At 49.7% G+C, this 144,179-nt stretch overlaps 1 protein-coding gene and 3 long non-coding RNA genes across 4 annotated transcripts; 2 read left to right on the forward strand and 2 right to left on the reverse strand.

Moving 5' to 3' along the window:
- The first annotated feature begins 2,492 nt into the window (after positions 1-2,492).
- Positions 2,493-4,242, forward strand: LOC120644507. The gene is made up of 2 exons (XR_005663778.1): positions 2,493-2,770; positions 3,750-4,242. It is a non-coding gene; the product is annotated as an uncharacterized LOC120644507 (long non-coding RNA).
- A 35,835-nt stretch (positions 4,243-40,077) lies between these two features.
- On the forward strand, positions 40,078-98,462 carry LOC120644503 (signal peptide peptidase-like 2). The gene is made up of 14 exons (XM_039921129.1): positions 40,078-40,339; positions 40,777-40,935; positions 41,072-41,183; positions 41,263-41,382; positions 51,271-51,428; positions 51,937-52,113; positions 52,233-52,267; positions 52,357-52,513; positions 84,634-84,687; positions 84,786-84,878; positions 85,715-85,854; positions 97,264-97,334; positions 97,912-97,995; positions 98,102-98,462. Exons 1-14 carry the CDS (start codon positions 40,178-40,180, stop codon positions 98,194-98,196), a joined length of 1,617 nt encoding a protein of 538 aa, XP_039777063.1. The 5' UTR covers positions 40,078-40,177; the 3' UTR covers positions 98,197-98,462.
- A 1,854-nt stretch (positions 98,463-100,316) lies between these two features.
- Positions 100,317-101,351, reverse strand: LOC120644508. The gene is made up of 2 exons (XR_005663779.1): positions 100,848-101,351; positions 100,317-100,634 (listed from the first exon to the last, which is right to left on the reverse strand). It is a non-coding gene; the product is annotated as an uncharacterized LOC120644508 (long non-coding RNA).
- Positions 101,352-128,627: 27,276 nt separating this feature from the next.
- Positions 128,628-130,710, reverse strand: LOC120644509. Its single transcript, XR_005663780.1, has 2 exons — positions 130,423-130,710; positions 128,628-129,338 (listed from the first exon to the last, which is right to left on the reverse strand). It is a non-coding gene; the product is annotated as an uncharacterized LOC120644509 (long non-coding RNA).
- Positions 130,711-144,179: the final 13,469 nt, after the last annotated feature.

Genomic DNA, 144,179 nt, shown 5'->3' on the forward strand with positions numbered 1-144,179 from the left:
GCTTGTACTTGGCCGGGAATTTATGCCTTCGATGATATTTGCTAGTTTCTGACATTTTTGGCTCAAATTCACCTGCACACATACTCAAACTTGTATCTGTAGAATTCGTCAATAATTCATCCCATGCTAACATTTATTCCTTTCGATGCTCAACTTTTGCGTGATAGTTGACGGTCAAAATGGGTCAGAATAGACCTTGAACAAGATCCCCCACACTTAGTTTTTTGCTCGTACTCGAGTAAAGGCAAGAACTAAGGCGGACTCGGCTTCTATATGATATGACACCTGCATATAGATTATTCTAGGCCTTACCTTTACCTGTGAATTTTGATGTGTCTACAATAATGTTTGGGAGTTGAAAAGTGGAATGGTGTTGACTTTAGTCTCCTCCACTTTCCTGCCATATGACTGGGAGGGGGACTTTGAAAATATTTTTGTAAAGACCAACCATAGCTTTACTTCTCCATAGGATCTCTCATGTCTCTCATTGTGTATATGTCCTCACCAAAGCATTGCCTCTTTTCATCCTACTTCTAGAAATAGCTTATATGGAGCTCAGGTAGGTGAAAGTGGAAGCATACACTTGTGTTACATATATTGCAAAATCAAACAATGGATCCATGGAGATGACAAATCATACAAGTTGATCAAGATTGTGCACGTGTGTGGAAGGTGGATGGTGGAAATGAAATACTCCTTTTATGAATCTCTCTCTCCTTGATTTGAAAAATATGAGGACATGGCTATATTTATTATATATATATATTTTCACGGACATTCATGTGTCCATGTTTTTTCTTTTTTTTCTAGGACCTTCATGGGTCCTCTTTTTTTAAAATAGCCCATATGCCTCATTTGAGGAATACTAGGGAGAGAGATCATTTAATCATGGAGTTTTTTTGGTGGATGAATGGAATGGAATAGCTAAGTTTCAGTATAGAAGTTTAGCTGGTGGAGTGCACGTGATCTTGATCAAGCAACTATGAAAGACATCTCACTAGGGTCACAAAGTTTGATGAGGCTCAATGCAACAGCAAGGCACATATGTGTAAAATTTGTTTCATGAAGGTCAACATATGACTTTGGTAGGACAAACACGTGGAGTTGTAAATCCATGGAGGTTTTCTTTTTGATAAAAAATTTCCCAGGTATATAAGCAGATAAAGCAAGGACTTTTTCATCAAACCATAACTCACTTTTCAACCATGTAAAGTTGTGCGGTACTTACCATGGTGTTTCGCTGATGAAGACTCAATATTGTCACCATGGTAGCTCCTCTAATATTTTTTTATTTTTTTATTTTTATGCAGCAAGATGCAAGAGCTAACACGAATTTCCAAACCAAGATGAGAATTGTCTTGGAAGGGACTTACTTTGGGTCCTCACATACCTACCCCACACTTGGAGTTTGCATTGTTGGGCAACAAAACTCAAGTTTGTGGAGTTCAAGTCTCCTTTGTCCTTTCGTAGTCGTTCCCTCACCAAGACATATCACGGTGTTGTATCCGGTGTAGCTCATGTCCATGGGTGTTGCCTGTCCGTCGTTCTTTCGATCTCTACCTGAAATGGTTAGCGACCAAAATACCTGAAGGAAAACTACATCCTAGAACATGATCTTGCTTTTATTCAAGGAAAATAAATAAATAAATGATAATCCGGGCTATCTCTCGGCAGTACTTTGTTTATGGTTATAAGCTCGACCATGATAACTCTTTGTGGCATCCCAGATGTTTTAGAGTTTTAAACCAAGCTTAGAAGTTTAAACTTTACTTATGAAAAATCTCAGAACAAACCAAAAATGCGGGTAAAGTTTGGATGTCCGAACTTTCTCGGAGTATCTGGCCCTTATCCCGGAGTTTCCGCCCCTCTGGAATGGATGTCCGAACATTTGTCTGGAGTATCCGGCACTGAACCCGGAGTATCTGGACTTTTAGAATGGATGTCCGAACCTTTTCCCAGAGTTTCCGGCCTGAGCTGAGTTTTTGCTGAAATGTTGGATCTCCTTTGTCTTCCTTTCATCTAATTCGACCCAGATCTGCAATGTTGGCTTGATTTCTTCAATTTCTACCAGACCGACCCTCTTTAACTCAAGGGCAATCCTTGTGACTCTGTCTAAATTCAACAAAACTGTTAGCTCGTTCTTTTTCCTCTTGCACTTGATTGTTTCGTGCACCTGGCCATATCCTGTGCCGCGGTGCTGCCAATGCTCCTCATGGCGAGCCAAAACCGGCACCAATTCAGAATACAGCCAAGTGGCTCATGCCCACGGTTTATTACCCGGTTTGCCATGGTTTCATCTCTGGTTTTGCCCCAAAATATCTCACCAACTGACTTGAACTCGACACGCGGCCGTGCGTTCCTGCACGAGCGCCATGATGTCGTGAGCCAATGCTGAGTCATCTTGCAAATTATTGCCCTCTCTGCCAAATTCAGAGCTCTAGTGACAAGTGCCTACTTGCATGCTCGCTCTCCACACGCCCGTGCTTGTTTTAAACCCCAGCTGAGCCCTGTATCGAGCCATTCGTCTCGCCTCCACAAGCCAGTGTGCCAACGAGCACGAACTCGCTGAGTAAAACACTCCTTCCGCCCCACATTGTCCAGAACCAGTCGCTTAGGATCTTCCTCCCCTCCCTGCGAAGCCTTGAAGCCTGAGCTTGGTCTTCTTCTCCTGCCGGAGCGCCGTCGAGCTGAGCCGCCATTGCTGCCGTGCTCATCCTCATGCCGACGGGTCGCCTCTTAGCATCTCCCTCCAAATCGAGTACTTGTGCAGGTGAGCCTTGCGCCCAAGAAGCTTTTCCGCCCCCTAGCCCCCAACTCCGTAGCAAAACTCGCCAGAGCACAGTCATGTTCTTCTCTCTGTTCTTGTTCCAGACCCGACCAAGGACCTCTTGCTAGAATCTGAATCTTGTTAGGGTCTAGAGTAGAAGTTTTCCCAAACCTGTGCAAGAACCTGAACTTGACTTGTGAGTCATAGGCTGTGAACTTGCAAATACATAGTAAATCGAAGAAAAATCTTAATAACGCAAACTGAAGTGTTCTAAAGTCATTAGTTGTAGATCTGTCTTTTGCTCTCACATGCATACCTTGTTTCTGTCTACTTCTGTTCTAAGTTTAAATATTGGAGCCGAACTGAAGCATAAATGTTCCTGTAGTTAGGTGCATGAACTGAAACTGAACCTGAACCTTGCATTATAATTCCTTAAACTGGACTGAAACTGATCTCTACATAATAGTTTCTTGTTCCAAAAACTTGAACTAGTCTTGCATGTTGTTTCTTAAGCAACAACTAACTAGAACTAAGTGTTTTTACCAAATCTTGTTCTAGGCCAGAGTTAAAAGCTACATTTTGTTTTGCATGTTTGTTTCTGAAGCTTCACAGTATATAGTTGTCAAATCTGAAACATGCATACAGTTTTAGCTACAATACTTGCATGCCATGTCCTGTTACATGCATCTTAATAGAATAGAAACTGCATCTTGAAATAACAGAAACTATTTAAGTTATGTCTCATGTTTAAAACTGTGCAAGACCTAACTAAAACTGTTTCTGAAAGTTTAAAATATAACCAACCCAACTTGCTTGCTAAGTTCAGTAAGGTCAAGTGCTACTCTATAAACAATTGCCCAGTAACTTGTCTTTTTACTTGCCTCACAAAACCAAACTTGTGTTTTGCTGGTTTATAATGTTATAGTGAACAAATTAATGAACTTTACCCATTGCACAACTCATGCATATGCATTTCATATAGATGGGACGACCTTAGCTGACGGGACTTATGAGTTGGTGCCGGAGGAGAATCAAGGAGGAATCTCTGGAGCCCAAGTGAACCCAGCTGGAAATTCTAAAGTTCAAGTGACCCAAGCTGGAATTTCTAAAGAACTGAACCAGAGTGCCACTGCTGATTTTGCTAACAGTTCACAAGAAGGCAAGCCTCGGAGCATAAACCTATATTTTACCTCTTATGCAGCTCATCTATATGTTTATATATCTGTACTTGTTGTGCATTTAAGTTGTAGGAGTTGGATGAAACTTTAGCTGCATGATCATAGGTACCCTTGTACTGCTCACTAGAATTCGGTTCGAGTAGTTGCCTTGTTAAATAGGACCGGTCGGGTAATTTCCTGCCACTTGCGAGAAAAATAGGAGTTGTTTGATCTACTACATACTGCAACTATAAGGATTGATGGGCGGGGTAAATGTAAATGATGATAATGATGTTGAAGATGATGATTATGGAACCCCGTCTGTCTAGTGATGAAAATGTTAAGGCCGCAGTGTGTGGTAGTGGTGGCTAAGCGTTTGAACGTACTAATCACATGCCGAGAATATGGTAATCGGTAAGCTTAAGTACTTAATTGAACCGAGGCCGGAACATACTCCCCACCGTCTTGAATTCATTCTCATCTAGCTAATGGCGGGTGCAGAGTGGTCGGCTGCTGTACTCGAGGGCGGTGGTCCTGTTTCGTGAGGCGGGAATTGAAGGGAAAGGTCGCGTGGGTGACTCGGTTCCCATGCGTGTGTTTAGGTCTGCCTTGCAAGGTTAAGAAATTCGATTCGAATCGTCTGTTTCTCATGGTTATTGAGACTGCTTGACCCTTTTACCACACAGAGTAAGAAGTGGAACTTATGATGATGATGAACTTGGCTGTTTGTATAAACTGATTGCAACTTGTTTGATCAATTTTAGTTGCTCACCTAGAGTGGATAAATGAACTAGAACCTGACAGCTAAAATTTAAAAATTTCTGAACATACTCTTGTTGCTTTTCAGCAAAACAAACCCACTAGCCAAAAGCTTTGCATGTCTAGTTAAGTGGCTAAGCAATACCACATGTCGGGTAAGCCTTGCTGAGTATTAGTATACTCAGCCCTGCTTGTGGTTTTATTTACAGGTGTGACTGTTGGCGCCTACCAACATCACCAGCGATGACGCCCGTAGACGCCAATTTGGGGTGGCAGTATTTCATGAACCACGAATGAATCCGCAAGTGCACGGAATACCGCTGTAGCATTTTACCCGAGAGTATACCGGGGTGTCATTTATATTTCCGCAGGGAAGGCGGTGAGTGAGAGAATATATAGATTAGTGGGTGAACTCTATCTAGATTGGATATTCTCATGCATAAACAGGGGTAAGATAATAACATGGTAGGAGGTAGTGTGACACACACACAAACTACCCTCTCGGATAAATAAATAAAAGAAAGATAAAAGATGCTTTAGGCCGGGAGCAAGGTAAAAGTCAGAGCTCGAGTCAGCTGTGCTAGGCTAGCTATATCTACACTTTCTCATTGGTTAGCTCGTCAGAGATTAAACTACACAACAGGGAGATCGCTATCGAAGCAACGGGAGGAGCCCGTACACCCCGGCTACTTTATGTACCTCCTATCCCCCATACCGAACGTGGAGGATTACTAAAAAGCTCGGACAGGGCTGTCACCACCTGCCGGCTACCTCTACAAATCGTGGGTATAGTTGACATCCAGCAACACTTAGCTAATCTAGACACCATGTCTACACTAGTTAGGGATACTCTAGTGTCCTGCGCGGAACCCCACCCTCCGGATGGACAGACATCACACTAGAGCAATCATACGAATACTGGAGCAATTGATAGAGTTCTAAGAACAAAAGACTAACCATCTCCAGCATAGGGCAATCATACAATGCAAGCATAAAATGATAACGCAACCATGACAAGAAGCATATACTCGATAACTCAGAATATACTTCAAGCAGATATCGGTAACCATAGTCTAATTCTATTACAAACGACCGAATATTACAAGAGAAAGCTAGAGATGAACCCATACCAGACTCTCAAGCAATACCGGCGACTCGATGACTCCTAGACTTCTCCTAAACTCCACTAAGCCTAAAGACTATGCAAGGAATGCAAGAGAAGAGAGGTGAGTGGTGTGTGGTGTGTGTGTTCTATTCTCTACCCCCTCCCTTGTATTTATAGGAGGGAACCACGGGGTTTCTGCAGCTAATCCTCTGCAAACTGACGTAGGGGACCAATGACATGCTGCCACGTAGCAAGCTTAAGGCGGTGGAGCCCACGGGCCGGTCGGCCGACCAAGGGGTCGGCCGGCCTGCCAGTGGCGCCAACCACCCCCAACTGCTGGGGGTTGGGCTTGTCTGGGCCTGGCCTGGTCTGAACACCGAGGTAGAGCCTGTCTTGAGTGATCTTGCTTCGGTTCTTGGGCTACACTTGGTCCATTTGAGCCTGAATCGATACTCTGATATTTTCTGTGTTTTTTGTTGGGCCAAAGTGTGCTTGCAACCTGCATATTAGCTCAAAAGCACAACCTGCATATTCTAGAAGGTAAAGTGTTGTTTAGACACTTTATTGAATATAAGTGCGTGTAAGAAATGCAAACTCTCATGATTTTCTGATCAAGTTGACGCCTAGAAATGATCGTTAGTGAGCGTCAACAGTGACATTTGAGGACCTCACAGCTAGGTTGACTTATCCTTATTCCCTTCCTCCTGGCTGGTCTGTGGAGTGGGAGCAGTCCTCGGGCCAGCAGTAATACCTTGGACTGATGTCACATACGGGCTTAATTGTGATCATCATATATCTACGTTAGCTTCCGCGTTTATTTTGTTTTCCGCTGCTGTAACTCTGAAAACTCTGCTGCAAATTCTGAACCTTTCCGCTGCAAGTTAACTCTGAATGTTGTTCTAAACTTCTGATGTTTCTGAGTTTCAAAAACAGTTTGTAATATAAGTTAATTTCATTTTCTGCAATGTAAAAATTTGTGAAGTATTGTAATCTCTGGACTCGCCTTCACGTGAGTTGTATGCAGCTTTGTGTTCGATCCAATGATTCAAGTGGTTTAATTGGGATTTTCCCCGACTGAGCAGCCATTTTACTCCGTTTGAAGTGCAGGACTGATTAGCTTGTCCTTATGACATTAATCGCTGCACTTGAGCTAGATTAAATTAGTGTGTTCTGCCACACTCTTGCAGCTATCATTTGTGACGGGTTCTTGTTTCATCGCCAATTGTTGGAGCTAGCTACAAGGCTAGTTCCGTAGTGCACCCACAAAATCTGCAATGTTTACGATAAACAAATACATCTACAACCATCATTCTGAAGATTTTGTAGAAGAGGACCTTAAGTTGGTTGTAGTCCTCGTGTGTGCACAAGGCACTAAGCGTGCCTGACTCTGGAGTTGCATTGAATGAGCATGGTTTCTGTGGCATTTCAAGAGTGAAACTCACATGATCATTTGTGGAATCCTTTTCATCGGACTCTATAGTCGGCGTCTCATAAAATTTCGGCCCATGGATTCTCCATCTCAAGAGATGCATCGTGAAAGATCATAGTTGTATCTCGATCAAGGTCGAGAGCAATATAGTCTGGGGTAGCGGGAAGAGGCTCAAACTCGATCGAGGGGGATGATGAACGTTAATCTTCACAAAAGTGATGGCTATCTTCCGAGTCGTACTCTTCAAAAGATTCTACAACTTCCAAAAGAAGGGGCTCGGATGATATGAATGGAGATGTATGCAGCATCTTTTCGAGCGGGTTTTGCTTGGGAAGAGGCTTTTCCAAAAGATTTTCTAAGCAAGAAGTAGCAGTGGCAGAGCTAGTTTCCCTAAGCTTTTCATCTAGGCTCCCATGAGATACCAGAAGTTTTTCTAGCGGGTAGCCTAGGAGAAGATCAAAATTGATGATGTCGTAGATGTGGTAATCTAAACGCACCTCAATTTTGTCAATGATGATAGGCACGTCCCTTGCGATCCCCCGACATTCAAAGAAGAGTCCGGATGGACTTTTAAAGTACTTGTCGGTCGGGGTTAGAGGCTTGTTACCCACAAGTGTCCAAGAGTCACTCGTGTATGATGCAAACCTCAGCAGCAGGGTCATAAAGGGCTTCTACGATATTTCCCTTCATAGAACAAGGGATGGTCGTGGAGGCTGGGCTAATCCGAATTGCTTCGGAAGTACGCCTTGCCTCCTTTGACCAATTCATTGTGGGTGTATGGTGGGAAAATGTATCGATGGTCTCATAAAGACACAACAATTTTGTAGGCTTCTCGTGCCTAAAATGATTCGAGGTGTTTCAGATGTTTCTTGAATGATCATCCACGAATCAGGAAGAGAATTCCAAAGGATGAATTTCTTCTCCCTTTGGTGTTAGTGGTTCGGGAGAGGGCCCAACAGATGAATATAAGGATGTGGAAGATGAAAGCTCAGATTCAGATGTTGAGAGACTCTCATGGCTCGACACAGATTCCTCTCGACGGGGTTCGCTATGGTTGGTACGGAAGAAAGTGTTTTCTAGGAAACTATCTAAGATCTATCTTCCTTCTGTTGGAGTTGTGTGTGGAAACGAACCTTCGGCGGCGATGTCGAGGTCTAGGGCAGACATCATGTCTAAACCCGAACAAAAGATGTCCAATGACGCATCATTGGGTATAGATAAGTCTGGGCTAGGTGCCAAAAGGCGTAAGAATCTTGCCCAAGCTGCACCTATGGACTAATTCTCTAATTACTAAAAATTGAGGATGTCAATTGGTAGAGAGTTTATACGTTTGGTGAGAGAGAACGAGTGACAAAATTCAACTCGAAGTTCTTCCCAATCACTGCTCATACTCCCTATCGTTTGGGTGTACCATTGCTCCGCCCTCTCTATGAGAGAGAAAGGAAACAACTTCCCCGCAAAGCTTCCTGTGTCATGCGTAGTATCACCAAGCTCGAACACAGTTCCTCGAATTCTTGCAAATGCTCATAGGGATCTTCATTAATTGCTCCAGAGAAGGGTCGATTCTAAACCATGGCTATAAAGCCAGGGCTGAGTTCATAGCTAGATGAGGAAGATGGTGATGGCTCAAAGAACTCGCCTCTTGGGGTAGAGAGCTGTGGAAAGGATAGCTGCTCCATGAGTAGCGGGGGTAAAGGTAGAATCAAGGAAAATGAAAAAGATACGAGGACGAACTAGGTCCTAAGATAATATAGCTGCCGTTCTCCAGCAACGGCGCCAGAAAGCTTGTTGACGTTTCAAATTCGCAAACGCACGGATATCGTCGTCGACTTTCACCCAAGAGTATTTCAGGGTATCGTATCCACAGAGGAACGTGAGTATACTATTTAAGGCTCTAACTCGTCCAAGGACACAACACTATTGAAGAGATAAGGGGTTGAGAGGATTTCCTAAGGCTCAGAACCTGAGATAAGAAAAGATCTAGAGCCGTCATTTACTTCGGGCTAAGGAGTTCCCTGGCTAAAAGCCAGACGCTTCGAAAACTATGCACTGTTATGTAACCGAAAGAGGAGGATTACTGGGCTCTAACAAGGCTATCACCATCTGCAGGCTACCTCTACAAACCATGGAAATACAAAACAAACAAGCGGTAAAAGCTCGCCTAGACACCGCATCTACGCTATCTCGTACTAACTCTAGATGCGATTAGGAGTATCCCTTTCTATCCGAAGTCCTACTCTAGAGTCATCCACTACCCTTAAGTGGACGCTCGATCCCGTAAACAATAGAAACTCGTACTTGAACTTAAACTCTATTTCTGAGAAAACTTAAGAGATCACAAATACTTACTATGATTGATAAGCATCCGTCGAGGTACAAGCGGAGACGAGTGCCAACAGACCCAGCACTCCCCCGACTATTCCACACTCTCGTAGAGGTACAAATTGGAGAAGAGCGCCGACAATCTGGCGCCCTTCCTGAGTACATCTACCCCTATTCTCCTACACCCCTAGGCTGTCTAACGCACCTAGGATGAGATCTCAAGCTCCAAAGGTAAGAAGAGAGTTGATGTGAAGTGTGTCCTAATTCTCACCCCTTCCCTCATATTTATAGGAGGGTTCCAGGGGCCTTGCGTCGCTGTGCTGCAGCCAACCCTATCCAAACCGACATGAGCATCCAATGGGGGAGTGACACGTGAAAGAAGAAGGTCGGTGGGGCCCATGGGTCGGCCGTCGGCTGACCAAAAATGGAGCCCAACCGACTTAAGTCTTCTTGGTGTGACTGGTTTGTGGGCCCTATTGTTGTTATTGGGTGCCTCGGCCTGTCTTAAGGTTGTTTAGCTGCTCTGGTGGGCCCATAAATCCTCGTGCTTGCGTCTGATTCGCCGAAAGGGTGTTCACTTGGATTGATGACATGTTTATGCACATGGACTTTGTCTCCTCATGTGAGGCCGTCAAGTGGGACCTCTTGACCCTTGGGCTTGCTTGTGATTGGCCGGGAATTTATGCCTTGGATAATACTTGCTAGTTTCTAGCATTTTTGGCTCAAAATCACCTGTACATATTTTCAGACCAGCATTTGTGTATTTTGTAAATAAATCATTCTATGCTAATATTTATTCTTTTTGATGCTCACATCTTGCACGAGAGTTGATGGTCAAATGGGTCAAAATGGACCGTCAAGAGTGTCGGCATTCTTCTCCTAGCTTGTACCTCTGCGGATGTTGCTACATTCTTTAGGATTAAGCAAGCATTCGTGGTTCCTATATCTAGTGTTTGACTTGGTATAGTTTATGCTAGTAGTGCCTGTAGCTAAGTGAGATCAGTTCTCTTACTCGCAGTTTCGTCGCTCCGTATTTATATGGAGTGCTGTAGTTTGCTACGAGAGTCAAACATAGTTAGACTGTAGTAGTAATCTATAGCGTAGACGTTGTGTCTAGGCTAAAGGTTATCCTTTGTTTGTCTTATATCCCACGGTTTTTTAGAGGTAAGCCGTAGGTGGTGACAGCTGTTGACGGTCACAAACGACCCATTTTGACCGTCAACTCCTGCACCAAATTCAACCATAATGTGGAATAAATGATAGGATAGGTTTATTTATTAACAAATTCCACAGTTGGTGTTCAAGAATGTGTGCAGGTGATTTTGAGCTAATTTTGCAGGGTGCAAGCACACTCTGGCCCGACAGAAAATCACAGAAAATATCAGAGCACAGAATCAGGCTCAAATGGATCAAATGTAGCCCAAGAACCAAAGCAAATCCAGTTAAGACAGGCCGTGCCAGAACTTTTAGACAAGAGGAAGCCCAGACAAGCCCAACCCCCAGCAGTTGGGGGCGGTTGGAGCCGTGGGCAGGCCGGCCGACCTCCAGGCCGGCCGACCTGGCCCATGGGGCCCACCGCCTCAGTTTTGCCATGTGGTGCTTCCTCACTGGCTCCCAAAGTCCGTTCTGCAAGGAAGAGCTTCATTCCCGGGGTGGCTCCCTCCTATAAAAACAAGGGGAGGGGTGAGAATAGGACTACACACAACACACCACACCATTCACTCTTCTCTTGAGTTCTCACTTGGGTGAGCATTGTCTTAGGGAGTTTAGGAGTAGAGGTACTCAGGAGGGGCACCGGCAACGGCGCTCTTCTCCAAATTGTACCTCTACGAGAGTGAGGGAGATAGTCGGGGGATGTGCCGGGCTTGTCGGCGCTCTTCCCCGCTTGTACCTCGACGGATGCTTATTCGGTTGTAAGTGTTCGAGACTTTCTTTGTTTGTTTATTTAGAATTAGAGTCTGGATCGCAAGTTATCATCTCTGCCTCATATTAGTTGATGTGTGTGCTAGCGAGTAGCATTTGACTCTAGAGTGGGCTCCGGATAGAAAAGGATAACCCTGTACGCCTCTAGAGTTAGTAGGGAAAGGCGTAGACGTGGTGTCTAGGCTGGACTATACCACTCAGTTGTCTGATAGTCCCACGGTTTGTAGAGGTAGCCGGCAGGTGGTGACAGCCCTGTTCAAGCCTTTTAGTAATCCTCCACATTTGGATATTGGATAGAGCATCATATTGGAGCTATCGGCTTGTATAAGCCGGTCGATACCTTTAGCTCGAAGTATAACGACGACGTGATCTATTCTTCTAGGCATAGATTCTAGATATAGAAAGTCGTCTCTTTCCTATCCTCATACACCAGTGTGTGTCCTTGGACACCTGAACCCGTAGATAGTGTACTCACATTTCCTAGTGGATACGATACCCTGGAATACTTTTGGGGTGAAAGCTACAGCGGTATCCGTGAGCTTGTGGATTTTATTCGTGACGTTACAAAGTACCAACAATAGCCCTATTGGTCCTTTGTAATCCCTCATGTTCAGATATAGCGTACAGCTGTTGGCCGTAGTCGCCTTGCAGACCAGGTGTAAGCCGGTGCCCGAATCGAGTATTTTGCCTGAGAAATCGACCTTAACTCAGCTATAGTGCTATCTTAGGAATCATCTCTACCCTTGCTCCATATCTTGGTGTGTCCTTGGACCAACTAGAATAGAAGTTAGTGCACACACATTCTCTTGGATTTGATAACACTTAAAATACTCTGAGGTGAAAGTTACAACGGTATCCGTGCGCTTGCGGATTTATTCATGATGCTAAAATACCCAACAAAGCAAAATTTTGACAAGAGCTCAATTAAATTATACAACCACCGAAAAGGAGCAATGGCTATCATCTTTGCAATTGATATGTTTAAATCTTACTTTGTGTTGGAATTTGGGCTTGGCCCATACTTCAGTTATTCAAAATAAATCTCAAAGGCCCATGTGGTGCAATCCTTTAATCCCACATTGTTAGTGAAAGTTGAGGAGACCATGTGGCTCTTTTATATATCTAACCCATAGGTTGCACTAGAGAACATATCAACTCGAGCTAGGGTTTTGCCTCTTCTCGCTGCTACGCCGTCTTCGAAGTCTGTTTCGTCCTGAATGCCGGCGTGCACTGGCGAACGGGAGAGCAGATCTCCGGAACCTTTCGCTCTTGTGATCTTGCATCGAGAGAGGGCGAATAAGATTAGTGGGAAGCGCCCAACGCGACTGCTAAAAGATCTTCATCATGGCTCATCCTTCGTCCAAGTTAGACACTGCGGCAAATCGTCGTCTGCGACACAGTCTCATGCACTCCGTCCGCAGGACCGTCTTCGTTCGGTCATCGCCGTTTGTCTTCCCAAAGGTAAAGACACAGTACGTACACTGTCGTTCAATTCAGTTTTAATCATGTTTTCTGAGATTATGATCATACTGTATTTTGCTATTAGTATGATAGAATTGTTTATGCTAGATCTTGTCATGTTCATGATTTATCTTTTAACCTTTAGAGCCAGTGCATTCCGGCACTCATTGATCCACGACAACCAATTTTCAATTAGCCGTTAGATTAGTAGCTCATTGTCCATCAGACGTCAGATCATATTCTAATAATAATAAATGACTGTGCACTGGCTGCAAGAAACAATCTAGAATGCTCTCGCAGACGTCAATCCCATGGTAGGAGATGCCTGCGCACCAGCAGAGGGGGAAAATCTAGAAATCTCCATAAGAGGGAAAAAAAGGATAGAGCCAACAAAAAAAAATACCATTAGTAAATAGCTACGGACCAGCAACTAAAAAAATCTAGAATATTCTAGAAGAGGACATCCAAAGATGTCAGAGGACTTCAACGCTTTGATCACCCAGCCGCCGTCCATGGTTCGTCGTGAGATAAGTTTAAGGCTCTTATGCCCGAATAGCAGAACAAACTGAGCTTTATTGGGCCGAGAAAATATGCCGACGAGGTTTGGCAAGACTATTTGCGCGCGGCCGTCTTTCTGTTCGTTGGGGAGAGCGCCTCTATCATTGCTCATTCTCGGTAATATTAGTTACTCCGTACTCTTTACACATGGAGGTTCCGCTCTTCGTACAAGCTTATGAACTCTTAGGCCTTCTATAGTCTATACCCCTGGCGTGCGCGTAGCGCAGCAGCGAGGGAAGCGGCTGGCATTACCTGCCGTCGGGAGTTCGACTCCCTATTCTCATAAAAAAATCCTCTCGTCTGTTCCCATATTCAAAGTATAGTTGAGGTCCGGCCTAATTCACAAGGCGACGGATCACTATGTATGGGTGAGGGCAGGGATTCGACGGTTTTCTTGACCTGTATGAAAAGGTCTTCTTCTTAATACAATGCCGTGGGTGTGGTCTTTCTCCCCCGTAGGTCAAGTTTTTTTTTCTATACCCCTGGCGTGTCAGCCTGATGAGTTTACAAAACATGAATTTTATTTCCATTCCACGCACATTACCGTCTCAAAAAATGACATAGTTACCCAACAGAGGATAAGCAATAGAAATAGAGATAGACTACCACCAGTTTTTTTATGACACCTTGAAGAGAAGGTACTAATATAGACAACAAATTTATCAAACACAAGCACTCTTTTATTGTTTATTCTTCTTGCATTATCAACTCACGGGCCCTATGGCCGCGCCTTAAATTTCTAGTTTATTTCAAAATTTAATCATGAAATTACCTAATTATCACTATGTGAGAAACTTTGATTTGTAACGGGTACGAACACCCCTAAGGTAACGGGCAACGCAACCGTTACTGTTATCTGATTACAAATGATAGGGTAAAGGTAACGGGCGCGTGCCCGTTACCTATTGTCTATATTTGTAACGGTTATTAATCTACGACCGTTACGGAAAGCAATAACCAGTAACCCAAACTTGCTTTTTTATGGGCCCATAGAGCAACGGAGTAACGGGCAAACACAAAGGACCGTTACAAAACCTAAACATTAGTAACGGTTTTCTGTAAACGACCGTTACCTATACTTAAAACCAGGCTTCTATCCGGACCCACTGGTCATATTTTGTAACGGGGTTTGCTGAAAGGCCGTTATAGGTTTGTCAGATAGGTAACAAGCCATATCTAAAGACCGTTACCAAAAGCTCACATACGTAACGTGCTTTATTCCATGCCCGTTACAAATAAGTGATACCCATTTCAACACCGTCGCTTCCTTGGCCCCACTGGTCAGTTTTGGTAACGGCCTAAACTAAAAGCCCGTTACCAAAATGTCTTATAGGTAACCGTTGTTGTTTGGCGCCCATTACAAATACACGTTACCCATGTTTCCTGGGTCTCTTCCCGGGCCCACTAGTCAGTTTTGGTAACGGCCTACACTAGAAGCCCGTTATCAAAATGTCTTATAGGTAACCGTTGTTGTTTGGAGCCCGTTACAAATACGTGTTACCCATGTTTCTTGGGCCTCTTCCCGGGCCCACTGTTCAGGTTTGGTAATGGTTGTTAGAACAAGACCGTTACCACTGTATTCGATATGTAACGCTCGTTTTTTATGCCCGTTACAATCTTGTGTTACCCATAATCCAACTGGCGTGTGTTGTAACCTGCTTTAGTTAATGCTCGTTACATATATTTGAGCCACCCCACAAAAATTAGCCTATTTTCTGGCTGCATCCTGGAACCAGCCAGGATTTGGCAGCCACCAGCAAACATCACAGATCACACATCAAGCGCGTGGATATATACATCACAGATTATACATCAAGCACATATATATACATCACAGATTATACATCAAGAGCATATATATACATCACAGATTACACATCAAGAATGAAAGTTATCTACACAAGTACACATCAAGGATTAAAGTTATAGGTTATAAGTTACAAGGTTTATGACTGCAAGTTTACATTTACAGGTTACAAGTTCCAAGTTACAAGTTCCAAGTTCATAGTTTCAGAGCATTTAGAATGAACTCACGCGGCATATGCTGGCTCATCATGGAAGCTGCCCTTTGGGTCGATGATCTCCTTATGAATGAAATCGCAGAGCATCCGCTGGACCATCCTTAGTGCTCCTTGATCTACTTCTTGGGTAGCTTTTTAATCCTGCATAATACAATTATTGAGAATACAAGTAAAACTCAGTTTCTAAAATCAAATGGAGAATATGATCAGAGCCAAGGCTGGGTCAGTATATATATACATACAGAAGCCTTTTTAATGACATTTATGTCACCGAGTAGGTCGTACATGTTCAGTGCAACATAGAATCCACACGACAAGCTACTCGACGGCTATTGAGCGCACTGCGTGAAGAAGGTACCAAAATGACACAAGTTAAGGCAGTACCAAATATATATATGAAGGCACCAAAAAGGAAAACCTTGCTCTTACCTTGATATATGTCTTGTGTGTGAGTTTAGGTTTGGTTTTTGAATTTTTTTTCATCTTTGTCACCATGTGCACTAAATAGGCCCTGCATGATCAGCAATATCCCTTAGAAACATTAAGAGATGGAATTTGTGTGATCTAAACCTAGAATCTACTTACCAGTTCACAATAGCTACTACATCCTTGAACTTTCGCAATGGAAAACTTTTAGCAAAATCCAAATACCAAACAACATTCCACTTCATAGCAATGATCACTAGTACCCAGTGGCTACCAGTGTTGTAGGCACCCACCACGTAGTCGTGATTTATAGCCCTTTTAATTGTTGTTATCACATCTTTGGACTTGTATTGAACGAGTGTGGCTAAGAATATCTGTGGGTCCAAAAACCCAACATTGCAGTGCATCTCCTCTGCCTGTTTCATCATTTTCCTACAAATAAAAAATTTCTTAGTCATTGAATGAGCTTTTTGGTAAAAATTAAAGAATATCTATTTTAGTTTGAAGGGACTTACAATGTCCAGCACCTCAACAAGCTCATGTCCAGACTATCCAGGTTGTAAAGGTCAGACAAGTCATTGAATCCAACTGCCAATTTTAATTCATCCTCAGTATGAAAGTAGGATGCAGCCACCTTTGCAGGAATGTCAATAGCACCATTTGCACTTTGTTTCATGATGTAAGCATGCAATGCTTGACAAGTTGGCCCAGCAAACTTTAAAGCCTTTTCTGACAACATAGGCTCACCAGGCTTGTACTTTGGATTAGCCGTAGTCCAAACAGCGCCAACTTCCATTTTTTTAGGCTCATGTTCACTGTGCTGCTGTGGAGATTGGTTGAGCTGCTTATGCTGGGGCTCAGTTTGGATGTCCTTGTGCTGCGGGGTCTCAGTTTGGATGAGCGGATGCTGCTGGGGCTCAGTTTGGATGAGCGGATGCTGCTGGGGCTCAGTTTGGATTAGCAGATGCTGCTGGGGCAGAGTTTGGCTATCCAGCTGCAGGTCCTGCTGATGCTGCTTTTGCTGACGCAGAGCTAAAGTAGCTGCATCTGAAGCTGTATTACCAGCTGATGGTGCTGCAGAGTTTGGATCTCTAGACCTGGGTGGGATAAGGATTCTCCACCTTGGCCATTGTATGCGTTGCAAGAGAGAATCAGCTAGGGTTGTGATCTCATCCTCTACTGGGATAGGAAGTTTGATGTGCCTCGCATTGGACCACACATATGTAGGTTGCACCACTGCATACCCATTCTGTACCGGTACTGTATGGCAAGTTTGTTGATTTGGATAGACAGTGCCTAATGCGAGCTCCATGTCACACTCGCTGCCATCCAGAAGACTACACTTAGTTGGCTCTGTCAGCAGATCTATTGTGTCCGGCTGAGGTGGACCATCATTTTGACCCTTGTTAATGGGCACATCCTCCTCAGCTGTGTTGTCAGAAGATCTATTATGTACACCTTGGGTGAGGCACAGGCCATCCGGTATGGGCACGCCTGCAACTCTCAGCAACTCCATAACTCTATTAATTGCTTCACCAACTATCTCTTCCTTGTCTGCATCAGACCTCCTCTTCTTCTTCTTCCTGTACATTTCAGCACATTCTGGGCCAAACCCTTTACCCTAGCCAAGTGAACTAGAGACACCTCGCACCCGACCTCGATGCTCTGGATTCTCAAGTGCCTCAGTAAGAACATCATTCTCCCTAACCATAGTGAAAGAACCATCACTATCTTGAGCTGCAATTCTTTTCACTTTATCTGCTACGTCTGCCATCAGAGGGGAAGTGAATGTTATGTCCCCGCTTGCACTAGTGGTCGGCCCAGACCTTGCCCGCAGATATGGCCTAGAACGGCCAGGATATTGCTCCCAAGGGTTCTCCTTTCTTTCTGCAGCTAGCTTTTCATCCTCCAACTCCCACTCTTTCCTTTTACCATAATAACCTTTTCTTCCCATCTTGTGCGGCTTATTGTGCTTGGCTCTCTTCTCTTGCATTTCCTGGCTCACATGCTCGAACAATGGAGATCTGGTTGTCTCCACAAACTGCTCCCAGTCTTTTGTCTTCAAAAAGGGGTGCTTCTCAAAGGGAAGCTCATCTTGCCTCACAAAATCGGCTCTTAAATGGGCCTTGAATCGCCATTGCAAAAGTGCAATCTCTTTCATAGCTGACTTAATTGCCTTATCGCGAGCAGCTGTGGACAGATTGGCTGGGTACTCTAGCTTTTCCTCCAAAATAGTGAACAGATCTCTCCTCGTTTCTGGCGTGAGATCCTCAACCTTGACGTTGATTGACACCCTCTCCCGAGCAATGAGGCCACATACCAATACAAATCTTTCCCTTGCAGCATCTGGGGTAGGCCAACCTTGTTTATCAAGTCCAGTTGCAGTCATCTTGTCCTCTGGCCATTTGGTTTGTCCTTGACTTGCGTGCTCGAGTGGTACTCCCAGCAGTTTGTGATGAGTAAGCCTGTGAACCAGCTGCGCTGTTTAAATTTGCACCTTGTGTATCAGTTGCATTGTTAACAGGTTCACTGTCACCAGTGGAACTCTTTGATGAGCTAGACTGCATAGATTATATATCAGGTTGTCAGTAGAGCAACATAAGCAAGGCTGAAAATGTAAACAAAATAAGTATTACATAAGTTCTACTTAGCAAAATTTTATTTGTACTAGTTTAAAATTTCTCAACTCATTTTGTACCATATGCACCAAGTTGCATCAGTAATATAATTATATACTCGTTGGGGATAGGTACTAACCATTTTGACAGGGTGAAACAATGCTTATATATCAGAGCAGCAATGAGGTGTAGATTCGACGGCCTTTTGGCAATAATAGGATAAAGCAATCAGTTAGTATGATTATGACAGCAAAAAACTATATATTGTAAATAAGCTACAAACAGTGGTAGGTGCCAAGCTTGCGTGCATCGAGGGGGCCACCACACCGGGGCTTACAGGGTATACACCACAATACCACATGCCACTCTGTTGGTTTTTTTTTTGCCCCAAATAAAGACTTACGCAGCCTAGCACCCACCACATCGCTAAAGAAGAACAGCAATGTTTAGATAACCAAAGTAGGTTCAATAGTGAGTGTGACATACCTGGCAATCCATGAGCAGACCAAATATTGCTTGTACAAATAGTATGAAATTAATATCATGCAAACTAATAGTGGAATAATTTTTATTTGCATGCAGAACAATATTATTCACCAAAATAACAGCAAAGTAGTCATGCTGAACTAATAAAGGCAATTCCAAGAGATTAATCCTATGTGAACTCACCGTAAACAACAGCAAATTACCATTCTCATGCATAGCAGAACAATTTTTAACTAGTTCCTGTAACTAATATAGGCAATTCCTACCCAAAGCAACAGCAAAGTATCCTATCCAAAATTTCAATGATCAGTCACACTTGAACAACAGCAAATAGTTCCTGTAAGTATCCTACCCAAAATTGACCAGAACTACATCCAAGTAGCATGCAAAAGTAGTCAAATTCACCATGACAATAGCAATTCCAGGAGAATAATCCTATGTCTCCCTAGACCAAGCCGCAGATTCGAGGAACGAGCATTTACCTCTGTCGGAAATAAAGTAGTCGTGCTCGTTGCCTGATCCATGTCGCCTTGTTGCCTGAGTTCGCCGGGTCGCTGTCGTCGGGCCGCCGGATCCACGGCTGGGTCGTCGTCACGCCAGGAGCTGCCTCGCTGTCGTCACCATAGGAGCCGCGTCACCACCATCGGGTCGGGATAGGGTTTCTTGGTCGAAACCCTAGCCGCAACTAGCCACTGTGGGATGAGACGGCGCGCGGAGGAGCAGCGCACGGAGGAGGGTCGGAACCCTAGCTGTCGGGTTGTGGGCAAAGGTGCACGCAAGGAGGAGCGGCGCGCGCAGAAGAGGCGCCGGGTGGAGGAGGCGAGACGCGCGGACGAGGAGTGCAGGGCTAGGGAGGAGTTGAGGCACGGAGAGGAGGAGGCGAGGCGCGGCGAGGAGGGCGGCGGGGGACGAGGAGAGGAGAGCGGCTGCAGAGGAGAAGACAAGAGAAGAGAAATGGATTTGGTTGAGAGGAGAAGAAGAGGAGACGCTGACTAATGGGCCTGGCGGCCACGGCGCCCACGGCGCCCGCGTGCGAGATCCAAATTTTGGGTCGGATGGCGCCTGCGTCCATTGACGCTGATGCATGGGTCCGACATTTTCTTTTCAAACTAAATTTGCTACCTTCAAATGCCTAAGGTACTCAAGTTCAAAAATTCAACAAAAACTTTTCCTGGAAAGATAAAAACACAGGTAACAATCTAAGACATGGATCAGCCTTTGATCTGATATGGTTTTCACAACTCAAAAAGAAAAACAGCCCAATCCTAATGTTCCACAAATTTTAGAGCACAAGAAACTGCACCTAAAAATTCATAAAAAACTATCCAAAATTCGTAATTTGACATATAGAATTTGAATAAAATAAAATCAGTCATAGTTGTGTAATAAAAATGAAACTTACTTTACAAGATGATGAATGTTGTAAAAGTAAAGATGATATAATAATTTTAACCACATCTTAACTTGATCAAAACATTCTACAAATTTTTGTGGCAACATAATTTGGGTCCCTAAACTTTACATAAAAATTTCAAATGGATTCGATGAAGGAAGAATATACATTGTGCACAAATGACTACATCTTTCACATAGTTCCATGGAATGTTACTTGAACATTGAAGTTTACCATACACTACAACATGTATGAACTCGTATGCATGTCAAATTTGAACATAACCTTGTTCTCACCTTAACATTGCAAAATACGATTTTTTATAAAGTTATGGTTGTGCAAAACAAATGTTTTTTCTATATGCTATTTAGAAGTAACAAGATAAGGCATAGACATAGAATCTGTTAAATATATTCTGGCCTTACAAACGTGATCAACGAAAGGAGGGTGATTTTAGAATAATTTAGAAAAAAAAGCCATCCAATTTGGATTAAGTATGACGGAGAAATACCAGTTACAAATTTTAATTCTAGATCAAAAGGACAAATATCAACTGGGCCAATAGAACTGGGCCAATTCTGCGCTGCCACCTGGCCCCGAGGCAATCTGGTGTTGCCATCTTGGTAACGGGCATATGGTAATGCCCATTACCTTTAACGAAAAATTCAACAAAAATGTGGGGCGCCGCCCAGAATCAAACCGTGGCAGTCCAGATTCATAAAGAAAAGCCTTTCCGTTGCACTATGCGAGTAAGTTCGTTTAGTATCTGGAGACAAATATATTTAACCTTTAAAGCCGAGACAGGTGGGCAGACCGTTCCTCTTCCAATCCTCCAATAAATTGATTCGAACCGCCTCGTCTCTTCATCTTCCTCTCCCTCTCCTCGCCTCGTTTCTTCCTCTCCCTCTCCCTGGACAACTCCGGCGATAGTCCGGCGCTTCCTCTTCCTGTGCGCGTCATCTCCCTCGTCTCCGGCACCACGTCGTCCCGCAAGCGTCGTGCTCTTGTCGCCCTGCAACTCCGGGAAAAGGGAAAGTGGGTGCCGGGGAAGAAGGAAGAAGCCCAACTGCCGCAAGTGCCGAAGCCCACTCCGGCGCGCGTGGGGATGAAGGCGGGATCAGGGAAGGCAGCCGCAGGGACGAAGGCCGGTGCAGGCAAGGCAGGCGCGGGGAAGGCAGCCGCGGTGCCCCCCACGAAGCGGTCGTCACCACGGTTTCAAGAAGAGGTGACCACCTCTGGTAGCAGCGACGTCGGGCCGCTGCCGGGCTTCTCCGGCAACCCCACTCCGGCGAGCATGATGAACAAGGGGAAGGAGAAGGCCGGCGCAGGAACGTCGGGTGCGGGGAAGGCGGCCGCGTTGGTCACCCCCAAGAAGGAGGTGACCTCCTCTGGTAGCAGCGACGTCGGGCCGCTGCCGGGCTTCCAAGGCCCGCCGCAGTACAATGGAATGCAGGAGAAGGGGAACAAGGGGAAGGGGAAGTCAGAGGTAATCCACTGTATGAATTTGCTCCAAGTCCTATTTTGTGTGTCTGAATTAGTATGAATTTGCTCCACTGTCTTACTTTTTGTACTATTTAGCCCGAATTTACATGAATTTGACTGAAGTTGTCTGAATTTCTCTGAACATATCATGTGAAATTAGCATGTCCTCATAAATTTGCAAGTCAAATTCTGTGCTTTGAAGTGAGGAGGTTAAAACTAAACTGGTATTCAATGTCAAACTGAAATGTGTCTGAATTTGTCTATCTGCAGAGTGATCTTGTTATCTAAAAATGTTTATTTAGATGTTCATTTTGGCTTTTTAGTTTTTTGTTGCATATATGACTATGTTAGTTCACAAGATTGAATGAATTTGTCATAATATTTAGACTAACATGTCAGTCTGAATTTGGCTAAATTTACTGATTTTTTCTAAATATTCAGACTAACAAAAGCAAAGGAATTTAAACTTGTGCAACTATCAATGCATTGAATGAATTTGTCTGAATATTCAGACCAATATGGTGCCTAATTTCTCTGAATTTGACTGAATCTCACCAACTATTAATAGGATGAGAATGTTTGATTGAATTTGACTAAATTCAGAATCTGTCTTTGCAGTGCTCTGAGTTTGTTTTATCTTGCAGGTCCCTATTAATAGGATGACCTTCTGGGAGTTGCACAATAAGGTTGCAGCATCACAGGAGAGGATCATAGCACTTCAAGATGAGCTTGCTGCCGAAAAGGCAAAGAAGAAGGCACTTCAGCGCGCAGTTGAAGCTGCAACCAAGATGGCGAGAGGCAGAAACATTTGGTTGACCAGGGCCGTAGTGGAGGCCGCTACTATTTTGTATGCCTGATTTTGTCTGAACTTGTGTGACTGGATGGAGGAAATATGTTGGTAGAATGCCTATACTGGTTGAGGCACACTGCTTTTGTCTATCCTTGTGTGCCTGCTAATATATATGTTATGTGAAGAAGACACTGAATTTGTGTGACTGCTAATATATATTTGTATATATATATATATATATATATATATATATATATATATGTGTTATGTGATCTCTAAAAATGAACTGTGTGTTCTGTGTTATGTGCTTCTGTGATTTCGTGAACTCTGGGAATGAACTCTGGGAATGCAGGAGAAATGTGAACTCTGGAAATGAACTTCTGGTGAAATGAGAAATAGGTAACGGGCATTGTGGTAACGCCCGTTACTGATAATACATTTGTAACGGGCGTTGTGTTAATGCCTGTTGCCAATGACCTCTGACAATAATACCAACAGATAACTTCTGGAGAACATGTCTGGAGATGAACTCTGGGGAATGAACTCTGTGATTTTTTTGGAGAACATGTCTATAGAGCACTCCACATCATATATTACAAATGGATTTAAAATTTCACCAATCCACATCATATATTACAAGGTCATTCAAATTTAACCAATCCACACCAATATTTTTCAAATGGATTCAAATTTCACCAATCCACACCAATATATTACAAATGGATTCAAATTTCACCAATCCACATCATATATTACAAGGTCATTCAAATTTCACCAATCCACACCAATATATTACAAATGGATTCAAATTTCACCAATCCACATCATATATTACAAATGGATCCAAATTTCACCAATCCACATCATATATTACAAGGTCATTCAAATTTCACCAATCCACACCAATATATTACAAATGGATTCAAATTTCACCAATCCATATCATATATTACAAATGGATTCAAATTTCACCAATCCACATCATATATTACAAGGTCATTCAAATTTCACCAATCCACACCAATATATTACAAATGGATTCAAATTTCACCAATCCACATTCATCAAACTTGCTTTTTCCTTGCTTTACAGATATTGATTGTTTCTTGATGGTCGCTTCACAAGTATGGTATTTTATCATTTGCCAAGAGTTGGGGCCTGTATGGCATGTCAAATGATGGAATTTCGTCAAATTGGTTGTATTCCTCCTCCTCAACGACATTTTCAACCCCAACTATCCTTCTTTTTCCAGGCATAACCACATACCAGTTCTTCTTTGCAAGGTCGGGTACATAGAACACTTGCTGCACATCCTTGGTGAAGACAAACGGTTCATCTTTGTAACCAAAGACTCGTAGATCAACACTAACAAACCCATATTTGTCCTTGGTCACACCTTTCTTCCCATTGACCCATCGACACCGAAACAGGGCTACCTTCAATCCAACATAGTCAAGCTCCCATATCTCCTCTATCTGACCATAATATGTGTCTGTCTCCATGTCATTGTCGATGGCATCTACACGCACACCACTATTTTGATAGATGCTCTTGCCATCCTAGGCTATGGTGTAGAAAGTGTATCCATTGATATCATATGCTTGGTATGTTGTAATAGTGAATAATGGCACCGCTGCTAGTTTTCTTATCAAATTATCGGTTATAGCAGCGCTAGCTTTCTGGACATAATCTCGGAGCCAAGTGTTAAAGCCTTGCATGTGCTTCTTTGCAACCCAAGCCTCATTACGATTAGGATTACCTTCACGTAGGTGTTGCAAGTGCTCGTTGACATACGGTTGTAAGGATCACCGGGGTGTCCGACCCTAGAGGGGGAGGGGGTGAATAGGGTCGCTAATCGCTTTTTAACCTAGGGCTCAAACTACTTGCATAAGATAAACCTAACACGTCCTACGCATGCTAGTTATGACTAAGGTTTATCTATGCTACTCTCTACTTACCCCTAAAAAGACTTGCAACCTAGCTAATCCTAATCAAACTAACTAGGAAAGTAAAGGTATGCAAGGTAGAGTAAGTGCGGAAACGTAATGCGGTAAGTAAAGAGGTAAGTGCAAGAGGGATGCAAACTCCCGAGTAGACACGGTCATGTAACGTGGTTCGGCATAAACGCCTACGTCCACGGGACACCGAGGCTCTTCCGATCACCGTCTTGCACTACGCCACCAATGGCGATGCCGGCAAGCAAAGGCAAGTGCCCACAAGACACCGAGTCTCGTGCACCGCCACCGTCTCTCTCGGTCACCCGGCCGAAATCCACTACGGAGCTTCTCCACCAAGGAGGGGGCCTCCTCTTCCCCCGCACAAAGTGTCGTTGCCACTCCACACCAAGACGGAGGGTCACACGACGGATCACAAGTTGCTTGCCGCAGCAAGACTTCTCTCAAGGGAGCTCTCGCAAGAACTAATCCCTATAACAAGCACTAAGCACTCTCACAAGTGTGCTTAAGCCTATATGATGTACAATGAAGCTCTATGGTGGTTGGAGATGATCTTTAGCTCTTGTATACTTTCTTGAACTCCAGCACACTCAAATGACCCGGCCTTGGGGGTATATATAGGCAGCCCAAGCAAATGTAGCCGTTGGAGAAAAGCTGCCAGAAAAACGCTTAACGCCGGTTAATCCGACGTACCTCCAAAGCCATCATCGGTTTAACCGGTGTATGTAAACTGCTACTTGAAAAACTAGCCGTTAGCAATTAACCGGTGTATCGCCGGTTTAACCGATGCAATCAACCGGTGTATGTAAAATTAGCGTCGGTTTAACCGGTGATTGTAACTTCTTCACGTTCCTCCAAAAACCACCTCTCTGGACAACTGAACCGATGCAATTGACCGATGCATCGTCGGTTCAACCGGTGTATGTATTTTCATCGGTCTTCGTTTGGCAATGCACCGACGTATGCATTTTCTTCAACGTCGGTTAATCCGGTGAGTGTATCTTCAGTTTCCAGCTTCTGGACAATTACACCGGCGTGTGTCTTTTCCTTAACGTAGGGGTGGCCCTTCGGGCCTTGCTACGCCTCTCTTCTCTTTGTCATCACTTGAACCTAAAAGCCTGAGAATAGTCATCTTAACAATCACATTAGTCCAAGTGTTGTGTGTGTCATCAATCGCCAAAACATTATATTGAAATATGGCATGAGAGGCCATTTTCGCTACAATGGTGTCACTACGTCGGTCTGTTGAAGCACGATGAAATGAGCCTTGTTGAAGGAATCTTGACCCGGAGTGATTGAATTTTTGCCCAAGGTCCCAACACCTGCAAGCCTACCTTCATGCCGTGAATGAGGCACACCAATGGGGTTTTGGGGGTCCATATAACCCATGGCCCACTCCACTACTTCGATGGTACCATAGCCACGAACCATGGCTCCCTCCGGAAACGACCGGTTATGTACCACTGATTTTAGAAAGCCATAGAACCTCTCATATGGAAACATTTGATGAAGGTAAGATGGGCCAAGGTAGAAGATCTCCTTTGCAAGATGTGCTGTTAGATGGACTGTTGGCGTTTCTTATGCCCCAATAGAATATCAATTCTGCAAGCGCACAGAATCACCGCTGTAGCACTTCACCATGGAGTATTCCAGGGTATTGTATTTTTCCTCAAGGAAGCATTATGGTAAAGAGTATCGTAAATCGAATGATAACTATACTAGTTTGATCAACTGACTAACTTAGACGGGGGTAAGCCAGATATAAAGATAAGATAAATGGCCAGTCTATGACCGAGTGACACACGGAGACTCAATTCCTTAGAGAGGTAGCGGTTGGGAGGGCAACGAGCGAGATAAGACACCTGATACACTTCTGAACTATCGAGCTAGCCTCTCTAGATCAGACTAACTATCTAACTAATCCTCGGGAAAGAAGAGCTTACTTCGGCAGCCTCAGGGAAGGACTCAGAATGGGATGAGAAGGGAGTCCAACGACAGTCGGCACTACTGCTATGAAAACACCTGAACGTGGTGGACTACAAGGGACGGACAGGGCTGTCACCACCTGCCGCCTACCACAACGGTACCGTGGGGTGGAACACACTTTCTAGCTAACACTAAGCTCAGACACCACGTCTGCACTCGGTGTTAGGATTTCTCTCGAGGACTTCGAGAGAAATCCCCCTCAACCTAGAGCACTAACTTGAGATACTCTAGTCCGGGCAGGAAAACCCGTAAGATAAATTCCCGACTATCAGAGCTCCAAGGTGTGTGTTACAAGTGATGGATGGGGGTTCTATTTATAGCCCTTCCAAGGTCGGTTCTGAGCAGGTGAAGCACGTGGCGTCGATTGGAGGCGGTTGTAGCCGTTGTGCTTAGCTTCCACACGAAGCCGGAGCCTGAGTGGCTGCAAGGTGGGGCCGGCCGGCCTCTCCTAGGCCGGCCGGCCTAGGAGTGTGGTCATCTGGCCACCGCCTTTGTGTGGATGTCCCTGATCACTCCTAGGTGTCGGTGTAGCTTGCGTTGCCCGAATGCAGACAAGTCTAGGCTAGCTGGCCTAGGCCTCCCTCTGGCTCCTCTCGGCCCTCTGTTGCACCGACGTTGCTAGTGGACGCTTGTGATTGCTCCAGGGTGTGGATTGCTGACTTGGACATGGCTTTGCGCTGAATGGTGGGTCCTTTGATCCTTGTGCAAGCCTTTTGGTCCACACGATCAAACCGACGTCGAATCCTTGGCTTAGATACATCTGGTTGCATGATATCACCCCTGGATCGAAGACGTGGCCGTGTGTGTGGGGGTGCTAGGCCGGTCGGCCTAGGTTTTGGCCCAACTTCGTCCTCTTTTGGCATGTATTCTCCTGAAATCAGAACTCATCCAAAACTCATGGAACTTATTAGAATTAAACAAAATATGAATGGAACTTAGTGTAAAGCTCATTTATTCCCGAGAAGTTGATGGCCAGAACGTGAAATAATGGCCGTCAACACCCCCCAAGCTTAAACTTTTGCTCGTCCTCGAGCAAAGCTCAAACTGAGGCTCGGTGGATCAGGAGTTGCATCAATGTTCACACCCTGCAGTTACCTTGTGCACAGCATATTACTCGTCCCGTACGTACTATGAGTAAGTTGGCTCATACCTAAGGTTCTGGAGGATGGGGCGTATTCGTTCTCATCCCTTGGTCTTGGGCGGTTGAAGGACTAAACAGCCTTCACCGGAATGTTTTCTGCTGCTCGTTCAGGTTCCTAACTCGGAGTTTTGCAAGATTTTTCAAAAGAAGTTTAGGTTCCCCAATGGTACTCTCGAGTCACTCAAGGTGTGTGATCCTCACATGGGGTCGGAGTTTTTGACCCTCTTTTCCCTACTCCTAAGGCTGATATGTGGAATTTGTAGGTAGGGAGAGTGTCGCATACCTTGGTTACCTATATTGCCGAGCCGAATGATGATCCGAGAAGGATTGGAACTTAACCAAATTCCGATCTTTGTGGGGTGTGACAGGATGGAAAGAGATGGGCTCACACTAGGAAGGAAATTTGGTCTTTTTATTTGAACTCCTTGCTTGCAACTCTTTGGGAGAGTGGGATTTTCTTCTCTCATTTTGTAACCTTTTTTTTATAGAGAAGATACCCTCTCTCTTTGCTGAAATGATTCTAATAACTTTGGAGTTTCATGATGAGAAGACCTTATATGGGATGATCAGTTGTATGGTGGAGACTTTCGGTGTATGATTACGGGGGAAAAGATGTCTGGCAGTGGATGTTAATCCCGGAGTGGGTGGTTAACATGCCAGACATGTGAGGCTAGGAGACGATGGGTATGTGAAGGAAATTGATCGGCAGATGGCAAGTTCCATTTCCTTGACAGACACATCGTTCGGTAGAGCTCATTGTAACACAAGATAGCTCATTTTGGTTTATATAGCATGTATCGCTCTGGATGGGTCATTAAAACCATATGGAAAACCTTCACCAAAAATTTTAATTTTCAAAAGATTCCGAGAGGTTCCCTACTAGAGCAAGTAGTTTTAAATCCGGTTTGGGCTATCTCAAATCCCGCAACAACTTAGACTTCGGAAGTTAAACTCATGCCTCCACTCAACCATTTTTTTTCAGTGGAACTAAAATATACCAACTAGCTCATATACTAGGAGAGTAAAAAGCTATAAACGAGGCACATACAAGGCATGAACAGAGCAACTATTCATCATTTCTAAGGCAAGAGCTTACACGGATTTCCACTCATATGAGACTATTATTATATTATTTATTTATTTATTATATTTTTTGATATATATATGTAACTATCATGGCATGGCTGCTTGAAAGTCGGTCGGGATGTGGTGACTTACCTGGCGGTATGACCCCCCCAAGCTTCGAAGAAGCTCAGTCCTCCTCATCGGAGTCCTGATCCTCCTCGTCCTCTTCCTCGTCCTCATCGTCATTGTCCTCTTGTTCGGGTTGCTGGTATTGCTGGGGCTGATAGTACGGATGGGACTGTTGATGGTCCAGCCCCATGTGGAGGAAGACGTTGGAGACGTCGTACTGCATTGCTGAAGTCAGCCTCCAGTTCTGCTGAGCCAACTGGGTGTTGTGTGCGATGGTGTCCTGCATCTGCTGCTGCAGTGTGCTGAGTGTGGTGATCTGGTTCGAGAGGTCGGAGATGCTTCGCATAATCGGGTCCTCATAGTCGAAGCGTGCTGATGCCGAAGGACCCACCTGTGGACCATAAGATGGATGCATACCTGCAAGGTAGTACGGTCCCTGATCACCGGTGTACCCACTACTGCCAGCCAGGAACATGTTCGGGTCGCCATGGGCATAGTACCCATAGGCTTCATCGAAGCTCATGTTCTGGGTGGATGGTCCAGGCTGCGTAGTGGTGGAAACCGGAGGCACTTTGCGCGATGATCCTTCTCCGGCTTGCTGATTCAGCCGGGTTCTGCTTCTTGTCTGTGGACCTGCAACCCTCCGTCGTGCGGGCTCCTTCTTCTCCATCTGCAAGGTTAGGCTCTTCACCGCATAGAGAGAGAGTCTCGGGCATGGGAGCTCGATCTCTCTGTCGTACCCGGGGTAACACATAAAGATAGAGTTTCCAGGCCCTTTGCGCATCATGTGTCCCTGCACGAAGTGCTCGAGGCCAACCTCATACCTGAATGCCTCGGTCTCTGGCATGAAGATGACCTCGGCATCGTCCAACACACCAACATACCTCGCAATGCGAGTGACCAGAGAGGTCATATCGATGGGGCTTTTTCCGGAGATCATCTTCTTCCAGTGAGCGAGCATGGTTTTGACTGGAGAGCAGCGGATTTGCTTCGCCATGGTGTACAAGTACTACAGCTCGGGCAAGCTGCAAAGGCGGAGGTCTGCACGAGGGTGCACGACCATGGCGAGTCACTTGGCTAGGAACCTCAAAGTAGGATTATGGATGGAGACTATGCTGTTTTTGCTACTCACAGGTTCATTTGATATTGCACTCCACCATGAATTTCGGTCGTAACGATGTTTCTTAGCAAGCTCGTTGGGGTCAAGGATCCATCTTTTATGAAAACCCAACGCGACGCTAAAGTCATTTAATTTCATTTCAAATTGTTCGTTGAAGAGACGGAAGTAAACTTTAGTTTCAGCACCGGTTTCTTCAATGGCAAGGGAAATCAGAAATTCCATGGTTAAGAGTTGCGAACCTGGTTCAATGATGTCAACAAAGTTCTCCCATCCGACAGCGGTGAAGGCGTTGTTCATGTCCTGCTTGAGTCCCGTCTTCATGAGGAAGCGTGACTCGAACCTCTTGGCATGGCCAAAGTTCTGCCTCTTCAGTAGCTCCAGGGCCTCCCGTTCGTAGTCGTTCTTGACGACGATTTGCTCGACCATCGTCAAGACCCTGATGCGGAGACGGTGCCTTGGGACTGCTGGAGACTCCTCTTCCTCGCGGGATACATTTGTATGGCAACCGAAGTCGACCGGCATATTATCCCGCAAGGAAGACGAACTCCGTGAACTTCTCGAGCTCTTCGAGAACGTCTTCTTGATCTTTTCCTTTGCTTTCTCGAACATGGTTCATGCAAAATGTTAGCACACAATACCCGAAGGATATGACAATTAAGAGAGAGGTTAGTCGTTCTTGCGGGGCGTTAAACCACCACAACCATTTGTCATTCAGCGTGCCATAACTTTATTCAAGGGAAATATTTTTGGGATTTTCAGATTTAAAGAACTTCACTGAACGCTAAAGGGGTTTATTTTTGTTTGAGCTAGCACTTGAGTTCTTTACTTAATCAACTCAAAAAGAGCTCAATTAAGCAAAGGAACTCAGTAAGGGAGAGGAGATGGACGAGCTCGGGCTGGAACACTCAAACCTGAGCTGCTGGTGCACTGAGGATCGTCGCCATCATCGGGTTTTAAAGAGCGGCGCAGAGGCCAGGCCGGCTGGCCGAGGTGAGGCCGGCCGGCCCCTCCTTCGCACAGAACAAGCCACACCGGAGCTCTGTTGCCTAGACTTGCTGGTAGTAGTCCAACTTTCGGTGGTGAGGGGACGTGAACGGCGCAGGGAGGCCAGCCGGCCTGCATGGGGCCGAAAGGCCTGCTCTTGGCACGTTCAGTGCTCAACCTTTTCCTTTGCTCCATGTGCACGCAATACTCCTTATCCCTTGCTGTTCCTGGCCAAAACAAAAGAGAGTGGGGCCGGCCGGCCTAGGTGGGGCCGGCCGGCCTAACAAATGGCCGAATTTTTTCAAAATTTTTTGTGAAGTTCCTTTGAATGCAGAGTTTCGAAATTCAAACATGCTTTGGTTTAAATCAAACATGCTTATGCAGAGATGAAGTAAAATTTATGCAAGAATAAATAAACTATCCTATATGCAATGCGATGATGGATACGTACCATGAACCTCATGGCGCGGGCTCAGGTTTTGAGTCCGGAGCTGGACTCTCCTTTCCTTTGGTTCATTTGTCGTCGCTGGAATGAGTTCCTGACGACGACCCTTTCTTCCACCACACCTTCTTGGGTGTGGGTTTTGATTCGACCTCTTTCTTTTCCGATTCCAGAAATTTCTTACGCTAGATTCTTCATCGCGCATTTCTGTAGTTGTGAAGCTTGATTTGCTTCGCCTCCACTTGAATCCGTAGACTTTCTACGTACTCAATGAGGGCTTCAATAGGTGGGATGGATGGCTTCGCCGGCTCTTTCTCGGACTTCTTTTTCCGGTTGATTGCCTTGACTTGGGAACATTGTTCGACCTTCGGTTTGAAGGCGAATGTCTCCTTCTGACCATTGATGTTGAGATGAATTTCTCCAGCTCCCACATCAATACATGCGTTTGCAGTACTCAAGAACGGCATCCCAAGAATGAGAGGTGTCTTGGTGTTAACTTCCATGTCGAGGACGACGAAGTCTACGGGAATGAGGAAATTCCGGATTTTCACCGAAATGTTTTCCGCCACTCCCACGGGGTTGCGAACTGATTGGTCCGCTAGCTGCAAACACATGGCAGTAGGGGCAAGCGCATGATGATTAAGGCGGTCATAGACTACCTATGACGCTGACACTTGCTCCCAAGTCGCATAGAGCGTTTGAGAAATGTTGAGTCCCGATGGAGCATGTGATGGTTGGGCAGCCTGGGTCCTTCTTCTTCACCAGGAGAGGATTGAGTATAGCAGTGCTACACTCTTCTGTTAACTGCACGACCTCGGTGGTGGGCAACGCTCTCTTGTTTCCAAGAATATCTTTGATATACTTGGCATACGTAGGCACCTACATAGCATCAAGAAGCGGTATATTGACATAGAGCTTCTTTATTACCTCGACGAACTTGCCAAATTGTTCGTCGGCCACCGGCTTCCTTATCCGTTCTGGAAATGGTAAGGTAGTTGTGTTGTGGTAATCCCGTGAAGTTCTAGGGGGGTTCCACGGGGTCTTCCTGGGCTGCAATAGTGTTGGAGTCGACAGCCTCCTCCTGCTCTTCTTCTTCAGCATCGGCATGGCTGGCAGATACGGCTTTCCGCCGGGTTCCTGCATCTTGCGGGAAAGGTGGCTCCCGTGTGGACTTACCGCCACGTGTAGTCACCGCATTAACGTTTTCTTTCGAGGGAACTTCCAGTTGCCCGGGCAGTTTCCCCGTGTTAGCGTTAGGACAGGATGAGGCTAGCTGAGCTACCTGAGTTTCTATCATTTTATTGAAGCTCAACTGGTTTTTAATAACAGAGCTAAAGCCCTCTAGTTGTGAGGCCAAGGATTCCAAGACTTTGTCATTAGCAAGAAACTTCTTGCTAATGTTGTCGTTTATTTGCTTCTAGCCATAAACTAGGTCTTTTAAAGAAGGCTGAAAATTGTTATTAAAGTTCATACATTGCTGATTTCCGAAGGGGAGGTTGGGCTTTGAGTTCCAACCTTGCTGAGGACAGATTCCCGAATTGGGATTATTGTTGTTGGTGCCAACGAAGTTCGCGTCCTCTTGAGTAAGGGGGCATGACGTGCTCGAGTGCCCAGTCTCGCCATATGTTTCACATGTCATCCGAGACTCCGAGACCTGGTTAGCCTCCATGTGCGGAGACTCCAGTTTCTTCATGACAAGATCCATCTTGGCAGCCAACATATCGACGCTGTTGATCTGATGCACGCCCCTCGGACGGGCTGGCTACTTGTCACCTCTCCAACTCTGATTGGAGGCTATCTTGTCAATAAGCGTCTTCGCTCCCGCAACATTGAGAGAGAGAGGAAGGAACCACCCGCTGCTGCATCTACGTGGTCCTTGGCTTGTTGATTCAGGCCATGGAAGAAGTTCTAGATAATCAGCCACTCCTCCATGTCGTGGTGTGGGCATGCCTGAATGTATTCCTGCAGACGCTCCCAGGCCTCTGGGATGGTCTCATCCGGTAATTGCTGAATACCGGAGATTCTGTTCTGGAGGGCATTGGTCTTGCCCACCGGGAAGTACTTGGCCAGGAATGCATTTGAACAAGCTTCCCATGTGTTGAAAGCCTCTTTGTTGGAGTAAAACCACGTCTTGGCCTTCCCGAGCAGTGAGAACGGGAATAATCGAAGGCGGACTCTAGAAAATTCTGGAGATGGGCATCGGCATCCTCGGATGCCTTTCCACAGAATGGACTAGCTTGAACCATGTTCACCAGTCCAGTCTTCAGCTCAAAGATGTCATTGCCGGCTTGGTCTTGGTTCAGTCCAGAGGGAATGTGGCTACTGGACGGGGCCAAGAACTGACGAAGAGACTTCTGGGCCATGGATGATGCGGCTGAAGTGGATGGCAAACTGATGGGCAAGGTAAGTCTTTTCTGAGGTGGGACGACGCGGCGTCTCACGATTCTCCCAATTCTTTCTGGATTCGGATTGAAGTTACTTGGTAAGTTGAAACCGGTCATGCACTACTCTGCAACAATCAAAAAGATCGAGAGAGCAATGGTAAGCCCTCTAAGATTAGCGGTGACAAACTAGTAAAGTTTACCAGACTATTTACGATATCTTTAGCCAATTGCTTCCCCGGCAACGGCGCCAGAAATGCTTATTGGCGTTTCTTATGCCCCAATAGAATATCAATTCCGCAAGTGCACATAAACACCGCTGTAGCACTTCACCATGGAGTATTCCAGGGTATCGTATTTTTCCTCAGGGAAGCACTATGGTAAAGAGTATCGTAAATCAAATGATAACTGTACTAGTTTGATCAACCGACTAACTTAGACGGGGGTAAGCTAGATATAAAGATAAGATAAATGGCCAGTCTATGACCGAGTGACACACGGAGACTCAATTCCTTAGAGAGGTAGCGGCTGGGAGGACAACGAGCAAGATAAGATACCTGATACACTTCTGAACTATCGAGCTAGCCTCTCTAGATCAGACTAACTATCTAACTAATCCTTGGGAAAGAAGAGCTTACTTTGGCGGCCTCAGGGAAGGACTCAGAATGGGATGAGAAGGGAGTCCAACGGTAGTCGGCACTACTGCTATGAAAACACCCGAACGTGGTGGACTACGAGGGACGGACAGGGCTGTCACCACCTACCGCCTACCACAACGGTACCGTGGGGTGGAACATACTTTCTAGCTAACACTAAGCTCAGACACCACGTCTGCACTCGGTGTTAGGATTTCTCTCGAGGCCTTCGAGAGAAATCCCCCTCAACCTAGAGCACAAACTTGAGATACTCTAGTCCGGGCGAAAAAACCCGTAAGATAAATTCCCGACTATCAGAGAGATAACTTTGCCTAAGCTAAAGGATACAACTTCCACGCTCGAGCTGAACACTCAGACTCGAGAAGATAAAAGAAAGCGGAAAGTAAAGCTGACTCAGAAAAGTAGAGAAGATAACTTATATTGATAACTTCGAAAGAAAGATACAAGAGCTTTACCAGACTTCCGAGGACTCCGGAATCCCGAGCAAGCTCGACTCGACTCTAACTCCCAAACTACTAATCCTACTCTAGAAAATGAAGAGAGAAATGAGCTCCACAGTGTGTGATACAAGTGATGGATGGGTGTTCTATTTATAGCCCTTCCAAGGTCGGTTCTGAGCAGGTGAAGCACGTGGTGTCGGTTGGAGGCGGTTGTGGCCGTTGTGCTTAGCTTCCACGCAAAGCCGGAGCCTGAGTGGCTGCAAGGTGGGGCCGGCCGGCCTAGGAGTGTGGCCATCTGGCCACCGCCTTTGCGTGGACGTCCCTGATCACTCCTGGGTGTTGGTGTAGCTTGTGTTGCCTGAACGCAGACAAGTCCAGGCCGGCCGGCCTCCCCGGCCTAGGGGAGGACGGCCGGCCTCCCTCTGGCTCCTCTCGGCCCTCTGTTGCACCGACATTGCTAGTGAACGCTTGTGATTGCTCCAGGGTGTGGATTGCTGACTTGGACATGGCTTTGCGTTGAATGGTGGGTCCTTTGATCCTTGTGCAAGCCTTTCGGTCCACACGATCAAACTGACGTCCAATCCTCGGCTCAGATACATTTGGTTGCATGATATCACCCCTGGATCGAAGACGTGGCTGTGTGTGTGGGGGTGCCAGACCGGCCGGCCTAGTATAGTCCGGTCGGCCTGGGTTTTGGCCCAACTTCGTCCTCTTTTGGCATGTATTCTCCTGAAATTAGAACTCATCCAAAACTCGTGGAACTTATTAGAATTAAACAAAATATGAATGGAACATAGTGTAAAGCTCGTTTATTCCTGAGAAGTTGACGGCCAGAACGTGAAATAATGGCCGTCAACATGGACCATGAGATCAAAGAATGATGGCAGGAAAGTAGCCTCAAGCAAGCATAGGGTCTCGAAATGCCTTCTCTCTAACCTCGACAGTGCATGCACATCAATCACCTTCTGTTCTATCGCATTGAAGAAAAAGCACAAGCTCATGACAGCCTCGTGAACCAGTATTGTCTTGATACCTCTAAGTGCAACAGGAAGAAGAGCTGTCATCAATACATGGCAATCATGAGATTTCATCAAGTGGAAGTTCATTTTCATATCCTTCACCGACACTAGCCTCTTGAAGTTCCAAGAGTAGCCTGAAGGTACTTTCAAACCATGCAAGAACTCACAGAATTCTCTTCGCTCCGTCTTTGACAATGTGGTTGCAGCTACGGGAAGGACTGTCCCCGTGTCTGTTTCCTCTACATAGAGCTCCGGCCTAATGCCCATATCTTGCAGATCCTGCCTTGCATTCTCGTGATCTTTTCCTTTGCCCCTCTGTTGCAACAATGTTCCACACAGGCTCTCGCACACATTCTTCTTGGTGTGCATGGTGTCAATCGAATGACGCACATCCAACAATTCCCAGTACTCTAGCTCCCAAAGTATTGATTTTTTGTTCCACATCCCCTGCCCATCTTCTTCTTCACCATCTCGCTTCTTTCTTTTGCTAAGGATGGTCTTCTTTGGTAACTCCTCAATAGTTTTGATGTCTTTCACACACATTCTTCTTGGTGTGCATGGTGTCAATCGAATGACGCACATCCAACAATTCCCAGTACTCTAGCTCCCAAAGTATTGATTTTTTGTTCCACATCCCCTGCCCATCTTCTTCTTCACCATCTCGCTTCTTTCTTTTGCTAAGGATGGTCTTCTTTGGTAACTCCTCAATAGTTTTGATGTCTTTCACTTGCAGGTGGAGCTCCACTCCGGACACATGCGGAGGAGCCATTCGATCCTCCTTTTCCCCATCAAACTGACAGTCCATGTTCCGGTATGGATGTTTCTTATGGAGGAAACGATGGTGCCCCAAGAATACAAATTTCTTCGACTTTCTCAGCCATAATGAGCATGTTTCATCTAAGCAGTGGGGGCAAGCTTCACCGTTCCTTTTACTCTGCTCGAATAGGTTGCGATGAGCTGGGTTGTCATTGATGGTTGTGAGCAACATGGCGTGCAATGTAAAGTACTTACGCTCAAACTCATCCCAAACCTCCTCCACACCAGGCCTCCAAAGTGTCTGCAAGTCATCAACCAATGGCCTTAAGTACACATCAATACGGTCACCAGGTTGCTTTGGCCCGGAGACCAAGATTGACAACATCAAGTATTTTTGTTTCTTGCATAGCCAGGGTGGAAGGTTCAACACTAAAAGGACGACAGGCCAAGTGCTATGCGTTGAACTCTGGTTACATAATGGGTTCACGCCGTCTGTGCTCATAGCAAACCGAATGTTCCTACAATCATCTTCAAACCATGGGAAGTGGGCATCAATGTTACCCCACTGCGCTACATCTACGGGGTGCCTAAGCTTGTCATCATCTATCTTCTTTCGGCCTTCCTTATGCCAACGCAAGAATTGGGCCTCCTTTCGTGTGGCAAACATGCGTTTCAAGCGGGGAATGATGGGAAAATACCATGCCACCCTCACAGGACCCCCTCTGTTACCCTTTCTGCCTCTGATCTCTTTGGGCTCATTCCCGTCCTCAGCATTATTATTTCCGCCATGTTTGGCCCTCTTGAAACGATCGAACCCACACTTAGGGCAATTGTCAAGGTCCTCATACTCTCCACGAAACAACACACAACTGTTCTTACATACATGGATTCTTTCAACCTCTAACCCAAAGGACAGATTATCTTCTTAGCCTCATAGATAGACCCGGCCACTTGGTTTCTCTCTGGTAGCATGTCTCTTAGCAGATCCAATAGTTGTTTGAAACTTTTGTCGGTCCAACCATGACTTGCCTTCAGCTGCAAAAGTTTGAGATCACCAGAAAGACGAGAATACTTGTGACAACTAGGGTACAGGGGTTTCTTTGAATCTTCGACGAATTGTTTCAGCCTCGATAATTCTGAAGATGTGTACACACCCTGAAACTCAACATCTCTCAACATTTGATCAACATTGTCCACACGAGGCAGCAAATCATCATCGTTGAAACCCGTAACCTCTTGGTCAGTCATATCCTCAGGACACATCACGCTGGGTGGGAATGCTTCATATTCCTCAAAGTTGTTGCCACATTCTTCTTCTCCTATAATAATGACAAATAAATGAGTTAAGCCATTAACAATGAGAAATCAATGAGTTAAATCAATAGGCAGTCGTTTCACCTTCGTTAAGGGCTTCAGCATGGCGTCGACGTGCCCCTTCAGCATGGTGTCGCGATTCACCTTTGTTAAGGCATCCTTCTTCAACCTCATTAAGCCCTTCCTCATCATGCTGGTTCCAACACGTGTAATTCTCTTTGAATCCACGTGTGATTAAATGATGAAAAATGTTGTCCCGTTGTCCAAACTTCTTCTGGTTGAGACAATCAACACAGGGGCAACACATTGTGGGGACACCCTGATCTCTCATGTCTGCCTCTGCTTGAGCTAGAAAACCATTGACCCCACTTAGGAATGTTTCCCAAACTCGGGGCTGTCTATACATCCAAGTCCGATCAGCTGCCATCTACAAGTTCAATAAAAAAATATTTTGAAACAAATAATATATCATCATAATATAATATCAAGAGGAGAAGGGATAGCATGCATTTTCATAGTATTATCACCATGTAGATTACACACAAGAATTGTGGTGCTGGGTAGCTTTACAACAAAAATATGATAATTATTCCTCAATATTTGTTCCAAGTTTCTTTGATTGAGTCGAAACAAGAATTGTCTATTAGCATTTTCACCATGATATGATAATTGTTCCAATTTTCCTCAATATTATAACAAAAATATGATAATTATCACCATGTAGCATTTGCATAGTATTATTATCAGAATCTAAACAAGAATTGTCCTATTTTGTTCCTACTAGAGATGCCTACTAATTAGGAGGGGCAAAGTCCATACCTTGATGAGGACACTGCTGGTGGAGACAGCAACGATGGTCGACGAATGGAGCTGCTGCGGTGACGACGACTGAAGCAAGCTGCTGCGTTGCAGAAGGCACCGGAGTGACAGACGAAGGTGGAGGCGTGCTCGTGCAGAGCGGCGAGCAGAGGCACCGGAGTGATAGACGAATTAAGGTGGAGGCGCGCATAGACGAAGGAGGCAGCGATCGCGGCGGCGAAGGACCGGAGCAAATGGGAATTATGGCTGCAGCAGCACCGGGAGGACGCCCTGCGTCGCCGGGAGGGTGCTGGAGCGACGACGGCCGACGGGACCGGCGGCCATGATGAGGGTGGCAAGTGCAGCCGGAGGGTGCTGGAGCCGCGATTGAGGGTGGTGCAGGAGACGGAGGGGCGCGCAGTGGCGGCAGTTGCAGCGGCGCAGGACCGCCGGCGCCGGAAGCGCCGGCTGGACGCCCGTCGGCTGCCTTAGCCTCTCGCAGCGGGAGGACGAGGAAGAAGACGCTGCTACAGTGATGCTACAGTGCTCCCCTCAATTATTGCAACAGTACCAGTAACGGGCTATTGCAACAGTACCAGTAACGGGCTTCAAGTGTGTATACGTAATGGTCACTCACTCACGTTACCAGAATGGAACATCGGTAACGGGCATTAAAGTCCGTTAGTCATAATTGAGATATTCGTAACGGTCATTACCCGACCGTTACGATTATTTGTATTTTTAGTAACGGACGTTAAGAGACCATTACGGATTATGACATTAGTAGTAACAGTTGTATTTAAGAACCGTTACGGGCTGAATCCAAGTAACGGTCGTACTAAACGCCCGTTACCAATGTTACTTATCAGTAACGGGCGTTGTGGTGGCGTGGCCGGGCTCGGGCATGTCAGGATTATTGGTAACGCTCGTTGTTCTGCGCCCATTACGGATGTCCTTCTCTGTAACGGGCTTCTAGCGTCCGTTACCAATGCCGTGTTACCTATTTGAGGTTTTTACGTAGTGTATTCGACACTTGTTTGGAGCAAAAGTTAACCACGTGACATACACCAACACTATGTTAAAGCTTAGATCTACAACAAACACTCTAATTATTATGGCACATCCAATAGCCGTAATGATATTAACCCAAAACATGCAAATAACCCCTTCGTTTCTCATGTATTCCTACTGCAGTCGACATTTCCCAACCCTTCCTGCACTCCAGTCCTTCCCCCAACGACCCCGCCGTGTGGCGGAGGCATTCGAGCCGACGCGGCGACTCCACCCCGTCCCCATGGCGACCACCCGCCGTGCGTCGCGCTTCCCCTTCCCCTTCGCCGCCGCAACCCTCCTTCTTGTGCTACTTCTCGCGGGCGGCGGCGCGGCGGACGACGCCTCCAGCGACGACGACGCGGGGGGCCCGCGGACGCCCGGCTGCTCCAACAAGTTCCAGCTGGTAACGGCCTGCTCCCCGCCCGTGCTTTCTCGATTTGCTCTACCTTTCTGATTAATTGGGTCTCTGCTAGCACTTGTGAGTTATGGTTTTGCCAAAGGCTTGTAGGTTGTAGTTCGGTATATTTGAGATCTGGGTCGTGGTTTGATCGTGACATCGTGTAGATGCGGATTTATGAATCTACCTGCGTAAGAGCTGATCAGTGTTTGTTTTAGGATTTAGTGAGCTCAACTGAGAACTGAAATACTGAATTGTGCTATGGACAGTGCCCTAAATAGTGCAACCATGCTTTGTAGACCGTATTGTAGGAATTCAGTGGTGAAGTGAAATGCTCTCAAGTCTACCATTAGTTCATCGATCTCATTTTTTCCTGACCTTTTTTTTCTCTCTCTCGAATAGCCATACCCTATTCGCTTTCTGACTCTCCAGCTTATCTCCAGGTTAAGGTGAAAAATTGGGTGAATGGGACTGAAGGTACAACTGTTGTTGGCTTAAGTGCAAGATTTGGAGCCCCCTTGCCTAGAGATATGCAAGAAGCTCAAAAATCATTTGCTATCCTCACAAATCCATTCGACTGTTGCTCCAACTTGACATCAAAGGTTTCACTTTGACACCACCAATAATAGGCTTGCAAATAAAGTTATTTTATTTTCAGTGGACATGTTAGCAGCATAATCCTAGTAAAGAGAGCATGTATGCTATTAGTATGCTCTAAGCTAAATCTTATCACTGCAGTTAACAGATTCTGTTGCTTTAGCAACACGTGGGGAATGTGCTTTCACTGCTAAAGCAAAGACTGCTCAGGCAGGTGGTGCGGTCGGTTTACTAGTTATCAATGATGATGAAGGTATAACTTTGTCCAATAGTAAGATATTCCAAATGTCCATGGGTTCTTTTCCAGAAAGTAATCCATCTCGTTTTTTTAGAGCTTTACAAGATGGTTTGCAGTGAGAATGACACTTCTATTAATGTGACAATACCTGTTGTCATGATACCACAGTCAGCAGGAAAGAAGTTGAAGGACTTCCTAGATCATGGAGCAAGTGGTAAGTTATTCATTAATTATCCTTCTCTTGTAAAGTGCATCATGATTCCTTTTTTCCTTTTACGTCATTATGGTGGTGGTGAAGGGCGGGCCTGGTGCAAGCGGTAGAGTCTTACTGCCTGTGTCCGGAAGGTCCCGGGTTCGAGTCGCGGTCTCCTCGCATTGCACAGGCGAGGGAAAGGCTTGCCACTGACACCCCTTCCCCAGACCCCGCACAGAGCGGGAGCTCTCTGCACTGGGTACGCCCTTTTTTTTATCATTATGGTGGTGGTATTTTGTTATTTCGAAATTAGACAGATGATTTGTTTTTTGCCATAGGAAAATTTCTTTTGCTTTAGATATATGTTGCTAAATGTTTCTTGAACTTGTGCCTGGCAAACCTATGATATCATTTAGTAATCATATTATAAGGTAGTACTCTTGAGTCTTGATGATACATCAACTTAAACCCACATCATGCTCAACATTCACAGTATTGCATGAATTTTCTTCATCTTTTTTTTGCATAAGATAGTTATTCTGTAGCTCTATACTGTTATTGTTGGTATTGTCTTGAGTGTTTGTTTGTATGCATCCCTGAACAACCCTTAGGTCAATGTTGTTCTAGGCGCAAGGTGGCAATGGGGTGGCACCTAACACTTAGATGCTTATTAAGCTTGGAGTGGTGCTAGATGTCTAGGTGGCCAATTTTAAGGGCAAACAAATTAGTGACAGAAGAGTCCATCCCACTTTACAAGTTAAACGCCTGATCCAAGCAGATCGATTTGCAATGTTGTATGACCAGACCATGTGTTGATTATAACCAACTAGTATTCACAACAATGTATGCTACTTTTTTTTTCTCGAACACGCACGGGAGCTGTGTATCTTTGTATTAAGAGAGAAAGAGTGGTCCAATTACAAGAAAACATTCCCCACCTTAGACTGATGTGAGGAACATCAAGGTCTATGTGAAACTATTACAAAAAAAAACACAAACAAAGGACCAGACCAACAAGACCAAGCCACTAAGCTTGCACCGCCACCATTTCAAGGCACAGGGTAGTAAGCCCCCTTGGCCCCCAAAAATTGCCATAGGTGGGATTCATCTTTATAAGCTTGAATTGCAATCTGCAGATTTGGGGCCATCCCATGAAAAACACAAGCATTCCTATGCTTGCACAGGATCCAGGCTCCAAGGGTACATAAGGAGTTAAAACCTTTTCTGTGTTGCTTCTGGACCCTCTTCTCTGATCTTTTCCACCATTCAGCAAAGGAACTGGATCTGCTGCTAGGCATCAAATGAGCAAAGTTTGAGGGCTGCAGAATAGAGAAGCAGAATTGCCATGCAAAAACTGGGCAGTCTCTTCATCTTGGTCGCAGATAGGGCAACATTCCGGATGTTGGAGACCTCTTTTTTGCAGTCGATCTGCTGTCCAGCAGCGTTTCGGAATGGCCAGCCAAACAAAGGTTTTGCATTTACCTGGAGCCCATGATTTCCAAAGTCACTTCCACGATTTAAAGGAGATGGAGCCAACAAAAGTTTCCTGTAGGCTGATCTAGTCGAGTATTGACCTGAAGCTTCAAATCTCCACCGATGAATGTCATCTGTGTTGTTCAGGATAAAGCTTGACAAAGTTTACCAAAGCTCAAGGTATTCCACTGGACCGTGCCAATGGAGTGCACCTCTAATGTCTGTATGCTCCTGCAGCGCTTCACTCACAGTTCTCAGTTTTCTTACTCTCCAGGGTACACACTTAAAAACATTCGGTGCCAAATTCTCTAGGCAGCATCCATTCAGCCAACGATCAGTCCAAAAGAGAGTATTCCTTCTATTGCCCAATGTAGTTTTGACCGATATAACAAACATAGCAGCTGTGTTGAAGTATACCGGAATTTGTAGACCACCCAAGGCCGATCCGGTCTGGTCTTCTCTAACCAAAGCCACCGCATTTGAAGAGCCCACCCCATGATTTCGAGGTTCTGGATATCTGGCCCCCCTAGATCAATGGGTCTCATGACCTTTTCCCAAGCCACTAAGCAACTGCCACCATTAGTATCTTTTCTGCCTGTCCACAAGAATCCCCTTGAAGTTGTGGGTGCCAGGATGGTTGTCGTCTCGCCTCCTCCCCCTCCCGGCGTCCCCTCCCCACCAGCCCCACGCCGACGTTCACTTCGAGCCCGGCGGACACCACCAAGGGAACGACCCCCGGCCGGTCGTTCCCCCTCTCTTCCCCGGCGCCAGGAACCTCTCCCCGTTCCTCCTCCTCCGTCGCTATTTTTTCTACCGTGGGACGCTCGAAGTCGCAGCGCTGGTGCAACGATTCCCCTCCCACCGGCAAGTCAGGCGGCGGCGCACCGTCGTTCGTGGAAGTGCTCCGCTTGGGCACGATCCCGGCGGCGGCCTCGATGTCTCCCCTCCCCGGCGCTACCCGTCAGTTGGCGGCCTCGATGGCCCCTGACTCGGTTCAGTTGGCCTCGGCCTCCGCAACTCCTCCACGCCCGGCACCTCGCATCGTCCTGGCGGAGGACGGGCGCGACCACCGGATGTTTGAGGCAGCCTATTGGCCTCCTCCCCGAGGATCCCCGGCCTCAGCGGCTGGTATGGCGGCCGAAGAATTCTGTGGCTGGAAAAGGGGCGCCTCCCGCCGCAACCACCCCGGCCGCGCTGGGCGATGCGCCGGCGGCTCCCCACGGCCGCAATAGGAGGTGTCGGGTTCGGAGGAGACGCAACACTGACCCGGTGGCGTCTGAGGACGCATCAGGCGATGACGACTTAGAGCTTGCTCCTGCTGTGTCCAGCGGTGGCGAGGATCGGCCGGCTGCCTGCCGTCGGCCTTGTAAGATTCTCGATCGATCGGAATCCATCTCGCAGCGGGAAGATGGGCTCGCTACGGCCTTGGTCGTCACGGTGCTCAGTGGCAATGCCGACTCGATCCTCACAAGCTTGGCTAGTAGGTTTGAGATCGAGGCCTCCTCTCTGGCCCTAAAGCGTTTTGGGGAGAGGAGGTTCCTCTTGATCTTGCTGAACGTCGAGACGGCGGAACGTGTGTTCAATGGCGGGCGTCCTTTCACCTGCACTTTGCCGCCTCTCCGGCTGTATCTCCGGCGATGGAGTCGCCTTCTGGACTCCAAGGCGGCATCTCTGTCGACACCAGTCGAAGTTGAGCTTCGCGGCATCCCTGCCCATGCCTGGGAGCTGGCGATGGCAGAGTTGCTCCTCAGCGATTACTGCTGGATAGCCGGTGTCCATCCTGATGCGGCGGACACGTTCAAAGTGATGGCCTTGAGCTCTCGCCCGTCCTTGAGATAGTTGAGCCACCAATAATGGCGGAGGAAGAACGTCCTCCCGTAAAGCGTATGCTAGTGTATTCCATCAAGACAGCGATCACCCCGGCCGGTTCGACGTCGCGGCTGGTGGATCGTCCGGCCCCGCCTCCGGATGCTGATGGCGGGCGGCGGCGGACTGGGAGACGGCGCTCTTGTTCACCTACGGCGGACGCGGCGGCGCAGAGAACTCCTCGGGCTTCGGTGCACGACCGGTTGGGCCCACGGCCAGCGGCGGGGGCCACGTGGTTCCACGAGGATCGGGTGCCTCCTCGCGCGGCGTCCTGGATGGCCCGGCTGCCTTATCTCCACGGCCGGCGTCTTTACTTCCCGGCGTGCTCCAGGAGCAGGATGCTTCGGGCACTGGAGCGTGAGTGCATGCGGTGGAGGCGGTTGAGGTGCGCGGTTCCCAGCTTGATGCCTCTTCGGTGATCGGAGGCTCCTCAGTAGATGGGGATGTGTTTACTCCGACAGTTGGAGTGACGGCGGGCGCTGAAAGTTTGTCTCCGGCCCCTCGTGGGCCGTTGAGCGAACGTTCGCCTGCTGGGCCTCCTATTGGGCGTGAAGTTGCAGCCCAAGTCGAGAACATTGCTGTAGCAGAAGATGCAGTCTCATCACTGCTGGCCTTGGAGGCCGCTGCGACGGCTGCTCCTCCCACCATGTCTGCCGGGGAACTCAAGGTCTATTTCAGACGCAAAAGATGCCCACGAGATCCTCCACCAACTACAGTTCCACAGCAACCACATGCGACCGCTGCTCCTCCTCCACCTTCCCCTCATACTCTACATGACATTGCAACATCGGCACCGGAAGTTCAGAATCAAGCAGCCTTGAGCAGGGAGGAATTGATCACCGGGCTCACTAAGAGAGTTGAGGGGCTGGTGGCTCAGCCTCCGCCTGTTCAGAAGCGGCGGCCAAGAGCACCTCCCCCTACATCAGCCCCACGAAGAAGCCGAAGAAATGCAGGACTGGGTGCAGAGTTCGCAGGTATTCCTTACAACACGGGAGCCCGTAAGACAGTGATACGCTCTCTTGATATCGCGCTAGAGCAGGAGCATGTTGATCAGAAGGTCCTAAACGACTACGCTAAACTCTTTGGGCATCCTCTCTCAGAATCCCACGTTCAGGCCTTAGCGGCCCTTTTTGGGTGGACTGTACCCGTGGAATACAGGAATGTTAGTGCTGCGATCCAGTGCTAAACATGGTTTCTGGGTCGTTTTTCATACAAAGCTATTTAATGGACCCTTCTAAAATAGCAATCTGGAATGTGCGAGGGCTAAATTCAGTGGCTCGTCAGGATTCAGTGCGATCCTTAGTTGAATCTACCAAGGCAGACATTGTTTGTCTTCAGGAAACAAAAATGGAACACCTATCTCAAAGAATTGTGCTCTCGGTCTTGGGCTCTACTTTCAGTCACTACATCTCTGTCCCCTCCGTTGGAGCAAGCGGGGGCATCCTCGTGGCGTGGACGCATGATCTAGGACCTGCTCGCTCTACTAGAGTGGATACTTACAGTGCTTTAGTGCAGTTCCAGCCGGCTGATAGAAATCCTTGGTGGCTTACGTGTGTGTACGGGCCGCAAGGTAATGAGGAGAAGATTCAATTTCTACAGGAGCTGCGTGCAATTCGTTCAGCTTGCTCTGGCCCTTGGGCTGTGTTGGGGGATTTCAATCTTATTTATAAAGATGAGGACAAGAACAATGCAAACCTCAACCGCGCGATGATGGGTCGCTTCCGGAGAACTTTGGATGATTTGGCGCTAAAAGAGCTGCCCCTTACCGGCTGCAAGTACACATGGACGGGTGGTGGGACTCACCCAACCCTGAGCAAGCTTGATCGAGTTTTTTGCTGTATGGATTGGGAAAATGAGTTCCCTAACTGTTTACTACAGAGTACTGCTTCTATGGATTCCGACCATTGCCCACTTATATTGGGTCTTGGCGACTTGCTACCTGGGAAGGGTAGATTCCACATTGAAGCCTTCTGGCCTCAACTTGATGGTTTCTAGGAGGTGGTCGCAGATTCTTGGAATTCGGTGGAAGCAAGATACTGCCCTTTGGAGACACTGTCTATGAAGTTTAAAGCCCTCACAAAAGCCTTGCAGAGCTGGAGCCAGAAGAAGATTGGACATCTCAAAACACAGCTTGCTTTGGCCAAGGAAATTACCCACCAACTCGAAATTGCACAAGATAGTCGGCCTTTGTCGGACAGTGAACAGTGGCTGCTATTTTCTCTGAAGAAGCATTCACTTGCCTTGAGCTCCCTGCAGAGGACAATGGCCCGGGTTAGATCAAGAATTGGATGGTTAAAGGAGGGGGATGCAAACACTGCCTTGTTCCACTCTCAAGCTAGACATCGCAAGAGGAAAAATTCATCTCAAAACTGATCTCAAACGATCAGGTGCTTACCAGCCATGAGGAAAAGGCCTCTGAAATTTTCTCCTTCTATGAAACGCTGCTGGGATCTTGCGAACAGAGGGAAAATTCGATCAACTTAGATAATCTGGAGCTCTCTCACCACAATCTATCTGACCTCGAGTTGCCCTTCAGTGAGCAAGAAGTGTGGAATACTATAAAGCACTTACCTTCTGACAAGGCACCAGGGCCTGATGGCTATACGGGTCATTTCTATAAGATGTGCTGGAATATTATTAAACCCGATGTGATGGCGGCATTGGCTGCAGTACAAAGTGGAAATTTTAGGAACCTTCAACTCCTTAACACAGCCCTGCTAACTTTGTTGCCCAAGGAGGATGCTGTCATGGTCAAGGATTTTCGGCCAATCAGTCTTATTCACAGTTTCGCCAAACTAGTTACTAAGCTGGTGGCTAATCGGTTGGCCAGCAAGCTTAATGAAATGGTGGCAGCAAACCAAAGTGCTTTTATCAAGGGCCGCTGCATTCATGACAATTTTGTTCTAGTGCAACAAACTGCCAAATTCTTGCATCAACAGAAACAGCCCCGTATACTTCTGAAGCTTGACATATCCAAGGCATTTGACTGTCTCATGGCCTTTCTTACTGGAAATCCTAGAGAAAAGGGGTTTTGGTCCTAGATGCTGAAACATGATTAGTGGGTTACTGGCCTCTTCTTCTACTCGTGTCCTTCTTAATGGAATTCCTGGGGAGACTCTATTTCACCGGCGTGGACCGAGGCAAGGTGATCCTTTATCGCCCATGTTATTTATTCTAGTCATGGACGTTTTCAACAGTATTGTGAAGAAGGCTAATGATGAAGGATTACTGCAACCGTTGGCAGCAAGAAATATACACCATCGGGTTTCTTTGTATGCTGACGATGTGGTTCTTTTTCTCTGACCGGTTGCTACTGACTTGCACTTGGTTGAGGACATATTGTGGCTATTTGGGTCGGCTACTAGTCTTAAAACAAATATACAGAAGAGCAGTGTCTTGCCCATTCAGTGCTCTGAAGATGATCTATTGGTAGTACAAGCTCACCTCCCTTGTGAGATCCAGAACTTTCCGTGCAAATACCTTGGCCTTCCTCTTTCTATCAAGAAATTGACCCGGTCTCAACTCCAACCAATTATTGACAGAGTTGCGGATCAGCCCCCAGGATGGAAAGCTGACATGTTAAATCGGGCGGGAAGGGCTATATTGGTTCAACATGTTCTCACGGCAATGCTAATCTATGTGGCCTCTGCCTTGGACCTGCCTCTTTGGTGCTTAAAGGCCATTGACAAGATTCGTCGGAATTTTCTATGGCGGGGCAGGAAGGAGGCTAATGGAGGGCATTGCTTAATAGCTTGTCCTAAAGTCGCTAGGCCCAAAGAGCTTGGAGGACTGGGCATTTTAGACCTGCAGCGATTTGGTTGGGCTCTCAGAGTGCGTTGGTTGTGGCTTGGCAAAACTGAGCCGGAGAGGCTATGGAGCTCCTTCCCAATTCCAGTGCACAACTGCGCCAAGTCTCTGTTTGCTGCTGCTGTACATTCAGAAGTTGGCAATGGAGCAAACACAAAGTTCTGGACAGACAGGTGGCTGGATGGATGTTCCATTGAGATGTTGGCTCCCAATTTATTTGCTTGTGTTTCTAGGAGGAGAGTCAACAAACGAACTGTACAGGAAGCTTTGACAAATGATAAGTGGCTGGAGGACATCCAAGGCCACTATTCAGTGGTGGTTTTATCTGAATATCTTGATATTTGGGCACTAGTTCAGGAGGTGGTGTTACAATCTGATGTGGAAGACACTCACAAATGGCGTTTTGAGGCTTCAGGGCAGTTCTCTACTAAATCAGCATATGAGGCCTTTTTCAATGGGTCGGTTTTCTTTCAGCCTTGCAAACTGATCTGGGGATCATGGGCGCCAAGGAAGTGCAAGTTTTTCTTATGGCTAGTTGCCCACAATCGCTGCTGGATGGCGGATAGACTTGCTCGCAGGGGACTACCTCACCCAGAGCACTGCCCCCTCTGTGAGCAGGAAGATGAGACGATCAATCATCTCCTCTCAGCTTGTGTGTTTGCCCGCCAGTTTTGGAATGAGTGGTTTTCTGGTTTTGGTCTGCAAGAACTCACCCCACAAGCTGACAATGTGGATTTCTACGCTTGGTGGCAGCAGAGTAGCGACCGATTGCACACAAGTTTACAACAAGGGTTCAACACCTTGGTTGTGCTTGGAACATGGAGTATTTGGAGGACTAGGAATGATGTGGTGTTCAATGGGGCTGCTCTCCTCCTTGCACGGGAGGAAGCTGAATTTTGGATGCTTGCAGGTGCTAAAGGTCTTAGTGCCATGGTCGCTACTAGGCTCCCCAACTAGCTGTTGGTTGTGAGCTTGTTTGGTCTCGTTGTTTTTTGGAGCGTGTGTGAGTGTCCGTGTCAGTGTGTGTGTGTGTGTGTGTGTGTGTGTGTGTTGTGTGAGTGAGTGTGGTGTAAGGCTATTTGGCCAAAACTCTCCTATTAATGCAATGATATGCAGCTCCCCTGCATATTCGAGAAAAAAAAACAAGAATCCCCTTCTGATTTTATCCATAGATCGTAAGAACCATTTGGATACTTTGATAGCAACCAGCAAGTAGATGGGAATGGCAGTGAGCACAAAACGTACCAAAACAGCCCGACCTGCTAAAGTCATCAGTGAAGCTTTCCACCCTGGCAGCTTGTTGCTATTTTTTCAATCCAGGCTAACAAATCACATCTTCTCAATTTCTTGTCGGATATTGGCAATCCCAAATATGTGGTGGGGAAGTTAGAAGTTGTGCACTGTAAAGTGGTGTTAACCTCCTCCGCAATTGCCTCACCACATTGTATGGGGATCGCACAATTCTTATTTAAATTAGTCTGTAGCCTGGAAGCCTCACCGAAAATTTGCAATATATTTTTTGTGAGCTGGAGATCCTCTCTATCAGAACTGATGAAGAGTGCCACATCATCTGCATAAAGGTTTAGTGGGCCCCTTTTTAGAGCTAAGTCAGTGGGGACGTCCTTCTCCCCTGATTGATTTTTTTTTACTGGCGTCTTCTAGGATTGCCAGAAAATTACTCTTATCTTTACTCCTTTATGATAAAATGGTTTCTCATTGTTTTTTTGGTTGTATTCACCCACCCTATCAATTAACGAGTTTGCTGAATTGAATGTGTTTGTGGGTGTACGATGCTCTGGAGTAAATATAGGAAAGATAGATTGCATATGAATCGTGGGGTGTATTGCATCGAGCCTCGAGGGTGTATATATAGGGGGTACAAGACTTGGGGGGCAAGAAGCCTCCCCGAGATATATCCTATACTACCAAACTTACTCTTAACACCCCCCTGCAGTTGTAGCAGTAGCAACACAAATGGTCAGATTGGAGAACATTGGAGATATCCTCCGCAGTCGGAACGCCGGTGCGAAGCTTCGACTAAAGTGGAAACCAGTGAGTAGCTCATGCAGATGATAAGCCCCTTAAGCCGAAGTAGCCGAGGTGGAGGTGGATATGGTCGAAGCCGTGGCGAAGGGCGTGGGTCCGAATCATCAATGTAGGCACTCGAGTACACAAAATCAGCAGCTTCTTGTCGATCAGCTCAGCAGGACGATAAACTGATTGCGCGATGGTAGACGGTGCAGCTGACAAGCGCAAAAACGTCTTCCTTCAGCAGCATCAATGGCGGTGTCTGCGAGTTGGCGGCAGTAGGCCTGGACTCGGACCCGGAGCCAGTGTGACGAAGCGGACCAGCAGCATGGGTAGCACCAGCTCCTGAAAAGGTGGTGACACTGGCAGTGATGGCCTGATTACGAGTGTCGGCGCTGCAGCCTGGGAAGGTGCAGCAACAACCTCGTCCTCGGAAGTGTCGACGATGCAGCGATGACAAAACGGCAGGGCGAAGCTAACCCGATCTCTGATCGGAAAAAAAGAAACACAGCAGCAATACTTGGGGGCAAGAAGCCTTCCTGAGATATATCCTGTACTACCAAACATACTCTAACAGTGAAATCTTTCATTATGAGTGTTTCAATAAGGACAGCTGTTTGTGTTGGCTGTTAGTCCTGTAGAGATGGTGACTAGTCTAAGTCATATGTTCATTTTGAGTTAATTATGCCGTATCATTTTATGCATAGTAATATGGACAATCTTCTTTTTCTGCAGTGGAAGTTCAGTTATATTCACCAAATCGACCTATTGTGGACCTTTCAGCATGCTTCCTGTGGATAATGGCTGTAGGAACCATAGTCTGTGCTTCACTCTGGTCTGAACTTGTTGCATGCGAGCAGGTTGATGACCGTTATAATCAGCTGACCCGAAAGGTTTGGACTTTTGTGCCTTGCCTATGCTGACCTGAAGTGAATGGACTTTCATGTTGTTTCTATTTTTTATGTGCATTGCTTCTGGCACTCAACATTTATAATCTCAAAATCGTAGGAACATTAATACAATATTGGGTGAAGTAGCTAGAACTCAGTACTTGTATGAGTAGGTTGTTTGGAAGGCACATTTCTGTGCTGCTAGCCAATGTATCTTGTCTAGGAAGAGAAATGAGTTAAACGAGACATGCAATCTACAACATATGTGTCATGGTTAACTCTTGTTCTATCTTTTGTAAAATTTTCGCAGAATAATGGCATCATAATGCTCAATGACCTTGTTATAACTTTGAGTTTTGATGTGAAGTGCTTCACATATTCTATAGCAACTGTATTTTTGTGAATCATCATTTTGTTCTTTTTTTTATGAACCCTGCAGTTTGTATATAGTATTGTAGCTAGACAGTAGTCATATGCTCTCTGACAAATTTATCCTTTGAATATTAAACAGGATGGACCTAACACGGGAACAAACTATAGAGAAGATAAAGAGATCTTTGAGATCAGCGCCAAGGGTGCTGTTGTTTTTATTATAATAGCTTCAGTTTTCCTCCTCCTCCTGTTCTACTTCATGTCATCTTGGTTCGTTTGGGTCCTAATTGTATTATTCTGCATTGGTGGTATTGAGGTATTGCCTCCTTTGAGGCATAAAAGTAGCTCTACTTTTTGTTAGCGAATGTTGAAATATATTTTTTCTCATTCATTGAGAAGTTTGCCCAGAGCTTTATGGTGAGTTGTTTCTCGCAGGGTGTGCATGTTTGCTTGGTCACACTTCTAGCTAGGTACTAAATAAACTAACTGTGATAAAGAAATTCAGTCAATGCTCTTCTCTATTTTTATATCCTTATCATATATGCTTTTCATCTTACAGGATTTTCAAGGATTGTGGGCAAAAGACTGTACAACTTCCCTTTCTTGGGGAGGTCTTAATCATATCTGTTGGAACTGTACCATTTTGTGTGGTCTTTGCAATTCTCTGGGCTGTGTATCGGCATGCTTCATTTGCTTGGATAGGCCAAGATATCCTCGTAAGATAAACTTACTGCCAATGCTGTTCTGTTTTTACTCTCTCCCTCCCTCCCTCCCTCCCCCCCACCCTCTCTCTCTCTCTCACACACACACACCCTCTCCCTATCTCTCACCCTCCCCCTTGCCCCCTCGCCCTCTCCATCTCCCTCGCTTGCTATGTTTTCCTCCCTAGAATTGGAGATAAGTTTCCATACTTCTCTTCAGTAGCATATGAAACTGAAAGAGATTGAATTGTATGGAAATTGTTGATTGATTGATTGAGAGATACACAGGTTAAATATATAGGGATGAGCAGATCTTGGGGCTAAAGGAAACCCAGAATCAGATCTCCGCACGACTCTCTAACTATATCTCCCTAACCAAACATAGGGCCGGCCGGCTTATACATGCCTGGCGCAGGACCCAAACACACGTGTAGGCCGGCCATACAAGCCAGGCACATGACCCTAACAAACAAGCACATACATCAACTGTCTAACATGCCCCCGCATTCAAATCATCGGGTGACCGAACATTTAGTCTAGACCGAAATTTCGTGAAGACTAACGAAGGCAGCCCTTTGGTGAAAATGTCGGCGAACTGAGATGTTGGGACATGAAGGACACGCACATCACCAAGTGCAACACACTTCTGCACGAAATGGAGATCGATCTCCACATGCTTGGTGAGCTGATGCTGAACGGGATTTGAAGACATGTAGGCAGCGATGATGTTGTTAGAGTACACCAAGGTTGTCTTGGGCAAAGGAGTGTGCAGCTCAGACAAAAGTTGGCGTAACCAGGTGGATTCAGCAACGGCGTCGGCAACAGCTCATTACTCAGCCTAAACCCTAATACTGCATTGGAGTGGGAGACAATATTCTGACGCTTGGATGACCAGGAGACCAGATTGTCACTGAGGAAAACTGCATGGCCCGAAGTAGACTTGTGTGTATCTGGACAGTCGGCCCAATCAGCGTCAGAGTAGACCACCAAATCTGACTGAGTAGAGGGGCGCATAAACAGACCCATATGCAGCGTGCCACGGACGTAGCGAAGAATCCGCTTCAGAGCGGCGAGGTGAGGTTCTCGTGGATCATGCATATGAAGGTAGACCTGCTGAACCGCGTAGGGGATATCTGACCTGGTGAAAGTGAGGTACTGGAGAGCTACGACAAGACTGCGAAAATCCGTAGGATCGAAGACTAGATCACCATCAGCTGACAGTTTTGGGTCCAGGTCCATAGGCGTCGAACAAGGCTTGCAATCTGCCATGCTGGCCCGCTCAAGGATCTCAATCATATATTGCCGTCGAGTGAGAGAGACCTGAGCTAACGCTCTGGATCTGCATCCCAAGAAACTGATGAAGGTCACCGAAATCCTTCATGGAAAATTCTTGCAGAGGAGCAGTGAAGGTGTGTTGTATAAGACCAGCAGAGGAAGCCGTCAGGATAATATCATCAACGTATAGCAAGAGATAGACCACATCCTCGCCACGATGGTAGATAAACAGAGAAGTATCTGACTTAGCTTCAACAAAATCAAGCTGCAGGAGATGTGAGGCAAACCTGCTGTACCATACACGAGGTGCCTGCTTAAGACCATAAAGAGATCGATTAAGCCGGCACACATAATTTGGGTGTGCAGAATCCTCGAAACTAGACGGCTGGGTGCAGTAAACTGTCTTGGATATATTGCCTTGCAAGAAAGCATTGTTGACATCAAGCGGATGAACAGGCTAGGAGCGCGGCAGAGCTAGTGACAGAACAGTTCAAACTTAGCAGGCTTGATCACCTGACTGAAAGTCTTAGCAAAATCAACACCAGGACGTTGAGTGAATCCACAAAGAACCAAACGGGCTTTATAGCGCTCAAGAGACCCATCAACTTTGAATTTTTTGCTTGAATACCCATTTGCCTGTGACCACATTGGACTAGGGCGGTCGAGGAAGATCCCATGTGTGATTAGACAGAAGGGCAGAGTACTTAGCTTCCATTGCAGCACGCTAATTTGGATTGGTGAGGGCGGCGCGGTATGTCCGAGGAACCGAAGATAGCAGTGCGGCCTTGTACAGCGACGACAGGCGAATGCCACGCTTGGCCCTAGTGACTATGCTGTGCGATGGGTCAAAGGGTCGACCTGTACGGCGCCACGGGGTAGGTGGGCCGGAGGCAAAGCAGCCGGCACAGCAGTGAGAGATCCAAGCTGGGCGTCGGGGCAGTCGTGGCGGGGGCAGGTGCAGCTGCGACAGGCGCAACTGGCTGGACCAAAGGCACGGGGCACTGGGAGCACATCACACCGAATCGTCGTGGCGGCGGAACATCGCCAAAGGCGATGGGATCAGGCGCTACAGGGCATGATCGGTCGAGCACTTGGAGCACACCAGGCGTTGTGGATGTCGTGGGTGATGCCAGGGCCGCACGTGGCGCAGCAAGAGATGCCGAGGCCGCGCGTGGCGTAGCTGTGCAGCAGGAGATGCCGAGGTAGGAGCCGCGCGTGGCGCAACAGGAGGTACAATGTTGGGTGATGCAGCAACTGCGCGTGACCGCGTATTACTATCATGGATGGTACTTGTAGGCAACAGATGTGGTGACGGTGGAAAAGGAATAGCCACTGGATTAGTAAACTCCTAGAAATCAAAATCTGCACGTGAGGGAGAGGAAGAATGTTCCGCGAAGGGAAAGTACTCCTCAAAAATCACGTGGCATGAGATGATGATTCGATTCGTGTGGCGGTCAAGGCAAAGGTAGCCCTTATGGTGGAGATAATAGCCAAGGAACACACACAAGACAGAGCGAGGAGAGAGCTTATTAGCAGCGATGGCGGATAGGTTTCGGTAGCACTTACAACTGAAGACACGCAAGTGGTCATATGACCGTGATTTCCCGAACAGGGAAAGGTGCGGCGTAGAGAAATTGAGCGTCTTGGTGGGTAGAATATTTAGAAGGAATGTGGCAGTGCTAAGAGCGGCGGCCCAAGACCTTGGGGGAATGCTAGCCTGAAAAAGGAGGGAGCAAACGACATTATTGATGGTGCGAATAATGTTAAGCTTTACTGTTTTGAGGCGAGGTGTAGGGACAGGACATGCGCAAATTGATGCCATTGGCGAGGAAGAAGTTGTCAAACTCCTAGCCGTAGTCGCATTGAATGCCCTGTGAAAGTGAATATGGCTAGGAATTGTAGATGCATTCCAAGGGGCAATAGCCGGTTACATATATAGGCAAGGAACCCTAATGGTTTATAGAATACCACCAATCAAGGGATCCTGGCCATGTACATGAGAGCACCTAACCTAGGGCTGGCACACACATATAGTGTGGATGGAGGCCAGGCGCCATGGGCCCGGGAGGGCCGGACCAAGCACAGCCCAATACGGGCATACATATCCTCTAACACGCCCCCGCAGTCTGATCGGTAGTATCGCAAACGTTCAGACTGGACCTGAACTCAGCGAAGATCGACGAAGGGAGGCCATTGGTGAAGATGTCGGTGTACTATGACGTGGTCGGCACATGAAGGACACGAACATCACCAGTAGCAACCCGCTCTCGGACGAAGTGGAGGTCGATCTCGATGTGCTTGGTGTGCTAATGCTGAATGTGGTTGGAGGACATGTATACGGAGCTGATGTTGTCGCAGTAGACCAGAATGGCTCGACGAAGAGGAGCGTGAAGTTCCTGGAGAAGCTGTCGTAGTCAGGATGCCTCGGCAACAACATTGGCGACGACGCGATACTCAGCTTCTGCACCGGAGCGCGAAACGGTCTGCTGCCTCTTGGAAGACCACGAAACCAGATTGTCACCGAGAAACACGGCATGGCCCGAGGTGGACTTGTGTGTGTCAAGACAACCAGCCCAGTTGGTGTCAGAGTAGACCACCAGCTCAGCCGACGAAGAGGGCCATAGGAGAAACCTGAGATGGAGAGTGCCCCGTATGTAGCGCAGGATCCGCTTGAGTGCAATGAGGTGAGGCTCTCGGGGATCATGCATATATATGCAGACCTGCTGAACGGCATAAGAAATATCCGGCCTGGTAAAGGTGAGGTATTGTAGTGCTCCAGCAAGACTCCTGAAATCTGTCGCATCCTGAACAGGAACTCCATCAGTAGAGAGCTTCGGGTTGCAGTCGACCGGAGTGGAGACAGGCTTGCAGTCAGCCATGCCAGCGCGATTGAGAATGTCAATCATGTATTGGCGCTGTGAAAGGAGCAGACCGTCACTGCTGCGCTGAACCTGCATGCCCAAGAAGTGATGTAGCTCTCGCAGATCCTTCATAGCAAACTCCCACTGAAGAGCTCCGATGGTACGCCGGAGGAGCTAAACAGAAGACGCGGTCAAGACAATATCATCTTACATAGAGAAGCAGGTAGACAGTGTCCGAACCATGGCGGTAGATGAACAGCGAAGTATCTGACTTGGATTCAACAAATCCCAAACTGAGCAGATGAGTGGCGAAGCAGCTATACCAGGCACGGGGCGCCTGCTTGAGTCCATACAAGGACTTGTTCAGGCGACAGACAAACTCCGGGTGAGAAGAATCCTCAAAACCAGCAGGCTGAGCACAATACACAGTTTCAGACAAAGTCCCATGGAGAAATGCATTCTTCACGTCGAGCTGATGAATGGGCCAGCGGTGGGAGAGAGCAAGTGACAGAACCGTGCGAACAGTAGCAAGCTTCACGACCGGACTGAAAGTCTCATCAAAATCGACACCAGGGCGCTGAGAGAAACCACGGAGAACCCATCTGGCCTTATATCGCTCGAGAGAACCATCAGCTTGGAACTTATGTTTGAAAATTCATTTACTAGTCACGATGTTGGTCCGCGGTGGACGTGGGACAAGCTCCCAAGTAGAGTTTTGCTGGAGAGCACGGAACTCCTCCATAGCAGCGCGCCAATTTGGATCGGCAAGGGCGCTGCGGTAGGTCTTCGGGATCGGGGACAATGGATCAGCATGGAGAACCAGTTGGGGAGGCATCCAAAAACCGCTCTTTGCACGGGTGCGCATGGCGTGGTCATTTTGACCACTGGCGTCCTCGGAGCAGCTCCCTTAGGCAGGGGTGGTGAGGACGAAGGCTTCGGCAAGGGCGCAAAGCCCGGCGGAACGCGAGGGGCTCGCCGGGTGTAGACTCGTTGAATGTCCCGCACGGGGGCACCCAGTTGGTGCCGGAGGGGACGCCAGCCGCCCGTGGCTACGTGGGGTCGGCAGGGGACGTAGTCGAACCGCCGGGGCCGCGTGTGGCAGCGCAGATGCAGTCGAACTGCCGGGGACTGCGTGTGGCAACGCGGCATCTGGTGCTGCCCGTGGCGGCGTGCTGGCTGCAGGAGGTGTGCCAGGACTGCGCTCGGCGAGCAATGGGCTTGAGCCAGCGGTAGGTCTACGCTCGGCGAGCAACGGGCTCGAGCCAGCGTAGCGGAGAGGTGTACTTGCAACCACAGGGGGCTGTGACGGTCCAACAGGAGCGACACAAAGTCAGTGCTATCTAGAAACTCGAAATCCGCGGGGGAGATGGGATGGGAATGCTGCTCAGGGAAAGGAAAGGAGGCCTCGTCAAAGATGACATGACGAGAGATGATGACCTTGTTGGTGACAAGGTCAAGACAGCGGTAACCTTTGTGATGAGCAGGGTAACCCAAAAAGACACACAAGGCTGAGCGAGCGGCTTGCTTGTGAGGAGCAGTGGCGGAGAGGTTTGGGTAGCACGTACACCCGAAAACATGGAGATGATCATACGTCGGCGTGGTGTCGAAGAGGACGATGTGTGGTGTTGCGGAGTCAGAATGTTTTAGTGGTTAGCAGGTTGAGAAAGTGGGTGGCGGTGGTTTGCGCTTCCACCCAGAAGGATGGAGGCGCTGATGCCTGAAACAAAAGGGAGCAAACAACATTATTTGTGGAACGAATAATGCGTTCAGCTTTACCGTTTTGGGCGGAGGTGTAGGGACAAGACATGCGCAAGTGGACGCCATGTGTCAGGAAGAACGTGCAGGCGTTGGAGTTGTCAAACTCTTTGCCGTTGTCGCACTGGACTGCCTTGACTGTGACGCCGAACTGAGTTTGCACATGAGCGAAAAAATGAGTGAGGGTGGTATATGTGTCAGACTTGAGCTGTAAAGGAAAAGTCCACAGATAGTGCGAGCGATCATCAAGAATAACGAGATAATATTTAAATCCGGACACACTGGCAACTGGAGATGTCCACAAATCAGTGTATGAGATCAAAATTATTTGACACACGAGATGATGATGCACTAAAAGGGAGGCGAACATGGCGCCCAAGCTGACACGCATGACAAATAGAAGACCCGCCATCACTGGAGCACACCGGGAGGATGGAAGCGAGCTTGCCGAAGGCTTCGCGACCTGGATGACCGAGGCGACGGTGCCAGAGGGAGGCGACGGAGGTGGCGAGCAGGGAGTGAGCAGCAGCCGGAAGGTGCAGTGGATAAAGCGCCCCGGAGATATTTCACCTGAGGATCAGTTTCCTGGACAGGAGATCCTTCACAGAACAACCAGAGGGGTCAAACTCCATAGAGCAATTGTTATCGGTAGTGAACTGACGAACAGAAATAAGATTCTTAATAAGTTGGGGTGAAACCAAAACATTATTAAGATGTAGGGATCTGTGGAGGTCAGTGGAGCCAGTCGCTGTGACGGGCAAGAGAGAACCATTACTGACAACAATAGAGGAGGGAGTGAAAGACTGGGGTGGTGAAGAATGAGACAGGGTTGTCAAATGAGAGGTCATATGAGAGGAAGCACCTGAATCAAAATACCACTCCGTGTTCTGAGGCTGGTTGAGCGTCATGGTACTGAACGTCGAGGCGAGCGACTGCTGGTCCAACGATGGAAGGCCAGCGATCGGGTTGTAGTAACCTGGAGCTGGTGCGGACCCCTGGCCAGAGTAGGGGACGCTGGGAGTCGGTGGAGTGGCCGAGGGTTGCTGTGGAGGCGCGGCAAGCAGCGCCTGCGGCTGCTGCTGTGCTGCTGCTGTGCTGCTGCTGTGGAGGGCGTGCTGGGGGAGGGCGGGTGCCCGACCACATCTGGATAGACCCTGTCCAAGGGTTCCAGTAGGTCGGCCAAGTCCCGGGCTACTGCTCCCCAGCACCGTGTGAGCAGCTCAATTTTCACTCTCATTGAGCTGAGAGGATGACACTCAAGTTGGGGAAGTTTTCTGGGTTTTTCTTCATTCACACTCACAATGCCATACTCTCCACGGGAGAGGTGGGTACATATTTATAGGCAGCCAGGTGCAGGCAGCCAAGGCACATGCCAAACTAGTCTAAGATGCTAGTCTAAAAGCTAAAACTAACTAGTCAAATATGCTGTCCTCTAAGATGCTGTCCTAGGGGCAGCAAGACCACTACGTGCTGCAGTAAGGAAAGATGCTGCAGCAGCCCCACAAAGACCACCAGTGCAGACTGTCCCTCAAGGACCATGTGCTGCAGCAAAGAGATGCTGCAGTGGTACAATGCTGACTAACCAGCAAAGACTTATCCATCATTCTCCCCCTAAGTCTTGCGCGTCGTCTTGTGGGAAGATTGGACCATCCTAGTCCTGGAGCAAAGCTCAAGAAACTTGATCCTCCCAAGGGGCTTGGTGAGCAGGTCCGCAAGCTGATCCTTGGTGTTGATGTAGCTCGCCTTGATGCTTCCTTCCTCCAAGCAGCCTCGGATGAAGTGATACCTCACCCGGATGTGCTTGCTCCGTTCGTGGAAAACGGGGTTCTTCGCCAAGGCCAGAGCGGACTTGCTGTCCACCCTGAGCTCCACTGCTCCAGTGTCTCTGCCGAGTAGATCACCAAGCAGTCGAGCGAGCCAGAGCGCCTGAGTCGACGCGGTGGAGGCCGCTATGTACTCGGCCTCGCAGCTGGACAAGGCCACCACCTGCTGCTTGACCGACTGCCAGCTAACGAGGCACTTGCCGAGGAAGAAGAGGATCCCGCTCGTACTCTTGCTGGTGTCGATGTCGCCGGCGTGGTCGTTGTCGCTGTACCCGACGAAGTGTGCCGCTCCAGGGCACCTCGGGTAGTGGAGACCGTGGTCGAGAGTCCCCGCAACATAGCGGATGATCCTCTTCACGGCCTGCTGGTGCTCCGTCGTCGGTCGCTGCATGAACCGACTAACGTAGCCGACGGAGAACGCCAAGTCCGGCCGTGTGTGGGCGAGGTAGCGGAGGCTCCCCACAAGACGCCGGTACTGAGTAGCGTCCACCTCCTCCGCCGTGCTGTCACGGCTCAGCTTCAACCTCTCCTCCATCGGAGTGAGAGCTGGGTTGCAGTCGGTGAGCCCAGCGAGCTCGACGACGCGCTTGGCGTAGGTGGTCTGTCGAAGTGTGATCCCGGAGTCGTCCTGGTGCACCTCGATCCCCAGGTAGAAGGAGAGAGGCCCCAGGTCGCTCATCTGGAAGGTGGCCTTCATCTCCTCCTTGAACGCCACCACCTCCGCATCCTTGGTGCCGGTGATCACCAAGTCGTCGACGTAGACACCCACCAGCAGCGCATTTCCGCCATTGCCCCGCCGGTAGATGGCCGCCTCGTGCGGGCTTTGCTCGAAGCCCATCCCCTTGAGCGTGGAGTCCAGCTTGGCGTTCCACGCCCTCGGGGCCTGCCGCAAGCCATAGAGGGCCTTGCGCAGACGTAGCACCTTACCCTCCTTGCCGGGGATCGCAAACCCCGGCGGCTGGTGCACGTAGACCTCCTTCAAGTCGCCGTTGAGAAACGCCGACTTGACGTCCATGTGATGGACACGCCAGCCCTCCTGGGCAGCTAGCGCAAGGAGGAGTCGCACGGACTCCATCCGTGCCACGGGAGCGAAGGCATCGTCGAAGTCGACTCCCTCCTGCTGCACGAAACCTCGTGCCACTAGGCGAGCCTTGTGCTTGACGACGGTGCCGGCCTCATCCCTCTTCAGCTTGAACACCCACTTAAGGGTGATCGCGCGGTGACCGCGAGGGAGATCAGCAAGCTCCCAAGTGCGGTTCTTCTCAACCGCGTCCATCTCCGACTGCATCGCGGCACGCCATGCCGCGTGTCCCTCGGCCTCTGCAAAAGACCGAGGCTTGCCGTCGTCGCACGCGAGGTGCAACTGCGCCTCCAGGTCGTGAGGCACCAGTCCCGGCACCTGCTGATCGCCGAGAAGGTCCTCCATCGTACGGTACCGCAACGGCTCACCGTCGTGGTACGCGTCGATGCGCTCCTCGTCGTGAGAGAGCGGAGTAGCGAACTCCACCGGGCTGTGAGCAGGTGCTGGAGTAGGCGTGCCCGGAGGAGTGGCTGTCGGTGCTGGAGTGCGCGGCGTCGTCGGCTGTGGTGGTACAGCTGAGGAACTCGGCGCAGCCGGAGTCATAGCTGAAGGGCGTGGTGCCGCCGGTGTGGCGGGCGCTGGAGTCGGTGGAGGCTCGGGGACCGGGGTAGGCACGCTCGGCGAAGAAGAGCTGCCTACTCCCCCAGCTCCCTCGAAGTGGACGTACTCGACGGTGAAGTCATCGTACGTCGGAGTCGAGCCGTCGTCCACCGCCTTGTCCCACGCCCATCCTCGCCCTTCGTCGAACACAACGTCGCGCGCCGTGCGCACACGCTGTGTCTCCGGGTCGAGAATGCGGTAGGCCTTCGAACCCGCCGCGTAGCCGATGAACACTCCCGGAGTGCTCCTGTCGTCGAGCTTGCCGATGTGGCCAAGCTCCTTGGCGAACGCGAGGCAGTCGAAGACCCGCAGGTGGGAGACCGCCGGCTTGCGCCCATGCCAAGCCTCATACGGCGTCATGCCGTCGAGTGCCTTGGTGGGCGAGCGGTTGAGGATGTAGACGGCCGTCACCACCGCCTCTCCCCAGAAGACAGTCGGCATCCCCCTCTGCTTGAGAAGGGCCCGGGCCATCCCCACAACCGTCTGGTTGCGCCGCTCGACGACGCCGTTCTGCTGCGGGCTGTACGGCGCGGAGTAGTGGCGCTGGATGCCCTCATCCGCGCAGTACGCCGCGAACTCGGCCGCCGTGAACTCGCCGCCGTTGTCGGTGCGCAGCACGCGCAACTTGCTGCCGCTCTCCGCCTCCGCAGCAGCCTGAGCACGCTTGATGGCGTCCGCAGCCTCTCCCTTGCTGCCGAGGATCATCACCCACATGAAGCGGGAGAGGTCGTCGACGAGCAGCAGGAAGTAGCGTCGTCCTCCCGGTGTGACCGGTGTCACCGGGCCACACAAGTCCCCGTGTACGAGCTCGAGCCGCTCCTTGGCTCGGAAGCTCGCCTGCTGGGGGAAGGAGTGCCGCCTCTGCTTCGTCAGCACGCAGACGTCGCAGAGCTGCTCCACGTGGTCGAGGCACGGGAGGCCTCGCACCATCTCCTTGGCGCCGAGCCGCTTCAGGGCCTCAAAGTGGAGGTGCCCAAAGCGCTCGTGCCACTGCCATGCCTCGTCGTCCCTGCGAGCTGCAAGACAAAGAGGCTGGGCCACCCCGATATGGAGGATGTAGAGGCGGTTCTTCCCGCGAACCACCCTGGCGAGAAGCTGGCGACGGTGGTCCCAGATGCGGAGGACCCCGCTGTCGATCACCACGCGGGAGCCGCTCTCATCGAGCTGCCCAAGACTGATGATGGAGTTCCGCAGCGTCGGGATGTAGTAGACTCCGGTGAGCATCCGGTGCTCTCCGGACTTGGCGGTGAAGATCACGGAGCCCACGCCCTTGATCTCCACGGCGGAGGAGTCCCCGAACCTGACGGAGCCACCTACGTCGACATCCAGGTCGGAGAAGAACTCCCGCCGCCCGGTCATGTGGTGCGTGGCGCCGGAGTCGAGGTACCAGCCATCGACCCTGTCGTCGTCGGAGCCGTTGCCGAGGAGAACTCGGGCACGCGGCTCGTCGAGGTGGAGTAGAGCGGTGACAGGCGGTGCCGCCGGCTGCGGCTCCATGTCCCCGTGGAGTAGGAACAGAGCCGGCTCGTCATCCGGCTGGGCCTCCGCGACGTGGGCTTGGCCCCCACGCCTCCGCTGCGGGCAGTCCCTGGCCCAGTGGCCGGGCCTGCCACAGTTGTGGCAGGCGTCGTCTCGTGCCGCCTTGGGCCTGTCAGCGGCGCCGCCCTGAGCATCCCCGCGGGCGCCACCCTCGGCGCGCCCTCGTGCCCCGGCTTGGGCACCTCCGCGCCCCTTTCGCGGCTTGCCGCGCTTGCGGCCACCAGTCGAGGAAGAGGGCTCCCCCCTCCTCCTGTCACCGCGCCGAGCCTCCCACTGCTCCTGAGTGAGGTGGAGCTTCCCACCGATGGAGATGCCTCCCGAGGGAGGCTGTGGCTCGTCGCTGTCGACGACCTTGAGGCGACCTATCGCCTCCTCGATCGTCATGGTGGAGAGGTCCAGCAGAGACTCGATCGAGCGAGCGGTCTGCCTGTACCTCTCGGGGACACAGCGGAAGAGCTTCTCGACGGCTCTCTCCTCGTCGTAGGTGTCGTCGCCGAACTGCACCACCTTCTGCAGCAGAGTGTTGAGACGGAGGGCGAAGTCATCAACATCCTCACCTGGCTTGAAGGCCAGGTTCTCCCACTCCTTGCGAAGTGCCTGGAGAGTGGTCTTGCGGGCGCGATCGCTGCCGATGCGTGCCGCAGCGATGGAGTCCCAGGCCTCCTTGGCAGTTCGCTTCTTGGAAAGCGTGAACTGCATCTCGGGCGGGGCTGCTGCGATGAGAGCATCCAGCGCCCGTCGATCCTCATCGTAGTCGACGTCGCCGTACCGGACTGCCTCCCACATATGCCGCACCTGGAGCTTCACCTCCATGACCGCGGCCCACTCGACGTAGTTGGTCTTGGTGAGGGTGGGCCACCCACCGCCGGGACCGACGTCCCTGACCACCGCCTGGAGGCCGTGGTAGCCGGGGGCGCCGCCGCGCGCACCCCAGCCAGGAGCGCCGCCACCCGCCCTGCGCGCCGCCGCCAGGGGCGCGGCCGCCGCCAGGGGCGCCGCCTCCGCCCTGCGCGCGGCCTCCGCCGCCGGGTGCGCGGCCCCCTGGACCGTCGCCGGGCGCACCGCCAGGCGCGCCGCCGTCCAGGCAGCCGCCGGGCGCACCACCAGGCGCGCCGCCGTCAAGGCCGCCGCCAGGCGCGCGGGCCCCTGGACCGCCGCCGGGTGCGCCGCCGTCCATGCTGCCGCCGGGCGCACGGGCCCCTGGACCGCCGCCGGGCGCGCCGCCGTCCAGGCCGCCGCCGCCGGGGTGGGCTGCTGCCCACCGCGCGGTCCGCTCCCGCGCTCTCTCCCTCTCCAACTCCTCAAGGTCCTCGTCGGCGGTGGCGTCGCCGGCGATGGAGCCGCTGAGGCTGCCGCGCAAGGTCTCAACCTCGACCTCCGCCGCACGCGCTGCATCCTCCGCCTCCTCTGCTTCCACCTCCGCCCTGGCCGCTGCCAGCTCCGCTGCAGCCAGCCTGGCCGCCCTCGCCGCTGCTGCAGCGGCTTGAGCCGTTGCTCGCCTGCGCTCCTCTGCCGCGGCGAGCTCGGCGTCTCGCTGGCGCCGTGCGCTCGAGGCGACCGAGCGCTGAGACGGTGCGTCGGACATGGCGCGCCTCCAAGGGGCTGTTGCGTGGAGAGGGGGAAGGGAACGGGGAAGAAGAGGCAGCCGGAGCTGCTGCTGCTGTTGCAGCGGCTGCTGCTGCTGTAGTGGCTGGTGCAGCTGCTGCTGCTGCGCTAGCTGCTGGTGGTGGTGGCTGGGCTGCTACCGCGGCTTGGGAAGGGGAGGAGCAAGAGATATCGAACCTACAGGACAGGAAAGTACGGCTCTGATACCAGATGCCGCGGCTTGGGAAGGGGAGGAGCAAGAGATATCCAACCTACAGGAAAGTACGGCTCTGATACCAGATGTGAGCAGCTCAATTTTCACTCTCATTGAGCTGAGAGGATGACACTCAAGTTGGGGAAGTTTTCTGGGTTTTTCTTCATTCACACTCACAATGCCATACTCTCCACGGGAGAGGTGGGTACATATTTATAGGCAGCCAGGTGCAGGCAGCCAAGGCACATGCCAAACTAGTCTAAGATGCTAGTCTAAAAGCTAAAACTAACTAGTCAAATATGCTGTCCTCTAAGATGCTGTCCTAGGGGCAGCAAGACCACTACGTGCTGCAGTAAGGAAAGATGCTGCAGCAGCCCCACAAAGACCACCAGTGCAGACTGTCCCTCAAGGACCATGTGCTGCAGCAAAGAGATGCTGCAGTGGTACAATGCTGACTAACCAGCAAAGACTTATCCATCACACCGCCTGCAGGCTGCTGACAAGACGTGCCTGCGTCCTTGTTGCCACCGCCGCGCTTGCTGCGGTGACTTTTGGAGGGCTTCGCCTGAGTGCCCCCGGATCTAGAGCTGCCGCTGCCCTTGGAGTTACTGGCGCCGCCAGCAGGGGAGGGCGCAGCGGTCTGGGTGGCGACAAGGGCGGTCGGTGTCGCCACCTAGTTCCCTAAGGTGAGTTCCTCCAGGCGCAGGGCCTCCTTTGCCTCAAGGAAGGAGGGGAAGGGCTGGCTCCGCTGAAGGTGAAGGACGATGTTGGCGAAGCGCTCGTTGAGGCCTCGGATGAGGTTAAGGACGAGGGTCCTATCCGAGACGACCTTGCCGAGCGCGCCAAGATCAATGGCCATCCGCTGGAGACGCCTACAATAATCTGTGATGGATTGATCACCTTGGGAGGAACCGCGGAATTCGGCGTCGAGGTAGAGGGCGCGCGTATCGCGATTGCCGAGGAACTGTGTTTCCACGGCAAGCCAGGCGTCGCGCGCGGAGATGGTGTCGGCGAGATCATCAGAGATGGACCCAAGGATCCAGGACTTCACGACGCAGTCCATGCGCGCCCAATCGGGTTGGGCAGCGGCAAGGGGGGCGTCGGAGAGGACGTGGTCGCGGAGGGAGAACTTGCTGACGGCGAGGAGGAACCGATCCCTCCAGCGAGCGTAGTTGTCGGAGACGTCGAGGACGACCGGGATCAAACTCTGAATGTTCTGGACCGCCACCGCCTGCGCGTGAAGGTTGACGATGGCTGTGGCTTCTGTTAGAAGCTCAATTCTAACTCTCATTGAGCTGAGAGGATGACAATGAACTTGGGGCAATTTTCTGGTTTTCTCATATTCACAAACTCAAAGCCATACCAACCCAAGGGGCTGGGGATACATACTTATAGGCAGCCAGCCAAAGCTTGCTGCAGCAAAAGATGCTAAGATGCTAGTCAAAAGAACTAAAGCTAGATGCTGTCCTAGCAAACTGACTGTCCTAGCAAGATGCTGTCCTAGCAAACTGAAATATGCTAAAGGAATATATGCCCTGGTCCTTGCAAGGACTCTATGCCTTATCCATCCAGCACAAAGACTTATCCATCATTCTCCCCCTAAGTCTTGTGCGTCGTCTTGTGGGAGGATTGGACCATCCCGGTCCTGGAGCAGAGCTCAAGGAACTTGATCCTCCCAAGGGGCTTGGTGAGCAGGTCTGCAAGCTGGTCCTTGGTGTTGATGTAGCTTGCCTTGATGCTTCCGTCCTCCAAGCAGCCTCGGATGAAGTGGTACCTCACCCGGATGTGCTTGCTCCGTTCATGGAAAACGGGGTTCTTCGCCAAGGCCAGAGCGGACTTGCTGTCCACCCTGAGCTCCACTGCTCCAGTGTCTCTGCCGAGTAGATCACCAAGCAGTCGAGCGAGCCAGAGCGCCTGAGTCGACGCGGTGGAGGCCGCTATGTACTCGGCCTCGCAGCTGGACAAGGCCACCACCTGCTGCTTGACCGACTGCCAGCTAACGAGGCACTTGCCGAGGAAGAAGAGGATCCCGCTCGTACTCTTGCTGGTGTCGATGTCGCCGGCGTGGTCGTTGTCGCTGTACCCGACGAAGTGTGCCGCTCCAGGGCACCTCGGGTAGTGGAGACCGTGGTCGAGAGTCCCCGCAACATAGCGGATGATCCTCTTCACGGCCTGCTGGTGCTCCGTCGTCGGTCGCTGCATGAACCGACTAACGTAGCCGACGGAGAACGCCAAGTCCGGCCGTGTGTGGGCGAGGTAGCGGAGGCTCCCCACAAGACGCCGGTACTGAGTAGCGTCCACCTCCTCCGCCGTGCTGTCACGGCTCAGCTTCAACCTCTCCTCCATCGGAGTGAGCTGGGTTGCAGTCGGTGAGCCCAGCGAGCTCGACGACGCGCTTGGCGTAGGTGGTCTGTCGAAGTGTGATCCCGGAGTCGTCCTGGTGCACCTCGATCCCCAGGTAGAAGGAGAGAGGCCCCAGGTCGCTCATCTGGAAGGTGGCCTTCATCTCCTCCTTGAACGCCACCACCTCCGCATCCTTGGTGCCGGTGATCACCAAGTCGTCGACGTAGACACCCACCAGCAGCGCATTTCCGCCATTGCCCCGCCGGTAGATGGCCGCCTCGTGCGGGCTTTGCTCGAAGCCCATCCCCTTGAGCGTGGAGTCCAGCTTGGCGTTCCACGCCCTCGGGGCCTGCCGCAAGCCATAGAGGGCCTTGCGCAGACGTAGCACCTTACCCTCCTTGCCGGGGATCGCAAACCCCGGCGGCTGGTGCACGTAGACCTCCTTCAAGTCGCCGTTGAGAAACGCCGACTTGACGTCCATGTGATGGACACGCCAGCCCTCCTGGGCAGCTAGCGCAAGGAGGAGTCGCACGGACTCCATCCGTGCCACGGGAGCGAAGGCATCGTCGAAGTCGACTCCCTCCTGCTGCACGAAACCTCGTGCCACCAGGCGAGCCTTGTGCTTGACGACGGTGCCGGCCTCATCCCTCTTCAGCTTGAACACCCACTTAAGGGTGATCGCGCGGTGACCGCGAGGGAGATCAGCAAGCTCCCAAGTGCGGTTCTTCTCAACCGCGTCCATCTCCGACTGCATCGCGGCACGCCATGCCGCGTGTCCCTCGGCCTCTGCAAAAGACCGAGGCTTGCCGTCGTCGCACGCGAGGTGCAACTGCGCCTCCAGGTCGTGAGGCACCAGTCCCGGCACCTGCTGATCGCCGAGAAGGTCCTCCATCGTACGGTACCGCAACGGCTCACCGTCGTGGTACGCGTCGATGCGCTCCTCGTCGTGAGAGAGCGGAGTAGCGAACTCCACCGGGCTGTGAGCAGGTGCTGGAGTAGGCGTGCCCGGAGGAGTGGCTGTCGGTGCTGGAGTGCGCGGCGTCGTCGGCTGTGGTGGTACAGCTGAGGAACTCGGCGCAGCCGGAGTCGTAGCTGAAGGGCGTGGTGCCGCCGGTGTGGCGGGCGCTGGAGTCGGTGGAGGCTCGGGGACCGGGGTAGGCACGCTCGGCGAAGAAGAGCTGCCTACTCCCCCAGCTCCCTCGAAGTGGACGTACTCGACGGTGAAGTCATCGTACGTCGGAGTCGAGCCGTCGTCCACCGCCTTGTCCCACGCCCATCCTCGCCCTTCGTCGAACACAACGTCGCGCGCCGTGCGCACACGCTGTGTCTCCGGGTCGAGAATGCGGTAGGCCTTCGAACCCGCCGCGTAGCCGATGAACACTCCCGGAGTGCTCCTGTCGTCGAGCTTGCCGATGTGGCCAAGCTCCTTGGCGAACGCGAGGCAGTCGAAGACCCGCAGGTGGGAGACCGCCGGCTTGCGCCCATGCCAAGCCTCATACGGCGTCATGCCGTCGAGTGCCTTGGTGGGCGAGCGGTTGAGGATGTAGACGGCCGTCACCACCGCCTCTCCCCAGAAGACAGTCGGCATCCCCCTCTGCTTGAGAAGGGCCCGGGCCATCCCCACAACCGTCTGGTTGCGCCGCTCGACGACGCCGTTCTGCTGCGGGCTGTACGGCGCGGAGTAGTGGCGCTGGATGCCCTCATCCGCGCAGTACGCCGCGAACTCGGCCGCCGTGAACTCGCCGCCGTTGTCGGTGCGCAGCACGCGCAACTTGCTGCCGCTCTCCGCCTCCGCAGCAGCCTGAGCACGCCTGATGGCGTCCGCAGCCTCTCCCTTGCTGCCGAGGATCATCACCCACATGAAGCGGGAGAGGTCGTCGACGAGCAGCAGGAAGTAGCGTCGTCCTCCCGGTGTGACCGGTGTCACCGGGCCACACAAGTCCCCGTGTACGAGCTCGAGCCGCTCCTTGGCTCGGAAGCTCGCCTGCTGGGGGAAGGAGTGCCGCCTCTGCTTCGTCAGCACGCAGACGTCGCAGAGCTGCTCCACGTGGTCGAGGCACGGGAGGCCTCGCACCATCTCCTTGGCGCCGAGCCGCTTCAGGGCCTCAAAGTGGAGGTGCCCAAAGCGCTCGTGCCACTGCCATGCCTCGTCGTCCCTGCGAGCTGCAAGACAAAGAGGCTGGGCCACCCCGATATGGAGGATGTAGAGGCGGTTCTTCCCGCGAACCACCCTGGCGAGAAGCTGGCGACGGTGGTCCCAGATGCGGAGGACCCCGCTGTCGATCACCACGCGGGAGCCGCTCTCATCGAGCTGCCCAAGACTGATGATGGAGTTCCGCAGCGCCGGGATGTAGTAGACTCCGGTGAGCATCCGGTGCTCTCCGGACTTGGCGGTGAAGATCACGGAGCCCACGCCCTTGATCTCCACGGCGGAGGAGTCCCCGAACCTGACGGAGCCACCTACGTCGACAGTCCAGGTCGGAGAAGAACTCCCGCCGCCCGGTCATGTGGTGCGTGGCGCCGGAGTCGAGGTACCAGCCATCGACCCTGTCGTCGTCGGAGCCGTTGCCGAGGAGAACTCGGGCACGCGGCTCGTCGAGGTGGAGTAGAGCGGTGACAGGCGGTGCCGCCGGCTGCGGCTCCATGTCCCCGTGGAGTAGGAACAGAGCCGGCTCGTCATCCGGCTGGGCCTCCGCGACGTGGGCTTGGCCCCCACGCCTCCGCTGCGGGCAGTCCCTGGCCCAGTGGCCGGGCCTGCCACAGTTGTGGCAGGCGTCGTCTCGTGCCGCCTTGGGCCTGTCAGCGGCGCCGCCCTGAGCATCCCCGCGGGCGCCACCCTCGGCGCGCCCTCGTGCCCCGGCTTGGGCACCTCCGCGCCCCTTTCGCGGCTTGCCGCGCTTGCGGCCACCAGTCGAGGAAGAGGGCTCCCCCCTCCTCCTGTCACCGCGCCGAGCCTCCCACTGCTCCTGAGTGAGGTGGAGCTTCCCACCGATGGAGATGCCTCCCGAGGGAGGCTGTGGCTCGTCGCTGTCGACGACCTTGAGGCGACCTATCGCCTCCTCGATCGTCATGGTGGAGAGGTCCAGCAGAGACTCGATCGAGCGAGCGGTCTGCCTGTACCTCTCGGGGACACAGCGGAAGAGCTTCTCGACGGCTCTCTCCTCGTCGTAGGTGTCGTCGCCGAACTGCACCACCTTCTGCAGCAGAGTGTTGAGACGGAGGGCGAAGTCATCAACATCCTCACCTGGCTTGAAGGCCAGGTTCTCCCACTCCTTGCGAAGTGCCTGGAGAGTGGTCTTGCGGGCGCGATCGCTGCCGATGCGTGCCGCAGCGATGGAGTCCCAGGCCTCCTTGGCAGTTCGCTTCTTGGAAAGCGTGAACTGCATCTCGGGCGGGGCTGCTGCGATGAGAGCATCCAGCGCCCGTCGATCCTCATCGTAGTCGACGTCGCCGTACCGGACTGCCTCCCACATATGCCGCACCTGGAGCTTCACCTCCATGACCGCGGCCCACTCGACGTAGTTGGTCTTGGTGAGGGTGGGCCACCCACCGCCGGGACCGACGTCCCTGACCACCGCCTGGAGGCCGTGGTAGCCGGGGGCGCCGCCGCGCGCACCCCAGCCAGGAGCGCCGCCACCGCCCTGCGCGCCGCCGCCAGGGGCGCGGCCGCCGCCAGGGGCGCCGCCTCCGCCCTGCGCGCGGCCTCCGCCGCCGGGTGCGCGGCCCCCTGGACCGTCGCCGGGCGCACCGCCAGGCGCGCCGCCGTCCAGGCAGCCGCCGGGCGCACCACCAGGCGCGCCGCCGTCAAGGCCGCCGCCAGGCGCGCGGGCCCCTGGACCGCCGCCGGGCGCGCCGCCGTCCATGCTGCCGCCGGGCGCACGGGCCCCTGGACCGCCGCCGGGCGCGCCGCCGTCCAGGCCGCCGCCGCCGGGGTGGGCTGCTGCCCACCGCGCGGTCCGCTCCCGCGCTCTCTCCCTCTCCAACTCCTCAAGGTCCTCGTCGGCGGTGGCGTCGCCGGCGATGGAGCCGCTGAGGCTGCCGCGCAAGGTCTCAACCTCGACCTCCGCCGCACGCGCTGCATCCTCCGCCTCCTCTGCTTCCACCTCCGCCCTGGCCGCTGCCAGCTCCGCTGCAGCCAGCCTGGCCGCCCTCGCCGCTGCTGCAGCGGCTTGAGCCGTTGCTCGCCTGCGCTCCTCTGCCGCGGCGAGCTCGGCGTCTCGCTGGCGCCGTGCGCTCGAGGCGACCGAGCGCTGAGACGGTGCGTCGGACATGGCGCGCCTCCAAGGGGCTGTTGCGTGGAGAGGGGGAAGGGAACGGGGAAGAAGAGGCAGCCGGAGCTGCTGCTGCTGTTGCAGCGGCTGCTGCTGCTGTAGTGGCTGGTGCAGCTGCTGCTGCTGCGCTAGCTGCTGGTGGTGGTGGCTGGGCTGCTACCGCGGCTTGGGAAGGGGAGGAGCAAGAGATATCGAACCTACAGGAAAGTACGGCTCTGATACCAGATGCCGCGGCTTGGGAAGGGGAGGAGCAAGAGATATCCAACCTACAGGAAAGTACGGCTCTGATACCAGATGTGAGCAGCTCAATTTTCACTCTCATTGAGCTGAGAGGATGACACTCAAGTTGGGGAAGTTTTCTGGGTTTTTCTTCATTCACACTCACAATGCCATACTCTCCACGGGAGAGGTGGGTACATATTTATAGGCAGCCAGGTGCAGGCAGCCAAGGCACATGCCAAACTAGTCTAAGATGCTAGTCTAAAAGCTAAAACTAACTAGTCAAATATGCTGTCCTCTAAGATGCTGTCCTAGGGGCAGCAAGACCACTACGTGCTGCAGTAAGGAAAGATGCTGCAGCAGCCCCACAAAGACCACCAGTGCAGACTGTCCCTCAAGGACCATGTGCTGCAGCAAAGAGATGCTGCAGTGGTACAATGCTGACTAACCAGCAAAGACTTATCCATCACACCGCCTGCAGGCTGCTGACAAGACGTGCCTGCGTCCTTGTTGCCACCGCCGCGCTTGCTGCGGTGACTTTTGGAGGGCTTCGCCTGAGTGCCCCCGGATCTAGAGCTGCCGCTGCCCTTGTAGTTACTGGCGCCGCCAGCAGGGGAGGGCGCAGCGGTCTGGGTGGCGACAAGGGCGGTCGGTGTCGCCACCTAGTTCCCTAAGGTGAGTTCCTCCAGGCGCAGGGCCTCCTTTGCCTCAAGGAAGGAGGGGAAGGGCTGGCTCCGCTGAAGGTGAAGGACGATGTTGGCGAAGCGCTCGTTGAGGCCTCGGATGAGGTTAAGGACGAGGGTCCTATCCGAGACGACCTTGCCGAGCGCGCCAAGATCAATGGCCATCCGCTGGAGACGCCTACAATAATCTGTGATGGATTGATCACCTTGGGAGGAACCGCGGAATTCGGCGTCGAGGTAGAGGGCGCGCGTATCGCGATTGCCGAGGAACTGTGTTTCCACGGCAAGCCAGGCGTCGCGCGCGGAGATGGTGTCGGCGAGATCATCAGAGATGGACCCAAGGATCCAGGACTTCACGACGCAGTCCATGCGCGCCCAATCGGGTTGGGCAGCGGCAAGGGGGGCGTCGGAGAGGACGTGGTCGCGGAGGGAGAACTTGCTGACGGCGAGGAGGAACCGATCCCTCCAGCGAGCGTAGTTGTCGGAGACGTCGAGGACGACCGGGATCAAACTCTGAATGTTCTGGACCGCCACCGCCTGCGCGTGAAGGTTGACGATGGCTGTGGCTTCTGTTAGAAGCTCAATTCTAACTCTCATTGAGCTGAGAGGATGACAATGAACTTGGGGCAATTTTCTGGTTTTCTCATATTCACAAACTCAAAGCCATACCAACCCAAGGGGCTGGGGATACATACTTATAGGCAGCCAGCCAAAGCTTGCTGCAGCAAAAGATGCTAAGATGCTAGTCAAAAGAACTAAAGCTAGATGCTGTCCTAGCAAACTGACTGTCCTAGCAAGATGCTGTCCTAGCAAACTGAAATATGCTAAAGGAATATATGCCCTGGTCCTTGCAAGGACTCTATGCCTTATCCATCCAGCACAAAGACTTATCCATCATTCTCCCCCTAAGTCTTGTGCGTCGTCTTGTGGGAGGATTGGACCATCCCGGTCCTGGAGCAGAGCTCAAGGAACTTGATCCTCCCAAGGGGCTTGGTGAGCAGGTCTGCAAGCTGGTCCTTGGTGTTGATGTAGCTTGCCTTGATGCTTCCGTCCTCCAAGCAGCCTCGGATGAAGTGGTACCTCACCCGGATGTGCTTGCTCCGTTCATGGAAAACGGGGTTCTTCGCCAAGGCCAGGGCGGACTTGCTGTCCACCCTGAGCTCCACCGCTCCAATGTCTCTGCCGAGTAGATCACCCAGCAGTCGAGCGAGCCAGAGCGCCTGAGTCGACGCAGTGGAGGCCGCTATGTACTCGGCCTCGCAGCTGGACAAGGCCACCACCTGCTGCTTGACCGACTGCCAGCTAACGAGGCACTCGCCAAGGAAGAAGAGGATCCCGCTCGTACTCTTGATGGTGTCGATGTCGCCGGCGTGGTCGCTGTCGCTGTACCCGACGAAGTGTGCCGCCCCAGGGCACCTCGGGTAGTGGAGACCGTGGTCGAGAGTCCCCGCAACATAGCGGATGATCCTCTTCACGGCCTGCTGGTGCTCCGTCGTCGGTCGCTGCATGAACCGACTAACGTAGCCGACGGAGAACGCCAAGTCCGGCCGTGTGTGGGCGAGGTAGCGGAGGCTCCCCACAAGACGCCGGTACTGAGTAGCGTCCACCTCCTCCGCCGTGCTGTCACGGCTCAGCTTCAGCCTCTCCTCCATCGGAGTGAGAGCTGGGTTGCAGTCGGTGAGCCCAGCGAGCTCGACGACGCGCTTGGCGTAGGCGGTTTGTCGAAGTGTGATCCCGGAGTCGTCCTGGTGCACCTCGATCCCCAGGTAGAAGGAGAGAGGCCCCAGGTCGCTCATCTGGAAGGTGGCCTTCATCTCCTCCTTGAACGCCACCACCTCCGCATCCTTGGTGCCGGTGATCACCAAGTCGTCGACGTAGACACCCACCAGCAGGGCATTTCCGCCATTGCCCCGCCGGTAGATGGCCGCCTCGTGCGGGCTTTGCTCGAAGCCCATCCCCTTGAGCGTGGAGTCCAGCTTGGCGTTCCACGCCCTCGGGGCCTGCCGCAAGCCATAGAGGGCCTTGCGCAGACGTAGCACCTTACCCTCCTTGCCGGGGATCGCAAACCCCGGCGGCTGGTGCACGTAGACCTCCTCCTTCAAGTCGCCGTTGAGAAACGCCGACTTGACGTCCATGTGATGGACACGCCAGCCCTCCTGGGCAGCTAGCGCAAGGAGGAGTCGCACGGACTCCATCCGTGCCACGGGAGCGAAGGCATCGTCGAAGTCGACTCCCTCCTGCTGCACGAAACCTCGTGCCACCAGGCGAGCCTTGTGCTTGACGACGGTGCTGGCCTCATCCCTCTTCAGCTTGAACACCCACTTAAGGGTGATCGCGCGGTGACCGCGAGGGAGATCGGCAAGCTCCCAAGTGCGGTTCTTCTCAACCGCGTCCATCTCCGACTGCATCGCGGCACGCCATGCCGCGTGTCCCTCGGCCTCTGCAAAAGACCGAGGCTCGCCGTCGTCGCACGCGAGGTGCAACTGCGCCTCCAGGTCGTGAGGCACCAGTCCCGGCACCGGCTGATCGCCGAGAAGGTCCTCCATCGTACGGTACCGCAGCGGCTCACCGTCGTGGTACGCGTCGATGCGCTCCTCGTCGTGAGAGAGCGGAGTAGCGAACTCCACCGGGCTGTGAGCAGGTGCTGGAGTAGGCGTGCCCGGAGGAGTGGCTGTCGGTGCTGGAGTGCGCGGCGTCGCCGGCTGTGGTGGTACAGCTGAGGAACTCGGCGCAGCCGGAGTCGTAGCTGAAGGGCGTGGTGCCGCCGGTGTGGCGGGCGCCGGAGTCGGTGGAGGCTCGGGGACCGGGGTAGGCATGCTCGGCGAAGAAGAGCTGCCTACTCCCCCAGCTCCCTCGAAGTGGACGTACTCGACGGTGAAGTCGTCGTACGTCGGAGTCGAGCCGTCGTCCACCGCCTTGTCCCACGCCCATCCTCGCCCTTCGTCGAACAAAACGTCGCGCGCCGTGCGCACACGCTGTGTCTCCGGGTCGAGAATGCGGTAGGCCTTCGAACCCGCCGCGTAGCCGATGAACACTCCCGGAGTGCTCCTGTCGTCGAGCTTGCCGATGTGGCCAAGCTCCTTGGCGAACGCGAGGCAGCCGAAGACCCGCAGGTGGGAGACCGCCGGCTTGCGCCCATGCCAAGCCTCATACGGAGTCATGCCATCGAGTGCCTTGGTGGGCGAGCGGTTGAGGATGTAGACGGCCGTCACCACCGCCTCTCCCCAGAAGACAGTCGGCATCCCCCTCTGCTTGAGGAGGGCCCGGGCCATCCCCACAACCGTCTGGTTGCGCCGCTCGACGACGCCGTTCTGCTGCGGGCTGTACGGCGCGGAGTAGTGGCGCTGGATGCCCTCATCCGCGCAGTACGCCGCGAACTCGGCCGCCGTGAACTCGCCGCCGTTGTCGGTGCGCAGCACGCGCAACTTGCTGCCGCTCTCCGCCTCCACAGCAGCCTGAGCACGCCTGATGGCGTCCGCAGCCTCTCCCTTGCTGCCGAGGATCATCACCCACATGAAGCGGGAGAGGTCGTCGACGAGCAGCAGGAAGTAGCGTCGTCCTCCCGGTGTGACCGGTGTCACCGGGCCACACAAGTCCCCGTGTACGAGCTCGAGCCGCTCCTTGGCTCGGAAGCTCGCCTGCTGGGGGAAGGAGTGCCGCCTCTGCTTCGTCAGCACGCAGACGTCGCAGAGCTGCTCCACGTGGTCGAGGCACGGGAGGCCTCGCACCATCTCCTTGGCGCCGAGCCGCTTCAGGGCCTCAAAGTGGAGGTGCCCAAAGCGCTCGTGCCACTGCCATGCCTCGTCGTCCCTGCGAGCTGCAAGACAAAGAGGCTGGGCCACCCCGACATGGAGGATGTAGAGGCGGTTCTTCCCTCGAACCACCCTGGCGAGAAGCTGGCGACGGTGGTCCCAGATGCGGAGGACCCCGCTGTCGATCACCACGCGGGAGCCGCTCTCATCGAGCTGCCCAAGGCTGATGATGGAGTTCCGCAGCGCCGGGATGTAGTAGACTCCGGTGAGCATCCGGTGCTCTCCGGACTTGGCGGTGAAGATCACGGAGCCCACGCCCTTGATCTCCACGGCGGAGGAGTCCCCGAACCTGACGGAGCCACCTACGTCGACGTCCAGGTCGGAGAAGAACTCCCGCCGCCCGGTCATGTGGTGCGTGGCGCCGGAGTCGAGGTACCAGCCATCGACCCTGTCGTCGTCGGAGCCGTTGCCGAGGAGAACTCGGGCACGCGGCTCGTCGAGGTGGAGTAGAGCGGTGACAGGCGGTGCCGCCGGCTGCGGCTCCATGTCCCCGTGGAGTAGGAACAGAGCCGGCTCGTCATCCGGCTGGGCCTCTGCGACGTGGGCTTGGCCCCCACGCCTCCGCTGCGGGCAGTCCCTGGCCCAGTGGCCGGGCCTGCCACAGTTGTGGCAGGCGTCGTCTCGTGCCGCCTTGGGCCTGTCAGCGGCGCCGCCCTGAGCATCTCCGCGGGCGCCACCCTCGGCGCGCCCTCGTGCCCTGGCTTGGGCACCTCCGCGCCCCTTTCGCGGCTTGCCGCGCTTGCGGCCACCAGTCGAGGAAGAGGGCTCCCCCCTCCTCCTGTCACCGCGCCGAGCCTCCCACTGCTCCTGAGTGAGGTGGAGCTTCCCACCGATGGAGATGCCTCCCGAGGGAGGCTGTGGCTCGTCGCTGTCGACGACCTTGAGGCGACCTATCGCCTCCTCGATGGTCATGGTGGAGAGGTCCAGCAGAGACTCGATCGAGCGAGCGGTCTGTCTGTACCTCTCGGGGACGCAGCGGAAGAGCTTCTCGACGGCTCTCTCCTCGTCGTAGGTGTCGTCGCCGAACTGCACCACCTTCTGCAGCAGAGTGTTGAGACGGAGGGCGAAGTCATCAACATCCTCACCTGGCTTGAAGGCCAGGTTCTCCCACTCCTTGCGAAGTGCCTGGAGAGTGGTCTTGCGGGCGCGGTCGCTGCCGATACGTGCCGCAGCGATGGAGTCCCAGGCCTCCTTGGCAGTTCGCTTCTAGGAAAGCGTGAACTGCATCTCGGACGGGGCTGCTGCGATGAGAGCATCTAGCGCCCGTCGATCCTCATCGTAGCCGACGTCGCCGTACCGGACTGCCTCCCACATGTGCCGCACCTGGAGCTTCACCTCCATGACTGCGGCCCACTCGACGTAGTTGGTCTTGGTGAGAGTGGGCCGCCCACCGCCGGGACCGACGTCCCTGACCACCGCCTGGAGGCCGTGGTAGCCGGGGGCGCCGCCGCGCGCACCCCAACCAGGAGCGCCGCCACCGCCCTGCGCGCCGCCGCCAGGGGCGCGGCCGCCGCCGCCAGGGGCGCCGCCTACGCCCTGCGCGCCGCCGCCAGGGGCGCGACCTCCTCCGCCGGGTGCGCGGCCCATTGGACCGTCGCCGGGCGCACCGCCAGGCGCGCCGCCGTCCAGGCAGCCGCCGGGCGCGCGGGCCCCTGGACCGTCGCCGGGCGCGCCGCCGTCCAGGCCATCGCCGCCGGGGTGGGCTGCTGCCCACCGCGTGGTCCGCTCCCGCGCTCTCTCCCTCTCCAACTCCTCAAGGTCCTCGTCGGCGGTGGCGTCGCCGGCGATGGAGCCGCTGAGGCTGCCGCGCAAGGTCTCAACCTCGACCTCCGCCGCACGCGCCGCATCCTCCGCCTCCTCTGCTTCCACCTCCGCCCTGGCCGCTGCCAGCTCCGCTGCAGCTAGCCTGGCCGCCCTCGCCGCTGCTGCAGCGGCTTGAGCCGTCGCTCGCCTGCGCTCCTCTGCCGCGGCGAGCTCGGCGTCTCGCTGGCGCCGTGCGCTCGAGGCGACCGAGCGCTGAGACGGTGCGTCGGACATGGCGCACCTCCAAGGGGCTGTTGCGTGGAGAGGGGGAAGGGAACGGGGAAGAAGCTGCTGGTGCAGCAGCTGCTGCTGCTGCAGTTGCTGAAGCAGCAGCTGCTGCTGTTGCTAGTGCAGCTGCTGCTGCTGGTGCAGTTGCTGCTGCTGCTGGTGCAGCTGCTACTGCTGCTGCGCTAGCTGCTGGTGGTGGTGGTTGGGCTGCTACAGAGGCTTGGGAAGGGGAGGAGCAAGAGATATCCAACCTACAGGAAAGTACGGCTCGGATACCAGATGTTAGAAGCTCAATTCTAACTCTCATTGAGCTGAGAGGATGACAATGAACTTGGGGCAATTTTCTGGTTTTCTCATATTCACAAACTCAAAGCCATACCAACCCAAGGGGCTGGGGATACATACTTATAGGCAGCCAGCCAAAGCTTGCTGCAGCAAAAGATGCTAAGATGCTAGTCAAAAGAACTAAAGCTAGATGCTGTCCTAGCAAACTGACTGTCCTAGCAAGATGCTGTCCTAGCAAACTGAAATATGCTAAAGAAATATATGCCCTGGTCCTTGCAAGGACTCTATGCCTTATCCATCCAGCACAAAGACTTATCCATCAGCTTCGTGGAGCAGCAGGGCGTGATGTTTGTGCTCGCGCTCGCATCGCGCGCGCGAGCAGCGGCGGCGTCGCGCTCCTTGGCCGCCATGGCGGCTTCCTCTTCCGCCTGAGCGGCGCGGGCTAGGGTGGCCTCGTGCGCTGCCCGACGTTGGGCCTTGGCCTCGGCAGCAGTGTCGGCGGTGGCCTTGGCGGCGTCGACTGCAGCTTTGGCGGCCTCGGCCTCCGCGGCGGCTGCAGCAGAGGGGGTGAGAGACCCGGCCATGGAAGGGATGGCGGGCGCGGCGGCACAGCAGGGCTGGCGTGCGCAGGGGAGGTGGGCGCAGCGCGGCATGTAGCCGGCGCGCGTAGGGGAGGTGGGCGCGGCGCGGCGAGACGCCGGTGCGTGGGCGCTGCACGGCGAGGGCCGGCGCGCTAGGGCAGCGGAAATTGAATCAGGGAGAAAACCCGGACTCGTGATACCATGAAAGTGAATATGTCTAGGAATTGTAGATGCATTCCAAGGGGCAATAGCCGGTTACATATATAGGCAAGGAACTCTAATGGTTTATAGAATACCACCAATCAAGGGATCCTTGCCATGTACATGAGGGAGCACCTAACCTAGGCCGGCACACACATCCAGTGTGGATGGCGGCCAGGTGCCATGGGCCCTGGAGGGCCGGACCAAGCACAGCCCTATACGGGCATACATTATCCTCTAACACCTTGCATAGTGACACCAAACTATGTGCGCATATAAGAGAAAAAGTTCGGTAGACTAGAAAACATCTTAGACTTGAGGCGCAAGGGGAAGGTCCATAGGTAGTGCGAGCAATCATCAAGAATAACAAGATAATATTTATGACCCGAGACGCTAGTGATGGGCGAGGTCCATAGATCACAATGTATGAACTCAAAGTTGCGCGAGGCACGGGATGGTGACGCACGTAAGGGGAGACAGACGTGGTGGCCAAGTTGACACGCGTGACAAAGAGTGTTGCTAGCACTTGTATTACAACAAATAGTTGATGAATGCGCTAGTCTAGACAAAACTTCATGACCAGGGCGCCCGAGACGATGCCAAAGGGAGGTGCTAGCGACAAGGAAGGCGGATGTCGGAAGCTACAACGAGTAGTGTTGGCCCAATAGATCTGATTTCATTCAACCCAAAGGCCCAAAGGGCTAAGTCACCTCTTTAACCCTATTACTACCTAAGCAGCCACAGGAGGCCAGTAAATTCGCCGTGTGATCCCATTGACAGTCGAGATCACCCCGGGGGGAGGCTATACCTAGCCCTATCTAGTAATATAGATAGATACATAGATGCACATTGTGAGACTTATCTAACAATCTCCCCCTAAGTCTCACATAGTGGTCCGAATCACGCGGAGGTCGTCGTGGGCGTTGGTGGAGAACCCGCCGGAGCTGGTGAAGAACTTGGCGGAGTCGATGGCGACTCGGATGCTGGAGTAGGCAGACTCACTGTAGAAGGGCTGCCGACTCCCCCAGATGCTTCAAGGTGGATGTAGTTGACGACGAAGCATTAGGTCGTCGAAGTCGAAGGAAGCGGTGGTGGTCGTCGTTGGAGGAGAGAAGTCCGATCCTTTCTCTCCCCATTTTGCCGCCACCGGGCGAAGCACGGTGTTCCCGTCCAACAGGAACAGAGCCAGCTCGACCTCCTCGTACGACGCGTCGCGAACATGGCCACAGCGCATCGCCTGCGGGCAGTCCTTGAACACGGCTTGGACGAGAGGGGCGCGGTGTTGGCCATGGTGCCGCTCCAAGCGGTGAGGCCCTGGGTTGGCTCCAGAGTGGATGCCGAGTGCGCAGAGTGAGAACTCGGTCTTGACGTAGTCGAGGCCACGCGAGCCCGAGCTCAGTGTGCCTCCACTCCATGCGCATCTTATCTGCACCTCTAGCTTGGAGTCGAAGTCGGGGCCGAGGTCGGAGTTGCGGTCGCGATCCAACCGTCGGTCGGCGCAGTCCAACTAATGCTGCCGAGCGTGATCTAGCTCCAGGTACCGCCGATCGACCTCCAGCTTGCGATGCTCTTCCAGCGACTCAAGGTGCAAGGGTCCGAAACTGTTACACCTGATGATCTCATTCCGAGTTGGAAGATCCTTCATAGAGCAACCAAAAGGGTTAAACTCCATAGAGCAGTTATTATCGGTAGTGAACTGGCGAACGGAAATAAGATTCTTAATAAGGTCAGGGGAAACCGAAACATTATTAATATGAAGCTTATATGGAAGAAGGGTGGTGCTGGTGGCAGTGACAAGAAGTAAATTCTTGTTACCGATAACAATAGATGAAGGGCAATAACCGAAAGGAGTAGAAGAGGTCGAAAGTATACCAGGATCGGATGCCATGTGACTGGTAGCACCAGTATCAAAATACCAGTCGTGTTGCGGCGGCTACTGGAGCATCATGGTCTGGAAATTGGCTACCAGGGCAAGCTGGTCCCAACCCTAGTCAGGAACAGGTAGATAGGTGCAGGAGGCGTCCGCCCTCACTAGCCGGCCCATTGTCCGGGCGGACCGGCGACATAGGTCTGGTGCGACTGTTGGGTTGGAGCAGGTCGTGGAGGCGTCGGGGCCCATGGACCTGGCCACATGTAGATGGTGTTGGTCTGTGAGTTGTAGAAGTTAGCCCCGTGCGCGGGGGGAGGGTGGAGGGTGGTGGGGCGGGGATCCACCTGAGGGAGCGCTGGTGCCGCTCCCAGAAGATCTCGGTGTCCCACGGGAGGATGCCTGGTGCGGTCGGGAGGGCGTTGAGGGAGGCGGCTTGGAGCCACCAGAACTGTCGGAGCTTGAGGCGGTGAGGGCTGTGGTTGGAGATGCCTTGGCCATGGTGAGCTCCTCGAGGCGGATGTCGTTCCAGACCTGTAGGAATGAGGGAAGCTGGTTTCTTTGGCAAAGATGAAGGCCGAGGGCGGCGTAGGGTTCGCTGAGCTCACGAATGATATTGAGGACCGGCGTCTGGTCAGAAACGGGCACGCTGAGGTCCTGAAGATCTTCAACCATGCGCTTGAAGCAGCAATAGTAGTCGACGACATACAGGTCGCCTTGGGACAAGGCGCGGGACTCCTGATCGACGTACATAGCTCGTATGGTGCGGTTCCCGAGGAACCGGGACTCGATGGCAGCCAAATGTTGCGGGCGGAGGCGCCGCGCTCGGAGACGGTGTTAGCGAGGTCGTCAGAGATGGCGCCGAGGTGCCAGGTGCAGACCATGCAGTTCATCCGCACCCAAGAAGGAGAAGCAGGCCTGATGTCGTCGGAGAGAACGTGACATTTCAGTGAGTACATGTCGAGCGTGTTGAGGAAGGACTCCTAGCGAACGTAGGAGTTGACGTCGAGGAGCAGCGGGACCAGAGAAGGAATGTTGTGGAAGGAGACAATCTGCGCATGTAGGTTGAGGAGGACGGAGGCCTCATTTTGGACCAGCGCTTCCTGGTGAGGAAGGCTGCCGGCAGCAGAGGTGGTGTCGTCGCGGTCGCCGTTGGGTAGGGGGGGCTCAGTCGCGGCGTGCTCGCGGGTGACATGTTCCTGGGCGTCATGGAGGCAAGCGTCGGCCGCGTCGCGCTCAGTTTGAGCGAGGGTGACCTCATGCTCTGCTTCATCATTGCTTGGAGAGGTGGCGGCAGCAGCGGCTTTGGGGGCGGTGGGGTCTTCGGGCGTCAGCAGTGCTGGAGGATGCGCAAGGGAGGCGCGCTAGCAGCTGCGCCGGCAGCGGAAGGAGAAAGGAAAAACCCTAAACTCATGATACCATGATAAAGATTGAATTGTGTGGAAATTGTGGATTGATTGATGGAGAGATGCACAGGTTACATATATGGGATGAGGAGATCTTGGGGCTAATGGAAACCCAAAATCAGATCTCCACAGGACTCTCTAACCAACTATATCTCCGTAACCATAGGGCCAGCCGACTTATACATGCTTGCCACAAGATCCAAACACCCACGGGTAGGCCGGCTATACAAGCCGACACATGACCCTAAAACACAAGCACGTACATCAACTGTCTAACTGAAATTACTGCAATGTACCATCAAGCTAAAGTTCAGATCACATGATAGAAGAATGGTATAGAATAACCTATTTTTCTTAAATACCAGATTCGTAACTAACATATTGTCATTTCTATGTCCAATGCCAATCCTGTTTTTGAATTGCCAATTTGGTCAGACGAGAAAGGATTTGCATTTATAATTTACATTGTGCAATGAGGTGATTGTTTTACAAATGTTTGGTATTCGAAGAACTTTGCCATAAATATATGCAAGAATGGGTCTGTATCTTTCTACAAAATTCTCTGACCCTAAAATGTCAAGCCTGGTTTGTCCCTACTATCTGAAACTACCATGTGCAAAAACCTAAGCATGGTGTTGCAGTTCTAATCATAGTTATTAGGACTGGGCCAGTGATTGAACTGCTAATGTCCTTGGTTCGATGGTTCATTGGTCCAACCTGTTAAACCACCAGTCTAAAACAGTCTAAATAGGATACATAATTTACTCAAAACACACCTCATGCGGTGGCGTGGTGGTAAGGAAACAACCTCCGGAGCAGGTGGTCGCGAGTTGGAACCTTCCTCCGCCCCAATTTTAGCATTTATTTCTCTTTTCACCCGCTCCCTCTCACCAGGGGTGCTTGTAAGCTGGCGCCAGCCGGTTCATCCCGGTTCCAAACATGGAAAACCGGCCGGTTTTCCAAAAAAACCAGCGGTCGAACCGCAATTTGTCCGGTTCGATTGCATCCCCGGATTCCCGGTCTTTTATCTGAAATGGACCGGGGAGGGCTCCGGTTCCCAGTTTAACCTGTCCGGTCCAGTCCTAATAACTGTGGTTCTAATCATCTAATGTGAATGAATATGGATCAGTTACAGACTGATGGTTGCTTAGGCATGCTGATCATTAAACTTATAGCATATGAAGTTTATAGCTTTCTTGCATATATGGCCCAATGGACAACTTCATGTACCTTTTGCAATGGAACACAACTCATGTTTTGAAATCAAATTCGGTATTACAGCTTAAGGGAAATGTAGCAAGCTTCACAAGGCTGGTGCCATGGACCACCTTTGGTGGATTATCGTCCGTGACTAAGAAATCCCAATATCATCTTTGAATTAGTGATGGATATGTAAAGCAAAATGTTACAGTATCATATTTTTTTTCACACTATTTGAATCGGTATGAGGTCCCTAAGTTTCAAAGCTGGATATCATGCATATGCGAAAATTCAAGAGCTTGTTATTTGAACTATTGGATTGTATGTTTAAGAGGAGAAACTCGTTTGTGTTTAAGTTCATGGTTGGACCATTTTAATAAATTTTTTTACGTGGTATGTTAAACTTATTGCTATTTGCCATTTGAATTCTTGGATCTTTAGTTCTTTGACATTTGCAAAGACAGCTATATGTTATTGACCATGTTTTCTGTTTATTTCTCCCAGGGCATATGTTTGATGATAACTGTACTTCAGATGGCACGCTTACCAAATATCAGGGTATTGGCATGTCTACTAGCACTAGTTTGCTGATTGTTATAAAGTAATAATTTTACTGATCTTATCTCCATCAGAAATATCTAACACTATTTTGGCAGGTTGCATCAGCACTTCTTAGTGCTGCGTTTGTGTATGACATATTTTGGGTTTTCATTTCACCTCTTATATTCCATGAAAGCGTCATGATTGCAGTAAGTGTATTGATGACATGGGGACGGCTTGATCTTTTTAATCACTGCTCCAAAACAAATGTTTCCCTGCAGTGCCTGTATTCATTCATTTTAAAGTTTGACTATCAGTGATTAGTCATCTTTGGGACCACTTACTTTGTAATATATCATTTGAACTAACATATAATAAGAAAATGTGATTGTCACATGTTTCATGACATGGTTACGACCTAAGCTCAAAATGTACTCTGTTAACGATTCTGTAGTCGATCTAATACAGAGCAGTGCACAATGACACACTTTGAAGGGGTTGACCGATGCTTAGACAGGTTGGGGTCTCCTGCAGTGAGGGTGAGGATGAGGGTTACAACTGTGGGTATCCTAGGTCAGGGGAGTTCTAAGCTCTATGGGTTGATGGGTTGAACGATGCGTCTTAAGACTTATTTGTAGTTGCACAACAGAATGGACTGCTGCACCCTGTTTTAAGATCAACTCCCAAGTTGTTGACAGAAATTATTTTGTGGTGAAGATAGTAATTGTTTGCTGCCTTCAGTTCAGAACATGTACTATTACGAGATAGTAAGAGCTAACTTTGGAGCTAGAACATGCACTTGATACAATAAAAATATATTTTCTGATTATCCGCATAAACTTGTACGTTTTTTGTGTCAAGTGTGCTTGCTTTCAGCTGCAGTTATTAAATGTGTGGAAAACACAACTGTGTGATTTATCGCATATCCATTCATTGAATTACCAACCTAATCTGTACTAGTGAACCAGCCATATCCATTCATTGTAACTCTCGTGTTTTCTGATTATTCTCATTTTATTTATGGTTTCTTTTGAAATTTACTCAGGTTGCTCGTGGTGATAACACAGGGGAATCAATTCCGATGCTCCTAAGGATACCTCGCTTCTTTGATCCATGGGGTGGTTACGATATGATAGGCTTTGGTGATATTATTTTCCCCGGATTGCTTGTTGCATTCAGCTATAGGTATGTGATGTTGTGATATACTGTCTTTCATGTGATCCGGTAGTTCCATTAAGGACTACACTTATTCTAATCAAGCCACAACCAGACTTTGATTATGAAGTAACATACCCGGCTTCCTTTGTTGGATAAGTCTCATATGTGTGCATCCATGTATCTGTCTATATACTAGATAGGGCTAGGTATAGCCACCCGGGGTGATTTCGACCATCGATGGGATCACATGGAGGTTTTTCTAGCCTCATGTGGCTGCTTAGGTGTTAAGAGTCTATTAGGATGTCTTAAAGAGTCTAGTAGCATATTCCCTAAAATATGCTTTTTTGGGTCTATATATGTAAGACTGCACTTTGGGCTTAATAAGTGAATGAAATCAGATCTATTGGGCCAACAATTGGTATCAAGAGCCTAGGGTTTCTTTTTTCTCCCCAATCTCTCTCCCTCTCGTGCTCCTCCCCCCCCTCCCAACTCCCTCACCCGCCGCGGAGCAGAGGAGCGCGGAGCGAGGCGCGCGCACGGGCGGAGCAGCAGGCGCGGGAGGGGCGGCGTGGCGCAACAGGCCGGCGCGGGTGCTCTGCAGTGTGGCGGAGTAGGCCGGCGGAGTGGCTCGCGCAGCAGGAGGACAGGCAGTCGGCGCAGGTCCAGGCGTTCATGCGCGGGTGCTCTGCAGGCGCGGGAGCAGAGCACCTCCACGTGGGCACGCGTGCTGGGGAGGGCCAGGGCGCGGGTGCGGGCGTCCGTGCAAGACGCGCGCGGGAGCAGAGGAGCAGTGCATGCAGCAGCTCGTAGGGGGCTTCTTCTTCCTCTTCTCCGGCCATGCCTTCCGCTACACCGAGCCACCGCTCCAACCACGGCTCCATCTCGTCGGGCACGAGGCGCCAGCGTGAGGACGACGCAGCGGTTCTCGCGGCCGCGGATGCTGCTGCGGAAGCAGCGCGCGCACGGGCTGAGCGGCTGCGGGGCGTGGCGCGGGCGGAGCGTGAGGCTCTCGAGGTTGAGGTGGAGGCCGAGCGGGTGGCTGCGGAGGCTACAGCAGCCCGGCGGCGTGACGACCAGTGTGCGTTGGAGGCAGAGGTGCGCGAGGCCCATGTCGCGGAGGCCCGGCGGGCCGTGGAGGCGGCCATGGCCGTGCTGCGCGCGGCGGAAGCCGTCACCGGCGACATCGGCACGGGCGCCGGTGACGACGACGATGCGGTGACGACGACGATGGTTGGGAGATGGAGCAGCGTCCCCGACCCTTTCCACCTCCAGAGCAGCGTTGCCGAGCGTCTCCTTCCCTAGAGCGGCATCGGCATCGCCTTGGGCGGCGGGGCAGATCCCCCGTCGTCTAGACAGTCTTCAAGGACTCCGGCGGCTGGCCGGTGCTTACGAAGACGAACTACGCTGACTGGAGCCTGGTCATGAAGGTCAAGCTTCAGGCACGGCAGATGTGGGATGCAGTCGAGTACGGCGACGTCGACGACCACGAGGATCGGCATGCCCTCATGGCGCTTCTTGTGGCTGTCCCGCCGGAGATGGTGTTCGTCCTCGCCAAGAAGCCCACCACCAAGCTGGCTTGGGAGGCCATCGCCCAGATGCGCGTCGGCAGCGACCGTGCGCGGTGGTCCACTCTCCAAAAGCTTCTCCCTCCGCCTCGCCAGCTTGATGCAGAAGCTGGAGATGTTCGGCGACGACGACATCAACGAGGAGCGGGCGGTCGAGAAGCTTCTCCGCATCGTCCCTGACAACTACACTCAGGTTGCTCTGGCGGTGGAGACGATGCTAGACCCCTCCGCGCTCACGATCGAGGAAGTGACGGGCCGTCTCAACGACCGCAAGCTGTCTCCTGCCGAGCCGACCACCGCGGGGGGCAAGCTTCTTCTCACTGAGGAGCAAGGGCGTGCTCGTCAGGGTGAGAGGAAGAAGGGGGAGGCTTCGGGCTCGTCGAGCTGCCGCGCGCGTCGACCGCGCGAGAAGGACAAGGGCAAGGCTCCACATCCGCGTAGGGGCGACGGCGGCGAGCGCAAGGCGAACAGGGACGACACCTGCGGCAACTGTGACAGGGCTAGCCATTGGGCCAAGGACTGCACGCGGCCGAAGCGTGGCGGTTAGGCCCACGCCGCCGAGGCTCACGTCGACGACGAGCCAGCCTTGTTCCTGATGCACGGGAGTGTCGAGCTACGCTCCTCCTGTGCCAGCCGGCGCCGCGTTCCTCCACTTCGACGAGCCGCATGCTCACGCCTTCCTCGGAAAGGGTGCGAGCGACGAGAAGATCGACGGATGGTACCACGACACCGGTGCCACCCACCACATGACTGGGCGGCGTGAGTACTTCTCTGACCTGGACTTCGCCGTGAGAGGCTTCGTCAAGTTCAGGGACACCTCCGCCGTGGAGATCGAGGGTGCCGGCTCCGTTGTCTTCGTCGCAAAGACCGGCGACCATCGGATGCTCCCCGGCGTCTACTACATCACGTCATACCGGCTACTCCTGGAGGCCGGCGCTACTTCCTCCTCCTCGATGACGTCTCCCGCTACATGTGGGCGATCCTCCTCGACACCAAGGCAGCTGCTTCGGACGCCATCAAGCGTCATCAAGCCACTGCGGAGGAGTGTGGCCGCAAGCTTCGTGTGCTGCGCACGGACAACGGCAGCGAGTTCACGGCGGTTGAGTTCGCGGCGTACTGCGCCGACCGGGGCATCCAGCGCCACTACTCCGTGCCGTACACTCCGCAATAGAACGGTGTCGTCGAGCGCCGCAACTAGACGGTGGTGGCCACTGCTCGTGCCCTCAAGCAGAGGGGGATGCCGGCCATCTACTGAGGTGAGGCGGTGATGACCGCCATTCACCTGCTCAACCGCTCGCCTACCAAGGCACTCGAGGGCAAGACGCCATACGAGGTGGCACGACCGCAAGCCGGCGGTCAGCTACCTCCGTGTCTTCGGCTGCGTCGCGTTCGTCAAGGAGCTTGGCCACGTCGGCAAGCTCGACGACAAGAGCGTACCAGGGGTCTTCATCGGCTACGCGGACGGCGTGAAGGCCTACCGCATCCTCGACCCTATGACACAGCGTGTGCGCATCGCACGCGATGTTGTGTTCGACGAGGGTCGGGGGTGGGCGTGAGACAAGGCGGTGGACGACGGCTCATACTTCGACAATCAGGGACTTCGTCATTGAGTACGCTCACTTCGAGGAGGCTGGGGGAGTAGGCAGCTCTCCTTCACCGAGCGTGTATACCCCAGCTCCGGGATCGCCACCTGCTCCGGCGAGTCCTCCGCCGACACCGCCGGCCACGCCCCGTTCGCCTGTGCCAGCGCCCCGTACACCTACTCCGATGTCCACGCCTCCAAGCTCAACACCGCCAGCCTCGGTTTGCAACGAGCATCGCCCGGTGGAGTTCGTCACGCCGCTCTCCAACGACGAGGACCGCGTCGACGCGTACCACGACGGTGAGCCTCTGCGGTATCGCACTGTGGAGTACATCCTCGGCGAGCAGCCGGTGCCTGGACTTGTACCGCACGGCGGAGCTGCACCTGATGCACGATGATGGTGAGCCACGTTCCTTCGTTGAGGCGGAGGAACATATGGCTTGGCATGCCATGATGCAGCTGGAGATGGACGCCGTCGAGAGGAACCGGACCTGGGAGCTAGCTGATCTCCCAGCCGGATATCGCGCGATCACCCTCAAATGGGTGTTCAAGCTAAAGAAAGATGAAGCTGGTGCGGTTGTCAAGCACAAGGCCTGACTCGTTGCACGTGGGTTCGTGCAGCAGGAGTGGTCGACTTCGACGATGCCTTCACACCTGTCGCACGGATGGAGTCCGTGCGTCTCCTCGCGCTGGCAGCCCAGGAGGGCTGGCGCGTTCACCATATGGACGTCAAGTCTGCCTTCCTCAATGGTGACTTGAAGGAGGTCTACGTCCACCAGCCACAGAGATTCGTCATCCCCGGCAAGTAGGGCAAGTTCCTTCGCTTGCATAAGGCTCTCTACGGCCTGCGGCAGGCGCCTCGAGCTTGGAACGCCAAGCTGGACGCTACCCTAAAGACCATGGGATTCTAGCAAAGCCCGCACGAAGCGGCCGTCTACCAACGGGGCAAGGACGGCTATGCCTTGCTGGTGGGCATCTACGTCGACGACTTGGTGATCACCGGCACCAAGGACGACGAGTTGGAGGCATTCAAGGAGATGAAGGTGTCTTCCAGATGAGCGACCTGGGCCCCTCTCCTTCTACCTGGGGATCGAGGTGCACCAAGACGACTTCGGCATCAGTCTCCGTCAGACTACCTACGTGGGCTCACTGATTGCAACCCCTCTCACTCCGATGGCGCATTGTTGAGCTAGGTGGGCTCACCGATTGCAACCCCTCTCTCATTCCGATGGAGGAGAGGCTGAAGCTGAGCCGCGACAGCACCGCGGAGGAGGTCGAAGCCACGGAGTACCGGCGCCTTGTTGAGAGCCTTCGCTACCTCACCCACACACGGTCGGACTTGGCATTCGCCGTCGGCTACGTCAATCGGTTCATGCAGCGACCGACGGTGGAGCATTTGCAAGCCGTCAAGAGGATCATCCGCTACGTCTTGGGTACCCTCGACTTCGGCCTGCACTACCCGAGGTGTCCTGGCGCAGCACACTTCATCGGCTATAGCGACAGTGACCACCCCGGCGACATTGACACAAGCAAGAGTACGAGCGAGATGCTCTTCTTCCTCGGCAAGTGTCTTGTCAGCTGGCAGTCGGTCAAGCAACAGGTGGTGGCTTTGTCTAGCTATGAGGCAGTGTACATCGCCGCTACCTCCACTTCGACACAGGCGATCTGGCTGGCTCAACTGTTTGGTGATCCCCTTGGCAGAGATGCCGAAGCAGTGGAGCTCCGGGTGGACAGCAAGTCCGCTCTGGCCCTGGCGAAGAACCCCGTCTTCCACGAGCGCAGCAAGCACATCAGGGTGAAGTATCACTTCATAAGAGGCTGCTTGGAGGATGGGAGCGTCAAGGCCAACTACATCAGCACGAAGGACCAGCTCGCTGACTTCCTCACCAAATCCCTTGGGAGAGTCAAGTTTCAGGAGCTGCGGTCCAGGATTGGGATGACTCGAATTGGGACCACTGTATGAGACATAGTGGGAGAATGTTAGATAAGACACAATTGAGTTTACAATTGAGTATAGCCCACCCGGGGTGATCTCGACCATTGATGGGATCACACGGAGGTTTTTCTAGCCTCATGTGGCTGCTTAGGTGTTAAGAATCTATTAGGATGTCTTAAAGAGTCTAGTAGCATATTCCCTAGAATATGCTTTCTTGGGTCTATATATGTAAGACTGCCCTTTGGGCTTAATGAGTGAATGAAATCAGATCTATTGGGCCAACATCCTTTCTTGGTAAATGTATTGGTGATCAGTTGTTGAGTAAAACATTGCCAGCCAATCAAATTAAATTTGCCTGTTCAACTACCCCCATTCACGGTTAATGGTTGGTGTAATCAATTTATTCATAATTGAATCAATTTGATTACTAGGTAAATGCCTACAAATTCTCATAGTAAACTCAATTGTTTTTCAATGTAGTAAAAGGAGCACAATGCATGTAAACTTGGCTTTCTTCTTCTCTTCCTCCGTGAAGTTCGATAATATCACTGGGATACTTCTTCTAGAGTTTGTGTTCTAAGAATGACCAAGTTTGATAATGAAATTCACTGACGTAGTTCTAGTTACATGTGTTCTAAGAATGTTATGGGCAATGATTTGTAGAATTCTATAGAGAGTATGCTCTAAATCGATAATTATTAAAATATACTATAAATTTGAAACTACATTCGGCTGGATTTAGATGTTGTCGGGTATCAATATTAGGGATACCCAAAGCCAAGGGATTAGCGGCTGCACGTCTCGGTTAAGTTGGAGAGGCTAACGCACCGGAACTCCTCGCCCGACCCTTGTGGACACCGACAATTGACGTGCCAGGTAGGGGACTTTTGCACGTTTCGCTCGTTTTCACCAGGTTGCGGATGGCAAGCGATGCCGGAGCTTGGGTCCCTGGCGCGCTCGTGCATTTTGGTGACCTGCGCTTCATCGTCAACACGGAGGGTGGATTGGAGCGGCTCGACGCTCCCATCCAACCCCGCCACCGCTGTCAGCACCGACCCCGTCGTCGAGGCTCTGCGGGACCTGCGGCTGGACATACCGGAGTCTCGCGCCCCCGCTTGCGACCATCGCCCCGTCATTGATTGTGGCAGCACGGAGCACATGCTCGGCGCCTTCCTGGGCACCCGACCGGCCTAGGAGGATTTGCGGCGCGTTTTCTTCTCGTTCGTGGCGTAGCTCTCTGGAGAACTGATCTCCCCAGGGATCCTCGATGGGGGCGCCCCGGCGGCATTCCCCTTCGACCTGCGCAACACCGTGTGGGTCATGCAGTGCCTCGTGGCGTCGCACAGTTCGTGGGCATGACATACTATATGTCCGAATCCTTCCATGACCTCCTAGCCGGGGAATCAGAGAGCATCTCCGATTCCGACTCTAGCGAGGGAAGCCACGACTTGTCGTATGAGTGTTTCATGGCGGCTCCCCTTTCCCCAGCAGGCGAGCTTCCGAGCCAAGGACCGGCTCGAGCTCGTGCACGGGGACTTGTGTGGACCGGTGACACCGGCCACACCAGGAGGACGACGCTACTTGCTGCTCGTCGACGACCTCTCCCGCTACATGTGGGTCATGGTCCTCGGGAGCAAGGGAGAAGCTGCGGACGCCATCAGGCATGCGCATGTTGCTGCGGATGCGGAGTGCGACCGCAAGCTGCGCGTGCTGCGCACTGACAACGGCGGCGAATTCACGGCGGCTGAATTCGCGTCGTACTGCGCGGATGAGGGCATCCAGCGCCACTACTCCGCACCGTACAGCCCGCAGCAGAACGGCGTCGTCGAGCGGCGCAACCAGACGGTTGTGGGGATGGCCCGGGCCCTCCTCAAGCAGATGGGGATGCCGACTGTGTTCTGGGGAGAGGCGGTGGTGACGGCCGTCTACATCCTCAACCACTCCTACCAAGGCGCTCGACGGCATGACGCCGTACGAGGCTTGGCATGGGCGCAAGGCGGCGGTCTCCCACTTGCGGGTCTTTGGCTGCCTCGCGTTCGCCAAGGAGCTTGGCCACATCGGCAAGCTCGATGACAGGAGCACCCCGGGAGTCTTCATCGGCTACGCGGAGGGCTCGAAGGCCTACCGCATTCTCGATCCAGACACAGCGTGTGCGCACGGCGCGCGACGTTGTGTTCGACAACGGGCGAGGATGGGCGTGGGACAAGGCGGTGGATAACGGCTCGACTCCGACGTACGACGACTTCACCGTCGAGTACGTCCACTTCGAGAGCTGGGGGAGTAGGTAGCTCTTCTTCGCCGAGCGTGCCTACCCCAGGTCCTCGAGCCTCCACCGACTCCGGCGCCTGCTACATCGGCAGCACCACGCTCTCCAGCCACGACTCCGGCTGTGATGGGTTCCTCGTCTGCACCACCACTGCCGGCGACGCCACGCACTCCAGCACCGACAGCCACCCCTCCGGGCACGTCTACTCAAACACCTGCTCGCGTTGAGCACAGCCTGGTGGAGTTCGCTACTCCGCTCACTCACGACGAGGAGCGCATCGACGCGTACCACGACGGCGAGCCGTTGCGATATCGTACGATGGAGGACCTTCTCGTCGATCAGCCGGTGCCGGGACTGGTGCCTCACGACCTGGAGGCGCAGTTGCACCTCGTGTGCGACGACGGCGAGCCTCGGTCTTTCGCAGAGGCCGAGGGACACGTGGCATGGCGTGCTGTGATGCAGTCGGAGATGGACGCGGTTGAGAAGAACCGCACCTGGGAGCTCGCTGAACTCCCTCGTGGTCACCACGCGATCACCCTTAAGTGGGTGTTCAAGCTGAAGAGGGATGAAGCCGGCACCGTCGTCAAGCACAAGGCTCGCCTGGTGGCACGAGGTTTCGTGCAGCAGGAGGGAGTCGACTTCGATGATGCCTTCGCTCCTGTGGCACGGATGGAGTTCGTGCGACTACTCCTTGCGCTAGCTGCCTAGGAGGGCTGGCGCGTCCATCACATGGACGTCAAGTCGGCGTTTCTCAACGGCGACTTGAAGGAGGAGGTCTATGTGCACCAGCCGCCGGGATTCGCGATCCCCGGCAAGGAGGGCAAGGTGCTACGCCTGCGCAAGGCCCTCTATGGCTTGCGGCAGGCACCACGGACGTGGAATGCCAAGTTGGATTCCATGCTCAAAGGGATGGGCTTCGAGCAAAGCCCGCACGAGGCGGCCATCTACCGGCGGGGCAATGGAGGAAATGCCTTGCTGGTGGGTGTCTACGTCGACGACTTGGTGATCACCATCACCAAGGATGCGGAGGTTGCAGCGTTCAAGGAAGAGATGAAGGCCACCTTCCAGATGAGCGACCTGGGGCCTCTCTCCTTCTACCTGGGGATCGAGGTGCACAAGGACGACTCCGGGATCACGCTTCGACAGACCGCCTACGCCAAGCGCGTCGTTGAGCTAGCTGGGCTCACCGACTGCAACCTAGCTCTCACTCCGATGGAGGAGAGGCTGAAGCTGAGCCGTGACAGCACGGCGGAGGAGGTGGACGCTACCCAGTACTGGCGTATTGTGGGGAGCCTTCGCTACCTCGCCCACACACGGCCGGACTTGGCGTTCTCTGTCGGCTACGTTAGTCGGTTCATGGAGCGACCGACGACGGAGCACCAGCAGGCTGTGAAGAGGATCATCCGCTACACTGCGGGGACCCTTGACCACAGTCTCCACTACCCGAGGTGCCCTGGGGCGGCACACTTCGTCGGGTACAGCGACAGCGACCACGCCGGCGACATCGACACCAGCAAGAGCACGAGCGGGATCCTCTTCTTCCTCGGCAAGTGCCTCGCTAGCTGGCAGTCGGTCAAGCAGTAGGTGGTGGCTCTGTCCAGCTGCGAGGCTGAGTACATAGCGGCCTCCACCGCTTCGACTCAGGCACTCCGGCTCGCTCGACTGCTTGGTGATCTCCTCGGCAGAGGCACTAGAGCGGTGGAGCTCAGGGTGGACAGCAAGTCCGCTCTGGCCCTAGCAAAGAATCTCGTTTTTCACAAACGGAGCAAGCATATCCGGGTGAGGTACCACTTCATCCGAGGCTGCTTGGAGGAAGGAAGCATCAAGGCGAGCTACATCAACACCAAGGACCAGCTTGCGGATCTGCTCACCAAGCCCCTTGGGAGGATCAAGTTCCTTGAGCTTTGCTCCAGGACCGGGATGGTCCAACTCTCCCACAAGACGACGCACAAGACTTAGGGGGAGAATGAAGGGAATAAGTCTGTGTACTCTTGTCTTTGTGGGTCTCCACCTAGGACAGCATCTAGGACAGTCTTGCTGCCCCTTCATGGACAGCATCTAGCTTTATTCTTTTGACTAGCATCTTTGCATGCTGCAGCCCAGGCCCTTGCATGGTCCATGTGCAGCACGACTAGCATCTTAGACTAGAGTTTAGCTTATGCTTGCTGCTGCCCAGCAGCTATAAAATGTATCCCTAGCCCCCCCTCGGGATGGCATAGCTTTGAGTTTGTGAATAAGAGAAAACCAGAAAATTGCCCCAAGTTCACTGTCATCCTCTCAGCTCAATGAGAGTAAGAATTGAGCTACTAACAGCACACCATCCGGGCCAAATGCGCAAAGCACCAGATTTATTAGCCGGTGGTAAAAATCACCGACACATATCCTCGCTATTGTTTTGGATTTTTTATTTTATTTTATTTCCATATATAGATTTTTCTCCCAGTTTTGGCATAAACAATGTGGGGGGGAATACTACTATAGTACGCTAGGCCTTGGGGCATGGCGATATCGAGCCAGCTCAGCTTGGATCGGCTCGAGCTGGCTCGGCTCGGCTCGTTTGTCAGCTCGAGCCTACGCTGCCTCCTGCCTATTTGGCCGGCTAGGGCTGACGGAGGACAGAGGTGGAGGGGAGAGCGGAAGGCATGCAGCGGCATGCGGCTGCCCCTCTTCATGGCCGCAGCCCGGGGTGGACGATGGTCACTCTTCATGGCCTCTTCTTGTGAGTCTGGGGGCGGCGGAGCCCTTGGCCGTCGGCCTGACGTCTTAGTGAAGGTTGCAGCTGTCGTCAGCCAGAGGTCTCAGCGAGGGCTGCGGCTGCGCATCTGCGCAGGGTTGGCGGTGCGCAGAGGCGAGGCCGTGAGGGCTGTGGCACTTCTTGCTTCGGCGGCTGAGGAGTGGAGGTGGTGCCGCTGGCAGTGGCGAATCTAGGATTCGAAGTTAGGGTGGTCCAAGGTAAAAAATTTGAATACCATAAGTCCATATCAGATTAATAAAATATCTTATATATGTCTCCAAATCCATATTTAAGTATGGAACTTGCATCAAATGAAGCTTACACCCTTATTATAGTTCAAATAAGGTTCAATACTATTTCTTCTTAGGTTTACACTTTCACATGGCAATCTAGAACTAGCAGCTATGAGCCTAGGAATTGCAAATTTGTAGTGATGCTATCATGTAGTGCAAGTGTAAGCAACAAGCTAATTACCTTGCCTTTGTGGACCGTGGCTCCGTCAATTCGTCGAAGCTTGCAAATTTGCAAATTGCAATCGGCAAGCTAGCTGCCAGCACGCGCAGCGCACGCCATGCCCTCGGCCCTCCTGCTCGGCAGCTTTGTGGTGTGATGAAGTAGCTGCTGCCGCCGCCGGCTAGCTGAAGTAGCTGCTGCCCTAGGGCCTAGGCAGATCGGGGAGATGCCAAGAGTCTGACAGAGAGCAGACGGGGAGTCGCGGGCCGGGAGACGGGCGGAAGCAGGTCCAAACTCGGAAGAGGAAGTCGAGACATTGGCATTGGCTGCCCCTTCATATTCTAAAGGAAAAACAAAACTATTAAAATACTTATAGGGCTGTTTCTTAGGGTGGGCCGGGGCCTACCCGGCCCACCCTTTGGATCCGCCCCTAGCCGCGGGAGGCTGGAGGCATGGAGCGGCAGGGGTGCGGGGCTGCGGTGCTGACGCGCCAGGGACCTGCGAGATGATGGGTGATGAGGGAATCGTGGGATTCAGCCGCCCATGGGGAAGGGAGTGGGGGGGGGGGGTGCGCTGTGAGTGAGGATGCTATGGTTTCAGGCTGGGCCTCTGGGCCGGCTTTGTTTTTGGGCCTTGGCTCGTTTCGGCTGGCTAGCCGGCTCGAGCTGGCTTAACGAAACACCGAGCTAAAACCTTGGCTCGGCTCATTAATATTTTTCAACGAGCCGAGTCGAGCTAAGCCACTAATGAGCCAATTCGAGTGAGCTACGAGTTTTTCGTCCAGCCTTAAGTGGGTGTTTGACTTCTCTAAGTCTTGAGGTTTGGTTTGCAACTATATTATTTTGCATTCCTAGTTATTCCCAACATTTATAACTCATTACTTCAATATATCCTGAACAGATTTGACAGGGCAAGCAAAAAGGGTATCTTAAATGGATACTTTCTGTGGCTGACTGTGGGATATGCTGTTGGTATGTGCTTGATTATTTTTATCATTTTTTGTATTTTGAGATAATTATTAGCGAAATGTTCTGTGTTTGCTGTGGTGTTGCTTATTATTTGTATGAAAATAGATTAGTCAGGTCCTAATAAATTAATGTATTTCAATTAATATCCACATGTTTCAGAAGGAACATTTTCGGACTAGTCGAGGCAATTTTTTGTAGCCTTTTCACGGTAATTGGTATTTGAAATAAACCACCCCCTCCAGCTCTAATGGAGTACCATCTAGATTCACAGTTACAGCAATATTAGCCCTATCCCAATTGTAACCCGTCGTGAGTCTTCAATAATCTATTGGAGAACATAAGATCCAAAACTAGGTGGTGAATCACTGTCATTAGATGTTCCTTGTTGGGCTTTTTGTTTGAAAGCCTTAAGTACCTTTTGGTTCAGGACAATCTCTCTGCCTTTTTTCCTGGCAGCATAAAAAATGTCATTCGTTGCTGCAATGGGATCTGAAACGTGTTATTGTATAAACTAGAGAAGTTATTTGTTGCAAACACGTGAAGTGAGATATCATTTATAACAAATTGCTTCCCCATGCAGGCCTCTTCCTTACCTATCTTGCGCTTTTCCTGATGGACGGGCACGGCCAACCTGCGTTGCTGTACCTGGTTCCATGTACATTAGGTAAGTATGGACACTGTTCCCTGGATTTTGTCATCATCATGGTCTCGTTCACTCTCCGGACTGGAGTCATTGTGATTGATGCTTTATCGTTTCATTCATGTACCAGGGCTTATTGTTATCCTTGGTTGGGTAAGAGGTGACCTACACGACTTGTGGAACTATGGAAAAGGTCGAACTGAAAACGTGGTCGATGAACCTTGAGAAGTGAAATTCTGACTAATGATACCGGAGTGCTGGTGACATCCATATTATTCAATCGACGGATTATCAGAGATGTATAGAATTACCTTGATTGAAAAGTTTTTACGTGTCTTTTCTCCTTTGTAGTATATAGTTTAAGAATGTATTATTCAGGGGCTGGGTACACTGGAACTGCCGGTGTTGTCATATTAATTCGGAAAAGACGAGGTTTGATATATCCTTGCCTCACACCGCTCCTGTTCACAATATAGGTGCTCCACTTCCAATGTCCAAGTGTCTCAACCAACACTTTATTACCATATATACTTTGTGCTGGTAACCTGAATATTTGGAACTATATGTATGTGTTGGTGGCGGAGCGAAGAAGCACCACAAGAGCCCTGAGAAAAATCACAAACAAGAGAAATTCGAACCCCTTCGGAGCTGGAACCAACAATGCATTAGCTTCATATTAGCCATCCCATCAACTGCAATAACAGGTCAAGAAGGCGGTTCAACCACCTTTTCGACAATTGTATACTTTTACCCCTTAAATAGTATATTCCTCGAATATTCTAGGGGTACAAGGTAATTTCCTCTCGGGCTCTTCGCCTTCGCTCGCCCTTCGAGATATGCTTCGGCTCTTACCTTCGGTGCCTCGCCCAAGCTGTCTGAGGGATGGCTCATATCTTTTGGTCGCTGCCCAAGCTGTGTGAGGGATGGCTCTATCTTTTGGTCGGCCTTCGTGTGATGGATGAAGGATCCCCCTTCGTCTAGGACCTGAAGCGTCTTAGCCTTGATGCCGCTCATGACAGCCCTCCGCCTCGTCGGTGTAGTCCTTTGGGATGGACGAAGGCTGCTCCTTCGTCTGCTCCCGAAACCCATCGTTGATCCTTCGGCTTTGGCGATATGGCCCTTTGGTTATCATCCAAAGGTGGTGTCCCCAATAGTCATAGTTATTGGACCGGACCAGTCATCGAACCGGTCTTATTAGTTCCACCAGGAGTGATGGCCAAACTATCTGCTTGCTGCACTGGTTATTGTTAGCTCTGTTCTCTCAGAAATAAACTTCTAGCTGATTTATATGTCTAAACTGATTGGCCAATACCTAGTTGTTCTCTCAGAAACAACTTCTAGATGATTTACATGGCTGTAAGCATAACATGTAGGTATGTAACCAAACACATTAGTTTCAGACATGCAAGCCTTCAGTATCGTAGGCCAGTAGCAATGGTTCTTGTCATCTTCTGATTGGGCCATGTTGAATCTTAGTTACTGCTCATGACTGTCTTGTTTACCTGCAGGCTGGAAGGACAAGGGACTAATGCAATGCAAATATATCACATCCCGTACTTATGGTGTTTAGCTGACTGTAGCCTTTCTGTCATGTATAAATGTTGTGTACATGTAAGCATGTAAGCTATTGTGTACTATGTACTGCTATTATTAATCAATTTCTCTATTTCTATTAAACTGGGCTGTAATGCATTTAATGGGATTGGCCCATTTAGTTTGAGATCAATTGTAAATTCGCAAATAACAATTAGGCCAAAAAATAACAAAAAACATAAATCTCATTGGGCTTTGTTGGGCTTACTACATGGGCTTTGTTGGGCTATTCATAGTTTTGTGACGAATCAAATCGTCACAATTGGTCTGCCACGTCACATCCTAATCATCGCCACGTCATGTGAGGACAAAAATTTGTGAAGTTTTCTGTCCTACGTGGCACTTGCATAGTCAGCCATGGCATTGATTTCATGACGTTTTTTTGGGCTTGGTAGTGACGAAAATCAAGTGTCACAAATTAGTGACACCGCAAGGATCGTCACAAAATTTGTGACAAAAAAACATGTTTTCGTCACAGTATACATTTTATGACCCACATTAGGCGACGAACGTATTTTCGTCACCCGAGCGTCACAAAATGTAAAACGTAACGAAAATAACCATTTCTATGACATAAATGGAACGTCGCCTAAAGTCAAATCTCTTGTAGTGTTATGTGCTTGTGCCTTTGAAAGCTGTTCAACTAGTTCATTGATCTTGCTGAGCATGCTCAAGCGGGATTGCCTACATGTCAAATTCAGAATGTAAGTTCTCGATGGTGTAATATGCAGCTAGTGAACAAACTATAGCAGTTACATGTCAAACAATGAGCTCCTCACAGGAATTGATTTTCTGTCAAACAATGAGCTAGTGAACAAACTATAGCAGTTACATTGCTTTTGTACACATGCAGAACAAATGAATGGGACTACTCTTGGTCCTACAGATATAATCGAGAAATTTCCAGATCGCCCATTAATTGAGGTCATAATCCTTAGCAAGAACATCTTTCATGTGACATATACTAACACGATTGTTTGACATATACTAGCATGACCAGAGAAGAACAATCCCGATGAGTGAGACTGGAACAACTGAACCTCTGTCTGAACTCTGTTCAAACGAAATGCCTGAAAGTTTAGAAGAGATAATTTCTTCTGATTTCATTTGACAGATACATGGTTGCATTTCCAATCAATTACCGACCTGCTAGTGAGCATCTAATCTAAGAAAGAAAAGGTAGAGAGAGAAATGGAAGGCATCAATGTGCATGAAAGCTTTGCAGCAACACTGAGCTATTAGCAATGAAATAATCATAAATTAGGAAAAGAACGGAGCAACACCTGCTTCTTCCCCTTCCCTGCGAAGTGTGCATCTGATTGGAGCTCTCCGGCTTCTTCCTCTTTCCCTTTTCATCCTCGGAGTTTGAGGTCAAGTCGATGAGGACCTAGGGGCGCCCTCTGCTATGGGAGCTCGGGCCGCCAGTTGGAGCCGCCATGGCCGGCTTCACCTCGCCATTAGAGCCGTCGCTCTAGGAGGGGGAAGCGCGCCGAAATCCATGGCCCTCCATGGCTGGAACCGAGCGCGCGTGCCCGCTCGCCTTCACCTCGCCGTTGGAGCCGCCGCCCCATGAGGGGGAAGCGCGGCGGAGTCACCGGCCCGCCGTCGACGAAGCAGAGTGCTTCTTCCCAATCTTCTTCACAGCGCCGCTGGAGCACCAGCGGCCATTCCCATCTCGTGGTTGTGCACGAGCCGCCATAGAACGGGTCGCCGTGCGCCGTCTCCGTTCGCTGCCGGTAAGTGGAAGAGGAAGGGAAGAGTCAGAGATTGCGATGTGGATTGGAAGATGTGCGGAAAGGTCACGGGTCAGGTGTTTATTAACAAGTAAATATAGTAGGAAAACATAAGGTGTAGCTTTTTAAGTGAAATTCTTGAGTAGTTCAATGGTTTAGCTGTTCGTTACGGTGTGCAAGGTCGCGAGTTCGATTCCGACTCGCGCACTATTTTTTTTTACTTTAAATGCGGCTTACTCCCATGTGTCTTTTTGGCTTACTCCCATGTGTCTTTTTGGGCCTTCAAGACAAGAGGCCCGAAAGGCCCAAAAAGTTCTCGCACTATTTAACACTACTAGGGTTCCCTACCTCTCTCGCTGCAAGGGTTCACCGTCGGGCCGCGCTCCTCCTCCCCTCCCGCCGTGCTCTCTCGTGCCGCGGCTTCCCTCCCCACCCGCCTCTCTCGCGCCGCGCCCCCTCCCGCTCTCCCCGCTCGCATCCGCCGCCGCCGCTCTCCTCAATCCTGGTGAGGACCACGGCGACAGCGATGCCCCGACCACCTCAAGCCTGGCGACAACGACAACCCAGGCACGACGAGCAACTGGTAGTGAGGGCCGAGATCGAGTATGAGAGCTTTTCATCAACCTACTCCACCTAAAGCCTGGTGATGAAGAGCACCAGCGACGACGACAATCCAGGAACCACACACCACGGGCAGCGAGGGCCCAGGCCAAGTACGACTACTTCATCAACCTGCTCCAAATCGGTGATAGAGGTCACTTCTCTCTACCCGGGGACCTTCTCAACTTCTTTTGGGATTGCTCTTGTTTAGATTGATGTTCAGGATCATTCTCCTGATGCTTTTCTTAGATTGATGTTTAGGGTTTACACTGATGCTTTCTTAGATTGATGTTTAGGGCTTAGACTAATTGCTCTTGTTTAGGGTTTAGATTGGTGCTTTGTTGGAATTGATGCTCATGTTCTGGAATTGCTCCTGGAAATGATGCTCTTGTTCATTAGCACATTCATATGTATTAGTTTGGGATTTATAAAATAGGAACCACATTAGCACATTCATATATATAAATGCATTGCTATTCATCCTAAATCTGAAACATTCAACTTATAAAATAGGAACTTGTAACATTGGCACATTCAGTATATTTGTAGGAAATACCTTAAAAATTGTAACAAGTATCATCATGTGGTGGGTGTTGAATGCATACGTCTTTATTTGGGGTTGAAGAAAATCCAACAGAGCAGGTTTGTGGTATTTGGTCACTCTGAATACCCTGTAAACCCCGGTTTGGTGGCCCCCTCGATGCATGCAACCTCAGCACCTGCCATTGTTTGTAGCTTCCTTAGATATTCTAGTTTTTTACTGTGACAAATATCATAAGCTGAACTGATAGCTTATGCTCTTGTTGCATGTACTCCTTTTGTGGCCACTTTGTTGTAATTCAAGTTGCCTCTGGCTCGTCAAAATGGTAAGATCGCCTATCACCTACAAGTACATATCAATATTTCTTGAGTTTCTTAATATTATGTTGCTGGTCTAATTTAATTTCCTGAATGTTAATTAACAGGCCTCATCCGATGAATGGACACATTCTGGCGAAGACGGTTCTGAATCAGAGGAAGAAGCTGACGGTTGCAATAGAAATGAAGAAGAGTTGCCGTGTGATGGGACTGCGGGTCGACAGAAGAGACCTAGGACATCAACAAAATGGCCAAAGGACATGATTTTAGTAATTGGGATTGATCGAGGGGAGATGCCAACTGAAAGGAACCAGAAGTTGAGGTTATGACCGCTGACTGGTCTCATTGCAAGATAGAGGCTATCTCTAGTTATGCCAGGTTTCAAATCCCTAAGTGACAAACAGAAGTGGTTTTTGTTCAATAAATGTGTGCAGCCTTTTTTGGAGTTCCTGCTAGAGATGAAGCCATTTGGGTTTAGGCAGGTCATGAAGTCAACAGCCAAGGCATGGAGAACCTACAAAAGCAAGCTTAAGACACATTTTCTCAAGAAAGGACTGACTCCATTTCAGAAGCACCCATATATCGAACCGGAAGACTGGAAAGAGTTTGTCCAGATGACAGAATCTGAAGAAGCCAGAAAAGAGAGTGAAAGATACAAGTTGCTTCGAGAACAGTACAAGCACGAGCACTGCATGGGTCTGATTGGTTATGAAGGGATGCATGCACAACGGGATGAAGAGGACAGAAAGCTGGCTTCTCTAGGGATCCCCAATCCATATGAGGAGTACCTTGAAGGGCGGATTAGGAATTGGCTGCGAGTAAGGAGTAAGCTGGTGATATCAGAAGGTGTTGCTTATATTGAGTGGAAGACAGAGGCAACTAAGAGACTTTTAGATGGAATCAAAGAAAAGCAAGCACATGCAGAATCTTCAGGTCTCACTTGGATCAGGGAGAATGATGTGCTTACTCAATGCTTGGGCCCCGAGCAACCCCGACGCATGTGGGGTGTTGCCAGCTACAATGGCTGGAAGGAAGCATGGCCTCGCCACACGGATATGTAGAGGAAGAAATAACTTTGCCTTAAGCTTTGGGCTACTAGTTTCCCCTAGCTTAATTAAGCCAGTTGCTCTGGCAATAACTGCTCTGTTATGTATCCGAACGTGGAGGGTTACTAGGGCTCAGACAGGGCTGTCACCACTTGTCGGCTACCTCTTGATCCGTGGGCATACAAAACAACTGAGTGGTAAAGTCTAGCCTAGACACCACGTTTACGCTATTACGTACTAATCCTAACCCTGGCCAAGATTATCTGTCTCTATCGGGAGTCTTAAGCTAGGATCAAATGCTACTCTAAGCATACACTCAATCCAGTAAAAGGCAGAAGAAATACTTGCAACTAAACTCTAATTCTAAATATGAAAGTCTCGAATACTTACAACCGAATAAGCATCCGTCGAGGTACAAGCGGAGAAGAGTGCCGACAAACCCGGCACTTCCCCCAACTCCTTCTCACTCTCCTCCTAATCTCCTACACTCCTAGGCTGCCTAAAGCATCTAGGATGAAGACTCTCAAGCTCCAAATGAAGAGAAAAGGTGAGGTGTGTTGGTGTGTGTTGTGTTCCATTTGCACCCCCCCCCCCCCGCTCTTATATTTATAGAGGGGAGACACCGGATGAGCTGCAGCCAAGCCTCTCCAAACTGACGTTAGCAACCAATGACGAGCCTCCACGTGGAACCTGAAGGCGGTGGGAGGTGGTCGGCTGATTGGCCAGTGGGGCCACTGACCTTCCTCCTTTTCCTGGTGGGCTGAGATCTGGGTCCACTTGTCATTGGCACGTGGGTTGACCTCTTTTATATATGTCGGTTCCTTGCTCTGGTGGGCCCTCTAATCCATGTGATGACACATGTCACGCTCTGATTCGTCGGAACATCGTGTCTTGGATCATGCCTCGCTACTTTGCTGCAATTTTAGCTCAAAATCACCTGCACACATTCTCAAACCACTATCTATGGGATATGTTAATAAATAAACCTATCCTAGCATTTATTCCACATTATGGTTGAATTTTGTGCAGGAGTTGACAGTCAAAATGAGTCGTTAGCGACCGTCAACACCCCCTCATAATGGATAAGTGGCGTGCACATTTGACATAGTTCCTTCTCCGGGGTCGCTATCTCGATCTATATTGCCAGGTCCAAGTGCGTCTTCATCCTCGTGGTCCGCGTCTAGCACCCATTATAGGTATCACTCTCCACCTCCATCGAAGTTCCCGAAGGAAGGTTGTACCCACCACAGGTACTCTGTAGGATTGTGCCCAACACACGATCCCTGGTGTGGCGGAACCACCCAAAATAACTTGGATTAAGTGCGCTAATCATTGTTGCAAGGCAACTCTGATCCAACTCACACAAACCTCGGCAGTTCCTCGAGTAAACTCTCGATTAAAGCCATGGTAAACTGGGATCGAATAAGCAAACTCACACGAAGGCAAGTCCAGAGAGTACAATAACACGCATTTTATACATCACAGAGTGTTGCAGCGAAATTTAAAATTATTACAAACCAGTTCTGAAAGTAAATAGTACTATAGAAGTTCAACTACTACAGTTCATCAGAGTTCATTTATTCAGCGGAAGGTAAAACACGATAGATAACGATAACTTGACATCTTGATAAAGCCCATATGAGACATCACTTGGAGGAGAAGCGTCAGCACCAGCTGAGGATCCATCCCACACCACAGACCAACCCGGAGGAAGGGATCATGGCCAAGTTAAATCAGCAATCATTTCTTCAAAGACCTCACCTGAAAATAATGCCATAAGCAAGGCTGAGTATCCTAATACTCAGCAAGGCTTACCCGTCAATGGATATAACTTAGTCCACTTAACTAGACAATGCAAGGTTTTTTGGCTGGAGGGGTTTGTTTTGCCAAAAAAGTAACTAATAGTAGATATTTACTTTCAAACTTTAGCTTTCATAATTCTAATTCAATTAACCATTCTTGATGAGCATCTATCTCTAATCATCCATGTTGGAAAACAATTAATCATCCATTAATTTTCATCATCATCATATTCCACTTGGTACTCTATGTGGCAAAAGTGTTAAGCAGTCTCATTGTCCATGAACGGCGGAATGATTCGAATTGAGTTTCTTAACCTTACAAGGCAAACCTAACACACACGTATGGGGAATGAAGTCACCCACACAACAATTACCCTTTCTTTCCCGTCTGTGGATCAGGGTCACCCCCCTCGACTACAGAGTACGGCTACACTACACCCGCATGTTGCGCGCATGATAACGATGTGCAATGTTCAAAAAGGGTGAAAGTAAAGTCCACTCGCAAATCCAATAAGGTACTTAAGCTTACCGATTACTATATTTCTCGGCATGTGGTTAGTACGTTCAAATGCTTAACAAAGCTACCACACACTGCGGCCTTAGTACATTATCACTAAACCGACGGGTCCCATGATCCCGCCGTAAGCCTTATGATTGAAGCATGTGATAAAACAGTCAGATCTTATAATCTCGCGAGTAGCAGGAACTACTCGACTTTTACTGGTCCTAGTTAGCAGAGCATCTAGTCGAGTTATTCTAAGGGTAAACATCACATAGGAACCTACAATCATGCATCTAAGGTTTCCGTCAACTCCTGTAAATTTAAATGCGCAGATAAATAAATTACAATATGAATAGCATATACTTGAAAATAATGGGTATTTAAATGCACTGGGGCTTGCCTTCCTGGGCATTGCTAGCCTTGGGCTCTTTCAAACTTGGGTTCGGGTCTTGGATCAGCTCAAGGGAGTTCACTTGTGCACTGTCGGTGTCGTCCTCGTGCGTTGGCACCAATTCGTATGTACCGTCAGCCATATTGGCAGTTTCTATATGAATGCAAAGATGATTCTTATTACAACACGATACAAGTTACATTTCTTTCCTTCACTATAAAGTTGTAGTCCAACACTTATGCTTTGTTGGTGATAACTTCTTTAACTTAATTTACTGGGCAAACATTTATAGAGTAGTTCTTAAATTTACTTTACTTCATAAAATGAACTGGGTGGCGGTTTTTATTTTAACTTAATATACATGAGGTTATTTGACTAATTTACTTCATAAGCTAGGAACAGTTTATGAAGCTACAAAATTTACACAAGGTAGTAAATCTGATTAGCAACTTGCAGTAAAAATTTCAGACAAAAATAGTAAAACATATATACATGAAAAATACTCAAAATAGATCATGTTTAAATAAAGATGAATTTACACAGATCAAACTACAATAGTTCGGCAGCTCAAAATTTTACAGAGCAGTCTACGTACGATTCTAAACAAACTGTAAATTTATTAGGATTTTGTCACGCACAAAACAGGAGCAATAAAATCGATAATTCTAACTCACATATAACAATACTAATTAGTACAGAGAGTTATAGAGCGTTTCTGGTTCTCAAACTTTTACCAGAGCCTATACTAAGTATGAACATACTGCAGTAAAAATATTAGCATTTAAACCCATATATAACTTCAGTATTGCATTTACTCATTTAAATACATGCATAAATATTCAGGATAGATTCTTTTAAGTAATAAATCCCAAACTTTTTGTGGAGCATCTACAGATCTATAATGTCATTCTTTACAAGTTTCATATATAAACACGTAGTATAAAGACCACAGAAAAAATAACAAACTAAGCAAGGTGATATAAAGAGCAAATAATATCTCTGGTTCTACAAAGTTTTTGGCTCTCAAAGTTTGCATATAAGCTTATCTTCTCAATACGAAGCAATGGTAAATTTTTTAGTTTTTTCTAGATGCAACAACTATTTATCATGATATAGTGCCATTTCTAAGGATTAAAACCTAGATCTAGTTACACAAATCTAAAAATGACCAAACTTTGGCAGTGGTGTTCATTTAGTACCACAAGATGACAGAAAAAGTTTCATATGCAGATCTATAATAGAACATCCAGAACAAAAATACAAATATATATCCTAGATCTAGAAAGGGCTAGGTTTTCATATAGCTACATTTGTTATCTGGTACTCAAATTTTTACACAAAGCTAAGCACGGCATGAAGTAGCTACTAGTAAAAAATCAAATATAGATACTAAGTATAACTCCTAGAACAATTACAGCCCATTTAATCTAATCTTTTTTCTAGATTAAAATGTAGACAGAAACTGAAGATGTGCATGTAATGAAACTTGCAGATCTTGTTGCAAGGATTCCAAAACATTTGGATTTGAATTTTTTTTTCATCTACAAATTTCTATGCATTTCCAAAGTTCACTGCTTTGAGTTCTATAGAGTTCATGTTGTTTTTACAGTTTAGCCCCTGGGATTTTGGTTTCTTCTCAGGGAAGGTTCCTGGCCGGTAACAGAGGAGGGGTTGGTGGCACCGTTTTTGGTGAGCAGAGTCGCCGGCGGTGGGAGCCCTGCAGGGGAAAATAAAGAGGGGACTGAGGGCTACCTGCTGGTGCCTCGTATTGGGTCTGGGGTGGCCGGAGGCGACCTAGCCGCGGAGGAGGGCGGCCGGCGGTGGTGGCGGATGGTGGCGGCGGCGCAGCAGTGGAGGAAGGACGGGGTGGCTGCCGCGGAGGAGGACAGCCGGCAGCGGTGGCGGATGGCGGTGGCGGCGCAACAGTGGAGGAAGGATGGGGCGGTCGGGGTTTGGAGCTTCAGTGGGATGAGGCGAAGCTATTTATGAGGTTCAATTGGGCAATGTGGGGCGGAGGAGGTTGGTCCGCAGCGAGCTTTGCTCGCCTGCGGCAATGGCGCAGGGACGGGGTCGGGCACGCGTGCAGGGGTCGTCTGCCCCTTTTATAGGCAAGGGAGGAGGGGGAGAGGGTCCTGGGAATGCAGCACATCATCTGGGGGAGGCCGATTTGGTCTAGGAATCTAGGAAGGGCGGATGGCTTCACGACGGCGACCAGATGGCGGCGGTGGCACTGCAACGGTCCAGGATGCGTGGCTTGTGTCCGCGAATCTAGCTGGCACGTCCATGGGTGAAACCGGGGGCGGAATCGGCCCAAACCGAAGGGGTTTAATGTTCCCCAGCGCCGGCGTACGGACGACGTGCCGTGAGGGAGAGAGGTGAGAGAGAGAGAGAGTCAATGGCATTTTCGTAATTAACTCAAAGTTCAAGATCTAGTTCTGTAAACTCAATTTTTCTCCTTCTTTTTGGCCTCAAATGAAAAACTTTTTGAAAAACTTTAGTTTCAGAGACTTTTTTATTTGATCAATGGTTGGTGAGTTATTTTAAAGAGTTCAAAAACTCTATAAAAGGATCAATTTACTTTGTTTATTTGGGCTGAATTTAGGCCCACTTCCAATTAAGCACATGTTACTAATAGTACCAGATTTTTATCCACAATATGTTGGTGAGGTGATTTGGACATGAAATATAGTTAGAACCTTCTTTATTTGCCCTCACAAATTGAAACCAATATTTGAAGTTGAATTTAATTTGCCTCTTTGTTGATTTAAATAAAAACTTGACTTCACATTAATTCAACTCATTGTTCTATTTTGCCTATTATTGACTTTCAAACACCTAGGGTGTCACAGCCTACCCCCTTAAAAAGAATCTCGTCCCAAGATTGGATAAATGAACGGAGATGGATATAGAGGTACTTGGGGTAGAGTTGAGAAAACCATGATAATGTTGATTGAGATAACTTTCAGTCTCCCAGGTAGCTTCTTCTTCAATGTGATGATTCCACTGAAGTTTATACATTTTAACCGCCTTTCTATGAGTACTTCTTTCTTTTTGGTCCAAAACTTTGATAGGATGCTCATCATAAGAAAGGTCTGGTTCCACAAAGATCTCTTGCTGTTCAATGATTTCCGTAGGAACTCTAATGCATTTCTTTAGTTGAGATTCATGAAATATAGCGAGTTGCGAGGGAAGTTGCAGTTGATAAGCCACTAGTCCACATGCTTTGATGATCTCATAAGGCCCAATATAGCGAGGAGCTAATTTGCCTTTGATTCCAAAGCGTTGAACACCCTTGGTTGGAGAAACCCGTAGATAGACATGATCTCCAACATTAAATTGCAAAGGCTTCCTCCTTTTTTATCAAAATAGCTTTTCTGTCTAGATTGAGCTGCCCTCAAGTTTTCTTGTATCAATTTTACTTGTTCCTCATCCTCGACCACTAAATCAGGTCCAAATATTTTACGCTCGCCTATTTGTGACCAACTCAAAGGAGTTCGACATCTGCGACCGTACAAGGCTTCAAAGGGTGCCATTTTCTAACTAGCTTGATAGCTGTTGTTATACAAGAATTCCACCGGAGGTAAACATTTGTCCCAATTCTTGCCATAATGAATGACACATGATCTAAGCATATCCTCAAGAATTTGGTTCACTCTCTCGGTTTGTCCATCAGTTTGCGGATGATAAGCAGAGCTTCGAATCAATTTAGTTCCAAGAGTTTCCTGGAGTTGTTCCCAAAAATGTTCAATAAACTGAGCACCATGATCAGAAATGATTGTCTTGGGTACCCCATGTAGGCATACGATACGATACAGATAAACCTTAGCATATTTATTGGCCTTATAGGTAGTATGTACCGGAATAAAGTGAGCTGTCTTCGTGAGTCGATCAACAATGACCCAAATAGAATCATAATGCTGTGAGGTATTAGGTAAGCCCACAATGAAATCCATGCTGATATCGTCCCATTTCCAAGATGGAATAGGCAGAGATTGGAGGGTTCTAGCAACTTTCAAATGACTAGCTTTTACCCTCTGACAAGTGTCGCACTCTGCAATATATTTAGCAATTTCTCTTTTCATTCGTGTCCACCAAAAATTTTGCCGAAGATCTTGGTACATTTTGGTGCTACCAGGATGGATTGAAAATTTAGAGAGATGTGCCTCATCAAGAATTTGCTTTCGGAGTTCCTGATTTTTAGGAACGACCAAGCGACTTTCAATCCACAAAATCCCTTTGTGATCTACATGGAAACACTTGTATTTCTGTTCACCTTCTAGAAATTTTTGTTTGATAATCCCAACACCTTTATCATGTACTTGTGCCATGATGACTTGGTCATATAGTGTTGGTTCAACGGAGATATGATTCAAAGTCCCTTCAGGAATTATCTCAAGATTTAGCTTCTGCATTTCAGCACATAATGTCTTGTTGTATGATTCAACTGAGAGACAGGTACAGTGAAATTTATGGCTGACAGCATCAGCTACAACATTGACTTTGTCGGGATGGTAATGAACTTCAAGATCATAATCCTTAATTAATTCCAGCCATCTTCTTTGCCTCATATTCAGATCACTCTGAATGAAGATATATTTGAGACTCTTATGGTCAGTGTAGATGTTACAATGAGTACCCATAAGATAGTGTCTCCAAATCTTGAGAGCATGAATAACCGCTGCTAGCTCAAGATCATGAGTTGGATAATTGATTTCATGAGGTCGGAGAGTTCGGGAAGCATACGCAATAACTCGATTTTCTTGCATAAGAACACAGCCAAGACTAGTACCCAATGCATCACAATAAACATTGTACGGCTTACTATTGTCAGGTTGAGCCAAGACTGGTGCTGTGGTCAGATGTTCTCTTAAGGTGTGGAAAGCTTCATCGCATTTTGCATCCCAATTATACTTCACACCTTTCTTTTAAAAGCTCAGTCATTGGTTTAGCAATCCTGGAGAAGTCCGGAATGAATCTGCGGTAATATCTTGCTAGACCGAGAAAACTGTGGATTTGATGAACGGAAGTAGGAGGTTTCCAGTCCATCATTTCTTGGACTTTGCTAGGATCTACTGATATGCCTTCACTTGAAATAGTGTGCCCCAAAAATTTCACACTATTCAGCCAAAACTCACATTTCAAGAATTTAGCATATAGTTGATAGTCCCGTAGACGTTGAAGAACGATACGCTAATGCTTCATGTGTTCATATTCAGTTTTGGAGTAGATCAAGATATCGTCAATGAAAACCACAACGAATTTATCAAGTTCCGGTATGAATACCGAGTTCATGAGATACATGAAATAGGTAGGAGCATTTGTGAGACCGAAAGACATGACTAGATATTCATATAACCCATATCTTGTTTAGAAGGCGGTCTTCGGAATATCACAAGGTCTGATCTTAATTTGATGATAACCCACACGAAGATCAATCTTGGAAAAGATCTTGGCTCCAGCCAATTGATCAAACAAAATATCAATGCGAGGAAGGGGATATTTATTTTTGATAGTAACCGCATTGAGAGGCCGGTAATCAACACACAACCTCAAGCTGTCATCTTTCTTTTTCACGAACAGAGCTGGGAAACCCCATGGTGAAGAACTTGGGCGGATATAACCCTTGTCTAAAAGTTCTTGTAATTGAATTTTCAGTTCAGCTAATTCTTTGGGTGGCATTCGATACGGCCTTTTTGTTATGGGAGCGGTACCGGGCTGAAGTTCAATAATGAATTCTATATCCCGATCTGGTGGCATTCCAGGCAAGTCATCTAGAAAAATATTGGCATACTCGCATACCACAGGAATATCTTCAAATTTGATGTCTTTCATGGCGAATGCACAAGAGTTTATGCACTCTCGAAATGGCAGATAAAGAGTCGAACTACCAAGGATGGGGGAATTCAGTTCAATAGCTCAGGAAGAGATATCTAAAATTGCCCCATGACGACTCATCCAATCCATTTCCAAAATTATGTCCATGCCTTCTAGTGCTAGTAGGATCAAGTCTGTTTTGAAAATCTTGCTGCCCAATTTTATTGGCACATTTCTTATGATTTGGTTTGATGCAATTCTCCCACCAGGTGTAGATATCATATATGACCCTTGTGTATGACAAAAATCTAAACCAGCTTTTGTTCCAAATTTAGCACTAATGAAGCTATGAGATGCACCAGAATCGAATAATATAACTGCGGGTTTGTGATGAATAGAAAATGTACCCGTCATAACTGGCGCTCCCTCAGGAAGTTCAGCAAGAGTGGTGAAATTAATTCGCCCTTGCCTGACTTGCACAGTCTGCTTCTTGCCTTTGTTCTGATTATCCCGACGGAATTCTTGCCCTTGAGATTGTCCCGCTTGGGGGCATTGCTTGGCAAAGTGATTCAGACTCCTGCACTTGAAACAACGGTTGTTGTTATTAGGATGAGATGCTTGCTGTATATTTGGCCTTGGGCCATTTTGCTGCTGCTGAGAAGGTGCTGAGCGGTTCTGCTGCTGCTGCTGCTGCTGACGAGGCCTAATAATCCAGCGCCCTTGCTGAGGGGCCTTCTGAGAGGGTACAGCTGGAGTGTTCTGCACTAAACGATACATCGGTGGCTGAGCACTCGAGGGTCCAACTGGTGCCTTCCTCTTCTTTTCAGCTCGATGAGCCATGATACAATCCTCCTGAGTTATTGCCATATTCACCAACTCATTGTAGGAATCAACTCGAACAAGGTTGAGACGTTCCATCAGCTTGGTATTAAGACCCTTACGGAAGCGATCACGCTTCTTAACTTCGATATCAGCATGATAACCCGCATATTCGCACAACTAATTGAAAGCCTGAGCATATTGCATCACTTTGCGGATGCCTTGAGTTAAAGCTAAGAACCCATTCAACTTTATATCCATAAGACCTTCAGGAATATGATGAGCTCTGAAAGCAGTTTTAAACTCATCCCAAGTGACTACATGATTAGCAGAAAGCATGCCATTGTAGTGATCCCACCACAAACATGCCAAGCCACGAAGCTGCTGCGCGGCAAAACAGGCTTTGTTAGCCTTAGAGCATGGCACTGTCAACAAAGTAAACTTGGACTCAATGGTATTGATCCAAGCATCCGCATCAAAAGGTTCCTCTGTGCTGTTGAACAAAGGAGGTTGTGTCCCAAAGAAATCTGGGTACATTGCAAACTGGGGCTGGTGGTCATTGTGTCCACCTCGCTGCTGCTGGTTTTGCTATTGCTGCCTTTGGACAATTTGGCGAAGCAACTCAGTTTGAGCCGCAAGGACCTCTGCGAAGCCAGGTGGCGGAGGTGGCGGTGGCGGTGTACCACTACCACTTGCTTGAAAACCACCCGGGGTTCCATGGGTAGGTCCCACCATCTGAAATATAGGAGTTCAAGCATCAGCGATATGATTTATGTAGCTCCCAAGATGCAATGAACAAGTAGATGCCAAAATATAACTCAACAAATGTTGTGCACATAGTTTCTGCAGCGTCAGCCGTTACGGAAAAATTCGTAACTTTCTTTTGGTTCATCGAAACTTTCCGAAATTTTGAAAGAAGCTAGATAATTTCATGTGCTATAACTTTTGTATTCAACTCGAAGTCTGGTTCTGAGGTTAAGATGGTCGAAAAATTCAGTTTCCACGTCTCTGCAATTGCTGTTTTTCAGAAAACAGAGCAGTTGTATCTTGACTATATCTCAGGATACACAAGTCGGATAAGTCTGAAATTTTATGAGCTGATAGATCATAACATTTGGAAAAACTTTGGTATTCATCACATGGCCCAGATTTGCAGGTAAACATAGATAAAAATTCGAGCAAGTTCCTGCAACCATTCAGTTCACTGCTGAGATATATTTACAACCATCAAGGTTCCATCACTAGTCTACTTGACTAATTCTCCTTGCTACCAAGTTATTCTAACATCAGGGGGATCTCAACTCTAAGTTAGCCTATGTCAACCTTCCAAAATTCTAGGCTACACTAAGAGGAGTATAGTCAAAAGTCTAACTGTCATCACATCTAGAAGTCGTCGAGGTTGTTGATGGACGCCTCGCTAGCAACCGGGGAGTGAGCTCCCATCTGTGCTGGCTGAGGTGCTGCAACCTCGAAGTCCAAGTCAGAAACTCCTTGTACCTCCTCAGGCTCATCCTCACTGCCCACGTCCATCACGTCCAGTGGGGCGTGAAGGGCGTCCTGCTAAGCCTGCTGAAAGTGGAGCTGCTCATGAGCATTGTTGAGCTCCAAGGTGAGAGCTCCAATCTGCTCCTCAAGAAAGCCAATCATGGCCTCGTGCTCTCCCACAGTCATCTCAAGTGTCTCGATCTGGCCCTCAGCCCGATCAAGCTAGGCATTGAGATTAACAATGAACTCATCTCTGGTGTTGACCATCTCATGGTTGGCCTGTGCCAACTGAGCTAGCTGGGCAATGGCATTGCCCTGGACAACCTGTAGGCGGTATAGTGCATTCATGCACCGAGCTGTAGTGCGAACTGTGCCTGCAGGGTCAAGAGCAGTAAGGATGTGTGAGGTGTTCATCCTATCCTGCCACAGGGGATCAGCCTCATCGACTGCAGGAAACAGCCCGAACGGAGTCAGCACCACCTCCAAAGGGTGCTGCTCACAGAAGGTGGTGAGGGCGGCTGTAGCTGCCCACTCCCAACAGTCCAGGAGATAGTGTCCTATGACCTGGATAAAGATAGCTGGCCACTGGGGGGTTGAGCGGGTGCTGCAGGATCGTCATCATCACTGTACATCGCTGCACACCCATCTCTATGATGTCAAAGCCCTTGTACAAAGGCGGGTGGGGATACCCCGCTGCGCTAAGCATCTCCCACAACAGGCGGGGCATGCCATCCCAGTGCAGGCAAGCCGAGTGGACGTGGCCCTGCTCATCCACCACAACAAGAACCGGATCCTCCATCTGCCGAAAGACAGAAGGATCAGCGAGAAGTTAGATCGAATGATAAGATAGCGCACAGATTGCTGAAATGGCTAGCCAGATTCTGGATACTGCAAAGATAAATGTGTATCTGCTATAGTTGTGGTCTAAAAATTCTCAAATTTTCCCAGGAGGTGACTAAGATAATTTTGCACAGCTTTCCTAGTCAAGCCCAAGTATAATTCAGAGCCTAAGATGATCGTATCCCTAAGTCATTGAATGTCTGTCGACTCAGAAAACAGAACTTCTAGAGAGCTAGTGTTTCATGCACCAGATCCTAATAACTTGTCTAAAAATTCTCAAACTTTTACAGTAGTTACTTAGTTTAGTTATCTACAACTTTCATGTTGAAAGTTTTCTCATAAAGTGCATATAAGCTTGTCGAAAAATTCAATTAGCCAGACTGCTACAACTAGACAGAAAAACAGGTAATCCAAAGCTCATCTGATTCTCTAAGGTACATTACTCTAAAAAATTCCAAATTTTTACAGAATTTGGGTAAATTGTTTTCCTACAATTCTTCTCACAGGCTCCACTTTATATGGGGTCGTTTACCAGGTCTAAAAAAATTCGAGTTCTTCAGTTTACAGCAGAAATCAGCTTTCTCTTCTAAAAAGTCCTTATGGAGTTTTCTTTCCATTTGAAACACTTGAGTTTTTCCTTTACGATTTCAAGTTCAAATTTGGAATGAATGCATATCCTATTCATCCTCAAAACTTAAAAGAATTGCCAAAATACTTTTGGTCTTATGCTTTGACTCGGTGGCTTACGTATTACGACTCTCACTATTTAACTAGCCGATTAACTAGTCGTCCTAAATTTATCGGTTCGTGGTTAGCGTACCTGCAGAAAAACTAGTCGTCCGAGAGTATATATCGATAAACCTTTCGTGTCTGCACTCACAAAAGCATTCCCATTCATTACCGATCACTGTAGGACCGGCATCCATACAATTTCCACCGTATGGACAACGTTAAGCATACGCTATGAAAATAGCGTATTGACTGAATACCGTCATAGACGGGGAATTTCATTCCAATTCGGAGCCATTTACTCCCAATATAATCAACCAATGGTTGGTATATTGGCAGCAGCTCAAGTAGGCCACTGCTTGAGCTCAGCGTTCGGCTCGCATCACCGACGGGAAGGTCAGACTCCCTCAGCTGACTGAGGATCCTTACCATTGTTACCTTCACGTAGGTGCGTCATTACAGAATTTAAATACTGAATTAAAAAGTACTGAAAGTAATGTGCTGGAAGTCAGTCATCTCATATAAGCCACCTTGATCATACCCTTAATTGCCTAGGGCTTTATTTTCTAGACTTTTCCTTAATCATCCAACGCATTTTTGCAAACTTCATATTTTGAAGTCAAGTTTTAAGGATTTCTTGTTAGAAAACCTTGTCGTAGTCTCTGGTATGCTGCTTATTTAGCTCTGATGCCAGCTGTGGCGAAATCACCCAAAATAACTTGGATTAAGTGTGCTAATCATTGTTGCAAGACAACTCAGATCCAACTCGCACAAACCTCAGCAGTTCCTCGAGTAAACTCTCAATTAAAGCCATGGTAAACCGGGATCGAATAAGCAAACACTTACACGAAGGCGAGTCCAGAGAGTACAACAACACGCATTTCATACATCACAGAGCCTTGTAGCGGAATTTAAAATTATAACAAACCAGTTCTGAAAGTAAACAATACTACAGAAGTTCAACTATTGCAGTTCATCAGAGTTCATTTATTCAGCGAAAGGTAAAACACGATAGCTAACGATAAATTGACATCTCGATAAAGCCCATACGAGACATCACTCGGGAGGAGAAGCGTCAGCACCAGCTAAGGAACCATCCCACATCGCAGACCAACCCGGAGGAAGGGAACACGACCAAGTTAAACCAGCAATCATTTCTTCAAAGACCTCCCCTGAAAATAATGCCACAAGCAAGGCTGAGTATACTAATACTCAGTAAGGCTTACCCGTCAATGGATATAACTTAGTCCACTTAACTAGACATGCAAGGCTTTTTGGCTGGAGGGGTTTGCTTTGCCGAAAAAGCAACTGATAGTAGATCCTTACTTTCAAATTTTAGCTCTCATAATTATAGTTCAATTAACCATTCTAGATGAGCATCTATCTCTAATCATCCATGTTGGAAAACAAACATCCATCAATATTCATCATCATCATGTTCCACTTGTTACCGTATGTGGTAAAAGTGTTAAGCAGTCTCATTGTTCGTGAGCGGCGGAACGATTTGAATCGAGTTTCTTAACCTTGCAAGGCAAACCTAACACACACGTATGGAGAACGAAGTCACCCACACAACAATTCCCCTTTCTTTCCCGTCCATGGATCAGGGTTACCCCCCTCGACTATAGAGTACGGCTACCCTGCACCCACATGTTGCGCGCATGAGAACGATGTGCAATATTCAAAAAGGGTGAAAGTAAAGTCCACTCGTAGGTCCAATCAGGTACTTAAGCTTACCGATTACCATATTTCTCGGCATGTGGTTAGTACGTTCAAATGTTTAACAAAACTACCACACACTGCGGCCTTAGTACATTATCACTAAATCGACGGGGTCCCATGATCCCGCTGTAAGCCTTATGATTGCAGCATGTGCTAAAATAGTCAGTTCCTATAATCTCGCGAGTAGCAGGAACTACTCGACTTTTACCGGTCCTAGTTAGCAGAGCATCTAGTCGAGTTATTCTAAGGGTAAACATCACATAGGAATCTAGGATCATGCATCTAAGGTTTCAGTCAACTCCTGTAAACTTAAATGCGTAGATAAATAAATTACAACATGAATAGCATATACTTGAAAATAATAGATATTTAAATGCACCGGGGCTTGCCTTCCTAGGCACTGCTAGCCTTGGGCTCTTCTGAATTTTGGTTCGGGTCTTGGATCAGCTCAAGGGAGTTCACTTGCGCACTGTCAGTGTCGTCCTCGTGCATTGGCACCAATTCGTATGTACCGTCAGCCAGATTGCCAGTTTCTATATGAATGCAAAGATGATTCTAATTACAACATGATACAAGTTACATTTCTTTCCTTCACTATAAAGTTGTAGTCCAACGCTTATGCTTTGTTGGTGATAACTTCTTTAACTTAATTTACTGGGCAGTCAATTATAGAGTAGTTCTTAAATTTACTTTACTTCATAAAATGAACTGGGTGGCAGTTTTTATTTTAAGTTAATATACATGAGGTTATTTGACTATTTCACTTCATAATTTAGGAATAGTTTCTGAAGCTACAAAATTTACACAAGGTAGCACATCTGACCAGAAACTTGCAATAAAAATTTCAGACAAAAACAGTAAAGTGTATATACATGAAAAATACTCAAATCAGATCATGTTTAAATGAAGATGAATTTACACAGATCAAACTACATCAGTTCTGCAGCTCAAAATTTTTCAGAGCAGTCTACGCATGATTCTAAACACACTGTATATTTATCAGCATTTTTCCACGCATAAAATAGGAGCAATAAAATTGAAAATTCTAACTCACATATAACAATACTAATTTCTATAGAGAGTTATATAGTGTTTATGGTTATCAAATTTTCACCAGAGCCTACTCTAAGCATGAACATGCTACAGTAAAAATATCAGCATTTAAACCTTTATATAACTTCAGTATTGCATTTACTCAATTAAATACATGCATAAATATTCAGGATAGATTCTTTTAAGTAATAAATCCCAAACATTTTGTGGAGCATTTAAACATCTATAATGTCATTCTATGCAACTTTCATATATAAACATATAGTATAAAGACCATAGAAAAAATAATAAACTAAGCAAGGTGACATAAAGAGCAAACAATATCTCTGGTTCTACAAAGTTTTTGGCTCTCAAAGTTTGCATGTAAGCTTATCTTCTCAAGAATAAGCAATGGTAAATGTTTCAGATTTGTCCAGATGCAACAACTATTTATCATGATATAGTGCCATTTCTAAGGATTAAAATCTAGATCTAGTTAGACAGATCTAAAAATTACCAAACTTTGGTAGTGGTGTTCATTTAGTACTATAAGATCATGGAAAAAGTTTCTTACACAAATCTACAATAGAACATCCAAAACAAAAATACGAATATTTATCCTAGATCTAACAAGGGTTCAAATTTTTACACAAAGCTAAGCATGGCATGAAGTAGCTACCAGTAAAAAATCACCCATAGATACTGAGTAGAAGTCCTAGAACAATTATAGCCCATTTAATCTATTCTTTTTCCTAGATTAAAATGCAGAAAGAAACTGAAGATGTGCATGTAATGAAACTTGTAGATCTTGTTTGCAAGGATTCCAAAACATTTGGATTTAAATTTTTCTAATTTTTATAGGAATTTCTACACATTTTCAAAGTTCACTGCTTTGAGTTCTATAGAGTTCATATTGTTTTTACAGTCTAGCCCCTGGGATTTTGGTTTCTTCTTAGGGAAGGTCCCTGGCCAGTAATAGAGGAGGGGCTGGCGGTACTGTTTCTAGCGAGCAGAGTTGCCGGCGGTGGGGGCCCCACTGGGGAAAAGAAAGAGGGGACTGAGGGCTACCTACTAGTGCCTCGTATTGGGTCTGGGGTGGCCGGATGCAACCTCGCCGCGGAGGAGGGCGGCCGGCGGCGGTGGTGGACTGTGGCACAGTAGTGGAGGAAGGATGGGGCGGCTGGGATCTAGTGCTTCAGTGGGATGAGGTGAAGCTATTTGTGAGGTTCCATCGGGCAATGTGGGGCGGAGGAGGTTGGTCCGCGGCGAGTTTTGCTCGCCGGCGGCAATGGCAGCAGGGACGGATCGGGTGCGCATGTAGGGGGGGTCTGCCCCTTTTATAGGCAAGGGAGGTGGGGGAGAGGGTCCTGGGAACACAGCGCATTGTCTGGGCGAGGCCGGTTTGGTCCAGGAAGGGCGGACGGCCTCGCGACGGCGACCAGACGGCGGCGGTGGCATTGCAGCAGCCTGGCGGGTGTCGTGGCGAGCAGACAAGTGGTCCAGGACGCGTGGCTTGTGTCCGCGAAGCTAGCTGGCACGTCCAGGGGCAAAACCGGGGGCGGAATCGGCCCAAATCGGAGGGATTTGCCGTTCCCCAGGACCAGCGTACGGACGGCGTGCTGTGAGGGAGAGAGGTGAGAGAGAGAGAGAGTCAATGGCATTTTCATAATTAACTAGAAGTTTAAGATCCAGTTCTGTAAACTCAATTTTTCTCCTTCTTCTTGGCCTCAAATGAAAAACTTTTAAATACCATTTTTATTCAGTTTTTTGAGATCTACAACTTTAGTTTTAGGCACTTTTTCATTTGAGCAATGGCTGGTGAGTTATTTTAAAGAGTTCAAAAACTCTATAAAAGGATCAATTTACTTTGCTTATTTGGGCTGAATTTAGGCCCACTTCCAATTAAGCACATGTTACTAATGGTACTAGATTTTTATCCACAATATGTTGGTGAGGTGATTTGGACATGAAATATAGTTAGAACCTTCTATATTTGCCCTCACAAAGTGAAACCAATATTTGAAGTTGAATTTAATTTGCCTCTTTGTTGATTTAAATAAAAGCTTGACTTCACATTAATTCAATTCATTGTTCTAATTTGCCTATTATTGACTTTCAAAGACCTAGGTTGTCACACCTGGTCCCAGATCCGAAGATCGGGTAAGGTTCGCTCGCCCCCGCGATAAGTCCTAATCACCGACTCCTTATATATATATATATATATATATATATATATATATATATATATATATATATATATATATATATATATATATATATATATATATATATATATATATATATATATATATATATAGGGGAATCTTCACTCAAGCCAAGACTATCATATCACATAATCCCACACATATGCCAATATCCAATAGTAGCCAAAGCATTCAATGATTCAAGGTAAACATGGGTAATCAAGGAGTACGATAAATAAAGAGGCCATGCAAGCTCATCACATCACATCTTAACAATAAAGCGTAGTGGATCTAGCAAGCAATGCCTAATAGGTACTCAAAAGTAAGGACAGGCATGAACCTGGCGGTTCCTCATAGTACTCCCGGGTCTCGGGGTAGTCCTGGTCTCCGGTCAGCTCCTCAGCTTCGGGTCCTATTCGTAATTACAAAATGTATGAGAACCAAAGTGTAAAGATGCACCAAAACTCCCAAAAATAAGATCCAAAACCAAGCAATTCCTACTCTAACATGTAGATCATGATTTTAGAAGAATTATGAAACTGGTTTCATAATTTTCTGAGCTATGGTTTATTTAATATGATTTTTCTAAGGTTAAAAGCATTTCTAAAAATAATAAAAGAGTTTCCAAAAAATAGAAATATAAATAAGTGACACACGGCAGCTTTTGGGCATGCCACGTGGGATACTGATGTCAGCATGACGTCATGCATGGGTCGGTTGGTACTGACATCAGCATGGCCTTTGCTGACATCTGCGTTGAACGGTCAACGTTGACTAGGTCAATGGGTCAACGGTCTGTGGGTCAAACGGGCCCACTGGTCAGTCTCTGGGTCTCACTGACAGGTGGGTCCCACGTGTCAGTGCTGAGTGCAAAAGAAAAAGAAAAAGTGTTAACGAGCTTCAAAGGCGAACTGGGCTTCCCTTCTTCTCGGGCCAACTGGGCCGAATCTGGCCCGTCTTCTCCTCCTCTTCTTTTCTTCTCTCTTCTGCCGGTTGACAGCATGGTCCCACTTGTCATTCTCTCCAGGATCCGGTGTGGCACGGCTCAGATCCGGTGCGGTCTGGCTTGTGTGTGCGTGTGTGTGGTATGTGTATGTGTGTGTATGCGTCACGCACACAAGGTGCTTGACGAAATGTCCCACCGCGCTCGCCACGCCGCGAACGTGATGTCACGGTGTGGTTGCGGTGACAGCAAATGACGTCGAGGTGGCAGCGATGACTAATGGCGGCGGCGGCTCATCCCAGGCACAATGGTGGCCAAAAGGCCCTGCCTTGGGCGTCGGGGAGCCAGCCTCAGCACGGCCTAGGGACGGTGCTCAAACGCTCACGCATCGATGAGGCCTTGGCATGGCCATGGCGGACCAGCAGCGGCAGAGCAAGGTGATGGCGGCTGGCCTCGTTGCCAAGGCGAGCAAAGGCTCAGCCTTGGGCATTGGCGAGCGCGCACGTGGGCACGAGCGGAGCCTCGGGGCTCGGTCTAGGCCGGAGGTCGGGCTCACGCTCGCCTGTGAAGGCATGGCGAGGTGGTGGCGACATGGCTCCGGCATCCAGGTGAGGAAAGACCCAATCTTGGATGCCAGCACGTTTGCTCACGCGCGGCACACGCGTGGCGTGGCCACAACGGCAGCGGACGGGGCTCGGTCGCCAGCCTCGGCATGGCCAGGCACGGCGCCGGCGGCTATGTGGTACGGCAAGGGTGGCGTCGGGCTCCTATAGTGCACACAAAGGGAAGGGGGATCGTATGGCTGGCTAGGGATGGCTCATCGGCGGCTAGAGGCAATGCCGACAGCAGCAGGGGTCGTAGTGGCCGGACGGCGGCGCTTACCGTGTGGCTCGGGGTCGGTGTGCTCGGCGCAACAAAGAGGCGGTGCAGGGGTGTCGAAGTCATGCTGTGCTGTGCAGGGATGTCGGTGTAGACGTTCAGGCGGTGGCGTGGCAGGGCTCCGGTGGCGGCGACTGCTCCTCCTTCCTCTCTTGCCTTCCTCTGTTTTCTTCTCCCTTCTCCCTTCTCTTGGTGGCGGCGGTGGATGGGGGAAACCCCTGGGGCTCTAGGGTTTGTGGAGGCTGAGGCGGAGGGTTTAAGTAGGTGTGGCACTAGGGTTTAGGCCCGGACGATGAGGAGGGATGGCGATAATGTGATGGCCGCGGCGCGTGGTGATGTGGCGCGCATCGGGGAGCTCCGTGGGCTTGGGTTTCAAGTGTGGAGCGGATCGCGCGCGCGGGTGGGTGTCGTGGCCGACCACAGTGCCAGGCAGTGGTGTCAGCGGGCAGGGTGGCCGACAGAAGATGCACTCCGCACGCTGTTGCGGAGTGGCACGAGGAAAAGGCAGAAAGGGGGAGCGGGTGGCAAGAGGAGAGGGGTAAAGCTGATAGGTGGGGCCCACCTGTCAGTGGCCCTCGGCGGCGAAAAGAAAGGGGAAGGGCAGGTGGGCTGGAGCAGTCCAGCGGCGGGCATCTGAGCGGTGCACCTTCGCGCGAGCACGCGCGCCCACGTGGGTTGGGCCGGGTAGGCAGGTTGGGCTGGAGGGATCAGGTGGGTTTCGGCCCGCGACGAGTTAGGGGGTTAGGGTTAGTTTTTGTATTCAATTTGAATGGTTTTTTTTCAAATTAAATACAACTCAATTCAAACAAATTTCATCCAAAAGTTTGAAACAAGATAAAGCCAATAAATTCCCAATAAAACCCAAATACTTCACACTAGCATTTAGGTCCTTATATTCAAATTAAGTTTTAATTTCTACGAGTTTGGGGTAGAAGAGCATTACTCCTTGAGTGATCCTAGCTATTAGCATCGCCACACAAAAAGCTTTTGAAAACTCGCATTTTTGAAGAATATAACATTCCGTAAAATCATGGGATGTTACAGTCTCCCCCCCCTCACGAGAATCTCATCCTCGAGATTAAAGTTTTATTGGGTTTCAAACAAGTGTGGGTACTTCTCCTTTAGATCATCCTCCTCCCAGGTGGCCTCCCGTTCTGTGTGGTTGCTCCATAGAACCTTGCAATATGGTATTGTGGTCCTCCTAGTTTCCTTGACTGCCCTGTCCAGTATCTTCTCAAGGTATTCCACGTACTTAAGAGTGTCTTGCAAATCGACCATCTCAGCGGGTATTGATTCCTCTAGTATGCGAAGGCATTTGCATAACTGTGACACATGAAACACTGGATGTACTCCGGCAAGCTCATCTGGCAACTGTAGCTTGTAAGCTAGATCCCCAATCCTTTTGGTAATCGAGTAGGGTCCGATATACCTCGGGGCAAGCTTCCCCTTCACGTGGAACCTCCGGGTCCCTTGAAGCGGTGATACTTTCAGGTATACATGATCTCGAACCTCAAATGTGAGTTCCCTCTGTCATTTGTTAGCATAGCCCTTCTGTCTGCTCTGGGCTGTTTTCAAATTCTCCTAAACCTTAGCTACGTTCTCCTCGGCTTCCTCAATTGACTCTAGACCGAAGAATGGCCGTTCTCTGACTTTTGACCACATCGGCGGGGTTCTGCATTTCCTCCCGTACAATGCCTCGAAAGGTGACAATTTGAGACTGGCTTGATAGCTGTTGTTGTAAGTGAATTCAGCATAGGACAAGCTCTTCTCCCAGTCTGTGTTGTAGGACAGGACGCATGCTCAAAACAGATCTTCGAGTATCTGGTTCACTCTCTCTGTCTGACCATCTGTCTGGGGGTGGTACGCTGAGCTGTACTCCAGAGTGGTCCCAATGGACTTATGTAAGCTCTTCTAGAACTTAGCGGAGTATTGTGGGCCCCTATCTGAAACTATGCTCCTTGGAGCTCCGTGCAATCTTAGTATGTTGTCAACGTAGAGTTCTGCCAGCTTGCTGACCCGATATTTCTCCTTCACTGGTATGAAGTGTTCCACCTTGGTTAAGCGACCGATTATCACCCAAATGGCACCATGCCCATTCTAGTTCCGGGGTAACCCAATGATGAAATCCATACTAATATCTTCCCACTTCCATAATGGTATGTCCAAGGGCTTGAGCAATCTTGCCGGGCGTTGATGCTCGGCCTTGATCCTTCTACATGATAGCTGAATTATGTTGGCATGTTGGCTTGTTGGAGATTAGTTTTTGGAATTCAGCTGCTTTTTGACCAAATAGTTAGAGGGTTGCATCAGTTTGGATTGCTCCTTTTCCTTTTTTTGGCTTTGAGAAGCTTAATGGTGGTTAAATATACTATGATGGCAATTTTATCTCTGCAAGTTGCTATTTTTTTGCTGACTTTGTTCTTCCAAATCAGGAGTTCGAAGTGCTGCCAACCCCCCTCAGTGCTGATGATTTGCACACCATTCGAGAAAAGATATCCTCCTTCATCATGGACCAGGTAATCTCGAAGAAGGGAGAGTTCCACTACAATAATCCAACACCTAAGCACACTTAGATGAACTTGTTCTCATGGTCTTAGATGAACTGATAACACTACAAAATAGGTTCTTGTGGAATGTTGATGGTCTTGTAACTTGTGGAATGTTGATCTTGTCACTACATGTGATGTTGAATCTTGAAGTTGTTATATCTGAATATTGAATGCTTAATCTTCTGCCTGTAATGTTTGTGCCTATTTGTCACTAAGCTAGGAATTTGTATGTTTGTGCAAGATCAGTGAGGCACAGATGCAATGGTCATGGGGGATGCGGAAGGGTAGCAAATAGCGTCTCCTATAACGGACATAAAGAAGACGTGTCGTCAATACCAACGTCTCCTATAATAACATACAAAGGAGACGCTTGTTTACATACAGTTTCTACCATATGAGCCTATAAAGGAGACTCTGGTATATTAGCCGCATCACCTATGTTTAAAACATGGGACGGGGAATAACAAAGTTAGGAGACGCGATATATCAAAGTCTCCGATAACTGCGATTATAGGAGACGTGGGTTGAGAGACGCGTCTCCATTATGAGCAGTTAGAGGCGACACGGGTTGTTGTTCCGCGTCTGTGGCACAATTCAGTGGAGATGTTGTATGAAAAACATAGGAGACGCGGTTAGACACGTCTCCAATATCCTGTATGAGAGACACTTGTAAACTCGTTGTGGAGACGCGTTTCACCAGCGTCTCATATTTGGTCACTATAGGAGACGTAGTTAATAATGTCTCCTATGACTTAACATCGGAGACGCAAATTTGGAGACGCGAATAAACTACATCTCCTATGCCAGTTAAGCCGCGTCTCCTATGACCCTTTCTTACATAATGATAACGGTTTCACCACGTAGAATGTTGACATGGCCTCCTGACGCATAGGACCCACTTGTAAGTGACACTAGGATCCTTTCTTCTTCCTCCATTATTGTCCCGTCTGTTGGGGAAGATGCACGTTGTCGATGCAGGCAGGTGGAGGATGGAGGCATCTGCACGAGATGGTGTGTCACATCATGGGCTCTGGGATGGTGAACCCCACCATGGACCTCATGTACGACCTCATGCATAGCTTTCTCCCCTGCCCGCCCGTCTCCTTCGCCGCCTCCCTCTCCGCCAATTCCTTGTCCCCCGGTGGCGGCTCCAAGGACCGCCTTAGCGCCCTCCTGGATGCGATCCTCCACAATGTTGTCTCGCACCTCCTGGCCAAGGACGCCGCCCGCACCACCGTGATCTCCTCACGCTGGTGCCTGCTCTGCCGGCCGGCCTCCTCCAATCGACCGGCGACGAGGACTCACCGCTGCTCTGGCTCCAGCTCCGACTCCGTCACCTGGCCCACGCGCTCCCGCGGAGCACCCCGCAGCTCATCGTTTGACCAAGGATCGCACCGGCGTCGCCCCCATCCTGCTCTCCCGCGGGGGAGTCCGTGAAGGTGGTGGCGGCCACGCCAGCACCAAGAAAGGGATGGCGCCTCCCCTGCCGTGGCGGACTGGCACCTGGGTCGCGTCCTCGGCATCGGCGGCGGCCTGCCTGAGTACTAGCCTGGCATTGAGTACTGGCCTGATAGGGAGTAGTCGCCTAATAAGGAGTAGTTGGAGATGCTTCCCGCCAAGTAGGTACAAAAGTGTTGGAGAGACGCACGTAAGTAATAGCATATATATTATATAAATCCTAGTCTTGATACAAGACATCTGACTCTGAAAAACTTTTAATTATAACTAATCCCTTCGAGCACTAGTGTGCTATCTAACTTATCAGTTGGTAAAAGATCTAGGGTAATGCTCTGAATAGAGCAAATGATTTCTCTGGCTCATCTTGCCTTGGCGTGGATCTTCGGGCTTGCGAAGCGGATTGGGGGGGGGGGGAGCTCAGGTGCTCTAAGGGCTTTGCGTAGATTTCGGCATTCGAATGCCAAGTGCCTGCCACTGGGGTGCCATGGGCAGCGCTTGTGGAGAGCTTGCTCAAAGCGGTGCTGGACGATGTTTGCCTTCTTATACTGGTGCCGGGGAGGGGCTGGTCTGGAAGGGCCAGCCTCCGAGTCGTGGGATGCAGTAGTTGGAGGAAGGGCTATATGCCTCTACCTCGTCGCGCTCTTGCCTTTTGGAGATGATGACCGTGTGGGTGTCTCGCTCGATGTTGATGACGTTGCGCATGTCATTATTGGAGTAGTCGTGGGAGTCTCCGGTGTCCTCTTGGATGCGCTCGAGGATGCGCTGGCGACGTTGGGTGCACTTCTGGTTCCGAGCCCTGCGCCGCTCCTGCTCGTGGTCGTCGTCTTCCTCCTCCATATTGATGGTGACTTTCACGCTTGGGGTAGGACGATGGGGTTCATTGTTGAAATTGGTCGTTACCTCAGCTGTGGTCGTTTGGACCTCACTGTCGAAGAGGTACTCTCTGAAGTCATCGGAGTCGTAGTTGTCTAGGTTGACTTGTTCCATCGAGTCGTCGTCGTTGTCGATCTCCATGAGCCGGACCATCAGGACTTCTCATGAAGGATCTTCGGGTTCTTCTTTCGCTCGTGGAGGCGGTAGAGGTGGTCCTTCTTGGTAGGATAGGGTTACAGGCCCTTGGCTGCTAAGTTTGGGCGAGGTATGCTTGTGTGGGTTACTCCAATGCATGGTTCGGCCCTCGGGGGTTGATTTTATAATCAATGTGCAATCATGCGGGAGTTGCACTTCGTATCCCATATCGGGATCGGTTCGGATACTTATCCGGGCCTCCCGTGTGTTGGTGGCATCTTGTTTCCCGATTTGGAGCAAAGAATGTAAGTCTTTTTCAAGATCTTTTAGGGTTTGAGATTTATTAGTCTCTTGGATTCTGGCGGCTGAATTTTTAGGTCCCCATGGGTGATACGCTGGTTCCAGGAGAGGGAGACCCATCTTTGCACGGGGAGCTATGTTGTCCCATCCTTTGGAAGTATCCTTTAATGGGGGAACTTGGCTAGATCATCGAGTTGTATGGTAGATTCCTAGTGTAACACCCCAAGTATCGACGTACCTGGAGGTTACTACTAAAGACATTAAATTGCACTAAGTATTAAAATTCTAGTAAATTTCAGCAGAGTCTCCTTTGTAAATTCTAACATCCGCGGCACACAAGACATAAATATAGCAGAAAGAATTTAAAGATAGTAAATAGACTTTGTCATCAACCAACACAACCGAAAAAAATAAATCTTAGGTAACAACCAAATGATCACGTGACAATCCTCACTATCAAAGAATTATTCAGCCTAAAGATTTGTTTAATGAATGGCAAAAGTGTGTGCATGCTCATCATGAATTGGCTACTCCCATCCCATGCAAACTTGATCAGCGAGTACCTAAAACCAGATAAACACAAGAGTAAGTAAAAATACTCAGCAAGCACAATTCAGAACCGGAAAAAAATAACTGCAAGTACATGAATATTGGAAATCCAAAATTAATGGAACAACAGTGAAACAATAGTTTCTATCTGAAACGGACGTCACCTGAAACTTTCTTAGCATTTACCGGTAAAGCCGAACAAGTGGGGCCAGCACTTATTCACAGGAACCTGAACATAAGAACCAAATTGCACAACCGGTGTTTATACAAACCCCCGGCACTTGAACAATATGAAAGGCAACACACGGATCTTAAACATTTGATGGAACCAGAAAATTATGACATGATTCTTAAAGGAATTGACATATGAAATAAAGATATTGAATAAATGTCGCCCAAGGGTAGCAAGAAAGCCACAAACATAATCACACATCAAGAGGTTCGTCATTGCACTTGCCTTAACCTTGCCGAGAATTCGGCATCACACGCTCGCCACTAGAATTTATCGAACCTGTAGAATAAACCACTCTCAGGAACTAGATCATATCGACCAAAAGCCTATATACTCAAAGAAATCCCGAGCTAAAAGCCTAAACCGTTGACTCTCACAATTTCTGAAAATTCGACTAATTCTCTGAGTTACTCACTGTTTGGCCCATAACTTTTGATTTGCTTAACCAAATACAGTAAATAAATGGAAAAAGTCTATATCACCCCCTCAACTATGGGGTTGGTCTACATAACCCCCCAAACTATGAAATCGTCTATATCACCCCCTGAACTTTCCAAAATCGGTCAAATTACCCCCTAAATCAGTTTTGAAAAATCATAGTAAATCACAGAAAAATCATAAAATAGAAAATCAAATTGTGTTAGACTCCAAATGAGTAGATCTACACAATGAACATATAATATGGTATGCTTTAGTACAATTTTTTATAGCTATGAAGAAAAACATAGATCTAAAGCTACAGCAAAAAAATTGTACTAAAGCATACCATATTATATGTTCATTGTGTAGATCTACTCATTTGGAGTCTAACACAATTTGATTTTCTATTTTATGATTTTTCTGTGATTTACTATGATTTTTCAAAACTGATTTAGGGGGTAATTTGACCGGTTTTGGAAAGTTCAGGGGGTGATATAGACGATTTCATAGTTTGGGGGGTTATGTAGACCAACCCCATAGTTGAGGGGGTGATATAGACTTTTTCCTAAATAAATACATCTTGAACATCTACAGAGAATTTTCTACAACTTTTGTTACAGCACCCAGGGGAAATTCGGCCTCTAAATAAGTCGAAAATAGATAAACAGATATCTGCACAGATTTTAACCTAGACGGACAGCAGTGCCAATTTGAGGATTACTCCTAATTCGCTAATCGGAATTGAGTGAAACCAGCGCCATCGGAAAGATATCGACAAAGCCTACAACTTTTGTATGATAGGAATACTAAAATTTTGTTTAGATTAACACCAGAATTCGAATGAAACCTGCTGTCCACAGATTGAACTAAGACCGGAAAAGTTGATAGCAATTTCCTCTATTAAAACTGAACAGAACTCGATTAAGGACAAATGGAAGTTTACCCGTCCGGAGAAGATCTTGATTTTAGGAAGAGACTGCAATTTGCTAGACCCTAACTTCACCCTTTTCTCTCCTCTTCCCTTCCTGCACCTTGCCTTTGGTCCCCTGTCCTGACAAGGAGCAAAGCAGCACCACGGATGGACGCTAGGGCGGTGGCGTTGGAGAGGCGTCAGCAAGGAGAAATAGGATGGGCAGGCAGCAGCGGCGCTGGAATAGGAGGCGGCGATGGAATAGGGGCAGCAGCGGCACTGGAACAGGAGGCAGCGATGGAATAGGAGCAGCAGCGGCACTGGAACAGGAGGCTGTCGGAACAAGAAGATGTCGAGAGAGATTAGAAAACAGAAACGTAATGCATATCCAATGGCCTAGATTCATTGGCTCGCCACCAATTCATCCGTTATCCAAACTTGGCATGTGAGTAGTAAAACGGATTTGTTTCGACGAGCTCTACGCAACCATGGTCTCTGATCATTCATCCGACCAATGATTCAAAAAGTCAACTTTGAGTCAACTCCCTAATTTTTTCAAATAAACAAATAAAAAATTTATGTGAATATTTGGGATATTACACATGGAGCGCTTGGTGATATGGGTAGTTCCATTGGAAATTTTCCCACATCTCCTTTACTTTTGCGCGTAACCAGAGATATTTGAGCTGATCGCATAAACCCTGCATGAATATATCAATGTCGTTTGACCAATCATCCAGATCGTCAAACTCGTCCGGAGGATCCAGACTGATTATGTAGTCGTTGAGTTCTTGGTCGTTGACTGGATCGAGCAATTTGGGATTGATTTCGATGCAGTCATTTCTAGGCATGTGTTCAAGCTTACTCATGAACTCATCAATGTCTTGGTTAAATTTTGCCTCAGGAGAATCATACTCCTTGGCGTTGAGGGTGTCCTCAGATAACTTAATGCAGTCTAGCAGTGTGTTTTCAATTCGATCTACATGGGTGAAAATATCACCTGAGTGATGATTTTTTGGTTTTGTTATTGTGGGATCGCTGATGCGTGGTACGCCGTGTTTGTCTAGACTGCTTTGCGCGAGATTGACGCACTCAGCGAGCTTGTTGGTCATGCGATCGATTCCATCGAGTAGATCGGAGTTGTCCACTCAGGTTTGAACGTTTGATTCTGGGTCTGTCCAGTATCTTTTGATTAGGTCAAAATTTTCTTTCTCCTAAATATTCTCAGGAGGGTTTTGCATAATGGCAGCTTGTGCTGCCGAGTTGTCTTGGGCGCAGTTCTCCTCAGCGTGGGACAATTCAGCATCTTCTGGATCGGCGAGGTGGCTGGTAAAGCCACCGGATCCATCAGCAATGTAGGTACAGGCTCTGAAGGAGAGGGTCATGCCCTTCTCCAGGGTGTTGTCGAGGTTGAGAGAGCCCATCGAGTTCGTCGAGAGATCGTCGGAGATCCGCCCCACGGTGGGTGCTAGCTGGCGGTGTTTTACTGTCACGTCTACCTAGGGATACCCTTAGGTAGAGAGATGATCGTGGGAAGACGCCGAGATCAAGAACACAATGGTGCAAGCAACACGAGGGTTTAGACAGGTTCGGGCCGTATGGATGTGTAATACCCTACGTCCTGTTGGGTGGTGTGTATTGCCTTGAATGTTGGTGGGTGCATAGGCACTAGGTTTTAGAGCATTCTACCCTTAGAGGAGTCCTTGCCTGCCCTTATATAATCTGGGGAGGTAAGGTTACATGGAAACTCTAGATCGGTACTAGCCTAAGAGTCTGCACTAAATACTACTCGGGTGGTTTCTTTCTATACCGACTAGTTCTAAGTCTATCCAATTAGTTACATGACGAATGTGTATGAGACATGCCCCATCCCATATTTGGTACTGAACCGTGCCACATCAGGTATCCTGTGGCCTCGGGTCTGACACCCCCTCTACTATTTCTAGGAGGGAGCCACTAGAAGTCTGCAGTGAGATGGAGTTGAAGCTGCCCTGAATTGACATTGGGAGCCAATGGGACGCCTCCACGTGGCTGGTTGAAGGCGGTGGGGCCCATTGGGCCGTCGGCCGACCACCCTGGTCAGCCGACCACCCTGTGGCGCCAACCGCCCCCAGCTTGTCCTGGTGGGCTGTCCTAGGGGCCAACATGTCATTGACATGTGGAGTAGCCTCTGGTTAAGTCGGTTCTCTGCTTTGGTGGGCCCTCTAATCCATGTGCTAACACGTGTCACGCTCAGATTGGCTAAAATGTCGCGTCTTGGATTATGCCTCACCATATTGCTTCCTTTTTAGCTCGGAATCACTTGCACACAATCTGAAACCAACATCTGTGGAATATGTTAATAAATAACCCTATGCTAGCATTTATCCCACAATATGCTTGATTTTTGTGCAGGAGTTGATAGTCAAACTGGGTCGATATAGACCATCAACAACTTTCTCTCCCCATCCAGAAAATCCCCAACTCTACCCAACTTCTTGTCGACGGCGTGGTAGGCAGCAGTTGCCAAGAGAGAGCAGGAGTAGTTCGGCCCCTACCACAAATCCACCGCCTCCTGTCTGATCACCGGCTCCGGCTCGCCGACATCCACGCGCCTGTGCACCATCAATGCTGCAGCACCTCCTGACGACGCGAGCTCCAAATGAGGGGTTTTTCCAGTGCTCCGGCTCGCCGCCATCCCCGCGCCGCGGCTCCATCTACTATGCCTCGTCTCGCGATACTAGTTCTGCGACATCATCGACGCCGGGACTCATGGAGGCAAAGCAGCGCCGGCAGTCATGGCTGGGGACCTCCCTTTCGATGTGCTCATTCAGATCGCGGCAATGTCGCTGTGACCTCATGGGGGCCAATGGAGGACCTCCGTGCACTTCAGGAGACATGCCACTTCATGTGCCGCTTGAGCCGCAACTCCGAAGTCGGCCGGCGCATCGACTTAGGGCGGGTGTCCAACTCCAGAAGGTGGAGCAGCACTAACGACTACCACAACCTTCTTCATCGCCTGTCCAACATTGGCAATCCGGCGGCCTACTTCATCACTAGGATGCATGCTGTCTTCCCTGGACCTGTGTTCGCACCACTATGGCCAGTCCTCGACGAGAATCTCGAGCGCGCTGCCGCGGGCGGCCACAAAGCGGCGGCCTATGTGGCCGCCGTCCTCCTGTACATGGCCAATGGCAGCACCGGCATCGACGCTACTGCTAGGCAGTACATGAGACATGCAGCCATGGGCGAGGAAGATTCAGTGGTGGTGCCGGCGGGGGGGCAGAGGTTGCTGGAGCATCATTGGTTTCGCCATGCGGTTCATGATCTTTGAATCAGTTGGAATGTAAGTTTCATGATCGTTATTATAATGGGGACAATGGGGCAAAATTGTCAAATTTGACATCGGTTAAGCAAGGCCGAGATGTGCCAGCTTCGGATTACTTCCGAAGATTTAAAGACATAAAGAACCGATGCCTTAATTTGACCGTTTCCGAAAAGGATTTGGCTGGCTTGGCTTTTTGATGGTTTTCTTTCGCATTATAAGATGAAAGTTGTGAAACTCATGAGTCCAAACATGTTGATTGTAAATCTGATTCAGGCGATGAGAAAAAGAAAGTTGCTGAGTTCATATGGCCATCAGAAGCTAAGCCCTGTTCTTGTTCTTCGCTTAAGCCGATTCCAAAAAATCGGCAAGAACGAGCTCGTTTTAATTTTGATGTTTCTAAATGTGATCGTTTGATGAATTGATTAGAAATGGAAACTCAAGTTGTCTCATGCCATACCGCTGCTTGAGGAGTTGAAGCGGCGTGCATATAGCAAGTGGCATAATTTTTTTCTCATGCAGCCAATGATTGTAATGTTTTTTGTCGACAGATACAATCGGCCGTTAATGAAGGATGATTGGCAACACATGAGATGCAAGATGATAAAGCGTCGTTCCCTGTTCATACCATTGATTTGGATAATGTCAAGATACTCATTCTGCCGGAACAAGCCGAAGGAGAAAAAGGAAAGAATGTTATCATTGGTGAGCCAAGGCCGAAGAATGTCAATGACAAGATTCTGGCCAGAGAAGTGACGTTGGGGAAGACTCCTAATGGTAAGGATTCATTAAAAATTACTATCAAAGCATCAAGACCCGGGGCAATAGAGTTCCTCGTGAGACACGAGTCGGCCTGCTGTCCAGACATGACCAATTAGACCGGTCGCTTCAACCGGTCAGACCAGTTAGACACAGAGCCGATCCAGAACTTTCAAGCCTAAGGGTTCAAAAGTGAGTACTTGGAAGGTTAGTGAGTCAAAGGTGCAATGGAAAGTTACAAAATAGAAACTCACCTTTGATTAGTTACTGAACTAGTACACGAAGGCCGTTCTAATAGATCGGCCACTAAAAAAGGCACCAAGGTCACCTTTGCGTCAAGGCAAGCGTTCTTCTCCTAAGGGAGAATCCAGCAAGCGCAGGGATGATAGCACCACACTGTTCTCTCCCCCAAAAGGTGTATGCCACCGCGCCATGGGCGTCATCGATATCGGATTTTCCTTGTCCTACATGGGGGGTCATGGAGGAATTTGGATGCGTTGTTATCCGATGCTGCACCCACCATCTCACCACAAGGAGGAGGATCACAGAAGGCCTGTACTATAAAGATTGGCAATGTTGTGCAAATCGGCAATGTCAAGGTGCTCGTTAAAGATCTATACTATGAAGATCGAAAACATTTGAAAACCTTTCTCACCCAAACTAGGTCCACCATACCCCTCACGCTAGACCCACTCGTCGGAGGTCAAGAAGACAAAACAAAAAGTGCAGACCCATGAAAATGAAGAGTTAGATGGTGTTTCTGCCGAAAATAGTAAACTTTTTACACCGCGTCGCTGTCTTACCCGGCCGATGTACCCACCTAACGTCGCGACTCTTCCGACCTGCCTCCGCGTATTAATCGACCCAAATCAATCCTGCTCCCTGCAATCTGGAGTTTGCTGAATCATACATTGAATTGAACTGATCAATATGCATTCAAGGCAATCAACGTCGTCCTCTTCCGGGCCCTCGCCATCTTCTACTTCGCCCGGCGCCGGCATCGGTGCCATGGACATGGAGGACGCTCGGTGGTGCCGTCCCACGGCAGCGGTGCCACGGGGATCGACTCCAAGCAGCCATTGGATCCAGCAGGTACATCACCGTAGGAGGCGCTCGTGTTGTTTGCCGCCGGCGAGGCACTTCTTGCATGATCTATGCTTGTTGTTGTTCAACACACTCGTACAGGGACGTGCTGCACAGGGAGTTCGAGGAGGCCACAGTCCTGAAGCTTTTTATCGCCGTGGACAAGGTCATGCATAACTAGCCTGTGCTCTTATGAATCAGCTTCTAAATCACCTGCCCCTTTTGATCAGTTTCCAAACCCCATGCTCAAGTGATCACGTTTGTGTATTATCTTCACCCTATATTGTTCTCATGCTTGACAATATACGTCAGGAAAATTACTCTTCTTTTCTTGGTCCATTCATCTGATTAATATATTTCTGCGAATTCTGATAAATATGATGATACAACATATATTAAGTTCATATGCTACGGCCTGGTTATTTGTCCAAATTTGTTGAGGCTTCCATTCCATTTAATTAGAGTAAATTATGTTTTATGCAATAGCATGATATGACGGGCTTTGCTGCAGAACTTATTTGTTCACTCACTTATTCTAGGAACAAAAGCCACATATTTCTATTGGAATATCAGTTTATTTAAGAATTACAAAGTACCAGCAAGTCATGGCTTATTTAAGAATGGTGGGATATCATTTTGCTTGTATTTCTGAAAGCTAGCTGTTTTTTAATAAATTGGAGACGTTCAATGGCTTGTTTTACCTCCTACGATGTGTAGGTACATTTGGCGCGGGCTGGCAACAAGTTAAATTCCTATAGCATGTCAAATAGCCTTACGAGAACAGCTTAATATGTGCTTGTCACTTGTTAGAGTGAGATAGTTTTCTTCTATGATTTTTTTATCTCTTAATGCTTGTATTTTCGTTTATTTCAGTGGTAGGCAGTTCGAAAATACTCTTCTTTCATTCACAATATGATGTTTTAAAAATATCTCAAAAAATGAAATGCAGATACTCTCTCCAACTGAAATAAACATATATTTAATTCAATGCATTTTTGAATTAAAAGCTAATAAGGTTTTTTAAAGTACGTGTGTGTCGCACATGCGTCTATGCTAGCGTGAGTAAAAGGCCGATGGTTTTTGGTAAATCGGTCAATCCTTTTGTCCAAAGGTCGATCATGGCTAATGATCATGAGGCTAGCAGCAGTAATTCAACATCAAAGTACTTTCAACCAAGGTGGCGTCCTCCAGGGTTGACTCGTACTCAAAAGAGAAAGCTGCAGCGCTTCTGCATTCGAGAGAAGAAGGAAAAGGAGTTCGGATGAGGAAGTTATGCCTCCTGGAAGATCTACACCCCGGTCTGACCGGTCAGACCGACCGTTTCGGAGACCGATAAGACCGGTCCGAAACGCCAAATCCGAGTTAGGAGTTGTATTTTGACACAGGATTTGTTAGGGTTTCGACTCCTAATGGGTACAGACCTCCCCACCCTATATATGAAGGGCCACAGCCGATTGAGGGTAATCTCAATCGATTCACATATTTATCCTTTACTTTTTACCTCCAAACCCTAGCTTTTTCAACCCCATCTGTTGTTCTTCGCTCGTCTCTACGGCTCTCGATGGCGTTCTGAGTGGCCTGCCGACCTCAGAGAAACTCTAGATCCATGAGCTCCGATGGGGTCCCTTTCGAGCTCGAGGTTTTAGGTTAATCGCCGTCTCCCTGGAGCACCGGTCTGACTGGTTCGCATAATCGGTCTGACCGGTCTGCATAGAGAGGCTGCCGGTGTTGACTGTTTTGATGATCTTGCTCCGCGCTCTAGTGCATTCGAGTGTGTGACCATATTTTGCATCAACACTTGGTCCAGGTGAATGTGGACAAGGTGATTTTATAGTGAGGACTGCCGGCTTCATGGTGAAAACGAGATGTTCTCTGCATGTTTTACCAACAGGAACTATTATTAGTAGTGTTACTTTTGCTTTTCTGTTGCTTTTATTTGCTTTTGTGATCTGTTGATCTTGCTACCTTGCTTTTGAGTTCAATTAACTACACGATATAGTGTGAATTAGTGCATTAGGTCTTGTTTTGTGTCGCATTTGCTTGATGACGACTGTAGTTGAATTTAAGATGGGACGACCCATCGCGATGACCAGGAGACGCTCTATTCTTTTTACCCTTGGCTCCTCCTTCCCCTCCTGAATTACCACCCACACTAAAATTCTTCCATTTGTGTTAATTGTACACGCACATTTGCACACAGTACGTACTAACATGAAAAGAATTACACTTGAGCTAACGATAAAAGGATATTTGCATACTCATGCCATTATGGAGCATTATATCACCTCAAGGATGAATTCGATAAAAAAACAAAAGTTAAGGGACTAGATTGGCCAATATAAACGTTCAGGGATGAACTTGATCTTTAGGGCAAAGTTGAGGGACGTAAATGGATATTTTTTGCCGCAAGATCTTTCTACACTGTGGCTATAGTACTGTAGGTCGTCCTCATCCCCATCCTAAATTTTATAGTGTTTTTTGTATGCCATGTCACTATGTCATGGTTGCATCAGTCACAAAGAGTGCACGCTACTGTCGCGGTAGTTCAGAAGATGGGAAGGCCAAGAAGAAGCGCAATTGTCGCCGCTGCGGGATGCCGTTTTGAGTGCATCACGGAACCACTACCTCGTTTAACAAGTGCCTCAATTGGGTTCCAACCTGTGCGTCGATTGGGTTTCAATGTGAGATGAGGTCCAGGACACTGACATATGGGTCCCACAAGCGACAGAGAAGACGCACAACTGGGAAAAAAGGTAGATGTTAATGCCAGGGCCGACAGTTGGTCTTCCACATAAATTGATCCCGACTGTTTTAGACATATTCTAGAGTTCAAAATTTGTCCCCAAAAAAATGCACATATATGAATAGAAGAAACTAGAATACCTCTAGTTCTCTTCTCCCAAGGTACAGTGATTACATTTTATAGGGGTATATATGAAATTTATCGCTACCATTGATATTTGCACCCAAACCCTAAAAAAGATAGAAATTTCAATGTATTTCAATGTATACCTCGCGGCGACGTCGGAGTCTCCCATGGACGACCTCCGCAGTCTATGGGCGGCGTGCCACTTCCTATGCCGCGTGGCCAGCGACCGCGGCATCGGCCAACTCATCGATGTACGTTGGTTTGCCGCCTCCATGTTAGGGAATGACCATGATGGCTACGTCGCCCTCCTTGCCCAGCTGACCGACATCAGCAACCCGGAGGCCTGCTACGTCACCGGGATGAACAATGCCTTCTCCAAGGGCATGCTGAGGCCTGGCCATGCATCGTTGAGCTTGCCCGCGCCTTCGATCGTGGGCACAATGTGGCCGCCATCCTCCTCTTCAGGGCCAATACCGGTGCCGCCGCTGACGAAGCTGCGAGGCGGTACATTCGCCAGGTCAAGGGCGGTGGGGGCGGCGGCCGGTGCCGGCAAACCAATGTTGAGCAACGAGGGCTGTCTGCAGTGTCGCGAGCTAGCCTTCGCCCGCATCTTGGGAACTCACTGTCGCCAATGGGTACAAGTGCAGCCGGCGGCGGCACCGGTGCCGTGCGGCGACCGTCCTGTCGATGAATGGTACGCTAATGGATTGCGGTGGTTCAGTAGCGAGGATTCAGTAGCGAGGATTGTAGGATTCAACATGAAGTCGATCTGCTCTTCGAGCGTTTTGGATTCTAGTTTCTTTGGTTGATCTTGCTCGATCGGCGCCATGTTAATTTATGTTGTTTGTGAATTAGTGAACTAGGTCTTCCTTTGGTGTGTTGCTTTTGCTTCATGACGATCATATCTCATCATGAGGATGCAATGTAAATATATATAATATTAATGAAGAGCTAGTTAATTGCATCTATCCCGGATTCTAGTTCAATTTTGGATGGGTGTTGACGCTCACTAACGATCATTTCCAAGCGTCAACTTGATCAGAAAATCATGAGAGTTTGAATTTCTTACACTCATCCTTATCCAATAAAGTCTCTAAACCACACTTTACCTTCTAGAATATGCAAGTTGTGCTTTTGAGCTAATATGCAGGTTGCAAGCACACTTTGGCCCAACAGAAAATATCAGAGTATCGATTCAGGCTCAAATGGACCAAGTGTAGCCCAAGAACCGAAGCAAGATCACTCAAGACAAGCTCTACCTTGGTGTTCAGGCCAGGCCAGGCCCAGACAAGCCCAACTCCCAGCAGTTGGGGGCGGTTGGCGCCACTGGCAGGCCGGCCGACCCCTTGGTCGGCCGACCGGCCCGTGGGCCCCACCGCCTTAAGCTTACTACGTGGCAGCATGGCATTGGTCCAGAAGACACTCTGTGATTACTCTTCTCCATCTACTAATCAGGTCCCTACCGGGCCCGAGGTTAACACCGGAGGAGAAAATTTTGAGATCAAGATGGGTCTCATTACGATGGTGCAGGCCAGCCCATTCTGTGGCAAGGCCAATGAGGATGCCAACGCTCATCTCCAGCAGTTCCTAGAGCTGTGCAGTACTTTTGTTATCAAGGGTGTATCGTAGGATGCTATCCGGCTCCGTCTGTTTCCGTTCTCTCTCTTGGGGAGAGCGAAGCAATGGTTTTATACTAACAAGGCTGCTGTGGGTACTTGGGACAAATGTGCCAAGGCGTTCCTCTCGAAGTTCTTCCCGACGGGCAAAACTAATGCTCTTCGTGGTCGGATTTCGAACTTCCAGCAGGCATCAAATGAGTCAACTCCGGAGGCTTGGGAGAGGCTTCAGGAGTACATTCTAGCGCATCCGCACCATGGAATGGACAATTGGCTCATTCTACAGAACTTCTACAACGGGTTGACACAGTCATCCCGTGATCATGTGGATGCCGCTGCGGGTGGAGCTTTCTTCTCGCTAACCATTGAGAGAGCTACATCATTGATCGAGAAGATGGTTTCCAACCAAGGCTGGAGCGATGATCGCCTCCAACCGCGCCAGCGAGGTATGCACTCCGTTAAGGAGGCTGACATGCTCGCTATTAAGATTGGTCTCCTCCTCAAGAAATTTGAGGATTATTCCCAAGATAAGGCTCAATTGCAAACACTTCAAGCCTTGGAGACCCGCATGACGTGCGAGGTATGCGGGAATGTTGGACATTCGGGCGATAATTGCCCAGAAACCCAAGAAGAAGCTCTATTCCTCATGGCAGCAATGGGTTTCGTCCACAAGGAGGTCAGGGGTGGAGTCAACCACGCCCATACTATCAAGGAGGTGATGGGAATTCGAATTCTTTCGATGCTAACCAGCCTACCTTGAGAGATCTTGTCTACGGCCAAGCGAAGATCAGTGAGTCCCTTCAGAAGAAGTTGGCCGTTATAGACAAATCTATGGAGACTATCCATGCCAAGATGGATGGATTCTCCACTTCCATCAAAAACCTGTTGAGTTTCAACAAGATGATTGACACTCAACTAGCTCAAGTGGCTGCTACCATGCCCCCTGATTTGGAGAACGTTAAGGCGATAACCACACGAGGAGGTAAAACTACTCAAGACCCGCCTTATCCTAACCATGTTAATAGGAAGAAGGCAAGCCCGGTGGCAGAAGAACCACCTCGGGAGGAGGAACCCGAGAAGGTTCATGAAGGGAAGACGGCTCCGCATGAATTCTATGACACTCAAGTATTGCCGTTCCCTATGAGGGCAAAGAAGTCAAGTACAGACGAGCAGTTCAGCCGCTTTGTTGAGATAATACAATAAGTGAACATCAATGTACCCTTGATGGATGCGATGAAGGTTCCGACCTATGCTCGCTATATCAAGGACATAATCAACAACAATCGACCGCTGCCAACTACCGAAGTAATCAAGCTCACTGAGGCATGCAGTGCAACTATACTTCAACAATTGCCCGAGAAGAAAAAGGATCCAGGATTCCCCACTATCAGATGTTCAATAGGGACACAGAACTTCGACAAAGCCTTATGTGATTTGGGGGCCAGTGTTAGTGTGATGCCGAAGGCGGTATTTGACCAACTCAACTATACAGAGTTGACACCAACACCCATGCAATTGCAATTGGCTGATTCTTTAGTTCGGCACCCAGAAGGAATCGCTGAGGATGTCCCAGTGAGAGTTCGGGATTGTTTCATCCTAGTCGACTTTGTGGTACTTGATATGGATAATCAGAAAGAGACTACTCTCATTCTAGGACGGCCATTCCTCAATACAACAGATGCACATATTGATGTTGGGGCCGGAGAAATCCGACTCCATATGAATGGTAAAGAGGAGAAATTTGACTTCCGACCTAAGAGAGAGCAATGCTTGATGATCCGAGTCAAATTTGGGCCAAACCCTCAAAATATCAAAGAAGTCGAAGTCACACCCTCTCAGAAAGATAGTCTTATACCTTTTATGAAGACACTTATGAAAGAAGATCCAACAAGCTCAAAAAGGTCTAAGAAGGGTAAACCAAGGGCTACTACGCTCGAGGATCCTGTTCTAGCGCCGCCTACGCCACCAAAGAAGACCAAGAAGGTGTGGCGCAAGAAGAACAAGACATCATCGACCGTTACTACTTCTCCAGGTACAGACGAAACGACATCAACCTAATCAGGTATGGAGAAAGGTCCTGCTTTTCGACCCTAACCAAGAGCTAGCTTGGGGGAGGTCCCCTCCCTTAAGTCAACTGTATCCCTTTATTTTCTTTCAATAAAATTTGATAAAAAAAACTTTCAAAAACAAAATAAAAATTTACTGCTTTATTTCCCTTTTTCATGATGCGTGACAAGAATGTTTTAACTTCTTTTGATAAGTTGAAAGGATGAATTTTGCTTTGCTCTATCATGTCTATTGTGCTTAGTTTGAAAATAAGAGTTCTCTTGAGTTTAAATCTGCTGGTTATGCAAATATCTTGTCAATGAACCTGAAAGTTTCGTGGGTTGCATATGCTTGATTCAAGTCTAAGTTGTTGCGAGTTCAGATATGGTAAATAAGGTTGTGCAAGCTTGTTCTAGTGATGCTTGAAGTCTGGAGTTGTTTTCAAAAATTCTAAAAGAGGCAAGTTCCCCAGCGATATGCAATGTCCTACCAAAGCCATGTGTCATATTCCATGAAAAACCCTTTACACATATGCTGCTTGATATTCTGTTGAGTTTTGTCAAATTGTGTGACCCTAGTGAGATGCTTTTCATGCTTTCTTGATCATAAGCACATACACGTCCCATCCAATTGCTACATTCCTACATTGGGAATTGGCACCACCACCCATTATTCATTCCACATAATAAGTGCTCCATGTCTTGGTGATCTCTCTCGTAGAACATCCCTGAAATAAAATAAAGTCAGATTATGGTTGCCCCAAAAAGAGAAAAGATGGCATGCCAAAGAAGCATGACTCAAAAAAAGAGAGAGAGAGAAAAAGGGGGTAACCATGTCTCAAAAAAAAGAAATAGGGATGATTTGAGAGAGAAAAGCCATTACCTCAAGGAGTAAGTCATATCCATCCATCCATCCATCCACTCATACACATGCACCTTTTGATCGAGATTGCATGACTTGTTTCTCCATGGATCCTCTCTTTGAATTTACAATAAATAGAATACAAGTGTGCCCTGTTCTTATCCTACCTTGAGCTCCATAAAGGCTTATAGTAGTAGGAAAGATCAAAGGCAGATACTGCTCTGGTAAGGAAATACAAGATGAGTGCCTCGAGAGAGTTATCCTAGGAGCTTTGCCATGTTTTCAAAATTCTTCCAAAAAAAGTATCTCCAGATGGATTGCGGATCTATGAACAAGTAAGTATTACTCTATGCACCGTTCTGACTTTCAACAGCCCAAGACAAGGAGATAGCTAAAAAACCCCATGAAGGAGTAAGGTAATTGAGCAAAGGTATGCTAACCGAGATATTTAAGATTATAGATGAATCCCTTTGCTTCAGACTATGACATGACAGGTAAGGTACGAGTGAGAGTGATTTTCTGATCAACAACCTGATTTGTCCTACTTTGCTCGAGATGAGCAAAGGACAGCTTGGGGGATCTTGTTGACGCTCACTAAATATAAAATTTCCAGGCGTCAACTTGATCAGAAAATCATGAGAGTTTGTATTTCTTACACACATCCTTATCCAATAAAGTCCCTAAACCACACTTTACCTTCTAGAATATGCAAGTTGTGCTTTTGAGCTAATATGCAGGTTGCAAGCACACTTTGGCCCAACAGAAAATATTAGAGTATCGATTCAGGCTCAAATGGACCAAGTGTAGCCCAAGAACCGAAGCAAGATCACTCAAGACAAGCTCTACCTCGGTGTTCAAACCAGGCCAGGCCCAGGCAAGCCCAACTCCTAGCAGTTGGGGGCAGTTGGCGCTACTGGTAGGCCTGCCGACCCCTTGGTCGGCCAACCGGCCCGTGGGCCCCACCGCCTTAAGCTTGCTACATGGCAGCATGGCATTGGTCCCCTACATCGGTTTGCGGAGGAATAGCTGCAGAAACCCCATGGCTCCCTCCTATAAATACAAGGGAGGGGGTAGAGAATGAGAACACACACACACATCTCACTTCACTCACCTCTCAAGTTCCTTCTTGCATAGTCTTTAGGCTTAGTGGAGTTTAGGAGAAGTCTAGGAGTCATCGAGTCGACGGTGTTGCTTGAGAGTCTGGTATGGGTTCATCTCTAGTTCTCTCTTGTAATATTCGATTGTTTGTAAT

Source organism: Panicum virgatum, chromosome 8K (assembly GCF_016808335.1).
Source record: "Panicum virgatum strain AP13 chromosome 8K, P.virgatum_v5, whole genome shotgun sequence".
NCBI lineage: Eukaryota > Viridiplantae > Streptophyta > Magnoliopsida > Poales > Poaceae > Panicum > Panicum virgatum.

Excerpts from the sequence above, each read along its gene's own strand:
- LOC120644503 (XM_039921129.1), top strand. The coding sequence starts at position 40,178 with ATGGCGACCACCCGCCGTGCGTCGCGCTTCCCCTTCCCCTTCGCCGCC. Across the intron at positions 41,383-51,270 it reads CCTAGATCATGGAGCAAGTG|TGGAAGTTCAGTTATATTCA; the intron begins GTAAGTTATTCA and ends CTTTTTCTGCAG. Across the intron at positions 52,268-52,356 it reads TTGGTCACACTTCTAGCTAG|GATTTTCAAGGATTGTGGGC; the intron begins GTACTAAATAAA and ends TTCATCTTACAG.